The sequence below is a fragment of the Dreissena polymorpha genome, chromosome 1 (genome assembly GCF_020536995.1).
Source record: "Dreissena polymorpha isolate Duluth1 chromosome 1, UMN_Dpol_1.0, whole genome shotgun sequence".
Classification (NCBI taxonomy): domain Eukaryota; kingdom Metazoa; phylum Mollusca; class Bivalvia; order Myida; family Dreissenidae; genus Dreissena; species Dreissena polymorpha.
This window is the reverse complement of record NC_068355.1, coordinates 172,459,129-172,603,307: the sequence shown is the minus strand read 5'-3', so window position 1 is coordinate 172,603,307 and position 144,179 is coordinate 172,459,129. Positions and strand designations below refer to the sequence as shown.

General features: G+C 34.3%; 4 protein-coding genes, 1 long non-coding RNA gene and 1 other non-coding gene across 11 annotated transcripts; 3 read left to right on the top strand and 3 right to left on the bottom strand.

Moving 5' to 3' along the window:
* The first annotated feature begins 29,190 nt into the window (after positions 1-29,190).
* LOC127861300 (asialoglycoprotein receptor 1-like) lies at positions 29,191-36,271 on the top strand. Its single transcript, XM_052399751.1, has 6 exons — positions 29,191-29,349; positions 30,391-30,482; positions 31,269-31,365; positions 31,744-31,822; positions 32,722-32,862; positions 36,155-36,271. Exons 1-6 carry the CDS (start codon positions 29,301-29,303, stop codon positions 36,180-36,182), a joined length of 486 nt encoding a protein of 161 aa, XP_052255711.1. The 5' UTR covers positions 29,191-29,300; the 3' UTR covers positions 36,183-36,271.
* Positions 36,272-40,463: 4,192 nt separating this feature from the next.
* On the bottom strand, positions 40,464-47,417 carry LOC127864511 (retinal homeobox protein Rax-like). The gene is made up of 5 exons (XM_052404169.1): positions 47,210-47,417; positions 45,047-45,241; positions 44,370-44,527; positions 44,067-44,142; positions 40,464-40,792 (listed from the first exon to the last, which is right to left on the bottom strand). Exons 1-5 carry the CDS (start codon positions 47,415-47,417, stop codon positions 40,617-40,619), a joined length of 813 nt encoding a protein of 270 aa, XP_052260129.1. The 3' UTR covers positions 40,464-40,616.
* Positions 47,418-48,574: 1,157 nt separating this feature from the next.
* Positions 48,575-58,401, top strand: LOC127867696 (2-amino-3-carboxymuconate-6-semialdehyde decarboxylase-like). The gene is made up of 9 exons (XM_052409035.1): positions 48,575-48,763; positions 50,913-51,107; positions 51,746-51,905; positions 53,784-53,860; positions 54,239-54,332; positions 55,865-55,960; positions 56,674-56,846; positions 57,243-57,338; positions 58,062-58,401. The coding sequence occupies exons 1-9, from the start codon at positions 48,707-48,709 to the stop codon at positions 58,143-58,145; spliced, it is 1,032 nt and encodes a 343-aa protein (XP_052264995.1). The 5' UTR covers positions 48,575-48,706; the 3' UTR covers positions 58,146-58,401.
* Positions 58,402-59,006: 605 nt separating this feature from the next.
* Positions 59,007-114,644, bottom strand: LOC127861265 (rac GTPase-activating protein 1-like). Of its 6 annotated transcripts, none has more exons than XM_052399736.1 (22): positions 104,942-105,425; positions 104,552-104,725; positions 104,125-104,228; positions 95,610-95,700; positions 94,971-95,112; positions 90,364-90,424; positions 87,268-87,404; positions 86,542-86,734; positions 84,478-84,652; positions 83,088-83,178; positions 81,803-81,902; positions 80,821-80,866; positions 79,096-79,193; positions 77,789-77,842; positions 76,065-76,129; positions 74,312-74,375; positions 73,441-73,552; positions 71,753-71,858; positions 69,500-69,632; positions 67,007-67,121; positions 66,493-66,580; positions 59,007-63,318 (listed from the first exon to the last, which is right to left on the bottom strand). In XM_052399736.1, exons 4-22 carry the CDS (start codon positions 95,698-95,700, stop codon positions 63,249-63,251), a joined length of 1,941 nt encoding a protein of 646 aa, XP_052255696.1. In that variant the 5' UTR covers positions 104,125-104,228; positions 104,552-104,725; positions 104,942-105,425; the 3' UTR covers positions 59,007-63,248. The 6 variants fall into 6 exon arrangements, with proteins under 6 accessions (XP_052255696.1, XP_052255681.1, XP_052255703.1 ...); XM_052399721.1 differs by having other exon boundaries at positions 105,180-105,425; XM_052399743.1 differs by lacking the exons at positions 104,125-104,228; positions 104,552-104,725; positions 104,942-105,425 and adding exons at positions 109,508-109,546; positions 114,511-114,570.
* Positions 114,645-114,841: 197 nt separating this feature from the next.
* On the top strand, positions 114,842-114,923 carry Trnal-uag (transfer RNA leucine (anticodon UAG)). Its single transcript has one exon. It is a non-coding gene; the product is annotated as a tRNA-Leu (tRNA).
* Positions 114,924-131,187: 16,264 nt separating this feature from the next.
* LOC127861257 (uncharacterized) lies at positions 131,188-133,357 on the bottom strand. Its single transcript, XR_008040147.1, has 2 exons — positions 133,127-133,357; positions 131,188-131,246 (listed from the first exon to the last, which is right to left on the bottom strand). It is a non-coding gene; the product is annotated as an uncharacterized LOC127861257 (long non-coding RNA).
* Between the last annotated feature and the right edge of the window lie 10,822 nt (positions 133,358-144,179).

The window sequence follows — 144,179 nt, the reverse complement described above, 5'->3', positions numbered from 1 at the left end:
TTAGGCGTTAAATCTATAAACAACGACGTAATAATTGTGTTTAAATATCAATACGAAGTACACATGCATGTCTTTTGTGCAGATCGAGTGTGGTTGTTTAGATATTCATGACATAAATCTATGTTATTGTGTGCGACGAGTTGAAGAAAGGTTTACACGGCGAGGCTTTCCGAGACGTGTCGGATAAATGTAAGTACACACTGGTATTAACATGGTATTCTATTATCCGATAATACCTTTAATATACATGATAATCATGAGACAAATACATTATTAATTCAGGGTTTAATTATTGAATCAATAAATAAACTTGAGCAGTAAATCAATTGAGTATTAACAACACGCTTACCTTAATGACGAAAATAATCCAATATAATATAACAATTACAATTATGTATGATAAACACACAATCCGAAATACGTTTTTGCATTCGTTCGATGCTTTAAACAAATAAATAACTGTTAAAAACATCCAGAGAATTTAACTTAAAATTGTTTGTTTTGACAAATAAATTACGTCACACAACATACGTCATAAATTGCGCAATCACTTGCATGCAAAATAAAAGTACGGAAAGCCGGTTTTGAGAAATGTTTATATAGAGGAGCAAAATAGTATGATATTAACAATAACAAACGATAGAGTGGTGACGGACTTCTCAAAATAGCATTAATTGAAATAGTTTCATGTATACAGTATTGACATCTCTGTGATATCTTTGGTTACCATCATCAAATACACAGAAAAAATAAAATACAACGTAAGTATCACGTGTACTTGAATTTGTCCGACGAGTTGAAGAAAGGTTTACACGGCAAGGCTTGCCGTTAGCAACACATCATTAGCAGCATAAAGTGCGTAACAAATAAACAAAATAATCAAACATAATTATAATTTCACGTCGCACATTAAAATATCTATTGCAACTGACACCGTTTTGTAGCGAAATTTGATGACTCAATTTCAGCTTTAACAAGAGTAATAAAAAAACTTAATTTAGTATAAACGTCACGCTTACATAAATGACATCGTTAATCAAATGTTTGTAACAATAAGTTGACTACTTTAATCCAAAGTTTATAACAAACAATTTGAAACGATATGCACTTTCACCTTTATTAATCCATGTCTTTATCGAAACTTAGTTCAAACCACACAATTGTATTGTATTCCTATCTATGTTTACATTTATGCATGATGAACACACAATCCGAAATACGTTTTGCATTCGTTCGATGCTTTAAACAAATAGTTTACAGATAAAAAACACAACGACATGTCCTTAAATTCCAGAGAGTGTAAATAAAACCATTGTGTTTCGTCACCGAAATGACGTCACACAATGTATTGCGTAGTACATTTCGTAATATAAAATCAAAGCGCTGATTGCATCGCAAAATGAATTCAACACTATCTAGAACGCAAATATATAATGATGTTTCAATAAAATACACAGAATTTTGAAGACACAGAAAAAGGCTTAATGCTAGTCGATAGTGTTTAAGATGGGGATGTCCGACACACTGCAGTTGTTTGCTCTTTTCACGTTTTTAATATTATAGTCATGGTAATTGAAGTTCTACTTTTTAAGGTAGCTAATCGAACGGCCTCGAAACAATAAACATGTCGGCGAGTATTATGGTTACTATCATGTGATATGTATATTAATTTTTTGCGAGAACTTTGGTTACCATCATTAAATGCACAAAAGAAATAGGTTTCAATTCTATTTCATCTCCCCACTCATTCCATCCCGCGAAACCCTTAAGGTGTCGCAACTCTAGTATGGAATGAGTGCTGTATTGGACGTCATCATTGATGACGTTCAATCGAACGAATGATAAAGGGGGCTAAAATTCGTTAAGCTCCAGCGTATAGGAGCGATTTGGGAGTCTTGAAAACTGGCCCAACACTTGTGCTGAAATTTGACATGTATATGGACCAGAACTCGATCTACACGATGGCGTATTCGTCATATCTGGGAAAAGTCCAGTTTTTGATAAAATTACGAAAAAGTGGTGTTTTTTATTGCGCAATCGCTATAAAATGAGTTCTCGCCGGAAGCGTTAATAGCGTTAATAGCAACCCAAACACAATTCAACCCAAGGAGACAATTCACGCGATAGACACTTCAAATTTGATATTAATTAATACATATTGCGATTTTATTCCCAAATTAATAAATAAGTTCATATTGCGTTTAACATACGAAGCTGAACCCGTTTAGAAAATATTAACAAAACAAACAAAAACAAACAACAGTTAAATTTCATTGATGTAAATATGGTAACCTGATTACATATCCACTAGCGTACACAGGAAAAATAGTTCGCAAGTAAACAACAAACAATCAAATTTAAACGCAAATAAGTTAACAAAATATATATAATAAATCCGAGAAATCGATACTTAAAACTACCATTTTTGCACTAAAAACATTTTTGAGAGTCATTTAAACACATAATTTCGGAAGTATACAACCAACAATCAAAATGGCTGCAAATGAACGTTCGAAAAGAACGCGAGAAATTATTTACAAAATAACATCATCAAAATAATTAAAGTGAACGCTACTTCGCCGTTTTTTAGATAAGTATACGATCTATTGAAAAACACTAGCATTTGACATAAACACACCCGTGGATATGGAAATAGACATCACGCGGATCCCGCATTTTGCGCTGTGTACGGTTGTTCAGAAAACTTGGTAAGTGTCATTGTGTTATTGAATTTGTCCGATGAGTTGAATTTTATATACCATTACCATACGATAAAGTTTTCAAACACATTTATTTCTTACGAAACTTACCTTGAAAAATAAACAACACAAATATTAGTGGCACGAACTGATAGTGGAACGAAACGACAATCAACCGTTAAAGTTCAACTTCAAGGGCATAATTTGAATGGAAATACATGTGTTGAATATTGGATAAATTAATTGTTTTGCCGTTAAAAGGGTAAGTTTTTTTGGTTTGCTTTGCTTATTATTTTTATCAAAACACAAGTTTTATAGTTTGATTTCTGTACAACAGTTCAGTTAACGTTATATCTTGAATTTATAAATATCGAAATAGATGTCGGAGTTTGCACATTTCGGACGTTGCTATGCAAGTTAGTTCTCGATAGAATATACTGTTTTACCTTTTCGCATACAGTTGTGCAGCTGTTTTTCCATGTAATGATGCAATGTTTAACGTCTGGAATACCCCCCTCGATGATTATAAATCATTAACTTCTCAAATTATAAGCATCGTCAACTTGACAAAGTTCTGTCAAGATTTAATATTTTTATTTAATTAATAATTAGTAGAATATGTAAAGCTGAGTAACATTAATTCAGACTGATTTCTGATTAGGGCAGTGGTTCACCTGATTCTCATATAGGTTCACCACACCACAATTTATAGCAGTACAAAAACAAATAGCTTGTAATTATAATTGATAAATGTGAATGTTTAATTTATTTGTTTGCAACAATTTGGAACCTTTTGGTTTGAGCATTGTAAGCCTAGTGTATATTTGCCCCTTTGTTCAGCACACATGAATTGATATGGAATACAGCTATATCTCGTGTGGCGTATTTTCATTTAAACTCTGGATTTTAATGACTACAAGTCAGTCGTGCAGTTAAATATGTTTTTAAGCATAGAAAGAATCCAATATTATTTTGGATTTTGTGTTTGCCATGCATAATTTAAATTTTCATAGGAATAAAATAACTTACAGCGACAGGATTACGGCTTTGTTATGTTAAGCATTTGATACAAATGTAATTAAGAATTAGTGTGGTTGTAAATAAATTTTGAGAAATGGAACGCAAAAAAATCACAGAAAATGGAAGTGCGTGCATGTTACTGTGTCTTGCAACTTTATAATATTGTTTTAAGAATTGGATTAAAGTTTAAATTTAGGTAAGCGTGTTGCTTATACTAAATTTAGTTCTTTATGTCTCCTTTGCTCTAATATGGTATGAAATGCGTATCTCGTGTAACGTAATTTCATTAAAACTCTGGATTTTAATGACGACAAGTCAGACGTGTTATTTTATTTAACAGTAAAATATTTTTTAAAGCATCAAAAGATTGTAAAAATATTTCCGATTGTATTTTTGTCATGCATAATTTAATCTTCCATAAGAATAAATAACTCGCTGCGTCAAAATTTCGGTTTCCTTAATCATGTTTTAGGTAAGAATGGTTAGCATTTGATGCACAAATTAAAAAAAAAATAGTGTGGTTTTTAATAAATTTTGAGAAAGAGAAGGATGACCAAAATTGGAGGTTCAAATCTTTGTAACTTTATTGTTTTAAGCAAAGGATTAAAGTTAAAATTGATGTACATGTAAGCATGTTGTTAATGCTAAATTGAGTTTTTTTATGACTCCTTCGCTTCTGTATTGCGACACCTTAAGGGTTTCGCGTGATGGAATGAGTGTGGAGTTCAAATGAATTTGAGATTTTTTTACAAAGTGCGTGCAGTTACCGTATCTTGCAACTTAATTGTTTTAAGAATTGGATTAAAGTTTAAATTTAGGTAAGCGTGTCGCTTATACTAAATTTAGTTCTTTATGTTTCCTTTGCTCTTATATGGTATGAAATGCGTATCTCGTGTAACATAATTTCATTCAAACTCTGGATTTTAATGACGACAAGTCAGACGTGTTATTTTATTTAACAGTAAAATCTTTTTTAAAGCCTCAAAAGATTGTAAAAATATTTCCGATTGTATTTTTGTCATGCATAATTTAATCTTCCATAAGAATAAAATAACTCGCTGCGTCAAAATTTCGGTTTCCTTAATCATGTTTTAGGTAAGAATGGTTAGCATTTGATACACAAATTTAAAAAAAATAGTGTGGTTTTTAATAAATTTTGACAAAGAGAAGGATGACCAAAATTGGAGGTTCATATCTTTGTAACTTTATTGTTTTAAGCAAAGGATTAAAGTTAAAATTGATGTAAATGTAAGCGTGTCGTTAATACTAAATTTAGTTTTTTTATGACTCCTTCGCTTCTGTAAATACAATGTATACACTACGTGACCCGTGATTGTTGCCTAATTTGCGGAGTCAAGGCGGACAGTTTGATTTTTGAGTGGAAAATCACCGCGATTTCACGTGATTCGTCACTCTGCCGTCGCGCGAGAGCAAGATAATCTTCGCCCTGATTCCCCTCAGTTTTGCGGTGATTCGCCGTGATTGCAGTGGATATCCGTGACATCGATGATTCAGCAATTCATGCATATAAACCGAATTGTATCGATAACTGTATACATAACGCTTTTCTAATGTTCACAATTATCAAATAATCCAACATAATTACAACTTCACTTACGAAAAAAATAATCTTAAACATTTATGTCGGTAAATATGCTTGAGAATTTCATTAACACAACCATATGACTACGCCATTTTTCAGAAGTGTAAACAGTACAGTGCATAATGTGGGACGAGCGTATTTAAAAAGCTTATATCATATTTCTCGTAAATTACCAAATTATTAGTTTTGTCTAAATCAAATACCATGTATAGAGAAACAAGGTATTTATAACAGACCAATGACGAAACACTATGCAACTTTCAATTTAGACGGTGCTACATGTATATGGCAACAATATGGAATTTGAAAAGTGGTAGTGTATTCGGGCCTGGAATATAATTAAATAATGTTTACATGTTATGTTCAATAATTATTGCATGATCATTCTGCGCTGTTATATTAATTTGGAGCCGTTAAAGCTTCCGACATTACTTCATCAAATTCATGTCGAACGGGAGTATTTTAGCTAATATGCCCATTGTATACAACAACAACAAAAGCTTTATTATTGCAATGTATAATGTAAATGTATACATATATGTTACATGTACATGCGGTGATGCGAGAATTGCAGCAAAAATCACGGGTCGCGTAGTGTAGTATGAAATACATATCTCGTGTAACATAATTTCATGTAAACTCTGGACTTTACTGACAACAAGTTGGATGTACGCAGGGTTTTTTTTTTACTAAGAAAGTGACGCCGATATTCGGCGTCTTCCCCTACCAGAATTTTTCCCCTAAAAATACCATTTCCCCTCCAAAAATATAATTTTTCACCAAAATATAATATTTTACCCTCAAAGAATTTTTTTTTTTCTTTTGGGAAGTCGACGCTTATCCAATTTGTACCATGTACAACGATCTCGCTCTCTCTCTCTCTCTCCCGACGAACACTCAAATCTGGGAATCCCAGTGATTCTATATATAGCTCTTAAATTACGTCATGGAAACCGGGCAACTAATCGTATTAATCATGTGACTATTTTACTGGATTCCGGTCTTGGGCGAGAAGGGTGTTTTGTCAATTAATTACCGGAAACCAGTCGAATTTTCATCCGGGTTATGTGAAAGCCAAGATATAAACGTTAAAACAGAAAAAGTCTCACAATTGGCGTTCATACACGAACAAAATAAAACATTCGGACTCGGAAAATATTAATTGCGTTGACGTATTTTTTAAGAATGAATCATCAAAAACCGTTGAAACCCAGCAGGATTCGGAGGTACATGTAATCAACATCGATTAATACTGTCGGATTATTGTGAAAGTGAAAGTAGACAATCGGCAGCTGCCGCACCTTTCCCTTCCAATACTGTAGCAGATCTAGATCGTCAACCCATTCATCATGAAATTGAAATCACAATATTGACATCGTTCCCCGGCCCAAGTTGAAAACATTTCCCATTATTAGATCTACCCCTGCAACTTTATTTAGGACTTTGACTTTAATATCATACTTGTTCATGTGTTTAAGAACAAAAAGGTCAGAGACATGACTCTTTTTCTAAAAAAAAACCTGAAGTCTGTAGGTGAGTTATAGACATTGAAATGAACAGTTTTTATTTTTTCCCCAAATATGTCTCTTTCGCGCTCGATTTTCCCCTTTTACCCAGCGTCCAGTGTCTTCCCCTTTTTCTAAAAAAAACCCCTGGTACGGTTTCCTATATTGTGTTTAAGGTCAGAATGGTTAGCATTTAATACTTTTATTATTAAAAAATAGTGTGGTTTTAAATAATTTATGAGAAAGGGAAGGAAGAACAGAAAATGGAAGTTCATATCATTGTAACTTTATTGTTTAAAGCATTGGGATAAAGTTAAAATTGAGGTAAGCGTGTTGTTAATAATAAATTAAGTTTTTTATGACTCCTTCGCTCTTGTAAAGTATGAAATACGTATCTCGTGTATCGTAAATTCTTTTAAACTCTGGATTTTGTGATCGCCTTTTGTCTGTTGTCTGTTGTTAGTCGTCAACATTTACCTTGTTAACACTTAAGAATGTAATGTATTGCAGATTCAGAGATGTCTGTTCTGTTATGAAGGTCATGTGAAAAATAAACTTATGGGCTGTTTGCATATTTTAATAACATATAAATATTGTTCAAATCTATTTGTTGATAGATTTAAAATAACTAACTTTCCTCTTACATGCCCTTGTATTTCAAGATAGAATACTTTCCTTCACGGAGGAAAGAGGTCTGAGTCTGAATCTCAGTGGGGGCTTCAGAGGATGATTTATTTTTAGAAAAATGATTATATTTGCTCAACTTTGTAAATGACTGAAAGCCACACACCTAAAAATTAACTGCATGGCATAGTAAATTTATGTATAAATAATAAACATATTTTTATCTTTGCCATTTAGAATATATCTGGTGATTACAAGGTAGAAATCAATCTTTTTTGCGCTTTAAAACTTAAAAATAATTGCATTTGTCAAAATAGACTTATATGTCTACAAATCCTACTTTCGGTTTAAAAGCGGTACCATTTAAACAATAATATATTACTTTCTAACTAGGCTATAGATTTAATTTTACTTATGCCAATTAGAATATACACATGTAAGGCTATAGATTTAATGACAATTTTGCACACCTTCAAATTGCATCTTTATGTATTGATTAACATGTATTTCATTTCAAAGTGTGTGGCTTTAACCAAATAACTTTGAAAATTTCTTTTAAAGAATGAGGTTTCTGAAAATTCAATCATTGAAGAAACATTTATAATTTGAGGGTACAATAAGACAGCAAACTAAGAATAGACATCCATTTGAGTTTTTTTATCAATTGAATATGCAAAGAAGAAATTAAATATCAGCAATACAAAAGCCTGTAATATGTGCAGCGTGTGGTTTTTCTATCTATCTATATATGCTCAGTCAAATTCAAACTAGGCAAATATTTACTGGACAGAAGGTCCTGTAAAATGGGAAAAAATACAGGACCCGCTCTTTTTTTATAGGACCTACTGGCTACAGAATATAATAGTAAGTAAAATAACTTGGTTTCATTGCCGGGATCAAGGTGTTTATGATATAAAATGATAAAATTATAGAATAGGTATTAATTTTAAGGTCACACATTTGTATCTGACATTAAATAATAATACACGCCATACATGGTACTAGTCTTGTTTAGAAAAAAAAAATTTTTAAATGCTGAACGCATGTTAACAGTTAATATAAACAGGAATCGCTTCCAGCGATTTTCCTTGTCCAATTGGGAAAAGTACCCGTACCGGTCCAATTGGGAAAAATTGAGTCGTGAAAACCTCAAAATTGGGAAAAATCGAGTCGTGAAATCCTTAAATTGGGAAAATCGCGTCGTGAAGTTTGGGTCTTATTGAATACATCATACAGTTCAAACTTAATTGAACATACCCATTAAAATAATCATTTGCAGGCATGCCTTAATGTCCATTACTAAAAGTAATAAAGTTGATATAAATAACAAAATATTATATAGAAGACACAAAATCAATTACAAGTTGTTTTAATCTCTTATAAAGCAATGTCTCTCTGTTTCATTTTTTTTTTACATCAATCTTTGATGTTTGATCATCACTCAGTTGCTGGCATCCCTCTCTGCACAGCATCATTAGAGCTGTCAATGTGTCCTGTGATAGACGGTTCCGATTGGTCGTGCAAAGATTGTTCATTAGACTGAACAACCTTTCCACAGAGGCAGTGCTGGAGGGCATTTCAAACTACGATAAGGTTTCAAACCGACGTCAAACAGTACGCTGGCTGCCTGACAAAAGAACCGCAAACAGTAACGACTCTATTCATTGAACGCGCTGAATAATAAAACCCGATATTAATCGAGCGCGTGGTTACACACAACTATACGATTTTCTTTGTTCGCCTGCCGAAAGTTGGGATTTGTTACGAAACTTTCGATCGTTTTGAAAAAAAATCGGACGCCGATTGGGATTTTTTCAGATGCCGATTGGGAATTTGGGAATTTTCGCTCGATTGGGAAAGTACCATTTACCGGTACTTTATAAAGAAGGAGGAAAATCGCTGGCTTCTTTGTAATATCTTAAGAACAATTTCCAAAACAAAAGTGCTTTATACTTTTTTAACTAAGCTATGCTTAGCGTGCATGTCAGGTATGAGTCTGGTCAATACAGCCTAAACTTACAACGGCCTCGATAAATGACAACCGGCCTGTTTCACGCGTGGACATTGATAGCCAAGATAATAACGGTTTGAATTACAACGATCATTATTATACATTACTATTGCTATTAAAACCACACAAATTGATATCTGCATCATTTAAATTGTAATAATCAGATTTATGATTATCTTTTTAAGGGACTAGGCCGTCATGGATTTGGACCGTCCTGACCCGCATTTGTAAGATGCACATAAATAGACCAATCAGGTGCCCTCGGAAAATTCCGTCAGCAGAAAGAGAGTTGGTATGGAAAAGCACATGTATAAAAACGCTATTGCTATTTTTGCACCTCAGAAAACTTTCAGAGCCATAAACAAACCTATGAATTTGTTTTTGTTTTTTTTACCGGACAATGAGTCCTGTAAATTTGACAGACAGGCCTGACCTTACACAATTTTACAGGACGTGTTCGTCGGTCCGGCCATGTTTGGCCAAGACTGTATACTGTCTAACTCCCCTTTCGGGTATTATTGACAGGTAATAGATATGACAGAATACTCTGTAAGTATAATTGTGCACTAAAATTTTTTATGACAAGTTGAATTATTAGTATTGTATATACCATTTCCATGCGATAAATTTTAGAAACCCATTTATTTCTCACAAACTGGGGTTGAAAAGTAAACAACAACGGGGTTTGATTTTACATTCATGAGTTTTTTGGGGTGTTTAATACATGTATAGTCATTCAAATTACTAATGTTTGATAAGGTTTTATTAATTTTGGGTATAGTTAAAAATGTTCTGTCGGTTTAAAACCATGGCCGTTGAGGGCGTAGCAGTTTTCCTTATATGGGCCAATGGCTATAGTAAAATCTTGTTACCACTCAAGAAATCACATTTACTGTGCATCCTTCAAGAAACTTGGTCAGGTCATTTGTTCTTATGATGTCTTGGCTGAATTTGAAAAACTGTTTCGCTTTCTTTAATTTATTCTCAAATCTTAATGAAGTTTGGTCAGAAGATTTGTATAAATTAAATCTCAGCCAAGTTTGACACTGGGTCATTTGAGCTAACAAAATTGGTTAATATATTAAATAAACAAAATGCATGTTTATACCACAGAAGTCACACTGTTAGTCTAATCTTCATCAACATCGGTATGCATATTTAACTTCAAAACAAATATTGGACCAGGGATTTCAATAGAAGCAGAATCCTGCGTTTTGACGCGAGCAAATTAAAAATGACTCATTTTTGACGCAACCCTTTTTTCTGCCGTGCGTCATTTTGACGCATAGAAAATTTAACCCGTGTGTCAGTCAGTTAACATCTCCAGTTCCATGGTAATAAATCCCCCTGTGCTCCTAATCAAAATTAATGTTTCAGTATTTGAAACTCGGTCTATAATCGAGGGAATAGAGGTCTACCCCGGGCGTTGTTTTTTTATACTCACAAGTCATAATACTACACATAAACATTAAGAAAACACATTTTCTCAATTAGATATAAATTACCCGAGTAGAATTAAATTGCTACGTCTGACCTTTGACATTGTAAATGGCGGACGTATTGTAAATTAACATTAAACCTGCGTTCAATTTAAAAATGGCGATTCAAACAACAACAACAATTCAAATTACAAGTACCGGTAATGGTGATTCAATAATGGAGATAGCATTAACTGGATTTAACAAACATTAAATAAGGTTTGTTAAACCAGATAACAACAAGGAAATTTTGGATTATTAAAGTTAAACTACTTCTGGTAAGGCATTCTTAAGTGTATATATTTCCGACATGTATAGTATTTGGATAAACAGTAATAGATATACTAGATGTTCCATGCATTTAGATTGTGTTTTTGTACAAAAGCTATCATAGGGATGATGATAATATGAGTTTTATAACAAGATAAATATGTGATGAAAAGGTGCTACAGGTACATATCTTAAATTACTTAAATGTGTTATGATGAAGTAGATTTTAATGAGCATTTATTGTTTTAACAAATAAACATAGTATAGTGATAGAAATAATAAAAGTTGTAAAATGAACATGTTTTGTTTTTGAAAAACTTAAAAGTCGATATTGTTCGCACAAATTATTGATATTTTGTCCTTATCTTTGTGTACCAATTCATTAAAATATGTTGTGTTATGTATCATGGTATTTTTATTTAATAACGCAGTATTACTTTTTTAGATATTGTGTAACTCTTGGAGCATGTTTTTATCTAAAAAAAATTGAATAATACAGACAAAAACACAATTAATGCGCTTCAAAATTGACCCGAGCATTTTTCAATTTGACTCCTCAAAATTTCAGTCCAGGGGTCATTGACTCCTGGTTTTTATGGAATGAGTGCTATATTGACGTCATCATTTGAGGATGTTCAATTGAACAAATGATAATGGCGACTAAAATTCGATAAGCTCCAGCGTATAGCAGCGATTTGAGAGTGTTGAAACTGGCCCGACACTTGTGCTGAAATTTCTCATGTATATGGCGTTTTCGTCATATCTGGGAAAAATCCAGTTTTTGATAAAATGACGAAAAAGTGGTGTTTTTTATTGCGCAATCACTATAAACACGTGGATAAGCCGGAAGTACATGTAGTGTTAATAGCAACCCTAAGACAATTCACCCCCACAAGACGATTTACCCGCTAGACAATTCAAAATTGATTTTAAATATAAACAAATTCGTACCAATAATATTTCGTACCCATATTTTTTTCGTACCTATTTTTTTTGTACCCATTTTTTTCGTCCTCAAATTTTTTTGTACCCAAATTTTTTTTTCGTACCCATTTTGTTCGTACCCAAATGTTTTTGGTACCCTAACTTGTTCGTACCCAATTCTTTTTTTCGTCCCCTTTTTTTCGAACCCAAATGTTTTTCGTACCCAATTTTTTTCGTACCCAAATATTTTTTTTACCCATTTTTTTTGTACCGATTTTTTTTGTAACCATTTTTTTCATACCCAAATGTTTTTCGTACCCAAATTTGTTCGTACCCAAAAAAAATTTGTACCCATTTTTTTCGTACTCAAATTTGTTTCGTACCCATTTTTTCGTACCAAATGTTTTCCGTTCCCAATTTTTGTCGTACCCAAATTTTTTTTTTCGTACCCATTTTTTTCGTACCCAAATGTTTTTCGTACCCAAATTTGTTCGTACCCAATTTTTGTTTCGAACCCATTTTTTTCGTACCCAAATGTTTTTCGTACCCAAATTTGTTCGTACCCAATTTTTTTTTTCGTACCCATCTTTTTCGTACCCAAATGTTTTTTGTACCCAAATTTTTTCGTACCCAAATTTTGTTTCGTACCCATTTTTTTCGTACCCAAATTTGTTTCGTACCCAAACTTTTATTCGTACCCATTTTTTTCGTACCCAAATAGTTTTTTCGTACCCTAATTTTTTTCGTTCCCTATATTTTTCGTATTCTAATTTGTTTTCGTATTCAAATTGTTTTTTTTCCTACCCTAATTTTTTCATACCCATTTTTTTCGTACACAAAGTTGTTCGTACCCAAATTTTGTTCGTACTCATTTGATCGTAGTCAAATTTTTTTCGTTCCCGAATTTTTTCGTACCTAATTTTTTAATTGGTACCCATTTTTTCGTACCTAAATAGTTTTTCGTACCCTTATTTTGTTTGTACCCTTTTTTTTGACTCAAATATGTTTCCATGCCCAAATTTGTTTTATTTCATACCCACATATTTTTTCGTACCAATTTTTTTTTCAATTTGATTTGATCTCTCCACTCATTCCATCCCGCGAAACCCTTAAGGTGTCGCAACTCTAGTATGGAATGAGTGATGTATTGGACGTCATCATTGATGACGTTCATTCGAACGAATGATAAAGGGGGCTAAGTTTCATTAAGTTGAGGCATATAGTCGCGATTTGTGGCGCTTGAAAACTTGTCGGTTACTTTTGCTGAAATTTGACATGTATATGGACAAGAATGCGATCTACCTGTTGGCGTAGGCGTTATACCTGGCAAAAATCAAGTTTTCGAGTATTTTGTGTTTAAACTTTTTGTGTGGGAACGGGCACGCGCTCAAATAAACATTGTGACGTCACTTCACAAACAGCGCTAGAGATCCGCCATCTTGTAACGCAACAAAGAAACTCAGTGTCATTAATTCAATAAACACAGAAAAATATGATTGTGTTTAATAATAATTAATACAAATGTCTATATTTTGTGCAGCGGATGTTTATTCAGACAGATACGGCAGAATTATGTAAGTATCTTTGTGTACTTTACAGTAGATTTGATAGTGGTAAACAACTGCGTACCGGTAAAGTTCAATCTAGCCGATTTTACTACGCAAGAAATTTAAGTATCTCACTGGCAAAATGAGCTTGACACATAAACAACAACCGGATCCGATTTACATCCACATAATATTGTGGGAATCCGATGCAATGCAAATTACTCATGTTTGATAACGTTTGATGAATTCGTTATATCAATATGCATTAACTTTCAAGGGGAATAATTTTAAATTGAAATGTGCGATTCAATGACAGTGTTATATTGGGATAATAAGTCGTTTAGCCGTTATCATGATAAGTATATTGTTTGTTGTGTTTTATTTTCATTAAAAACATACTTTTACTGTTTTTTCCTTAAAGTAAAACAGTTCAGTAGTCATTATATCTTGAATTTTAAATATTGAAATAGATGTCGGATATTTCATATTTTCGGACGTTGCTACGTAAGCTAGTTGTCAACATAATTATTAATATACTGATTTACCTTTTACGCATACAGTTGTGCAACTGTTGTCTACGTAATGATACGCTGTTTAATGTCTATAATGTCTTCCTGCCCCTGATGATAATAAGTATTTATCTCAACAAACCCCAGCAATGTCAATGGTCTGTCAACATAAGAAAAATATTAGCTAAAGAAACTTCAGCGTACAACTTATATAGCAGTGTCCGACAAATCCATTGCCCAGAGCCCGGGGGCTACAGAATTTTTTCATCGGGCTACTGAAATGTTCCAGCTGACGCCCGCCGGGCTACTATAAATCTATAAGAGCTGTAGCCCGTTTTATTGACAGACATACGTAGAATAAACACGCTGACCATGTGTTTCTACACCGTGTCTTGTTTATAATCCGATAACAAAGTGCAATCAATTATCTTATCAGTCACCGATCACTTGCGGTAATGTCGTAAACAGTAAGAGTGAATTTTAATCATTCAATCAGAATCAACATTTGTCGTCTGCTAATAATATAATGAGAGCCGGTTGGATAGTTGGCGCACATGATGCAACATCATTTCGCAGTTTGGAATTCTTTGTTAACCGCAACAATGAGTAAGAGCGACTACGTTTTTGATGTCGTTAAATATCCAAGGATGCCGAACATTAAATAAATCAAAACAATAGCGGATTCTTCAAAACAGTAACGAAACCGAAAATGAATATTAATAACAACGCGGTTAACACCTGCTAATTAGTTTGCATTGTCAATTAATAATTGGATTGATCGACTGTTAATCAATAATCCCATATATGCCCAATTTATTTTTTTTTAAACCAAATTATGGGAGGGTAATATAGACGATGAGAGTTATAAACACAAACGTTTGAAATTTTCTAAAGTGTCAATTGAATTTCGGCATATGATTCTATTTAAAGATATGATGAAATAAGCTCCCAATCAGGACCGTTCAATTGCAACTTGCGTAAATCACCTGCGACGGTTTGCACACGTTGTGTACAGCTATTTTAGGTTACAAAATTCTACATTTAATAAATGAATTTCTTTGTCCAGACAGGGACCTATACAAACGTATAGGCCCCTGGTCCAGATAAAAAGCGCGCACAAATTGGCATGGGTGTATTTATTTGTAAATAAAAATTTCGTAGCGGGTACATCATTGAGATCATTTAATTTCCATTAAAAGTTTTGTTGTGAATTTCAACTAAAGTACCGGGGTATCTCGCGAATTATTTGGCATTGACATTTCCTCTTAATAAAATATAATGTAAAAATGCTGTATCGTTACCGTTAGACTGTATCAGTTCCTTCATAATTGAAACAATTATTGTATTGTATACTGACTGCACACTAGTGTCGTAACATATGGATGCAATACGTAAATTCGGACAGAACTTAAAGTCGGACACAAGTAAATAAATGATTTAATACTCTTGATTTCTTGAAACTCGGTATTTGTTGTTAAAAAGAGCAATTGCATTGATTAACACCATACGAGTCAGTCGTATTGATCATCTAAACGCTTTATTTACGTTTCCAACTTAACGTGCTGTCCGAATTTAAGTACACATACATGTGCACATACATGTTATATCTACATGTAGTATATGATTTTCTTTGGTACATTTACATTTAAGTACACGGTGCCTGTACTGTAACATTAATAAACAATATTGACTGTGTACATCAGACTACTTGCTGTATTATGTATATGTATGTATACATATTATGTATATATGTAAATGAAGAAATAAAATAAAGATGAAAACCTGCATCTTATCATTTTGTAGGAAAATTATATGGGCTACCAAATATTTTTATTGGTAGCCCAGTGGGCTCCCTGAAAAATAAGAAATTTGTCGGACACTGATATAGTATTGACATACCTGTATGATGAAGCCAACCCCGTATCGAAAGTCAACCAGAGTCGTAACATATTTATGTCACGCTATAAATCAAAGAATGCTCATTTTCTTGGATACATTTCTACATATATTGGTGAATGAATATAAATTACTGCACCGAGGAATATTTTAAGGTTCAAATGTTTCAAATGCATCTTACAATAGATGAAAATAACTCTCATCAGTCTGAAATTCACAATTTTGACGCCATTGTCGCTTTGTCCAAGACTAGTTTTAATTTGGATACTTTCGAACGACCTTGACATTTTTTGCTGAAATTGTAAACATTACTTTCGTTTTCTGAAATCTATTATTTGTGATTAACAACAAGTCTGGTGGATTATAAAAATGATTTCAGTGTGAATCGGGTAGTTTTAAATATTTACTTTGAGTTTGTATTTACACTACAATTTGTTCACAAAACAAGCCAGACTATTCTAAAATACCGGGAAATGTCATTCTGAATTTGAAAACACTTGAGCACATGGTATGTTACTAAAAGTAGAAATACCATCATATGACCGTGAAATCTCGGGAGATTAGCCTTTCAAGAAAGTCTGTCACATCGCTGTTTTTCTCGATATGTAAGAGCAGAATAGATAAATTTTAAATGTTTAAGATAGTATTTTGTGAAAGAATGTATCAGTTAAATGTGAAAAATGTCAATCTTTCCAATCAAGTGATTGATATGGGCCAATAACTGCATTTAAAAGCTGTTTTGGACCGGTCTTTGTTAACTGTCGACTTTCGGCATTTTCTGGTTGACTTTCCTAATGGGGTTGGTCCATAACTATAATGTCGCGCCAGTCAAAAATCATAAAAAGCGACATTTAAAGTTATGGTAGCCAGAATTAGAAAAATATGTACAACTGAGCAATCAATCATGACACTCTGATGCCTCAGGTTAGTGCAGTGATTTTTCCACCAGATTTTCACCAAGGTGATCCCGGTTGATTTCACCACAATTGAATATATGTCAGTACACAAATAAATTATACAGCAGGTAATGACAATCGATAAATGTCTTAGTTTTAATTTAATTGTTTGCACAAATTTGGACACTCTTTGTGTCTGAGATATGTTGGGTTAAATGACCTTTACAACAAAACATACATCTCTGAATCTGCGATACATTACAGTTAAAGTTTAACACATGTAAAATACCAGTATTCAGATCTGAAAATATCCTAAAAAACTCGTATGGTATGAAGTACATATATCTTACACGTATTTTCATTTTAAATCTTGAATTTAATGACGACTTGAATTTAATGACGACAAGTCGGACATGCAGTTAAATATTTTTATACGTATATCGTGTGACATAATTTCATTTAAACTCTAGATTTTAACGACATGAGTCTGACTCGTGCGGCGTTATTTTATTTAACAGTAAAACAAAAATTAAGTAGACTATCAAAAAAATACAAAAAGTGTACTTGTAAATAAAAACTCCTTCATTCCGTATAAAGATTGTACGTTACAGCAGAGCTCCAGATAACTTTTCTGAGTAATTGGGTTAATACCCACTACTTTTGAGTTCAATTGGATATTTTCATATTCAATTGGGTACAAAAAAGTCGGTACCCACTACCGGGTACTTTAATTGACAATTGGGTACCTTTGTTTTAAAATTGGGTATGTTCATTGTCTTAAATTCTCACCTGCTTACCTGAATTAGCTGGTTGTAGTTCCACTCTTAATTGATTAGTTTCAGAGATTTTGTGTCATTATGTAGATGTATCCATAATATACAGTCTTGATTTTAAAAAAAAGTTCAACGATTTTTTCCACCAGTTTTCTTACAATGTAAGCACTGACAGCGATTGCCTCCGACATAATATCGTCAAGAATTAGTTTCACTATATTTTCCGCTTCTGATTTTGTGTTGCCTGCGGTTAAATATCTTAAAATTGAGTTTCTTTGTGCCTAGGATACGATGTTTCCATTTTTAAGGCCTCACGATTTCGACATTTTCACAACAATAACACGTAGTCACAAAGACACTTTTTTCCGTACATATTATTGTGCTGAAGGTTATACTGAAAGAGCTTGGACAAAGCGGAAAGAATCCGGGTATTTCGGACCAGGGTATTTCCGGGACAAATTTACTCGTTATGCAAAGGAAAAATATGATATGCGTAATCGGCAATTTCAATGGGGTTTCGGAACGCATGGTTTTATTTTTCTATGCGTAATCGGCAATTTTACATTGGGTATTTGCACAAATGCCCACCTTATCTGTAGCTCTGTTACAGTAATCTGTGAAACAATGTCATTAATAAAACAAAAAAATATGTTTGACCACAACGGTGGCTAATAATGTTTACGAAAAAATACAAACAATATAGATTTATCTATTACATAACATGTTAGAATTTTATCATGCATTTATAATCACTCATAAAGAGATTTCAATATACAGTTACATGCATAGACATTTTTTTTTTAAGCCAGTGCCTTTTGAATTCAGAAAATAATCAAGATAAACCATAAAATTGGGAAAAATAGATAGTAAACCGCAGGCTTTTTCCGCCCTATGCCACGGGTCCGAAATTCGGCCCCATTCCCAATGCAAATCTGGTTGTTTTTTTCCCAATTGAAAAAAAATATTCCCAATTGAAAAAAAAAAAACAAAAAAAAATTTTTTTTTTTTTTTTTTTTTACCCTTAAAATATATAAGTTGACCTGATCCGGTGTAGAAAATAGAAAGTATTGCATAATTAAATTATCTGTTGCCTTGAATTTGTTTTAAAAACTGTAAAATATGTTAATGATTATTTAAGACTTTCCTTATTTTCCTCAAAATCCGGCGCTTCGCACCATTTTTTTCACCTCATAAAAGGCCAAGCCTTTTCACCAAATTAAGATTAAAAAACCTGCACTTATCACACATGTTCATAATATTTTGTAAAATTTTAATAATAAGTTATCCAAATAGTCGTTATTTACCAGTTAATGGCTTCTTTGAAATATAAGAAACACTATTTATATGCAATAATTTTTCCCAATTGAGCCAATTTTGCGAATAATTTTTTTCCCAAAATGGGCTTTTTCACGACGCGAAATTCCCAAAATTCCAGTGTGGCGTTTTCCCAAAATTGAGCGGAAAAAGCCTGAAACCATAAACTTGAGAAAAATGAGACATTATTAATATGATTATAAATAACAGAATTACAATAATATTGTTTGGAAGTGCATGATTGAGTGCATTTTAAAATTTATATTATAAAATGCTGCTTGAATTTCTTTTTACCTTTCATATGTAAAAAAAGAAATATCATCTGCTAGTGCAAAATATGACTTGGAAAGCTGGTTTATGGTCATTTCGTAGCAAAAGAGAAGAAAATAAGTGCATTAAATAAATGAATTCATATTTTTGTATCTGGAATAGTTGTATTTTAAATAGATCCTCCACCCTATTATGGCCGAATAAGGGCTAAATTGCTTTCCGACTTGAAATGAAAAGGCATATTGGTTGATCGTGAAGCGTTTATGTGCAAAATTTGAGGGCCAATTGATAAAGCTTGTTGATGCCAAAACAGGTAATAATAATAATTTATTATCAGGTACATGTACACAAGCAAATAAGTATATTTAACCCTTTCAGTGCGGGAACCGAATTTTAAAGGCCTTTGAAAACAGTTTGGATCCAGATGAGACGCCACAGAACGTGGCGTCTCATCAGGATCCAAACTGTTTGCTATTCTGATAGTATTCTTTGAATTTTTTTTGAAGAAAATGCTTATTTTAGAAATTCAGCAGACGACATTTTAGCAGACGACAAATTTCCCAGCATGCAAAGGGTTATTAAGATGCTTAAGGTGTGGAAGACTCATAATCAGGTTTGGTGTCCCTCAAACCCTAAGCGTCTTGTAATTCCTTATGCAGTTTGTATAGATAGTGCCGCATCCTGACACATAAAGCTTGTGCTTTGTTGGCAGCGTTAGTTGGCTGTTAACAGGTTCATTGTGGTTATCTCCACCATCAGTCTGTCCGTCTGTCCTAGCCACTATCTCCTACACCATAAGCACTAGAACCTTGAAACTTAAACACATGGTAGCTATGAGCATTATGTGCGACCCTGCACTATTTGGAATTTTGATCTGACCACTGGGTCAAAAGTTAAAGGGGATGGGGTGGAGACGGGTCAGAGATTTTCACTCATTTTAAGCTTGACTAATATATATGAAATATATATAATGGAGCTATCCTGATCACGTCAGCGTTACCGTTAGCGTGCACATGTTAAAGTTTGTGTACTACCCCATATATTTTCTTTGTCCTTTAACAAATTACTTTTATACTTTGCATACATGTACTTCTTTACCAACATGACCCTTATCTATAAACAAGAGCAGACAACTGTATCAAGCATTTTGACAGAATTATTGCCCCTTTTATACTTAGAATATGCATATTATTGATGAATCTATGTTAAAGTTTGCATACCACCTCAAATATTTTCTATGTCCTTTGCCATATTGCTTTGACTTATTGTTTTCATATTTTGCATACTTCATTACCAACATGATCCCAATCTATAAACAAGAGCAGACAACTGTATCAAGCATTTTGACAGAATTATTAACCTTTTATACTAAGAATATGCATATTATTGATAAATCTATGTTAAAGTTTGCATACCACCTCAAATATTTTCTATGTCCTTTGCCATATTGCTTTCATATTTTGCATACTTCTTTACCAACATGATCCCAATCTATAAACAAGAGCAGAAAACTGTATCAAGCATTTGACAGAATTATTGCCCCTTTTATACTTAGATAATTGAACATTTTGCTTAAATTGCCATAACTTCTTTATTTATGATCACATTTGATTCATACTTTGACAAAACAACACTAACCTGACATACCACAATGCACTGCACCCAAACTATCCCCCATGCCCCACCCCAGAATCCCCCCCCCCCCAAAAAAAATTTATTTTTATATTTATTTTTGAAACTTCATCTTTTAAATTACCACCAACCCACATAAACCACCCGTCTCCATGATGGCTTACATTAACCTGTCAAGCACTCGAAATCTCTTAAGACAATAGTTACGGTCAATCTTAACCATGCATGGCCGCATTACCAACCCTGGGGCGCCCTCTGGGTCAAACATGCGGCATGGGAATACACGTCGGCCTCTGCCGCACCATTTTTCACCAAATGACTTCAAATTAATACTAAAGATTTCTTATGACAACACAGTGTCTCGACCATCCATGTTCACATTACCCACCCCAGGGCCCCGCCCACTTTGGTGGTAAAGATCCCAAGCTATTTCAGCATAATTAAAATCCAAGCCATTTTTGTGGTCAAGACCCGAGCTTTCTCACCATAATTAAAATCCAAGCCAGTTTGGTGGCAGAGACCCCGAGCTATTTCATCGTAATTAAAATCCAAGTCAGGTTAGTGGTCAAGATCCTGAACTATTTCGGTATAATTAAAATCCAAGCCAGTTTGGTGGTCAATTTTTGTGGTAAAGACCCCGAGCTTTCTAACCATAATTAAAATCCAAGCCAGTTTGGTGGCGGAGACCCCGAGCTATTTTAGCATAATAAAAATCCAAGTCAGTTTAGTGGTCAAGATCCTGAACTTATTCGGTATAATTAAAATCCAGGTCAGTTTGGTGATCAAGACCCCAAGCTTTTTCAGCATAATTAAAATCCTAGCCAGTTTCGTGGGGGAGACCCTGAGCTGTTTCAGCATATTTAAAATCCAAGTCAGTTTAGTGGTCAAGATCCTGAACTATTTCGGTATTATTAAAATCAAGGCCAGTTTGGTGGTCAAGAACCCGAGCTTTTTCAGCATAATTAAAATCCTAGCCAGTTTCATGGCCGAGACCTCGAGCTATTTCCGCATATTTAAAATCCAAGCCAGTTTGGTGGTGAAGATCCTGAACTATTTCGGCATAATTAAAATCAAAGCCAGTTTGATGGTCAAGATCCTGAGCTATTTCAGCATAATTAAAATGCAAGCCAGTTTGGTGGTCAAGAACCCGAACTATGAGCATAATTCAAATCCAAGCCAGTTTGGTGGTAAAGATCCCGAGCTTTTTCAGCATAATAAAAATCCAAGCCAGGTTGGTGGTCAAGATCCTGAGCTATTTCAGCATAATTTAATTCTAAGCCAGTTTGGTGGTCATGACCCCGAGTTATTTCAGCATAATTAAAATCCAAGCCGTTTTGGTGGTCAAGACCCCAAGCTATTTTAGCATATATTTTTTTGGCATAATTTTTTCTTACCCAATTGTTGTCGTACACACATTTTTTTCGTACTCATTTTTTTCTGTTTTTTGACAGAATAATGCCCCCTTTTATAGTTAGAAAATTGAAAATTTGGGTAAATTTTGTGTTCAGGTCTACTCTTATCCTATTTGTGTTAAGGTCTACTCGTATCCTAAAGTATCAAAGCTATATCGTCTACTTAATGTTATAAGTCATGTAACTGACATTTTTAAATATTTTATTTCTTTCCCATTTTTGTTTTTTTATTAAGGTGACATACATCAACTGTTTAATAATATTAAGTCTACCTTTTTGGTAAAAATAATGTTTTTACCAAATTTTCAAAATTGACATGTCATTTGCTGAATGAAAAAGTAGCATAACTGACATTTAGTTAAATTTTCAGGAGAAGGAAAAACTTCTTTATTGAAATAAAATAGGGATACTTACAGAGTGAAACAAACACATGGGGTATTTTCAGATTTGAATACTGGTATTTTACGCATCTTTAGGCAGTTCTGTGTACCAAGGATAAATACAATATTTAAACATTCATGTACAATGCACAATACTAAAAACCTGAATTGTAACTGTAATGTATTTCAGATTCAGAGATGTCTGTGTTGTTTCTAAGGTCATGTGAAAAATTAAGTTTATATGTTTATAGGTTTAAAATTGCAAATTGTCCTCTTACTTGCCCTTGTATTTCAAGATAGAATACTTTCCTTCCCAGAGGAAAGAGATCTGGGTTTGAATCCCAGTGGGGGCTTCAGAGGATGATTCATTTTAAGAAAAATGAATATATTTGCTTTACTTTGTCTCTAACTTAACCAAATAACTCTGACAATTCCTTTACAAGTATGCAGTTTTTGATAATTCAATTATGCAAGAAACATGTATAATTTTAGGGTAGACTTAGACAGCAAACTAAGAATTGGCATCCATTTTAGTTGTTTAAGTCAATACAACAATAAATGCATATAGGAACACATATTTAAATAAAAAAGGCAACAATCAGAGGACATAATCAATTAAATAGTAAATGACTACTTTAAATATTTTTTAGCACTGTTTGTTTTTCAGAGATTTGTGAATATGACGTTTTATGTTCTTCTTATTGAACTAATGCAATATGTGCTTTGGAACTGGAATCATATAGTGTTGGAAAGCTGATGTTTCACGTCCAGAGGGTCCTTGCTTCCGGAAAGCTGAAAATTGTATATGATCTCCCCACTCATTCCATCCCGCGAAACCCTTAAGGTGTCGCAAGTCTAGTATGGAATGAGTGATGTATTGGACGTCATCATTGATGACGTTCATTCGAACGAATGATAAAGGGGGCTAAGTTTCGTTAAGCTGGAGCAAATCACTGCGATTTGTGCTTCTTGAAAACTGGCCGAGCACGTTTGCTGAAATTTGACATGTATATGGACAAGAATGCGATCTACCTGTTGGCGTAGGCGTTATACCTGGGAAAAATCAAGTTTTCGAGTATTTTGTGTTGAAATATTTTTATGGGAAACGGCACGCGCGCATGACGTCATGAAAAGCGCTTAGGCTAGCTTCCATCTTGTTAATAAACAAAGAAACCAAGTTACGCGTTATTAATTCAGTAGGCGTTTAATCGATAAACAAAGACGTAATAATTGTGTTTGAATATCAATCGGTAGTACACATGCATGTCTTTTGTGCGCATTGTGTTTTTTTAATGAACATGACATAAATCTATGTGTTATTCAACGTATTGTGTGCGACCAGTTGAAGAAAGGTTTACACGGCTAGGCTTTCCGAGATAAATGTAAGTACACACTGGTATTAGAATGGTATTCTATTTATCCGATAATATCTTGAATATAAATGACATTGAGACAATAACATAATTAGGGTTTAATAATTTATTATTTAATCAATAAATAAACGCGAGCAGCAAATCAATTAATTTCGTTTGTAGTGGAAACCGAAAGTAAACAAACCAACCCGGCAACCGTCAAAATGGCTGACGACTTACAAAATAAGATCATCAGAAGTGATTTAAAGTCAACGCTAGTTAGCTATTTTGTAGATAAGTATACGATCCAATGCAAACCAATAAAATTTGCCATAAAAAAACACCAGTGGATATCCTTCTCGATTCATGACATAAATCTATGGAATCTGAGATATGGAAATCTTCAGGCTTCAGCGTATGAAATAGCAGACGGCGTTTCAATTGCTACCATTGGCTCGAAAAGAACGCGAGAAAGTATTAACAAAATAACATAATTAAAAATGATGTAAAGTGAACGCTTATTCGCTGTTTTGTAGATAAGTATACGATCTATTGAAAAACCATAACATTTGACATAAAAACACCCGTGGATATGGAAATCTTCAGCAGACATCATGCGGCGTCTCATCTGAGTCTACGCTGTTTGCCAAGGCTGATAGTATAATGAATGGAAATGCACAAACTCAGAAACTGGCAAGCATATATGCATTAGTAGGTTGTTTCGTGATTATTTAGAAACGACTACATAATCCTTTTGTTCAGCCAGTGCAACTAAACAGAAATAAGTATAAAAAGTTTCTACACCTGACAACAATGTGCCAACTTTATACAAGGTAAGTTGTTTACATTATTTAAAATATTTCAAGCTTACAGTATACAACAATAAACAGCTGGTACAATGTAATGTCATCGTTTTAATTTTAATAAGCCCGTGGTTAATTACCCTTTTTAATCTTATGGTTCAATGCATCTCTAACACCTTCAATTGACATTCTCAGCTCGGGTACTACTTACCGGTACATGTACCCCGGGTACTCTTAACTTTACTTACATGTAGCCCGGGTACGGTAAAGAAACTTAAACATACCCGCAAATATTAGATTGTATCCGAGTTGTATATCTGCCAAAAATCCGATGTCGTTAAACATGCTAGCGATTAAAGTAAAACAATATTGTTTACCTTAAAGAAACTTCTCTTTAAAAAAAATCTGCATCAACATGCTTTTTAGTATGAGTGTTGAGAGGACGCCGTAGGAATAATCAAGTAATCAAGAATACGTCTCTGTTTCTGCTTTTATTTCCTTCATGTATAATGACGATAAGGATTGACGACTAACATTGACGGCAATGATAACAAGCATTGAAAACTAACACTAACGACAAGGATTGGCGACTAGATGTAACATTGACGATTCTCTACAATAAATGAAATTAACAATAAAGAATGAATAATACGATTATAGTACAACAGATCTGCTATTCGAAGTATAATATGATAGCATACACTCATTAGAATAAAAGGTTTCATAAATAACAATTTGAAACATTTTCAATAAATATCGAAATATCTTATACAATATTTATTACACAGCATGAATTATTTGTTAAAACATAATATAAATATTAAATATGGTGTTCCCCATTTAACGGACCTCGCAAACCAAAAAATGTTTCTTTAAAAAAATCTATGACGGTAAAAAGTGAACGTGCGACATCGCGGAAAATATACTTGACAACGTCATACAATGACGCGACTTTAAACAATTTAAGATTTTAAATTGAATCACATTAATGATTGTAAAAATGAGTTTTGATAATACATTGTATAAATGCCATTTAACAGAAAATTGACATAAATGTAAACATAATTAATTTTTACAAAATAGCCGACAACAACCGATTTAGTGTTAAAATTCCCGGGTATGTTTTAGTATATTTACCGTACCCAGGGTACGAGCCTTACTAACTGTATTATTATTATATCTCACCGACTACCTTTACCTTGTTGTGTTTCAACCTGAAATTTATGTAAAATCCAGCTTTCTTTACTTTTATTTTTCATTCATTTGATTACGCAATTGTTGACGTATCTTGTGGAAAATTATTTGAATCTTTGGATTTTAGTGACGACAAGCTGGAAGTGTCAATTTATTTTTTACAATGAATCTAAGATGTATTTAATTTTTGTGTGTTTGTCATGCATAGTTCAGTGTTTTCCAGAAAAATTTGAGTAGCCAGTTATATGGCCGGCAACTATGCAGTAAAACCAAAGCATTTGTGACATTTACTTGATATATTTGGGAAAAGTAGCCGGCATCAAGAGTTAATGTAACCGGCAAGATCGCTCGCAGCCGGTATTTAAAGAGAACACTGATAATAGTAAACTAAATCTCTACGACGGGATTACAGCTTTGTAAAATTGTTTTTTGGGTGATAATGGTTAGTAATTCATACTAATGTTATTAAAAAATATCGGCTTTAAATTTAATTTTGAGAATGGGATGGAAGAACAGAAAATGAAGAGCATACAGGGATGGAAATAAGTGGTTTACCGTGAACCCGGGGCAAGTAGATTTTGGCCTGGGCAACTCAATTTCAAAAGTTGGTAAACTTCTTTTTTTTAAAGCTTAAAACAATTCACTGCAATAAAAATTGAAAAACAATTGATCACCATGGATCAATACTAGTTAAATAACATTCATTATTTAGGAATAGGACATGATTCAATTCAGGCTCATAATAAAACATCATGCATTGAACATGTGTTGTCACCAAATGTATTTAATTATCTATTATTTTATTAAAAGAATGTATAATATTCACATGTTCATATTTCTGGGCTCGTTATTCTTTATCTGGGCAACCAAAATACTAAAGATGGTTGCCCACAATAGTAAACAGTTAGTTTCAATCCCTGGCATATAATTGTATCTCTATTGTTATAAGCATTGCATTAAAGTTGTGATTGAGGTTAGCCTGTTGTTTATGGTATATTTACATTTTAGCTTGACTGTTATATATGAAATATATATAGTCGAGCTATCCTACTCAACCCGGCGTCGGCGTGCGCATTGGAATGTTTGCGTACCACCTCAAATATATTTCCTATGTCCATTGACATATTGCTTTTATATTTTGCATACTTCATTACCGACATAACCCCAATCTATAAACAAGAGCAGACAACTCATTTACTGTATCAAGCATTTTAACAGAATTAGGCCCTTTTTCACTAAGAATAATATGCATATTATTGATAAATCTATGTTAAAGTTTGCATATGACCTCAAATATTTTTTATGTCACTTGACATATTGCGTTCATACACCATGTATTTTGCTTATTAACCAACATGACCCCAATGTATAAACAAGAGCAGATAACTGTATCAAGCATTTTGTAACAATTATGGCCTTTTTTTCACTAGAATAAGCATATAATTGATAAATCTATTATTAAGTTTGCGTACCACCTTTAAATTGCCATAACTTGTTTATTATGCTCCCCCCCAAATTTTTTAGGGGGAGCATATAGTCGCCGCTTCGTCTGTCCGTCGGTGCACAAACTTGTTTCGTACCCAATTTTTTTTGTACCCAAATTTATATATGTACCCTTTTTTTTTCGTACCCAAATAGTTTTTTGTACCCTAATTTTTTCGTTCCCTATAGGTTTTCATAACCAAATTTTTTTTCGTACCCAATTTTTTTTTTACACAAATTTGTTCGAACCCAAATTTCTTTGAACCCATTTGTTCGTACTCAAATTTTTTTCGTACCCAAATTCGTTTTGTTCCCAATTTTTTTTGTACCCAAATTTTTATTTGAACCTTTTTATTCGTACCCAAATAGTTTTTCGTACCCTAATTTTTTTTCATAACCAATTTTTTTTTCGTACCCACATTTTTTTGTACCCAATTTTTTCGTACACAAATTTGTTCGTACCCAAATTTCTTCGTACCCATTTGTTCGTACTCATTTTTTTTTCGTACACAAATTTTTTCGTACCTTATTTTTTATTTGTACCCATTTTTTTCGTACCAAAATAGTTTTTTCGTTCCCTTATTTTGTTTGTACCCTTTTTATCGTACTCAAATTTGTTTTCGTACCCAAATTTGTTTTTTTTTCCTACCCACATATTTTTTCGTACCATTTTTTTTTAGAAATAATCAATTTTCAATTTGATTTCATCTCTCCACTCATTCCATCACGCGAAACCCTTAAGGTGTCGCAACTCTAGTAAACAGATCTATTGTATTAAAGACTAACAGTCTAAATAGCTATGTTTTCTATGAATTGTTTGCTTATTTAAACAGTTAAAAAAAATCTGTTATGAAAGCGTCTGGAGTTCAAATGATCTTTTTTAGGATGTGAACTGTGTTATTCTAAAAAATATGCATTTGGAGCACTTTTTGTTGTACGTCATCGTGAAATAAATAAAAATTTGAGATCAATAGATTACCTGTGTATGCGTTTTTTTATATTTGACCTTAAGGGTATCGACCTTAACCTCTGATGACACTGGCTATAGCATTGTTTGAAACCTCATTAATTTATTATTCATATTGATTAACATTTACTTTGAATTGTATTTGCCATTTAAAGTATGACGAAGTGATTTTTAAACAAAACGCTTCTTGTTGACGCCATATTGGTGTCAGTGTAACCTGCAGTATAAAAACTGTACACGCTCTCTTACATTAAGCTTCAGGAACCCGATTATATAACAATGCAAAGAAATTGCCTGGAACTAAAATGCACACACATTCTTTCGGGGACTAGACTAAATTCCCATGTATTTAACATGTGCCAAAAATAACCATTCAACGCATTTGGGATGATTGCTATAAAACTATAGCAGGATCACTATAATGCGTGGGTGACCCTAAGTGGTCTGTGCGAGTTCTCATATGGCATCATATTGTAACATATTACTAAACAATACGTACCTTAAACCTAATGGACCCTGCTATAATTACGTCTGTGTATATTTTACAAACAAATGTAAGTCAATAGATAACAATCGTAACAGTTGTTTTAAAAGTGCACGTTTAGTATGAACGACCCTATCTTATCTTTAGATAGTTCGTAAATTATCGTTGTTTTTACTTTACCTGTGTGATAGAACACCTGTCAACAGAAACGAAAGCCATATTTTCAAAGCGTTTAAAGTTGCGAGCAAGGGAAGTATGCTAAATTTGGTGTCGCTATTGTTTCTTTGTGGATCTGCCCACTTAGGTAAGATGTCAGGAAAGTTAAAACTATGATTCTGGAGAAAAATATTAAATTACGCTTACAAGATGAAGCAGATTTTTTAAAACCTACACAGCTCTGGTCAATTAATGAAAACTGCACACGGATGCCAGTAAAAAAGGAAACCAATGTAAATAAAATGAACTATGCAATATTTGGGTGTTACAACACAAAATCATAGATAATGGTTATTTGGGGGTTAAAACACAACATCATAGATAATGGTTATCTGGGGGTTATAACACAAAATCATAGATAATGGTTATACCCGTATCTTTTTCTATTTTGTTTAAAATAATCAGCCAATATATCAATACATTTACAGTAGAAAAAAATCGTTCCATGTAACTTCATTGAGTGCCTTTTACACTGAAATTTCCGACGCTTTTTGATGCTTTGCATCAATACATATCTTGTTTTATAAACTATCGTTGCTCTTTCATTGCCATGGCGTTCTCATGGAGGGTCCAAACGGTAAATGCGTTTTCCAAAATTACGTATGTAGTGGTGAACTAAAAAATCATGTAATTCCATCGATATACAATACAACCTATAAAAACATAGAAAAGAGATTAAAGAATTATGTGTATCGGGAAATTGTAATATTTAATCTTTTTTTTTTGAAAACATAGCAGTTTGTGTTGCAATATGATACGTTTTTGGACATGTGTCTTCGCATTCTGATTTTTCCTTTCATACACTGGTGCCGTCACATTTTATATTTTGTTTTAAAATGTTTTTAAAATTTAGCTTTTTCCAAATATCCTTCATTGAGTTGGTAAAAGGCTTTTTGTGCGACATAAAACAATGATTGATTTAAGCATACATAATTTACAGTACCGGTAGTATAAAATCTTCAATTAATAATTGAAACCGCCTTGTTTGCTCGATATCACAAATGCTCAAATCAGTACACGTCGCATTCAAACGATGAAGATTATAGAATTTTTACATTAACAGCTACTGTCGCAAACAAAAATGTGTCATTGTGAAATAATGTATGCTCTTACTATTTTTTTAAAACAGCCGCTGGCGCCTGTGCCACCGGGTGGGTTCAGTTCGAGACTTCCTGCTACAAGATTGAAGCCCGAGCTATAAAGCAGTGGACAGATGCAAAGGTCTGTATTAATAATACGTGCATTAATAGGTACATGGCCGTGAGATCGCAAGCAAAGAAATAATTGCCAGAAGCAATGGTTTGTAGGATTACGATTACTATCAGAGCAGTCATTCCATACTCACTGTAAAAGACGAGAACATAACGAGAGAACTGAGGAAGACAAATGAAGAAGACAGAATGGTAAAAGCTATCCAGATGGAAAGACATGCAGAGATGGATTTAAATGGAGATCGTAGAATGAAGCATTGAATGGCAACAGATCTGGAAGAAGCACAACTTTAACCCAGTCTGGAATACATGATCGCGACCAATAACATTTGAAATCATTAAAATATCGACTCTTCAATAGTGCACTAAGGAATTCATCAATTAGCTATCATATGAACGAAAACGCGTGGATAAGGATAATGAAAATAATAAGCCAAAGGACAGTTTAAAAAAATTAATTAGTTGGCAATATCATTTAATTTTTTTCGCAGAAAACGATTTCAAAGGTATTTTAATGGATTTCTAAAATATTTAATAAAGATTTGTTACTCGACACCAGCCGCACGCTTTGTGTCGAGCTGTTGCGCGTTTATGTAGCTCGAATACGCCAAGTAGCAGCAATTGTCCAAAGCGTACAAACTAATCGGCGATTGCATATGCCATTTTCATACAACTAGTTCAAAGGTCGAAGGCCCGTGGAATGAAGCTCGCCAACCTCAAACACGCCGCGTGGACATGTCCTCTTATGTCGTGGTGATTCTTTGTGTATTAGCATTGGATATTGTAATTGTTTCAGAAAGCATGCGAGGCTGAAAAGGCACAATTAACCATAATCATGACAAAGGAGGAAAACGATTTTGTGCAGAGAGAACTCAGGAAGTTACAAATAGCAGGTGTGTGCATCCGTGAGTGTGTATGCGTGCGTGCGTACGTGTGTAAGATAGGCATTGACGTTTCATTATTAACAAAACTTATAAATGAAAACAAAGTAATTGAAAATATTATTTTTACAATAGCGACTTCGAAATACGATATCTGAAATTATGTTATTTTTGAGACCTTGCTTTGGTTTTAAGATTTAATATTTTATTATTTAATATTGTTTGCAATATCATGAAATTGCGTTTTGTTTCCAATAGCGCTTTCCTTCTCCTTCATTATTATGCTGTTGTATGTTTTTCTTTTCCCGGTTCTTATATCATTTACTGCATCTACCACTTACATTCCTTCAGGTATAGAAATGCATATTTTGCGAATGACTTTTTTTTAAGATATGGGTATGCAATTCTGGATGGATGGAACAGATATAACAACGGAAGGACAGTGGATATGGGAAAGCACTGGAGAGTAGTAAGTGAACACCCAGTACTCGTTACCACTCCGAGGAACTAGGAATGAACTTATTATCCCCAGTGAACTGTTTTTACATTAAGTTGATAGATTAATGGTATGAATAAACAAACTAAGAACATGTTAGGAACATTTAGCTTACAATTGCAAGAAGGCACTAGGTAAGTGAAATCTACGAACTGTTGAGTTAATTACTTACATCGCGTATTGAATCTATGACAAAACTATATATTTAAATCGAAGAAGTGTATTAAGTTTGATTGTAATACAAATCTCGATTTATCTAAGTAAACATTTGTACTCTGGATTGAAAGTAAATATTGTATACTATATATTATAGGTTAACATGTTGTGCTCAATGTTTGAAAGTAAACATTTTGTGCTCTAGATTGTAGGTAAACATTGTGCACTCTATATTTTAAGTAAACTCTTTGGCTGTGCAATTACATCTAAGAATTTTTCGGACAATCGCGAATGAGCATTGTTTAACAAGGCTTTGAAGCCGGAGTTAAAACTGTTTACTGCTTAGATTTGTTCCACGTCATTGTAATGGTAATGAGTGGCAATGTACAACGTTAAAAAAAAGTAAAGTCGTACAAACCAAATTAAGATCATGTTTATTGATAACACTTGTCACTTGTATTGCTGTTTTTCAATTCGTATAAAACATTAACATGCCCTTATCTTACATGTGGTTTAATTGTTATGTAATTTCGAATGATTTTGCACTGTTTAAGTCTATGCCGTGTTTTTGCGTACTCCTTTTTGACACATACGGGTTTTGATCGGTTTGCCCAATAAAAACGCGAAGAATAGAAAACATTAAATGAAATCATGAACAAAAGAATATGGGATTTTTTACAATGTTTTGTATGTTATATTATTGCTGTATTTTGCAGTTTTGAAATTTACGACTGGTCGCCAGGCGAGCCAAATCAAAGTGGCGGCGAAGAAGATTGCATGTCATTCTTCCGGTTGTACGATTACCATTGGAATGATGAGCATTGCAATCGTCCGGAAGGATATGTGTGCGAAAAGGAGTAAGTAACAAAATAACAAGTGTTTACATTGGCCGCTTGCAACGCATATTTTTTCTAAAACTAAATATGTTAGTTCTGGATTTAAAATGTCACCAGTAGTGGCGACCATTTTCCTGAATTTGAATTTCAATTGGTCATTATAGTGCTAAAATAAAGTGCCTTCCTGTATGACCAGTATGTGTTATAAATCTTTTTGAAGTATCGCAAACTAATGGTCAACTATTTAGTGTTTCCTATGAAATGCTATCTGTACACGCCCCTTTGAATAATCTATTACTCTGTATGTAGCATTTTATGTTTGTTTGTTCTCAACGCATACAAAGATATGGAAATATTGGAACTCCAATAACGTGTTCAAGAAATTAATTATTAATACAAGGATATTGTTTTATTCAAGACAAGAAATATATTTACTCGATATACATAGGTATCATTTTCGAATCCACTAAGCATTCACTTTAACTAATGCGCGTAAATCGGACAAATTTTAAATTATTAAATAGTAGAAATCCTTCTCAATCTAATCGTGTATACAATGTATATTTAATCAGGGTGCAGGATCACCGGGGATTCTGCTGGGTTTCCACAAGGGCTGGACAGAATGAAAACACACCGTTAAGAAGTTTATTTTTGCAAATATCTCAAGATATTAACATATGTTTGCAAAACATCTTTAGTGCATAAAAGAAGTTGTTCTTACAGTCTGTGCCGATATCTTAATGTTTAAGAATATATTATTGAATTCGCCTGAAATCGGTGTCAAAATGTCACGGTGCGTGCAGCATAACAGTGCATATGAATTTATTACACATTTTTTGTCTGTCTCGAAACTTAAAGACCTGGGGGTCGTTTCATAAACGATCGTTCGACAGTTTTTACTTACGAGAGAATTTTGTAATCTTAATATGTAGACGAACTAGTTCGCCATGCTCGTCAAATTTATACGGCGCTCGAGATGCAAATGTTATAAATTAAATACTGAACATTTGTAAGCATATGATATGGACTTCAGCAAATATGTATCTTCGAAAAATGTATCGTATCGTAAATGTGTACTACGATGTTTATTTCCTATCATCCACAGCTCTTCTAAGCCATTTGTAGACAATCTGCTCCAAATATGAAGTCCTAAAATGAAGTCTAATGTCACGTCTGTGTCATTGGAAAGCAGCACAATTCTTTTATAGCCATGTTTTGTGATATTGATTGCATGGGGCACAATGCGTACGTCAGCTTCTTCTACAAGCAGCTTCAATGGCTCGATACAGTTTTCATTGCCATTATTTACAGCAATACAATCAGTTGATATTCCGTCTACTACAGGGCTGCTTAATACTAGTTCTACATTAGGCCATAATGTATTTGCATTTTTTTTTCTAATCCATTTGCTCAAGAGAATTTGTAGTTTAACTTTATTGGAGCCAGATGCCCAGAAAGTATCCATATTTACTGGCAATGGCGTGTCTTCATTGAACATGTTGACTTCAATAGGCCTGTATCTTGACCGCGGGATCTCTCGTTGTTTTTTATATAACCTTCAATGTATGAATCAAATACAAAGTCTAGTCTCTTGGCTGTCCTGCACAAAGCAGATATATATATATATATATATATATATATATATATATATATATATATATATATATGGCAAATGCGGCACATATGTCATTGAATGTTCTCAACCCTGAGATCCTCAATTTCCTGATGTTGGCCATTACATCCACTTTGTATGCAGTTTGTGTTTCTTTCCATGATGCGGGCGATGCTACTCTTTGAACAGGCTCCAGCGTCTTTTCCATTTCATGCACCAACATATATTTGGCAGGTTGTGTCATCAAGCCTTCTTTATCAAATAAATAATTTGTGGTGACTAGGTCATATATATGTACTTAAACAGTTGTTTAGTATCATACGTTCTTGCTTGACAAATATCAAGTTTGCTGCAAATGGTGTTTCTTTGTCAAAGGGAGGTAATTTTCTGTTTAAAGAATATATTATTTTTGCATTATGGTACAAGAGCTGATTCTAGTATGCATATAAAACTAGTGCTTTAAAGATATGATGTTTGATTTTATTGTCTAAAGGACAATTATTATATGCATGAGGGTCTCAAATGACCTTGACCTTTAAACCACGTGACCTTGACCTTAAATGACCTTTCAATTATATGATATTATCAAAAAAAGGTACTTACATTGAAATATATATCATTTGCAGGTAATTTCCATATGAGGAATGTGTGTATATTATGCACGCATTTGTAGTATATGACATTGTGTTAAGCAAAACCAGTTTAACTATAATATCAGTTTCTGAACAAAATTACGTATTTGAATGGACCACGTAATGACTTCTAATTTGAAGACTATTTAAATGATGAACTTAAAGTAAATTTTGTCCTTCTCAGTACTAACTGCATTTTGTTTCAAAACACTATTTGAGAATTTAACGATAAAATGGTTTATATAATAAACATTGGTTTTGGGTAGAAACCATAATTTTTTAGCATTTTTTACATTTTGACCTTTAAATGACCTTGACCATGACCTTTCTTGACCTCAATAAACAGTAAATCTGAGAGCCGAATATAAATGCTTGAAACATCAGAGGGATTTAATTCAAATTATGTAGGCATATAAAACTAATAAAACTAAAGATTTGGACAGGTATGGTCCTTGAAAATGATATTCTAATTGCCGCAGTCTTGGTTTCCATGGAAACGACCATGATTTGAACCGTCCACCCTGACTAAAATCGAACTTCAATCATTCCCCTCTACAATGAGACCAAGAAATGCTCTGGACAAAAAATTCACACAATTATCCCCAGGGACTAGACTAATAGTTGAAACGTCCCGTTATATATATCGACGGTGAAAAAAACCGAAACTGAAAGTACGTTTATACGTCAGCGTTAAAAAGTCGTTTAAGGTCTGAAGACTGTAAAAAAAATACCCAAAATATCTACATTGTGCTGTAATAATTAGAATTGAAAAGTGTTAAACTGCATTTCATACGAAGGCGTTAATGCAAAGTAATCAAATTGCTCATATTTCCCGACAGTTCAAACACCGATGAAATACAGCAAAAAATGCTATCAGTAACCATTGAACTATTCAATGTTTATATAGAATAAATTGAAAAGCTCGTGTTTGTATGCCTTATGCAACATTTATTTTGGACTTTAGATTGTCGGGTGTATTTGTTGCATTTCATCTACAATTGATATTCAGATATCAACCTAGTTTAAACACATGTTTCACGAGCCTGATTGTACATACTTATATTTCCAGGATGGCCAGCGGACCGGCAGTTGGTTAAAAAGTTATTCGATAAAAGCGGATTGACTGTCGACAAGTATACCTGACTGCATTTGTATCTATGCCAAAATAAATAAAATAAGCAAGTAATGTTCTAAATGTGAATTATTTTGTGTAGATATTTTTTTCAAGAAAATCTCCATAAATAATGCATTAGAGTTATTGCGTTATTTTAAAAATCACAAATAAAAAAAATAATAAATTTAAAACATGACGCTTTATGTATAGGAATGAATATGTTCATCCTTCCTTGCGCATATGAAATCAGTTAATATTTGGGGTAACCAAACAGTATTAAACAAAATAAAATGGTACTCCTTTCCGAGCCAACATCAGAATGTCATTTCTTTGCCTGGAAAGCTGAAGTTGAACTGCAAATTCTTTGCTTAGCAATCGAAGTATACCTTTAGTATCGCAAATACAAAACAGAAAAACTCGCAAACACAACCCAAAATACAATTATTAAAAATATTGTCACCATATTCAAAAGTCAATGGCATGTCCATTTAACGCGTGAAGGGTTTGAACATTTTTAAAGATAAAAAAACTATAAAGAAGAATCAAATTCATCACAATACATGTACTTGTTAATATTGCTCAGTTATTGTTAAAATTAAAAAGTTATAAAAGTGCGAATTGTTTAAATATAAAATCTTGATTTTGAGTGGTGTTTATATTGACCAGAATGGCGGAATAGCTACTTACTGAGGCGCGATCTAATGCAGAAATACAGCTGAATCAGGTCTGGTTGATTCAGAGCAGATTTACTGAACAAGGATGACAAAGATGACAAACTTTGTAGAACAGCGGATTTTGCATACTACCTTTGGTAAAAAGTGTTCTTAAACGAAAATAAATATTGAAAACTATTGTTATATTTATCCGTCTATTGAACTTAACATATTAAGTAAGTTAATTTGAAACTTCCACAGGTAGGCGAAATTACAATTTCTGAAAAAAAAGATGAATGTATGATTTATACTCAATCAAGCAAAAGATTAAAAAATAAACTAAATATTCGTTCATTTATTAATAATTATCAATTAAATCAATGAAAAACAAGAGCGTTTGTAACGCTTTTCATCGATAATCTAACAGACAGTTATATTACCGACGTAGGTTTTAAACAACCTAAAAAACTGAATGCCTTCTTGGTGTGGTGCTACTTCATTAGTTTTTGCTTCTGGAGTTTCCTGGCTCGACTCCTAGGTAAGGCACGTTATGTTTTCTTTGTTATTATAATTAAAAACACTATTCCAAAGTCTAAAAGTTTTTTAGCAAATGGCTTCCATGACATTTTTCGAAAATACCATCTGTGAACAAGTCTCTTTAATTAACGTATATTAAAGGAATAATTAGTCTAAACGAGACTAGTGTCTTATCTTGAGAAAATTAAACTTCTGTTGACTAACAATTTAAAGGGGCTTCTTTTGTCAAATTTTAACTTCTGTTTTAAAAAGTATTTAATACACCCGAATGGGGACGTGAAAATATTTCAATGATGGTAATTAATGTCAACTGGAATATTTATAAAAAGATAGATCTAGTTTACGGTGTGAAATACAAGTGATCCAAATTTCGTAACACTTAGTTACAGCATATTTATATAGTCATGTTAACGTAGAAATTAACCACTCGTCTATTTCTATTGCTGTTTAATAAGCCATTGACACAATAGTATTATAGAGGGGAAGCTGCTGCTCTGAATGAAATTATACCAGCATCCGGAAGCTGTAACGATGCTGTGGTATACACGTCGAATACGTTCAAGCTTTATACACATTAACGCAATTAAATAAACGTTTTTAAATTAGTCTAAAACATATCAATAACGAACAAAGAATTAAGTTGTTCATTTTTGACACAAACGCAAATCATGTATTAGAATTTAGCAAACGGTCTGTGGAAAATATGAATTCGGAATATAGTACCGTTAAGTAAGGTGGCGGTTAGTCCATGTATGCTGCTGTAAAAAAATGGAGTTTCAATAATATTGTTATTAAATTGAGTAAATAAAAAAGATTAACTGAGTTCAAAGAAAGTTACATCAGGTCCGTTGGCAACCGGTTATTTCCAACAAATATTTTAGTTTGCCCGATGTGTAGAACATTTTCTGAATTTGGTTCCTCTTAAAATCCCGGCATCTAATATAAGGCGTTTTCCGTGACAAGAAATGAGCACAACTCGGTCGTTTCTTGTGTAAACGATGATGACCATGCTTTGCTGAAAAATGATGATCTACACTAACAACATTTACTTATGTCGGCGCATGTTTGACATTTGTATTTGCTATTGAAGTAATAGGTCGAGGCCAATGCTTTTCATCGCCAGCTTTACGGTCGGTGATGATGTCATATTAAAGCTGCGACTGGTGGGTGATACTTAGCATATCGTGAACCATATCGTGTACGTTGAAAGCACTGCCGCACATTGCCAACTGGATCTAGTACTTGCTGCATTGGAGCATTCATTGACAGAGAACGTTAGAAGATTCTCCCAACCTTTAAAAATTAAATGATATGGTGTTTTTTCCGAACTTCCTGCCGTGGGTGTAACTCAAAGCACAGCCTGACGTTAAGTTGTTGTCATGAAACAACCACCTGTCATGTTAAGAGATACGTCAAGATGCGTCATCGACCCTGTCTCATCCCACATCATCTTGTTGAACGTGTGGTTTCAACGCCAGCGGAGAGATCGACCATATTTAAGGGGCCTTTTCACAGATTTTAGCATATTTTGAAGTTTGTCATTAAATGCTTTATATTGATAAATGTAAACATTGGATCTTAAAAGCTCCAGTAAAAAAAATCAAGAATAAAATTTAAAAACGGAAAAAAAGCAACCGGTAACTGGGCTCGAACCTGGAGTCCTGGAGTTAGTCTGAAGTAAAAACGCATTAGCCCTCTCGGCTATTCCGCCGGGTATACACAGTTTAAGTATTTTATACCATTTATAAGCTGTTTAGTTTCGTAAATTTAAACGACATCAACAGAACTCTCCAAATTATTCAATCGTTTCGCGTTGCAACTCTTTATAATTTTGAGGTTTTCAAATCGCCAAAAGATACATATAATGGCTTTATTGGACTATGGTAAATGTTCAGTAATACTGTTTCCTCACAAATATCATAACTAAAACAAAAATTTGCGAATCTGAAACAACTTTTTTCAATGTTGTCAATTTACCAAACCGTGAAAAGATCCCTTTAAAGCAGGAGGAAATCCTGGGTTCTTGCATGAAGAGATGCCGGAGAAGCTTGAAGAAAGGGGAATGCAACAAACAATATCTTTATTAACAACTGAGATAAAACGCAAACTAGGACGAGGGTAACACATTAATCAAAAGGAAAGTTAAAAACATCCAAACAAAAATACTGCTGAAATTTTAACAATAAAGAGAAAAGATTTTTATTGCACGAAAAAGCTCCGTAAATCAAGATTGGAGTCAGTAAATCCATACATAGATTTTTATATGGTATGATTCACATTGTTTTAATAACTGGACATACACCAAAGCGATAATAACCTCAACATGGTTAGTTCAGAGATGGTCATTTGCAAAACGTGTTCGATCGTTCCATTTATTGTGCTGGGATCTAAGAAATGTGATAATTTATTAAGGTTTCAGAAATGGATTTTTATTGCTCCATATGGACGAAATTAACACATACGTTCTTACCTGATAATTGATCGAAGCAAACTTACAAAATACACAAATCGATGTGCATATCATTTTGTGTTTTCTGTATGCACAAATGACAACGTAGTAAATAATAATAAAAATAATGAGTCCAATTACAAACGGCTCTGTTTTACTTTACTTTGTCCAGTCGGAGTAATAGAGGACAAAGTTGTTAAATTAACAATAAATGCATATAAAAATGGCGTGGCCACATGTTAACCTGGTAAATCAATAACAGAGTTGAGTTAGTACGTTTTGCGACTGGTCAGCTGACGCATAGGTGATGTTTCGCAACGCAACGTTTACAAACTATATCGAACAAGACGACTTTTGGCGCAATTTAAACTTATCTTAGGAATACGTTAAATGCAACATTGATTGTAGCTAAATTGTTTTGGCGATGGACTGTTAATCTAAGTTTCGTACGTGTTTGGTCTTATATGGACACGTTTAAACATTTGTGTTTGATTAATTGAAAAAAAAAACACCAGTGCAGTCACCCTATGGTATTGTTCAGTGTAGGTACGTGGTTTGTTTCAATAATGATGCATCAAAAAAAATCCTCATACATGATAAAAAATCATCCTCAGTCCTCATCATTTTCAACCTAACAAATGTTTCGGAGAAACCCGTCAGGAACAACTTTAACTATTTTTTATAATGCGTTAGACCGAACAAGATGTATCTTTATGTTGATACACAAAAGCTTCAGAAATTCAACAAGTGTATATTGTTTTGGATTATCAATTGTAGCCTATGTTCTTTTGTCGTTATCGTTGATGAACGCTCCGTGTAAAGGTGTTCCAAATGAATGAGACCAATCACCAGAGCCATTACTTTGGAGATATGGCAGCGACATGCCGGGGTAGTGTGACATGTTGGATTGAGCCTCGTTTCCGACAAATGTGTGACCACGTGACTGCATGTGCACTGAAGAGCAAAGGGCATACATGTATTTTAAATGGAATGCTTCCCCCGAGAAAGACGACATTAAATGAAATTTCAAATTATACTATTTTCCGGTAATGTCATATTTCAATATTAATAAATCTTAACTATGCGAGTTCTGGTCGTCGCAAGTTTTTAACACACTGGCCTAGATGTATAACAATAATTGCTTTAGACTACTAAGACGTATTGCATGCAAACAAATAGAATTCTACGGAATACCATTAAATCCAGAGGGCGAGAGCGCGATAGTACGATGGCGACAATGTGACAATACGATGACGACAGTGCGACAATACGATGGCGACAAGCCGAAAGTATGACGGCGAGAATGCGAAAACGCGAAACTTGCGATGGAAACAGTGCGATAGTACGATGGCGACAAAAAGATAGTCATATGGTACTGTCGCCATCGTATTGTCGCCATCGTACTATCGCATTGTCGCCATCGTATTGTCGCACTGTCGTCATCGTGTTGTCGTATTGTCGCCATCGGACTATCGCGTTTTCGCCATCGTATTGTTGCAATTTCGTCACCGCACTGTCGCATTGTCGTCATCGCACTATCGTGTTCTTGCATTCTCGCCATCGTAATTTCGCATTGTCGCACTGTCGTCATCGTATTGTCGCATTGTCGCCATCGTACTTTCGCGTTCTCGCACTCTCGCCCTCTGGATTTAAATGTGTAACCACGATGGCCGTAACGGTATTCCGTAGAATTCACATTTCCCTTTTACATACCGTTGTAAGAAAAACGTAAATGTCACATTTGTCTTGTTATATAAAGTATTTCGAAATCAAAAGTCGGGCGTACCCATGTGCTTGCCTAGCGCATAGTTTAGTAACGCGCGAAATTGTGTATGTGTATATACGCTATCACACATTTTCAAAGAGCATTTTGCCATGTGAAGGAGGTAAACAATAGAGTGTAAAGGCCCAAAGTCGCTCACTTGAGATCCAGTGGAACTGACCTGTTATGTGCAGCCCAAGATATCATTAGAACAAATGCTATGACAAGGTTTTACTAAAGCCATATAAGAAAAAATGCCCCGTCCCCTGGCGGCCATGCTTTACAACCAACCGGAATCATTTTCGAACTCATTCAAGATATTATTTAGACAAATCTGCTGACTAAGTGTAATGAGTAATGAAGATCAGACAATAAATGTGGCCTCTATAGTGTAAACACGGTTTTACTATAGCCATAAATAGCCCTATAAGGAAAAATGCCCCACCCCCTGGCGGCCATATTTTTCAAGCAACTTTAACCATGTTCAAACTCGTCCAAAATAGTATTAGGACAAATCTTCTTACCAAGTTTCATGATGATCGGATGATAAATGTGGCATCAATAGTGTTAACAAGGTTTTACTAAAGCCATTTCAGGAAAAATGCCTCGTCACCTGGCGGCAATGTTTTTCAAGAGACCAAAACCATTTTCAAACTTATCGAATATGTCATGAGAACAAATGATCTGACAAAGTTTCATGGAGATCGGACTATACATGTGGCTTCTAGAATGTTGACAAGGTTTAACTAGAGCCATATATAGCCATATAAGAAAAAATGCCCCGCTCCCTGCGGCCATGGTTTTGAACCAACTGCAACCATTTTCGAACTCGTCCAACATGTCATTGGGACAAACCTTCGGACCAAGTTTCATGAAGATCGGACAATAAATGTGGTCTCTAGAGTCTGAACAATGATTTTATATAGCCATATATAGCCATAAAATGAAAAATGCCCCGCCCCCTTGAGGCTATGTCTTTTAACCAACCGGAACCATTTTCGAACTCTTTCAAGATATCATTTGGACAAATCTTCTGACCAAGTTTCATGATGATCCGTTATAGACATATAAGGATGAATGCCCTGCTCCCTGTGGCCATGATTTGAACCAACTTGAACCATTTTCGAACTCGTCAAACATATCATTTGGACAAATCTTCTGTCTAAGTTTCATGAAGATCGGACAATAAATATGACATATAGAGTGTTAACAAGGTTTTACTAAAGCCATATAAGAAAAAATGCCCCGCGGCCATGTTTTACAACCAACCGGAACCATTTTTCAACTCGTCCGAGATATCATTAGCACAAATCTTCTGACAAAATGTCATGAGGATCGGACAATAAATGTGAACTCTAAAGTGTTTACAAGGCAAGTGTTGACGCCGCACGACGCACAACGCACAACGCACGACGGACGACGGACATAAGGCGATCACAAAAGCTCACCATTAGCACATTATGCTCAGGTGAGCTACAAATAAGACTCATATAAGAAAGTTTTGCACATTTTCGTTAAGGTTATGTAAGAATAAAGGTGTGCAAACAATTAAATAAAAAAAAATGTCCATTAAGTTGTGATTTTCAAACGAGATCAATTTCAAAAAAAGACACACCAAATTTATGCGCCATGTAGACTTTACTGCATAGACGGAACTACGCTCATTTAAAAATTTAAAATGATTGCTAATCATTCACTCCGTAAATGTTTATGTTCTTTGCTAAACGGCATTCCTTTTTTCCGTGCAAAGTTTAAGTACCAATACGGTGGGGGTGGGGGGGGGGGGGGCGCGTAACGTTAACTGACATCCGAGTATTCATAGGACGGTCATTCGTTAATGCATTCATTTATTCATCTATTCATTAATTCATTTATTCATTAATTCATGTATTCAAATATTGATTTATTCTTTTATTCATTTATTTATTTATCTATGTATTCATTCATTCATTTATCATTCAAAACAAACGCATATTTTCGTGTTTATTTAATATTTTTTGTTCATTAGTCCGTAAGTGCGTACTCCTAAGAATGTTCCTTGCCTGTGGCCTCATTCAGCTGTTGATCACACTTTGAACCGCCATGTAGATGACAACAATATTACGCGCCCAACAGACATTATCTTTACATTGGGGTTTCAGCCGTTTACAACAGATTCATTTAAACGTCGTTGAAATTGTATTTGAAACCCTGTACTCTGGGAATTTCGGACTTATAACATTCGCGTCAAGTATCTGACCCAATTAGCCTGTGCAGTTCACAAAGGCTAATCTCGAACGGCTAAGACTTGATTTTTGTTTTAAAAACAATCCCATCAAGCGGAAAAAATCCATAAACGCGAAATATGTCGTCCCAGACTCATGTTTGGTTTGCACGTGCTATTCGGGGACGATACTTCACGCACATTTAGTATGCCGGGTTTTCCCAGAGCACGGGTAATTTAAAATTATTAGCATCACTATATACCTTGCTGGATTGCAGCGTGACTGTCTATCTGTTTCTGCTGTTTTCTCCATTTTGCTCGTCGGTTTTGAAACCACACCTGGAACACATATATAAAATATAACAATAGTGGAGTACTTTGGGAAAACACGTTTAGCATTCATACTTAATTATATAAACCTTTATTTCGTCACTTATAGCCCATTGTAAATACAAATACATTGTACCTTAAACTTCTTTGCAATTGCGACTTATTTTATCCACAATTTAACAACACGGTGCACACACAAATATGACAGAGTTATGTCTTATTCAGTTAAAACTTACTTGAACTCTTGCTTCTGTCAGGTCAATTTTCAGAGCCATTTCCTCGCGCAGGAACACGTCAGGGTAATGCGTCCGTTGAAAAGCACGTTCCAATTCGTCGAGCTGGTAGCTAGTGAAAGTAGTCCGATATCGTCTCTGTTTTCGCTTACACGCAAGCGCTGCAGTAATGGATAAATCTCTTGCATTTCGAATTTTAAATTTAAAGCTTGATTATAAATTTAAAAAAAATGTATTTTGAAAATAATCAAACTTCAGCGATAAACTTTTTTCATATCATATTTAAAGTTGTAGAAAATAAGATGTAAACAATTGAAGAACGGATTAATGTTAGCACGACCCACTTTATTTCTTATCTTGAAAGCATCCAAATTTACGTCAGTGTCCAGAAAACAATAGTTTGTAATTCCCTTGAATGATCATACACGCTCATATATATTTTTGTAATTTATATAAAAGAGGTACTGTTTCGTCATACAAATTTGTATGTAAAGTGATGCAGGAAAAGATTTTATTAACAAAATTCTCTTTACCGCTAGATATGAAATGTGTACAGTTTTCCATTGTCCAATAGATCTACATATATTAGTCTGAACGTTTTAGTATTTCATGTAACAATTAAGGATCAGTTCTAAACCTAGGCTTGTACACACAATCCAATAAGTAAAATCTAAACTCACATTCAAGTTGTTTGGATTCTTCAGTTTCGTTGATGGGCCGTTTTGAATCATTCTTTCCGCTGTCCGGTGTCTTTTCGTCACGTGACCGTTTCAAGACCTCGTATCCTGACGATGTGTCACAAATTGGCCGAGTTCTGACGCCATTAGTTGCGTCATTAATATCACCTGGATTGCGGGGTTTTCTCTCGTGAAATCCTTCAAACACAGAATTATAATATGAATCCGTAAAATATTGGTCAATTTAGTTTCGAATATATCTAAACTATTATGTTGTAATATTTGACACAGGCGTGTGTATCGAGAAAACACATTAAGTTGGTGTCGTCCCTCAAAAATACATACATAATGTATGTGTGAAGAGAGATAAGAAGGCTTAAGTTATAGGTTGGATCACAAATAACACTCAACAAGTATTAGACAAATGTGCATGCGTTTTAAACATTATTGAAGTATTTGAAAGATAATAAAAAGGCCTTATTTTGATTAAGTACGATCTAAGTAGTAAGCGATAATTATCTAGTATTTTTGTCATACATATAAAATGGATTAAAAACTTAAAAGAAAAACGGATCTTTTATATAATTAAATATCATATTAACGGTCATAACGCACAAACATTCATTAATCTACATCCGAGCGTTACCAATTAATTACGAGTTGATAGTATAGAACCAACTAAATTTCACTAATTTCAAAATTCCAGATCAGAAAACATGGCGAATGCGCAACGTTGATTTGGTTACTGTTAATTAATCCTGGTGGGATGAATATAAATTTCAACATTAAAAATCCATGGTAACGTATTTTATTATTTTGTCACTTGGATTTCAAATGTTGTCAGATAATGATATGAAAAAATGCATGCGATTGTTTGAGTTTTCAACAACTTCAGACATAAACTTTCTATGGGTATTAAATATATTGGTTGTGAAATATATTAAGTTATTGCTTAGACAAACGATTGAATATATATTATCATAATGTTCAGCACAAATAGTTTTATACGTGGCATAATGTTATAATTTATATATTTTAAATATGGTGAATACAATTTCTCTAAATGCATATGAGTCGGTGTCTTGGAAAACCAAGCTTTAAGCATGTACCGTTCCTAGGTTGGCATGTTTAGTCCGCACGTAAGGCAGGACACATCCGCCTGGAACGGATTTTCGTTAAGAAGATGATTCTTTATCCATGTTTTCCATGAAAGCGGAAAGTAACGTCCAATATAAGCCTGTGTGGACTGCACAGGCTAATCTGGAACGATACTTCAAGCACATGCAGTAAGCCCAGTTTCCCTGAGTGCGGCTCTTTTATTTATATGAGTCGTGTTCTGAGAAAACTGGGCATAATGCATGTGCGTAAAGTGTCGTCCCAAATTAGCCTTTGCAGTCCGCACAGGCTAATCAGGGACGACACTTTCCGCCTACATTGGATTTTTGCTAAGAACAGACTTCATTTAAACGAAAAATGTCATAAAAGCGGAAAGTGTCGTCCTTGATTAGCCTGTGCGAACTTTACGCACATGCATTATGCCCAGTTTTCTCAGAACGCGACTCATATGAAATAGCAGTCGATTGTGTTGGGTTTCTTTCATAAATTTTTTTAAGTAATTGAACATTATCAATACAAAGTATAATACGTCATTTTTTAAACTTAAAACCCCCAAAATCATACTATCCAATCACGAAGCATATACACTTGCCTTATTAATGTATAACTAATTTTATAAAAAAATATATTTCAAAGTATTTCAAAACAACAACATAATAAACTATTTAAAAAACTAACTGCATATCTTTGAAACTTTCTGGAAAAAAAACATCCTTTATATAAATGCATTGTTCTTTAATATATAAATTACTTTGGTAAATTCGATTAGCGCTTTATGTCGTACAAATTGAATCAGTCTAATTTTACTAAGTTCCGCTACTTTATTACTTAGGCATCTTCGCCAGACTCGTTTTATATAAAATGACTGTTTAATTAATTTTGTTGTAGCGTAGTAATGCAAATATAGAAAGGTAGTCACAGCCAGTAATGTGTTATGACATTTAAAAAATGTTACTCGAATGTAATATTTTTGTTTAATGCATTTAATTACTTCAGTAAAAAAAAATAATAAAGTATTTGCACGCACTATATGACAGGAAAAAAACGTACCTGTACTTTTCTGCGAATAATCAAGCCCATTGGGGAAGGATAGGGAGCTATCCCGGCACATATCAACAATGGGTCCGTATAATCCACATGCATCCAAGTACGAGCCTCTCCCGGGCGGTCCCGTGAGATTTCCACCCTCGAATGCCGCAAAATCCACATGTCGGCCGTAACCGATCGTCGCTGAATCATGAGATTTGTTGATATTCATTGCCTTTATGTAGTATGCACCAAATCAAATAATAAAATACAACAAAGTGCAAATAAAAAATAACCGAATTTGCGAAGATTTGTAATTCTATTCGACGTGTTATGAAGAGTGATGGAAGCGAAATTGAGCGAAATGTAATATGGTAAATTAAAGAGTATTACCAAGAAGTTGTAAGGTTTCCGAAAATGTAGCTTAATGTCGTATTGGGCGGCGAATACCCTGAAGATGTTATAAAACTGAAGTTTCTGCGACAGATTGGAGATGAGATGAGGAACGTGTATGGGTTCCTTGATAGAAGTCCTTCAAGAGGCTGATAATGTGACCGTCGTGTTATTGCTTGATTTGGAGGTTCCAAATTATCGATAATGCTCTCTTGAGCCTCATCAAACAATTCTTTCTTTTAAAGTAAAGCTTACAGCTCCAAGTAATGGTCCTTTTTCAAAATCAGTTAAGAGAAAGACAATTCTGAATTAAATTGCGTGAAGGAGGTACTAAGTCGTGATAAAGACATACAAAACGTGCACTACTACTACTACTGCTGCTGCTGCTGCTACTACTACTACAACCTATTCTGCTAATATTACTACTACTACAACTACAACAACAACAACAACTACTACTGCTGCTGCTGCTGCTGCTGCTGCTGCTGCTACTACTACTACTACTACTACTACTACTACTACTACTACTACTACTACTACTACTACTACTTCTTCTTCTTCTTCTTCTTCTTCTTCTTCTTCTTGAAGTAAAGCCAACTTATGAAGAAATCATCTGTTTGTTAATTCCGTTTGCCTGGAATTCGCCTTTTTCTTAAGTTCAGCCGTACAATGGCGATCAGTTAACCAACTCACATTCTTCCTGAGTATGCTGGTTAAAAAGTTATTGATACATGACTACTACAAATTATGTTCGGCGTGTTAAAACGTTTAACATCTTCAAAACAAACAATCCAACTTTTCAAAAAGTATGCTTAAATGTTACTGAATCATAGTCTGAATGCTTGGTTCCATAGTGCAAAAGCATATTTATAATCTGACCCAAAATTAAACCTTCTTTATGTATTGCTTGAACTGAATTGGAAAGTTTTCTGAACGTGTGAGTGTTGCCCCTTTAAATACACGCCTTCAACAATACTGCATTCTGATTGGTTGACCTTCGCCTCACTGAGTAGTATTTCACATGTGCACAAAAGCGACTAGTATTCGGACATGAACAATTGGCCCGGTACTAGATCAAGTTGGGAATTAATGCGTTTAATCTGGATTTAAATAACGCCTGTTGGCAAAATGAAGATAGACATTCATACACATATACTACCGGAAACCTGGCCTGATTTACGTGAGGTAAGACTTGTAATAACTATGACCTTAATTGCATGGAGTTATAATATTTATGCACATTTATAATTTGCTTTAGTTATTGTTTCAGATAATATGTACCAGTCACACTAGCTTAAAGCCTGAGGACGCATGCGATTTCGAATTAAAAACGGACTAACTGTGAAGCGCGTTATTCTGAATCATATAAACGACACTGTTAAACTTAGTTTAAATTTTACAGACATAATCTGTATATCACTCTTTCGTGTAATCGTGCAATATTCCGTTTACACGTTGTCTATTGCAGATAAGCACAAATATGACAAATCTTTACATATGTCACGAACGTGTCTTTTTTGTTATTTGGATAAATCAGCATTATGTACTCCCGACATTTGTAAAACCGACACTAGGCCCTAGTTAGCAGTATTGTTTATAATCTACTCAATGCAAAAGCTAGAACAATCTTTACAATATACATTTAACCACGCCTTTGTGAAGACTGCATTGCCCTTCTGTAATTAGTAGGTATCGGTTCCGCTATTTAGATAGCTATCTATATGATTTATAGTACGTAGGTACCATTGATACGTTGAGCAATTGTTTATGATCACATCTACATCTGTAATATTACCGATGTTACTACCATAATCCTGAGAGACATTCCAAGTTTAAGGTTTTGTCTGTTTAAAGGGATCTTTTTTCACGGTTTGGTAAATTGACAAAATATTGACAAAATTGAATAAGTTGTTTCAGACGCAAATTTTCGTTTTAGTTATGATATTTGTGAGAAAACAGTCTTACTGAACATTTACCATAGTCCAATATAGCCATTATATGTATCTTTTGACGATTTGAAAACCTAAAAATTATAAAGCGTTGCAACGCGAAACGATTGAATAATTTGGAGAGTTCTGTTGTTTAAATTTACGAAACTACGAAGATTGCTTATATTAGGTATAAAATACTTGGAATGTGTATACTAGGCGGAATAGCCGAGAGGGCTAATGCGCTTTTACTTCAGACTAATGCCAGGACTCCGAGGGTCACTGGTTCGAGCCCGTATACCGGCTACTTTTTTTTCCTTTTTTAAATTTTATTCTTGATTTTTACTGGAGCTTTTAAGATCCAATGTTTACATTTATCAATATAAAGCATTTAGTGACAAACTTCAAAATATGCCAAAATCTGTGAAAAGGCCCCTTTAAAGGGACTGTCAACCACGAATGACCAAAAAGAACAATTCTAAAATACCGTATTTTTTTTACAATTATTAGCTTATATTGATTAAAATATCACGACTGGTATATAACATAACTTAAAAAAAGTTAATATTTTCAGTATATTCGGTAATAAACTGTTGCGATGTGAAATCGAAAGTACATCGCGAAAATAGGTGACATAACGATATACACACTATAAATAACGCAAGTAGATTGATCATTTATATATAAAATATATACAATTCACTACGCATGCACAATTTGCATTCCTGGGTTTACCACGTGACAACTATGATCAATTTACTTGCCTTATTTATAGTTAACTGGTAGTTACCTGGTAGACTTGCCCAGTAAAATGTATTACCGAATATACTGAAAATATGAAAACTTAACAACTTTTTTCAAGTAACGTCATATACCAGTCGTGATATTTTAATCAATATACTAATTTGATGTTGATGATGATAAAAATGATGACGATGATTTAAATTATCATATATATGTTTCTGCTTATGATGAAAATGATAATGGTAACGATGATGATGACGATGATGATGATGATGATGATGATGATGATGATAATGATGATGATGATGATGCTGATGATGATGTAGATGATGACGACGACGACGATTCTAATGATGGCAATGCTGTTGTTGTTGATAGGATGATACGGATGATGAGAAAGATAAGGATGAGGATGACAATGCTGTTGTTGTTGTTGTTAATGATGATGATGACGACGACGATGACGACGACGATGATGATGATGATGATGATGATGATGATGATGATGATGATGATGATGATAATGATGATGACAACGACGGCGACAATGATGATGATGATGATGATGATGATGATGATGATGATGATGATGATGATGATGACGATAGTCTCTATGTTCCATCATTCATTAATATTCTACACCTCTTCCACGTCAACTGCAGCGCTATGGTTACGGCGACTGGGTACAGCTGGATCACAGCTGCGAGGGGCGCTGCGCGAACATGATGAAGGGAGGCAAGTTCTTCCGCAAGGTTGAACCCAACTGCTGGTCCCTGCAGGAACGCCTCCGCGAGATGGACGCTACCGGGGTGCGCGTGCAGGCGCTTTCCACGGTGCCTGTCATGTTCAGCTACTGGGTAGGTCACTTAACTGTGCGAGCGCGAGAGCTTCTGTGAAAATTGTGTATAAGGTAGATGGTCTCGTTTTCGTCAAGCATTTTTGATTCTCATTTTGACAATTATTGTTTATACAAAGAGGATATTTTAAAATTTATAAAAATAAAAATGACATCCCAAGTTTACAACTTAAAACGTAGTACCGACTCATAGTTAAATCTACTTTTAGCACAAATCTTTGTTTAGATAAATGCTTGTAAGAATAGTTCTCGAAATAAAATTGTTTGTTAAGTAACTAAGCATACATTTTTTTTCTGATACATTATTAAAAACCAATTAGACTAACGCCCGTGTGGTTTAATTCCTTCCTATCAGAACTCCAATTTATTATATGTGGTAACTGTATAATCGTAGACCGGTGTTCAACTTAAAATGGTTTCTTCATTTAGCACGAAATCCTTTCACTAGAAAGTCAATCATATTATACGAGCATGGTTTTAAGAATGTTATATTTCAGAAACTCAGAGGTTAATCTAACATTCATGTTCTAAGATTGGGTAGTTTGGGAAAAAACAGATTTATTCCGTCATAACAGTGTGTATTATGTGTATTTTATTAAAAGAATCCTTTATTTTTACACCCATATTAAATTGTTCTAGGCCAAGCCCTCGGACACGCTCGACCTATGTGAACTATTGAACAACGATCTGGCCCGCTCTGTGGCGCGGCATCCGGACAGATTCGTCGGACTGGGAACCATTCCTCTTCAAGCGCCTGAACTCGCTGTCAAGGAGCTGATCCGATGTAAACAGGAGCTTGGTATGCATTTAATGACTTGTTTCGGGAATCGTTGTACAATGATTTCTACGTCTTACCCAACCCGCGCTCCTGGTAATTGTCTTCTTCTGGCATAAGTATGTGCTCTTACAATGTTTTAACCAGCATACTCAGGAAGAGTGTGAGTAGGTTAACTGATGGCCACGGTACGACTCAACTTTAGAAAATGGCGAAATTTCCAGGCGAACAAAATTATTACAACTTAACAAACAGATACTTTCTTAATTACTTGGCTTTACTTCAAATGAACATTTCAAGCACATATTTCTTCTTAGTGAAAATGCAATTTATTCCGTTGTGTCACGACGCTTGGACCACCATTGCTACAGGTTACATGTGGATTGATTAATTAAACAAAAGACGTGTGTAATTATGCGCCGTTCACTTTGCATATTATGTGCACCAAGAAAGGGAGTAAGCGGTATCATTCCACATGCCAATAATAAATAAAATCCTAACTTCATCGTCCGTCGTAAAGATCATCGAAAATACAATTTCACGACTTTGTTCGAATACTGTGATTGGACAAGCCTAAATGCGAATATTCTTCTACATGTTAATTTGATTTTACTCGCAAACTAAGTTTGACAGGAGGTATATTGGAGTAACTCTGTCGGTCGGTTTGGTTGGTTGCTCGATTGGTTTGTTGGTATTTCCGCATAAAAATGTTTAAAGTTATGGAGCGAACTTCTTCACTTCTCAAGCGTTTTATTTAAAACTTATCCCATGCGATCAACTTGAAATACAAGATACATTTTTATGCCCAGTTATCCAAACCTTCCCTGAGTAATATGCCCTTAAAAATCCCTCTCTTAATGTCAGCTTTATTTTGACATTTTTTTTATTAATTTAAACAGTAATTGTCGAGCTAAGGGGCATTTTTGTACATCAGCTCATATAATTTAATGAAACCAAGTTTGAGCGTAAATTTATGTTTGCAAAGAAGCAAAGTACTAGTTAGTAGTCCGGCCGGGCAACTTCCTTTTTCAAGCGGTAAACAATTCAGTGCAACTTAACATTTAATAAACATTGGCGACTGTGAATTAATAGTAAGTCTAATAGAATATATTTATCTAAGCCGATGAAATGCTTTAACTTAGACGCGTATTGACATACAACACAGAAAGTTTGTCATGTCAGCCATGTCGTTGTTTAGTTATGTATTATTTAAGTCGCGTTCTGAGAAAACTGAGCAAATGCATGTGCTTACAGTGTCGTTCCAGATAAGCCTGTGCAGTCTGCACAGGCTAATCAGGGACGACACTTTCCGTTTAAACTAGATTTTTGGTAAAAAGGGACTTCCTTTAAAAGAAAAATACTAGTACCATAAAAGCGGAAAGTGTCGTCCCTGATTAGCCTGAGCAGACTGCACAGGCTAATCTGGGATAACACTTAACGAACATGCAATTAAGCCTAGTTTTCTCAGAACAAGGCTCATTTTATTTAAAGAAAGTATAAGATACACATGGCACTGGGCTTGTTACTCTTTAGCTAGGCAACCAAAATACTAAAGATGGACACACGGGCAACCAATTCTGAAACGTGCGTTTCCATACCTGATGTGCAATGGAATGAATGCTGTGCATGCGACAAAGCGGTGGCGGGAGATATTAAGTCTTTCAGTGCTGGAACCGAATTCTGAAGGCCTTTGCAAACAGTTTGGATCCAGATGAGACGCCACAGAACGTGGCATCTCATCAGGATCCAAACTGTTTGCTATTCTTATAGTATTTTTTGAAAAAAAAATCGAACAAAATGTTAATTTTAAAAATTCAGCAGACGACATTTTAGCAGACGACAATTTTCCCAGCATGCAAAGGGTTAAGTCACTTTTTGACAAAGCTCAAGTTTCTTTTACAGGTTTCCCTGGTGTCCAGATTGGTTCTCATGTTAACGACTGGAACTTGGACGCCCCCGAACTTAGATCCGTGTTTGCGGTGAGATCTTGTGTACATTTCACCTTTATTTTATGCGTATCAATGTTCAATGCCGTTTTTGTGCGAAAAATATACGATAAAAGGATATTTTTTTTTACCGTGTACAGTTTAGCTTATCATTTTAATGTACAAATACCAGTTTTGATTGTTCGAGTTTTAAATCGTACTGCTCAATATTGCAGTGAACGTAGTTTAATATACATACGCTTTAACTATGTATGCTAGTCAGACTTCGTTTTAATCGCATAGTGATACATGCAAATACAAGGGGCTATTTCAGGTAGCGTTGGAGCTCGGCTTAATTTGACATGCTCCACATACATTTGTAGTTGTCAATAACCGCGCAATAATACCCGTCATTGCATGGGACTATTTCAGGCGGCGGAGGAGCACGGCGTTGCAGTCTTTGTTCATCCCTGGGATATGGAGGAGGGAGGACGCATGTCCAAGTACTGGATGCCATGGCTGGTGGGTAAGAAACAACTCTTAGAGCTTTAAAGGGATCTTTTCACGCTTTGGTAAATTGACAAAATTGAAAAAAGTTGTTTCAGATTCGCGAATTTTCGTTTTAGTTATGATATTTGTGAGGAAACAGTAATACTGAACATTTACAATGCTCTAATATAGCCAGTATACGCATCTTTTGACGATTTTAAAACCTAAAAATTATAAAGCGTTGCAACGCGAAACGATTGAATAATTTGGAGAGTTCTGTTTTTGTCGTTAAATTTTGTGAAACTACGAAGTTTGCTTATATAAGGTATAAAATACGTCGAGAATGTGTACACGGCGGAATAGCTCAGTAGGTTAAAGCGTTTTTACTTCAGGACTCTGGCAGGACTCCAGGGGTCTCTGGTTCGAAACCTGCTCCGGGCAATGTTCTTTTCCTTTTTTAAATTTTATTCTTGATTTTTTACTGGAGCTTTTACGATCCAATGTTTACATTTATCAATATAAAGCATTTAATGAATAAGTTTAAAAATGCCAAAATCTGTGAAAAGGCCCCTTTAAAAATTAATTTTGATTACATATGAAAATGTTTAGGTTAACTTGAGTTTGCATTGTTTCGAACTTAGCTACAAGCAATGAAACACGTAGTGCATGAAACCTTAATTTATCAAAAAGGCACCATGCATATGTCAACTTTGATGTGCAATTACACAAAGTCTAAATGGATAGTTGCTGACTGTTACACTTTGGGTATCCACACTTTGGGTATCCCCCTTCAAGAATTTTAAAGTTCACGAAGGTTTACATTAATCGAAATATCTCTGGTGTTTTTTCAACACATTAAAATAATTGTACATGTATAAGCAAATATATTAAAACTATATTTGAATCAAAGCATCAAAATGTTGGTTAGTGATGAAATTATTATTCAACGCATTGGGCAAAATGTACTTCTCAGGTAACATGCCCTAGAGTCTCTTAAACATTAGGGACGTCGATCTACTCAAATTTACTACTGAAACTTCAGCAGCTCTAATAACCTAATAAAAGTACAGGTCTCATATATGAATAAATACAACAGTCCCCTCCTGTTGTATATATATATATATATATATATATATATATATATATATATATATATATATATATATATATATATATATATATATATATATATATATATATATATATATATATCGTGCTAAAAGTACAATACAGGTAACCAAACCTAAAACACAAATATTAAAAACAAAAATCAAATTTTAATAAACTTCATTGTCTATGTATAACGCATTCTCCTCCTTTTTTCCAAACATCGTGCGAGAATACACAATTGTAACTAAATTGCACATTTAATGTCAAATAAGCCGCGCCATGCAAAAATGGGTCTAATGCCATATCCTAATGAGACCACAAAACCTTGTTTGACTTAACAGCGGACAGCGTAGCTCCTGACCCACTGACCACACTGCGCAGGCAGGTCTTGAGCTACGCTGGCCGCATACTGCATAAGATCAATTTATTTTCTTGCTAAAATGTCATCTCTCGTCCCAGGCATGCCGTCGGAGACTACCGCTGCTATCTGCTGTATGACGATGGGAGGTGTGCTGGAGCAGTTTCCGGGTCTCAGGGTCTGCTTTGCACACGGAGGTAGGAGCACGAGATAGTCTTGCTCAGTGTACTCAATGTGTGAGTATTGTACATGTGCCGTCTCCGTCGCTGATGTACTCAATGTGTGAGTATTGTACATGTGCCGTCTCCGTCGCTGATGTACTCAATGTGTGAGTATTGTACATGTGCCGTCTCCGTCGCTGATGTACTCAATGTGTGAGTATTGTACATGTGCCGTCTCCGTCGCTGATGTACTCAATGTGTGAGTATTGTACATGTGCCGTCTCCATCGCTGATGTACTCAATGTGTGAGTATTGTACATGTGCCGTCTCCGTCGCTGATGTACTCAATGTGTGAGTATTGTACATGTGCCGTCTCCGTCGCTGATTAACGCGCATGTTTGTGTCCGTTTGCTGAGTACAGACTGTGTTAATGTTTGTTCAAAGGATTGCATTTAGCTTCATATGCTTCATTTGCTGCGTTGTATTTTTTTAATCTCCAAAATTAGTGTTAATATATTCCTCTAACGCGAATAACAATTAATTTTTTACTGAGGTTAATTTACGTCTAGCTACTGTACCGGGTATATGAAAATATCTCAATCAGCATTAAACCGTAGTGTAAAAATAAGTTCAAAAACATTAACAGTGTTAATATTATGTACTTAAGAGTATGATTTACTGAACGCAGTGCTAATCCATTACCAGTTTTAGAATAATTACTGCAAGAAAACAGTGTTTCTTCGTCCCAGGTGGTGCGTTCCCGTACACGGTTGGTCGCATCGAGCACGGGTACAACGTGCGACCGGATCTCTGCGCAACAGCCTGTAAGACGAATCCCCGGAAGTTTCTCGGCAAGTTCTACACGGACGGCCTCGTGCACGATGCACGTGCGCTCGAGTACCTCGTGGACGTCATCGGTCAGGTGTGTAGCGCTGCACGGGTTGTGGCTCTTTGTTCATAGTGATTGGTGTATTAATGTACATGTAAGTGGACCTAAATGTTGTGAAATAGATCAGACAGAAATTACATGTATATCATCGGAACTCTCGCTCTCTTAAATTCACTAAGCTTTTTGATCGAATGGATTGGTAATGGGATATACTAGTATACCTTTAATCACGACGAAATTGTGAACATATTTTTTATATCAATTTGTAGTTGAAAGGGGCTTTGTCGTTTTCATTCTTTTGATATTGGTTTGTTATGCAGAGAGGCTTTATGATTTTCATTCGTGCAATTACATGGATATTTAAGACGAAGACATAAAAATATTGTGATTTTTTTCGACAAAATGAACTGTTATGCATAGCGTTAATAGGAGCGCGTCATCTGCGGCTCGGACTACCCGTTCCCGCTGGGAGAGCATCATCCGGGCAAGCAGATAGAAGAGTCGGCATTCAGCCAGGATATCAAGGTAGTGACTCCAAAGACCTGTGCATGCATGAATACAAAGCCCTTGAATTACATGTTCAACCAGAGAGTTACATATGAATGTAGCATGAAATAACATTGAGAATGATCTATTGTAGATTTCAAGATTTTAAGGTTCTATTTACATTATTTCAAGAAGGCCAATAATAACAACATTAATACTACTCTAAAAAAATTCTGGTGGGTTACTTAAGTTATGAGTATGAGTAAGCGAGATTAATGAACATTATACATACTACATACATAAGTAATATCAATCAATCGTTGTCTGCAGTTAATAATACATGAATTTACTCGTCTCACACAATCATAGACTAGAACAAGAACTAACACACAACTACAACTACTGAACATTCAGAAGAAGATGAATTATACAAAAAACATATTGCATTGTATTCATTTAAGTAACAATAATAGAAAATGCAACAAATGAGATTTATAATGAACTGTTTTTTCATTCTAATAACCGAACAAATTAGTGTTTATTTCGCGACATACAAAAGTATACATCATATAATAAAAAGTGTATGCATAACATTTTTCCATGTAATTGGTGAAATGACGTCGTGGACGGCAAAAAAAAACATGTTAGTAATCCACTTTTTGAAATAACTTTTATCAAAATATTTGCTTAACATTTAGTCTTATGTCGTTTAAATATACAGCATGCGATATGTTTAGTTTCGTCTATCTTTCTCATTTTCAGGACAAGTTGCTCTTCAAAAATGCGTGCGAGTTTCTAGGTTTGGACCCTGCGTCTTTTGAAAAAACAACAACACTTGATTCTTAACAATACCTGTGAATAATAAAATTACGTGCATGCATTTATGTGTGTGATATGTTGACTTTTTATTGTGATATTAATTAGACTCCAAACCCATTGCCGGTGACGTTCTAAAACTTGTGCAGCTCCAGATGTTTAGAACTGTGCGACTCCATAAGCCGATTTCGCTTTTTAAACACGTCTTTCATATCATTGCATGTACAGTTTTGTGTATTAAAAGTGTGTACATGTTAAATTAATGACATTAAATTGTTTTGAATGATAGTGTTTTCATAAAAAAATCCCAATACAACAATTTAGCTCTAAATTCTGTACAGGTCAGAATAATGTTCTTAAAAGGCAAATCGTTTTTTTAACTATATCCTTTTATGTAGAGGATATCTCTATGTCGGTGTGGCGGTCGGAATGTTTAACCGCATTTATTTTAGAGTTTGTAAGAGAGCGAACTTCTCCCACAATTCTGAAGCGATTAAATTAAAACTTCAAATATTTCATCAGCATGCACTGTACCAACGTTTGTGCTAGACACATTCACGAGTAATTTGCCCTTGGATAAAGCCATAACGTGTTCACACGCCCCCGGTGATCCACTCATTCATGAATAACGTGTCCTTTGTCGTACGTGGCGAGCTTAAACATGTCAATCCTTTACACATATTTACCTTCTGCTTCATAATCAAACGTTTATCCATGTGTTGAAATATGTACATTTAACAGGCGGAAAGGTTCACATCAATGAAGCAAGTAATTCAACACTATTTACCTTTATGCAACATGCATATTGATTCCGAAAATCCGTACGTATCGAATTCGTCCACAATATATTGCATGTGAAGAAAACATTTATACTAAAGACATACGCCATAGTAAATTGTAAAAGTTTTATTGTATAAAATACGTAAAGAAGGATGACAACGTAAAATCATGGATAAAAGCTAGAAAATCAGTGCAGAAACTGATGAAATAAAACACAAAGCAGACAATCAGATGGAAAACAAATGTTGCAAGCATATGAGCTTATCAAATGATAACAAGTGATTACATGGTGAGAATTGATACAGTTACATATATACTAATACAGCAAACTTTTCGACCACTTAATAAAAAGAAACCTACAACCACTGTACAATACATGTTAGAATATAATTCATATTATTGAATACCGATATGCATACATAAATAATACAAATCATGTCGAAAATATGGCATTATGCCGTTGATCTCGAACACGCTCGGCGGATGTAAAAAATCCATAATGTGCGAAGAGCCACTGGGAAGTAATTGTGACGTCATTTCGCGAAAACGCAACCAAACTGTTATTTTCTTGTAAGATGAACGCCATCAACACATACCGTTTTAACGATTGAATCACTATAATTTGTTCCGGAAATCTGACAGTTAAAGAGCAGCAATCAAGTTATTATATCTATATTTAAACCGCCGATTGCATTTCAAAATCATGGTATAAATAAATCGAGAATACGTTGTGCTCGGCAAAATATCGATTTTAATTCACGAGTGATGATGCATTAATTTTATTCAATGCCTTTTAGTTGAGTGTAGGGAAATATCAGTGGTTTGAAAGCGAAAAATCACTGTTTTAAAAAGTGAAGAATAACAGTGAAAATATCAATATCTTCTTCATTTCAGTGTGTAATAGCGTCGTTTTCTTATGTAAAGGCGTCATTATTACAGCGAAACTGTACATCCCATATATTATAAATTTTAATCAAACAATGAAATGGGTCAATTTTCGGTAAATCATCGATTTTAATTCACGAGTGATCACAGAAATGAATATTTTCTCACAAAAACGAAGCAATGATAATGTTGTTATTTATTTTCACTGTGTTACATTGAAATGGCGTCGTTATTAACAGGTCATTACGTTTAAGGAAAAAATGACTGTGCTTCGTGGTTGTGTTTATTGATCAGTTTAAACAATTTCTTTTTTTGATGTTTTTTCAACATTCTTCGTTTATTTACACTAAAAGAGTTATACATGAGAATTCAGCTGACAAAACAACATGATGTAAAAAAACAACGTCAATTCACTGATAAAACCGAAAATAATCGATAATTTCCCCTGTCGAAACCAGTGAATTCTCGTTTTAAAAATCACTGATATTTCCCTAAAAAAACACAGAAAAGGATTAAATAAATCTTCATCTTTGTTCAAAACTAAAAATGAAAAGATTTGTAAAATGAAACGATTGCAGAACAGTGTGGTAGAGCCCTGGGGCCGTTACTAATCAAGTGTGCCACCAGGGATAGCTGTCACAACGGCGCTATGAAATAACCTGTAAGTGTACACCGAACAATACGCTTCAAATTGTTTGAAAATAGATCACAACATCCACAAGCAAAAGCCCACTTATTAATTAAAATTGTGTTACAGTGTAATGGGTTCCTTTTTAAGAGGTCATGACGTTATTATTACCGATAAATACTGGTTCATTTACTTTTAGATGTAAATAAACTATTATAAAAAGCAAACATAAACAGAAAATTGCATTTGTATGATATGTAATGTCGTTATACATATTTTAACGTTACACTAAAAAAATCAGATGAGTACATATTTTCTTCTTCTTATGCCGCTTTCGACTATGAGCGTACATAAAAAATCGGCCAACAAACCAACATACATTTGTTTAATGCAAGAATATTAACGTTGCAAATCAGTAACATTACTTATTATTTTACATACATGGACATTCAAACAGACAACAATAATGCTGAGGGTTTCAATGAATTGTATATCAAATGAATTACCCAAGTAAACAAGATATGTGTTTGTCAGAAACACTATGTCCCCTTCTGCGCCGCTTTCAAGCTGTCTATTTGACCTTTGATCTTGAATGATGACCTTGACCTTTCACCACTCAAAATGTGCAGCTCCATGAGATACACATGCATGCCAAATATCAAGTTGCTATCTTCAATATTGCAAAAGTTATGGCAAATGTTAAAGTTTGACACAAACAAACACACAAACCAACAGACAGGGCAAAAACAATATGTCCCCCACTATAGTAATAGGGGACATGAAAAATATATTGAACTTAATTTTTAAATAATTTGCCGAAACTAATATACACATGAAAATCTAGCAAAATGTAATATTGTACACCAATAAATACACCTTATTATTTAAGTGTTGAGAAAAAAAATTACCACAAATATTCATTTACGAAATGGTGGAAAATATATTTACAACAGCTTTATAAACATTCAACATACAATAAGAGGGTTCAAGATGAAAATGTGCAAAGAAGTTTGTAAATCGATTTAATGAAGACCAGAAACAAATAGAGCAGGGTCTTTTAATTCAACAGGACTATATTTAATGTATATATCATACATGTACATACACTATCTTAAAACATGGGGAGCTGTCAATTTCACAACATTATTGAAAAAAGTTGTTAAATACTGTTATATGTAACCTGTTTGTAACATCAAATGTTTCACTCCCAATATTCAATGCTGCGAAATAAAACATGAATTTCATTACTATTTGCAATAAAATAACACTTTTAATAACATATTGATTGTTCTTACTTTTTGATTTTAACAAATAATTGCTTTTTTATATCCAACAAAATCTGATTCTATGTAAAAAAAACACTTTCAGGAGCATGCAAAATGAATTCAGACAATGAATTTGATATGTGTCCTACTTCTTTATATTAATCATTTATGATAATCATTAGCCAAGAAAACATCAAATATGGACATTCTTATTAAATAACATCTTGTCCCAAGAGTGATGAAATCTCCCCAGCAATGAATGTCCTAGTATTTAAAAGTTGTAAGGCAACCATTAAAAAAATATGTTCATATAGTTTAACAACAACTTTTAAAACACTGACCAACGCAAAACGATTGTACCATTTTTACAGACAATATTTAAATATTTTAAAACAAGAGACATCTTCACAGTCACTGCTAAAAATGAGCTCACTAAACTCGAAATCTTCACTGAAGTTCTTGAACAGACATGATAACAAGTTTGTATATGGACAAAGAGATGTGAACTCTTACTGCCTTAAAACATACCAAACAAGTCAAATGAAAAATAAAGTCAAATAAACATGGTACTTATACAGCTTCACAAAAAATAGATTTAATTGACTTACAAGAGCAATATAGCCTGTTATTTAAACACCAAATTATTAATTTAGACTTGATGTGTTCAAATAAGTGAATACATTTTTCTTATTGATTCAACCAACACGTAGAAAATATATGGGTGAAAAGAGTATATGTATTGTTTCTTACACTTCGTTTTAATGGTAAATAAAAAGATCACTATAACAAGGGCAGATAATATATTATTTGCACAGTCACACAATTAAAAAACAATTGAAACATGTATATTAGGTAAAACTGAAAAGTTATCTTATTCACTATAGATGTTAAGGATCTACCATAAATTGAGTCAAGAATATAAACATTCTAATGCATATGGTTTTAAATAAAAATCATTATCTTCACTTACAAAAGTAACACCTAAATATATACACTAGCTAAATAATTCACACTAATGTAAGCAGATATTAACTTCTTTATATTATTATAAATTTGCTATGTACACTGCTTCACCACAATGAGGTAAAGTCTCCTGACAAATTGTCTAAATATGGCAGTGCTGCCCTTATACATGTACAACACAGCCCACCCACAGTATTTACAAGCAAACTAGCCGATATACATGAAATAGAATTGTAAATTATAGCATACCTAATATTCCAACCGAATAAATTGCATCTTATAAATATACCATTGAAATAATTTTGATTTAGCTTGGATTTGTAAGAATCTAAACAAACATTATTTTTTCTATCAAACCAAATTAACTACACTGAATATAGAATGTAAACAATTGTGTTAATTTAAAACTTGCTTAAGGCTACTTATCCCAAAGCAACACCTTACAATTTGCAAGTTCAATGATTGGCATTAAAACAACATAAAAAATCCAGACAAAATGGTCAATAGACCACAAATTCAATATAACAGGTGTTAATGTTTAACATGATACTAGATACTGTTCATAGATCAGGCTAACTAAAAGAACAGGCATGCATTCCCCACGTCTGGCTTTTATTCAATTGAAGGAGAGGCAAAGAAATGGCTGGGCTTCTTGGTGATGTTTGCTGTTCGGTCTCCAAACCTGTAATGAACATCATTTCAATCGCAACAGTAGACTTAGATTACATTTTAAGTGGGTTAAAACTAACACTGTAGTAAATGGCTGAAACAGACCCATTAAATTCAGTGATGTACCAGTGACAACCAATTCTTATACATTTCAATTACATATGTATAATGTCAATCAATTGTTGATACAACACTTCAATGTAGAAGAAATTTAGCAGCTCATATTCAGACTATGGACTACACACAAAAAGACATTAATATCCACTCTACCTCTAAATGGAAGTTTCACTCATTGACCGCTTTAATGCTTTCAAAGGAGGCATTAGCTTATGTTTTCCTTCTCTGAGGAGCAGAAATAAGATCAAGGTTTAGACTGAGGTACACCCGCTACAAGGGTGTGTAAGTTAGGACTAGGATTGCACCTCAAGCTTCGAGTACATTGCCAGCACCACACACTTGATAACCAAGTTCAGGACACAAAATAAACTGGACTGCTAGTACCAATACATGATAAATGGTTACATTTTTATAAAAAAGGTTCAGTTTAAGTCAGTTAAATGTGAATTGCCATCTACAAAAGCAGGTAAAGTATGATGTTTTAATGACATGCTAGTCTATGACCATGCTTTTCTGGTCAGTGTGGTGTTAACATACATAACATGAGTAAGCTTTGCCAATTTTATGAGAAAGGCCAATTAAAAATTTTATCGACTTTCAGTATTTGACTAAATTATAGCAGCACTCCATGTTTGAAAACATGGCTAAGAATTAAGTCTCCAAAATCAGGATTTGAGTCAAATAATAAAACTTCTATATCTTGGAAAGCATGTTCAAAACTTGTTCCTTTTAAGATTGCAGATACAACAGTTCTGCTTTCAAAAATGGACTTGTGTATCTACCAACTATAAATCATCTGGATAAAGACTTAAATCAGAGCACATTTAGCATAAACCATTTAATACTTGTTTTTGTTGAAAATTGTCGATAAGATTTAGAATACTTTTTACACATACATGTGTTAAAAATGTGTTATTTAAAACCCTGATATTTACATCTTTTTAGTTCCAGTCATATAATGAGAATGCAACGTGTTATTCAACAGCCAAATTATCATGCACCTTTACTTACAAGAATTTGAAGAAAAGAATATATATGAATATAAAATTATATTTGTTATGATACATTGCAAACAAAAAAGCATATACCAACTAGCTTTTATACATGAAATATAACAAAATACACTTAATTTCAATTTAAAAACAATTCATCAAAGTCATTACGTATTTAAAGTACTTAGATACAAAAAAATGATTAACATGTGCATGCTTTAACAGTTTCCAAGAAAAGGTACAGAGAAACAAAATAATTTGTTTCATAGACAGAATGATTTCTAAGTATTACATTTGGTCACTAAATACTTCCTTTGTAGAGTCCATTAGAAATTTTGTTAAAATGGACCAATCATGTATCTAATTAATTCTTGATGCATAACATGTCTTCAATTTTCTGATCAATAAAATCTAAACCAATTGCATAGAAGGTACAAATTATCTTTGGCTAACAATTAAGCCTAGCAAAACTGCAGAGAAGTTACACATGATTATATTTTTTTTTACATAAATGAAGGACTGAAATTAAATTTAAGCCCAATCACTTTTTAAATCAGACACAAACTTCCACTTACTTTGCCATATATCAACAAACATTTCAGTTTGATACAGTGCCAAATCTCAGGGCCTGCTCTGCCATTCGCCAAATTAGCAAATGGCTACAAATTAGAAAATTTGGCTAAATTTTTTTCCATGTGGCTACAACTTTTTCTTCAAAAAAACCCTGTAAAACAGATCAAATCTGAAGAATTTCTTTGTTGTAAGGGAAATTTGGCCAAAGGAAATTTTGAGCCAGTCAGAGCCCTGAAATCTGATGTGAATTCACTTCTTTAATAATTAACTTAAGTTAAATGTAGTTGCAAGTTAATTATTTTTTTCTTATAATTGTGGATTAGTAAAAATTGTTTTGAGCTGGTAAATATTGTCAGGTAACAAGCCCGCCTAGTAATTCTGAAATGTGAATTTTCAAAGACTGTAATATACATAATAAAACATGTACACCAGAAATCATTCTGTCTGTTTTATTTCGTTCCTACATAATGTAATGATAGAAAAGAAACGTATATATGTATTTGTAAAGAGTAAAATATGTAATACTTTGGTGTATCTCTGAAACAAGACAATAAAACATCATTAGTCAGAAAGTAAGCTCCTCCACGCATTATGTTTGGCATTTAAAAAAAGCTGCAACTGAGAGGCAGTTGACATTCAGACTATAGGAGAAATTTCAGATGTGCCATTGCATACATTATTATTTTCTCAACATGCTGTCTGATTGCAATGGCTGTCTTTCCACCACTAAAACTCAAAGTAAAATAAAATAAAAAAATATTTAGCTCGTCTATACAAATTACAATTATTATAGTTTTTATCACAAACAAAGAAAGGTTCCAAAATTCTGTGTATTATTTCACCATTAATTGGCACAAAGCTTTGGTCACAGTGCACACAGATTTTTCATGGTGATCAACACACATATGCAAAGGAAACTGTGTAGTAAACAAATGATGTCTGTTTGTTGTCAGATTAAAACAATTATATATAAAGATATTTACCGGTGGATAAAAACACAAATGGCACTTACCTTAGCCCTAGACAATAACTAAACTAGTTCTTAAAAAAACAACAACAAGAGATGTGTTTGTCAGAAACACAATGTCCCCTACTGCCCTGCTTTGAAGCCATATATTTGACCTTTGACCTTGAAGGATGACCTTGACCTTTCATCTGTTAAAATGTGCAGCTCCATGAGATAATCATGCATGCCAAATATCAAGTTGCTATCTTCAATATGGCAAAAGTGTATATTAAATAAGCGATTGTTATCCATATATTTGACCTTGAAAGATGACCTTGACCATTCACCACTCAAAATGTGCAGCTCCTTGAGATACACATGCATGCCAAATATGAAGTTGCTATCTTCAATATTGCGCAAGTTATGGCAAATGTTAAAGTTTGATGCAAACACACAAAGCAACAAACCAACAGACAGGGCAAAAACAATATGTCCCCCACTATAGTGGTGGGGACATAAAAACTTGGTTGACATTACAACATAGCAAAACTGTGCTTACTTGGGAGTGAATGTGTTCCTGGTGGTCCAGGTACGACTCTTTTCATAGGAGGCAGGCGTGTGCACTGGGCCCAGGCGGCTCTCCAGCACTGAAACAACCAGGGAAAGGGCTGTGAAAGCAGGGCAATTGGGGACTCACTAGGACCCATGGTGTACGCCTATGGCTTTACACAGTCAGACAAACAAATGAGTAATTTTGAAAAGACTCATGACATAATCAATTGATTGGCGGATAGAGAGATACTTCTATTGATAACTTCATCAAAAATACACAGCATTCAACAAACACAAAAAGTGAAGGTTTGACCATAAACATCTTTTCATATAAATTTGCCAGCAGCATTTTCTCATTCTTCAAACATAAGGTTAGTTTATTTTAAAAAGATCTTCAGGGTTAAATCAGTTTGTAAGACACCTTTTTTTATCAAACAAACTAGTTTATAATAAATTGTTTAAGTACACACACAAAAAATGTATACATTAAGCATTAAGCTGATAAAGGCGTGACCACATACATTGGGCTCGTGATGGTTCTGGTGTCTGAACATTGGTCCCATACATGTTCTCATTATCGTCACTGATGAAGTTGATCCAGTAGTCCTCTGGGATCTCAAACAGCCGATCCATCACCTGGAAACAACAGACTTCTGTCACACTTGTACACTTGGTCAAGTATTGGATTGGGTTGATGTGCCATGCATACAAAAGAATTTGGGACCTTATACATTGTAAACTAGCCATAGGGAACCAATTCTTGAACGAAACCAACCTTTGAAAGAGTTTTATAACAAATAAATAGTCCCAATTTTTTAAAACAAAATCTAAACAAGAGCACCGCCTTGCGGGTGCAGACCGCTCATCTATTTTCTTTTTAAAGGTGAAGGGACTCTCATTTTCAATCACAAAGGAGGGAGGAGTGGAGTGAAGAGGGGTGTATAGTGTGGGGTTGTGGACATTTATTACATTATCTTCCAAAAAAGCGAAAAAAAAAAAAAAAAAAAAAAAAATCGGGGGGGGGGGGGGGGTATAGTGTGAGGGTGTGGTGATAATTTGTGAGATGATCTTAAAAAAAAAAAAAAAAAAAAAAAAAAAATCAAAAAAAAAATTTGGGGGGGGGGGGTGGGGGGGGGTGGGGTGGGGGTATAGTGTGAGGGGTGTGGTGGTCATTTGTGAGATGATCTTATAAAAAAAAAAAAAAAAAAAAAAAATTAGGGGGGGGGGGAGGGGGGGGAGGGGGGGGAGGGCACGGGGGATGGTTTGGGTGAAGTCTATTGTGGTATGTCAGGTAAGAGTAGTTTCATCAAAGTATCAATCAAATCTAATCATAAATAAAGAAGTTATGGCAATTTTAGCAAAATTTAATAATTTGACCTTGAGAGTCAAGGTCATTCAAAGGTCAAAGTAAAATTCAAGTTGCCAGGTACAGTAACCTCATGATAGCATGTAAGTATTTGAAGTTTGAAAGCAATAGCCTTGATACTTCGAGTGGATCGAAACACAAAATTTAACCATATATTAAAAGTTACTAAGTCAAAAAAGGGCCATAATTCCGTAACAATGACAACCAGAGTTATGCAACTTGTCCTTTTACTGTACCCTTATGATAGTTTGTGAGTGTTCCAAGTATGAAAGCAATATCTATGATACTTTAGGGGTAAAGTGACCAAAACATAAATCTTAACCAAATTTTCAATTTTCTAAGTATAAAGGGCCCATAATTCCGTCCAAATGCCAGTCAGAGTTACATAACTTTGCCTGCACCGTCCCCTTATGATAGTTCATAAATCTTGCAAGTATGAAAGCAATAGCTTTGATACTGTAGGAATAAAGTGGACCTAAACACAAAACTTAATCAAATTTTCAATTTTCTAAGTATAAAAAGGGCACATAATTCTGTCAAAATGCCAGTCAGAGTTACATTACTTTGCCTGCACAGTCCCCTTATGATAGTTAGTAAGTGTTGCAAGTATGAAAGCAATAGCTTTGATGCTTAAGGAATAAAATGGACCTAAACACAAAACTTAACCAAAATTGTCAATTTTCTAAGTATAAAAAGGGCACATAATTCTGTCAAAATGCATGCCAGAGTTATCTAACTTTGCCTGCCCAGTCCCCTCATGATAGTAAGTAAGTGTACCAAGTTTGAATGCAATAGCATTGATACTTACTGAGAAAAGTGGAACTAAACGCAAAACTTAACCAAAATTTGCAATTTTTTAAGTACAAAAAGGGCACATAATTCTGTCAAAATGCACGCCAGAGTTATCTAACTTTGCCTGCCTAGTCCCCTCATGATAGTAAGTAAGTGTACCAAGTTTGAATGCAATAGCATTGATACTTTCTGAGAAAAGTGGACCTAAACGCAAAACTTAACCGGACGCCGACGCCAACGCCAACGCCAACGCCAACGCCAACGCCAACGCCGACGCCAAGGTGATGACAATAGCTCATAATTTTTTTTCAAAAAATAGATGAGCTAAAAATTGAGTAGGTGTTATATACACAATTAAGTTTTTTAAATGACAAGACTAATAGTTATAAAATATACTTATTAAACACTGCTGGTGCTAAAACTGGGCAAAACAATATCTGTACTTGTATTGTATCATTTTTAGGTGAGAATTACGTTTTAATTAAAATATCAACAAAGTTGAACATCATTAATGGTATTGATAAATGTTTGTACGATGTATGTGCTCAACAGACCGAAAATATTTCGAAGATTGGTACCTTAGATTACTGGTTGGATTTATATGGTAAGCATTTGCAAGAATCTGAGACCTTAATTTGCACTGTAATTTGAAGTTAGTGATTGATAGAATAAGACTTGAGTTTTTACAGAAATATTTTTATTATGAATGCAAGTTTTTTTATTCTTCTGCATGACATTTTTCATCATTAAGCTCAAGTTTACCTTGTTTCAAACTGCCCATGCTTTAAACAAAATCTTCAAATCGGTCAAGAGAGATAATACAAAATGTGCCAACAAAATAAAGGCCCCAACTGACCATTGCCTGGTACTTGGTCTCACTGATCAGCTGAGCGGGTTCAGGCTCAGGACAGGAGTGACCCACCAGGGTGGGGCCAAACACTCGCGACAGGTTGTTGGCTGGCATCTTGCAGTCTGCGGTCTGAGAGACCCTGAAATTGGAAGATGGAAAGTTTTCTATTTTGTCAAAAAAGGTAACACAAAATTACAGAGTTTCTTTCCAGGACAAATAAACTAATTCGATTTAAAGTGTTTCAAGAAGCCATAAGAGCAAAACTGATTTTTCAGCAGATCTTTCCAGTAATAATTTAACATCCAACAGTTAAATGAAGTATCTAATGAAACATACATCATTTATTGTCAAAGAAGAATTCTTATTGTTTTTTCTCAGATAATTCATTCAGGTAAGTCAGGGCAGTGAACAACTCTATACACATGATAGCAGGGTTCGACACTAAGGCACGTCCGACAGACATTGTCTAGTAAGATCGGTGGTCAGGCTAGTAAAACTGCGGGTAGCTTGTCCGACTGGTCGTACATAAAAAAATCTATACAGATTCATATAACTATAACTAACTGCTGTGAAAACCTTTATTTTTAATGTGTAAAATTGCTCTCGTATCCGTTATTTACATTAAAACAAAACTAGTGTATTTAAATAAATGCGGAGCATTCACATGATTCATCACTATTTTAAACGCAAAGGTGAGCTTCCTGCAGAAATTGCTTGTTTCCATTGGTCAATTTGTCATGAATGATTTTCTGCAGTGTCGTTAAACTGTAGAGCATGATTTTACGACTTCTATCAAAATCGGTATCGTCAATGTAAACATTTTTGTGTAGCAGACAAGAGAATGTAATTTAAAGAATGGCTTTGTTCAAGTTCGTATTTTCGTCCGACAAATCAGTTAATAAAAAAGAATCTGACGCTTAAACTGACCAAAACGTAAATATGAAAAACACGAAAAGGTCGATTTTATCCTAGATGGAAAATCGAGTCAGTTCCCATGGCTTGAATTTGACGAAGAAAAGCAAAAAAAAGTGTTTTTTTATTGTTTTCCTCAATGCATCAAAAAAAATCTGGTGTTTTCTGATTATTTACTGATAAATCCTGATTAAACAGTTATATGACACAATTGTGTTAATTTGCTATGTCATTTATGGTCTAGTAGACATAAGGTTCTGGCTAGTACATTTTAAGAGGAGCTGGTCCGACGGTCTTGCTGTAAAAAAAGTTAATGATAGACTACACTTAATCAAGCTCATTACCTCCAAACCACTCTACTGATAACACAACTAAGCTGATCCATGTTAAATATGAGCATTATTTGAATTAAACATTTCCACCTCAGAATTACAAAAGAAGGTAACAGGACACCTCTAAAGACCAGACACAACTATTCCCAGATAACACCTGATGACGCCCCCAAACCTGAGAAAACTGGGCTTAATGCATGTGCGTTAAGGCCTATTCCAGATTAGCCAGTGCAGTCTGCACAGACTAATCATGCAGGGATAATTTTAGGTCTGCGTCCTTTAAGCATAGAAATCGCAGGGGACGCAAACATTTGCCATATATGCGTCCCGCGCACAAACAATCCTAAGTGTATAAATTATGATACTGGAAAATATTTTGCGACGGAGAAAAAAGAATTTAAGACCAAAAAACTTGCAAATCTACCAAAAAATGGCCGCAATTTTACTATTGCGCAATCGACAATCCGGGTCATTGGAAAGCTTTATTTTGTATTCAACAATAGGAAGCGTCATTATGATACGGGGCATGGGTTGCATAGCACTATATTTTTCTAACAATTTTGTAATTTTCTAGCAACAAATTATCAATCCTCATGCATTTCATTTAAAACATGCGAAAATAAAAAATCATGTAATTTTCCTCGGGGAAAACCTGGGATTTTAATTGGAATGATGAATAAAAACTGCTCATCAATTATAATGGTTAAGTGGAGTTATTGTTTGTCGCACTACACACGCATGAATGTGATGTACAATGGCCTGTTTCAATCTTGAAAATAATCTAGTCATAAAACTGATGAGTTGCCGTTTAAAGTTTCCTGTTAAATTGCGACTAGATAGCCATGTGATGTCATTAAAATGTTGAAATACCCTGATCCACAATGTTTTTCTTCTGCTCATTGATGGTACCCATACTTTTTCTCTTGGACCCATAGATGTAAAACCTACGAGTCTTGGACGACACAATCTGCCTAAACACAATTTGTGCGCAAATATTAACTGGTGAGGCCCCCACCTGAGCAGATGCAGCATGAGGAAAGCAATGGTGTCCCTGTTAGCCCTGGGCAGCTCACTCAGGCCCTGGTACAGCTCACACTGGGACATCGCCTTGTCACGGTTCTCTGTAACACACACAACCATACATGTACATGGGAGCCCGTTCTGGGCAAACTCGGCTTAGTGCATCTGCATAAATGCACACACTTTCGGCTTTTATAGAACATTTCTTCAAAAGGTCTTTTCAAAACCAAACCCCAGTTTAGGAGGAAAGTGTTGTCCCTTATAAGCTCATCTGTAAGCTAGATGTTTCACAACCGTGACTTATACCCATGAACATTTTTTGCCACATATGATTAATGGCAAATACATTATGATTGTGTGGATCAATCAGCATGAGATCTACATGTATGTTGCACATCTACACTTTACACTGATGACATATTTTAATTTGCAATTTATTTGCCCAAATAACAATTCCTTCTTGATTCAAAATAACTCACTCAGTCTTTGTTAATCATACTATATCACTGTTATCTTTATAAAGGTATCTAATGGTAGCACTTGAAGTTGGATTTATTTCTTAATTATAATACAAGCTTAACAGCAAAGACTCGCAAGCCTATTTTACTTTACATATGGAAATTGTCCCTAGAGAAACCTAGCATGTCCTCTAAACAAAATATATTGTAATATAAAGGTGGACACCTTTTGTTAACAAGAGCACCGCATAACAGGTGCCAACGCTCGGCTGCTGGTGCAGTTTTGAATAAATGAAAGCTTGTCAAAATTAATTTTTTTTAGAGGTCACAGTGACCTAGTGACCAAACAATGGGTGTGGCGTGTAGAACTCATCAAGGTGCATCTACATATGAAGTTTCAAAGTTGTAGGTGGAAGACCTTCGATTTTAGAGCCAACGTTAAGGTTTTAGCATGACACCTACGACGGACAGCACGACACGACGAGCTTGCTATGACAATACCTCGGGTTTTCTCCTAAACAGTCGAGCTAAAAAAGGTAAGTTTCTTACCGCTGTATAATTTATTCAGAATTTCTGATAGAGCAGGCAGATAAATAGAAGGATACCTTCGACATGACTTAATATTCATCTGTAGCATTAGTGGCCTGGGGGCCGTTTAATCAAAGATCGTATGACAATGTTAACTTACGAGAGAATTTTGTAATCTTTATAAGAAGATGTACTAGCCCGCTATGCTTGTCATATATGATACGGCGCTAGAGATGCCTATGTAAGTAATAAGTATTGAAAATGTATAAACATATAATATGGACCTTAGCAATAATGCATCTTCGAAAAATGTATCGTATCGCAGGGCCCTCAATCCATTTTAGGGAAAGCGGGTCGCTACCCATAGCAGGGGGAATTTTCGCGGCGTTTCCCTTTTTGGGGGATTTTTAACTTACTCTCTAATTATTACATTTGTACATGTTTGCACTATATTCATTGCTTATTTCATAATTTAGTATGTTTAGTATGACGAGATTAAAATAGAATTGAGATATAGTAATCATGAGACATCTATCAATCAACAAAATAAAAAAATAAATAAAAAATTATTTTTTGAGGGGGAATTTTTGAGGGCCCTGTATCGTAAAGGTGTATTACGATGTATATTGAAACGGTCCCCAGCTACGTACCTGCTGCCTTGACGCACATGTTTCAAAGTTTGAAGGTGACTACGTACCTGCTGCTTTGACAAACATGTTCCACAGTTTGAAGGTGACAAGGGGCTCTTTAAGACCCCTGAGGAAGTCCTTCAGGCAACCACAGATCACATGGATGTCGTCTATACTGGACTACAAGGGAACAGCAATGGCTTAGCAAATATAAAGCAGAAATCAAAACTTGCACAACCCTATACACTTTGCATTGGGATTGGTAAATTGTTCAATGAGCTTGTTCAGATTCTCAGTTGCATGCATATGCAATCATGACTTTTTTTTTTGAATCAACTATATGTCTAACAGGGATTTCAATTGAAGCAGATTCCTGCATTTTGATGCAAGCAAGTTGCAATGCTTTCATTTTTGATTCCTGCAAAAAATTAGCATTGAATCATTTTGAGACATTTTTGTCCACAATCGAACTTGAAAAAACGGACCAGAAATGATCATTTATGGAAATAATAAAGCTTTTATGAAAATGTTTTTATTAATTATTATGATTAATAAGAAATGCCAAAACCTTAAACATGCATTTAGGAACATTTCAAGTTACTTCAGCATTTTGACCATTATTATTTGTATTTTGACCCCTCATTATTTTGAGATCTTGTGTACTTTATTTCCTGGGTTTCAAAATCTACGGAAATCCCTGGTCTAATTATATGGCAATTCATTCGTGCTTGAAAAAAACTGCCCATTTCCATTACTGTGAGGCTGAGTGTAGTGAATTCATTTTATTTTGCATAAAAACTGCTTTTGCAGCAGGTGCTATATGATAACATTAAAATAATCTTTGCAGTAAAAACATTTTTTTCGGTGTAATGTTATTCTTGTTGTAAATGTCTTCAAAATTAAGGTCCTAAATACAAACATTAACACATCAACACAAACCAAATTGGGCATTCCTTTTCCTCTGAAAAACTTTTCCTTCAGTTCTTTCACTTGTCTTTCAGACCTGAAATCAGAGAACCATTTCAATAGCAAAGTAACCACAATTTTGGTTAAGCACAATTTCATGGGTGAAAGTTGAAAATGTCTGAAAACCGGAAAATTTTGCTGAGTTCCAGGGGGCTGCTAAGGCCCCCAGTGGGTTAAGGTTAAAGCCCTGAAAGCGGGGCACAGGGGTCGAAGCCCGATAAAGCTCCAGACATTTAACCAATTAGAAGCCGTTTCAAGTAGTTAAAAGTACTTCTCATGCTACTTCAAAAGACAATCTTATTTTCTACATTATATTTATAAGAATGTATTGATTTATTAAGAATGGCATTAAAACCATATATTACCGGTAAATATGGAACAAAGTGGCAGAGATGTATCCACACATGTTAATCCCTTTTGTCATAACACCGCAGAATAAACAATAGGTCAGTAGACGTGCTAAGCCTAACCGTATTTTCATAATGCCTAAAACTAAATTCAGTTTTTTCCCTGATGTTCCCTTCAATCAGTATACAGTGCAATAATGACTCAACTAAAAGACCACAACGATAAAGATACGGCGTATTTCATTTCAAATTAATTTGAAGGAAATAACAATGACAAATTATTCGCGGTATAATTTTGTTTAAAAAAAAACAAGTTTTTTTTTTACCGAAATCAGCATATCTCAATGTTCTCTGCGCTAAAAAGTTTTTATCCAAAAAATCAATACACGCACGCTTTCCATGTGTATGGCGTGACGTTGTAAATTGCAGCATAAATTTCGCGCGCTTTTTTGGAACAAAGGGTAAACATAAAATACTTAAGGATGGTTTATTTGACGCTAGAATGTAATAAGATCACCTCGCGTTAACATAAAAAATCAGAAGTGTGTTTCGGATTGCAAAGAGGTCAGACGTGTTGCGCGTAAGAATTAAAGTAAACACAGTAAACAAATCTAAAGCGCTGTAATGATTGGTTGATTATAAAAATATATGTGCGATTTCTATTTATAGCTTTATGGTAATTCCAATTCTGACAATGTGGTATCGAACCAAACATCTCGCAGTCCGACAACTGTAAACTTTACAAACTGCAGATCTTGATTATAAGAATACATTCAGGGCCCTCACACTACTTTGGGGGAAGGGGTCCGCAGCCCTTAGGAGTGGGAATTTTCGCGGCGTTTCCCTTTTTGGGGGATTTTTTTACTTACTCTCTCATTATTACATTTGTAAATGTTTGCACTAAATTCATTGCATTTTTCATAATTTAGTATGTGTGAAAAGATTAAATTGAAATAGAATTGAGATATAATAATCATGAGATGAGACACATCTTTCTATTAAAAAAAAAAAAAAAAATAAAATTTTTTTTTTTTTTTTTAGGGGGAATTTTTACCCCCAAAAGGGGAAAAAAGTATACTTTTCAGGTGGGGGATTGCCACCGAAATTCGGCGGCAGATTTGATAGATTGAGGGCCCTGACATTTCATGTTTTTTCTTTTAGTTACTTGAATTGGCGTCTGCTATCAATAGGGTGCCTACCCCCTCCCCACTGCCCTTAAATTTTCTCAACGGATTTACGCGATTTGGAAAAATGGCCTCCGCGGCGATCCAAATACCGGAATTCCGGTTTAACCCGGAAAACTTTCACCACTGCAATTTTAAAAATGTGTTAAAACATTTTACAAGAAAAGAAGGAGAATTCACTTTGCTTTTACTAACCCAGGTACTCGGTAGATTCCAACCTCATGCAAACCTCTGGCCTCGATCTCATTCACACAGTGGATCTGCAATGCACAAATAGACATTTGGTCAAGGTTGAAGCCTTACAAACTTGTTACTGTTATTGTTAGTACTAATATGGCTCAGCTTGGGTTTACTTGCAACTACACAAGTTATCCTTTCTGAGAATGTGTTCTACTAAATTTAATTACAGACTAACTCTCAGGGGTTTTTTTTACTAAGAAAGTGACGCCGATATTCGGCGTCTTCCCCTACCAGAATTTTCCCCCTAAAAATACCATTTCCCCTCCAAAAATATAATTTTTCACCAAAATATAATATTTTACCCTCAAAGAAATGTTTTTTTTCTTTTGGGAAGTCGACACTTATCCAATTTGTACCATGTAAAACGATCTCGCTCTCTCTCTCTCTCTCTCCCGACGAACACTCAAATATGGGAATCCCAGTGATTCTATATATAGCTCTTAAATTACGTCATTGAAACCGGGCAACTAATCGTATTAATCATATGACTATTTTACTGGATTCCGGTCTTGCACGAGAAGGGTGTTTCGTCAATTAATTACCGGAAACCAGTCAAATTTTCATCCGGGTTATGTGAAAGCCAAGGTAGATACGTTAAAACAGAATAAAGTCTCACAATTGGCGTTCATACACGAACAAAATAAAACGTTCGGACTCGGAAAATATTAATTGCGTTGACGCATTTTTTAAGAATGAATCATCAAAAACCGTTGAAACCCAGCAGGATTCGGAGGTACATGTAATCATCATCGATTAATACTGTCGGATTATTGTGAAAGTGAAAGTAGACAATCGGCAGCTGCCGCACCTTTCCCTTCCAATACTGTAACAGATCTAGATCGTCAACCCATTCATCATGAAATTGACATCGTTCCCCGGCCCCAGTTGAAAACATTTCCCATTATTAGATCTACACCTGCAACTTTATTTAGGACTTTGACTTTAATATCATACTTGTTCATGTGTTTAAGAACAAAAAGGTCAGAGACATGCCTCTTTTTCTAAAAAAAACCCTGAAGACTGTAGGTGATTTATAGACATTGAAATGAACAGTTTTTATTTTTTCCCCAAATATGTCTCTTTCGCGCTCCATTTTCCCCTTTTACCCAGCGTCCAGCGTCTTCCCCTTTTTCTAAAAAAACCCCTGACTCTGCCATCTTATCAGAGCTTTCTTTGGTTCTTTGAGATGGCTGTCGACCAACATTCTTAATTTTGACACCCACAATTCACATTTCTTGAATGACAGGATAGTTTAGAAAAATTGCTTTTGATAACAGTGAAAAAGGGACATGTTGGGCTCAAAACTGTATAAAAACAGCCTTTTCAAAATTCAAAGACATGTTAAAATAACAGTTTTTCATTCAGATTTTGATGTTTTGTTTCCTCCTTATACTACTGGCTTTGCTTGTTTAACATTCTTGAAATGTTTGCAGCTCATTTTTCACAAATTTATCAACCAATGGTTTATTTACAGAATAGGAAAAACAGTGCTGGTAATGTAATATGTAATCTGGTAAGGTTCCCGACTATTGCTAATTGCATATATTGCTGTACAACTATTAATGTTTGCATTTTTCTCCTGATGACAAAATAGGATTGATAAAACTCTTCAAAATATGTCAACACCATAAAAAACTGCAGGCATCAAAGTAAATGTGATAAAACATATAGTTACTAACCACAATGCCTGGAATCATGGGTGACTCATCTCTACAATAGTCAGCTAGCACACCCTGTCAAAAATAGGGTAATACAACATCAAAAACTTTACATATACACAACATAAAGGTAGTTTCCATTAAAGCAGCATCCGGAAATTCTATATGTCCTACAGCACAACTCTTTTTATATACTTTCATACAGTCCTTATGAAAATTATGTACATTACTTCCTGGAACCGCTAAAGTTGAAGCATTTAAAAAACTAAACTTACACAATATTTGCAAACAAAGAATTTGAGGAATGTGTCATATGTTAAAAAAATGTGAAAAAATGTATCATGTAATAGAGAAGCTAGAATCAAACAAACAAATTAGTTGAATTGATATTCCACCAGACAAAAATGAATTTTGTGACAGATGGACAAGCCAATTCTATATCCCTCCGCCCTCAGCATAATAATAACTGTTGATGGATATTTATAAAACCTCATTGAAGCAAATACAAACCATTTTAAGTTTTATTGCACACCTTTAATGAAAGGGATTTCATTTGTTATCTTTTACTCTTTTTTATATGTATAGATTGATTGCTGGTATGCATTTTGTGAAGATGCCCATTTATGGCACAAACAAGATGCAAAAAATCAATGGAGGCTGATACTCAATAGTTTAACTAATCTAAGACACCATATTCAGGCAAATCAGCGAGGTAAATACACAACAAGCAAATTCGTTGAATTGATATCCCCCGCCATTATACTTCTCAGAGCCCTCAATCCATTTTAGGGGAAGCGGGTCGCTACCCATAGCAGGGGGAATTTTCGCGGTGTTTCCCTTTTGGGGGGATTTTTTTACTTACTCTCTAATTATAACATTTGTACATGTTTCCACTATATTCATTGCTTTTTTCATAATAAGTATGTTTGAAAAGATTAAATTAAAATAGAATTGAGATATAATAATCATGAGACACATCTATATTTTTTTATTTTTTATTTTTTTTTAGGGGGAATTTTTCCCCTAAAAAAGGGAAAAAAGTATACTTTTCAGGGGGTGGGGTGGGGGGGGGGAATGCGGCCGAATTTCGGCCGTGGATTTGACAGATTGAGGGCCCTGCTTCTGGACACAGTAGTTTTCTGGATGGATGGAAAACGCCAACGTGCATCATTCTCTTATCAATATATATACTAATACCAAGTTTCAATGAAATCCGTCAAAGCACTTCCAAGATATGGCTCCGGACACAAAAGTGCCGGACGGACAACGCCAAAACAATATCCCTCAGCCTATGGCGGGGGATAATAATTATCACTTTTACTACTAACCGACTGTGTCTTTCCTGTGCCTCCAGGGGTGGGTGGGGCAGAGATGCAGGGCAGGGGAAGATTGTCCTTGCACTCTGGGTGGCACATCGACCTGCACTCTGGTAAATAGAAGACAGGATTGGGAATCATTTCTTTGACTGTAAAGGTTTGAAAATACCAGAGAAATTTCTGATTTACATGTGTTAATCTTGTGTTTAAAAATATTTAAAGAAATACAATCTATAAATGTGTACATAATTATGGTTCACATGAAAGATGATATATCAATCATAGCATAAATATAGTACTTATGTAATCGATTTCACTTAAAAATCATAAATCTGTATGGACCTTAAATTTCCTTTAAAACAATTAACATTAACACTGGTACCATTTAAATTGTTATGCATGTTGTTCTTTTCGTCCTCCCAAATCTTCAACTAATCCAATTCAGTCAAACAACACTGATTTTGTTGACACCCATATTTCCATGTAGTCTCCAAAAATTTGCCCTAGCACAAAGTTCACTTCAACTTCTTTATGCAAGACAGACAGTGATGCTAATGACTTGGGGATTTTCAAGCAAAGATTGACGATTTAATGCGTTCACTATTCACACTCTTTACAGGTGTTATTATCAATTACTGTATTTTAACACTTAGATCATATTGTTCATTTGGAAATAAGAAAGAAATGTTTATAAACAATATTTACTTTTAATTATGTACACATTCATATCTCTTGATACAGTGAATGTTGCCCATTTTTCCCTTCAATAATTTTTGAAAATTTTTATTTTTACATTTTCCATGCTTAGTTCACTCAGATATGCCTTTTATCCACTGCCTAAGTCTAACATAGCCTTTAGTGCTGCAACAATATACCGGTATATCAGTATATATCGCAATACGCAATCTTCATATTGTATTGCGATACAATTTTCATCATACCGGTACAAAAATTTTACAAAATTCATTCACATTTCGTCCAGAAAAGCCATCCGAAATAATGATAACAAGGTAAACAAAACAAAGCAGTGTAAATAATTTTTTTCGTTAAAATAACATTCTGAAAGTGTATTATACGGAGTAGCGTTGTTACATCGGAGCATTAGTTTGATGCTTTTGAACAGATTATCGTTGAATTAATTGCGAACAGCTGTAAATGTTTCGTTCGATTCTGAATTGAGCATTATTAAATTTGTAATCCGAATTTCGGAAATACGCTTCCAAATTTTTATGCTAATGCGACAATAAAAAATTCTAGCATCATAAAAAGGGCTTTATCCTTTGTCTGAATAAAAAGCGCGCGAAAATTATACAGACGTGTAGAACGTCGCATGGAAAGTATCGGTGTATTTTGTGTTGTATAAAAATGGGAACATCACGTCAGGTGAATTACGCGTGTTCAGTGGGAAAAAACGCCCCGGTTGGACGTTATTTCATCACATCTTTAAATAGTAACAAATGCCAAAATGTATTTTATACTTAAGAAAATTTGCAAATGTTTGCGTTTCTTGTTATTCTTGAGCACATTTATAGTAAATATTTACCAGAATTTGCTTTAAAACTGGAATATACGGGATTATCGGGTAATTGGCAAGTTATAATTTTGGTACAAGTTAGCAATATATTGCGATATATTGCAATACAGGTTTTTGAACTGACAATATATTGCAATACGGTTTTTGGCGTATTGTTGCAGCACTAATAGCCTTATACTCAACTAGAAACAACAATTTCATACCTTTACACTTCATGGCCATTCTTCCAAAACCAATTCTTTTTCCACACTGTCAGGAAAAGAAAAACATTATTATTGGTAAATAATCTACCATTTGTTCTGATGTCAAATGTTAACGAATCACAATGAAAATTACAAATAAAAATCTGCATCATGTTTTGATGTAAATTGTTAAAAAATTACTACAGTGGTGTTCCTAGCCATTTTGGAAAAGGAGTCTGGTCAAATTGGGATTTTTTTTAATTGATAAAATAGCAAATTTGCCGAAAAAATATATTGCCAACATGGACCAAACAGGGATTTTTTTTCCACCAATTATTGACACATCAGGCCATTTCCATGCAATTTTCGGAAAAACTGCAATGCACCCTAAAAGTTAAATATAACTCTTTATAATAATTCAAATTAGGAAAACACAATCATATAAATTATAGTAATATGCTTAGTTAGTATTTATGAAATATAATTGAGATATAATAACCATCAGCATCAGACACTTCTTTCATCAGGAACTTTCAAAACTACAAACAACAAGAAAAGTGTTTGTCAGCAACACTATGTCCCCTTCTGCGCCGCTTTGATTTTTTTAAAATCATTTGGCAGGTTCAGATAATTATCTCCCTTTAAAGCTTATTACTTCCCTTGGATTTGTTTTTTTTAACCTTTGACCTTGAAGGATGACCTTGACCTTTTACCACTCAAAATGTGAAGCTCCATGAAATACACATGCATGCCAAATATGAAGTTGCTATCTTATATAATGCAAAATTTATGGCAAAATGTTAAAGTTTGTGCAAACAAACCGACCAACAGACAGAGCAAAAACAATATGTACCCCACTATAGTGGTGGGGGACATAAAAATATCCTACTTCATCTTTAAAGAGAGAACAAACACAAAGTCAATAGTTATCTGCACTATTATCATTGTTGCACATGTTATTGGATAATCAGTGACTGAAATCTTATTCCAAGTGCAAGCGTACCGGCACACAGGTCCTGGGTCTGATGACTGTTTCTGATATGAAGAAGTGGATCCTGTTCAAGCCACGGCTGGCTGAGTGAGCCTTCCTAAGGCCTGGAGTGCTGCAAACATGAACCAGGAATCATTAAGGGAAATTCATTTGTCCTTCAGTGGTTTATGAGAGTTTTAGGTAGAGGTAAGTTGTAGGTGGAAGAAATAAACCATTAAAATAAAGTATTAAATACAAAAAGACTATTGTCCAGCAATAAAAGTCCCCCACCAGTGCCACTCCACCATTTTCAGCAATATTTTTAGTCTATTTGTTGCCATAGCAACCAGAATTCTTTACGTAGGAAGAAAATGAAATGACATGCATAATCTCCAAATTGCAATCTATCCATGTTTCGTGAAAAAATATGAAGAACTTTTTAAGTTATCGCAGGATCCACCATTTTCAGCAATATTTCTAGTCTATTTGTTGCCATAGCAACCAGAATTTTTGGTGTAGGAACAAAATGAAATGACGTGCATTATCTCCATATTGCCATCTGTCCATGTTTAAAGTTTCATGAAAAAATATGAAGAACTTTTTAAGTTTTCACAGGATCCAGAAATGCGTGACAGACTGACTGACTGACAGACACACAGAGCGCAAACCATAAGTCCCTCTCTGGTTTCACCGCTAGGGGACTTACAATTATTTTTAAATTGGAATTATATGTATATTATTGACATTTTATTTGTAAATGTATAAAAAAATGTGAGTAAAAAAGTGTGTCCTTCATTATTTTGTAAACCAGTTTGGCAATATTTTCAACTTAACTACAATCATTGTTCTATTGTGTAAAGAGAAAATCATATTAAAGCAGCTTAATGACTTGTTGACCCATCCTATGTGATTGGTGACCTTTAAATTATATAAAATACGTATATTTAATATTCCCAATTTTTTTCTCACCATTTTGGGAATGGTTGGGAATTGGGAGTACAATTTGCATTGTTTAGACTTAAATTTGGGAAAAAAAAGATTTTTGTTTCAATATATTGGTTCAACTCACACCCCTGATATATAAGGATTTTTTTTTAGCTTTTTTACTTATTCAATGATGATTTCATTTTAATTTTATTTTTTGGGGGGTGGGGGGGGGGGGCTTTAATCTAGGGACTTAAGGCAGTCATTTAGGAAAAAGATACACCATTTTGAGACTGGTGATGGGGCAAGCATTTGAACTTAAATTTGAACAAAAACTTCCAATAGTATTTCTTTGAGTAAAGTTAACGTAGCAGACAACCAGAAGGGAGCTTACCTAGGTGTCCTTGGTGCGCCCCTGGTAGCATTACTGTTCTGGTTGTCTGCCATTGGTGTCCAAGGATCCACATCAGAGTCTGCTTCGCTATCTGAATATAGGGCAACAATCTACACTGTAAACAGCCAATACGAGTGCCATAGGTGGGTGCCATCACCTGTCTCTTAAACATTCTCTTATGTCCTTTTTAGTTAGAGGTTAGAGTTTATTTTGTTAATCAGGACATTAATTTGTTATAGCAGAAAAAGCTTCACCCAAAGCAAATTCGTTTACACAATGGGGAAAGCCTAAAAACAAAACTTACATCTAGAAATGCGATTTTCCTATCAAGTACATTACATGAAAGTTATCCCCAAAGTAGGTTCTAAGGTTTCTAACATTCTATTTTAAAATATTTTAAAAGATAGCCCCCCCCCCCCAACCCAATAGTAATAGTCATCCGAGAGAATAACATGTGTTCAGGCTGGAGGCATTAAAAAGACAAGAGCTGTCAGAGGACAGCGCGCTTGACTATTTGAGTGCTTGACATTATAACGTAAGCCATCATGGGGAAATTTTTAATTGTGGTCATTTATTAGACTATCTTTCAAAAATAAAAAAAGGAGAACAAAAATGGTAGGGGGGGGGGGAATAATATTCAGGTAAGTGTTGTTTTGTCAAGGTTATAATAAAATGTGATCATAAATAAAGAAGTTATGGCAATGTAAGCAAAATGTTCAATTATCTAAGAGTAAAAGGGGCCATAATTATGTCAAAATGCTTGATACAGTGGTCTGCTCTTGTTTATAGGTTGGGGTCATGTTGGTAAACAAGTATGCAAAATATAAAAGCAATATGTCAAAGGATATAGGAAATATTTGGGGTAGTATGCAAACTTTAACATAGATTTATCAATAATATACATATTCTAAGTATAAAAGGGGCAATAATTATGACAAAATGCTTGATAGAGTTGTCTGCTCTTGTTTATAGGTTGGGATCATGTTGGTAAACAAGAATGCAAAATATGAAAGCAATATGTCAAGGGACAATGAAAATAATTGGGGTAGTACGAAAACTTTAACATTTGCTGCATATTCTAAGTGGAAAAGGGGCCATAATTATGACAAAATGTTTGATAGAGTTGTCTGCTCTTGTTTATAGGTTGGGGTCATGTTGGTAAACAAGAATGCAAAATATGAAAGCAATATGTCAAGGGACAATGAAAATAATTTGGGTAGTACGAAAACTTTTAACATTTGCACGCTAACGCAGACGCTAACGCTAACCCCGACACCAGGGTGAGTAGGATAGCTCCACTATATATATTTTAAATATAATAGTCGAGCTAAAAAGTACTTAGTTCCCTCAAGATCCAAAATAGCACAATATTAAAGAATGAGAAGCCTACCTGCTCCATTAAGGTGTTTATCCAAGGCGGGTTCACTGAAGCTCTTGTTCAAGGTACGTCCCCCAATGCTCTTCCTGCCCCCGGCCCCATTGGGTACAGACACCTCCGTGGTGGCCTCTATGGGCCGACCATCTGATGTCACTGTGATGGTGGTCGTCGTGACAACCTCGTTCTCCTTAAAAACACAATTTTACTGGTCTTACTAGTAAGCAGATCAGATCCCTTTCAGATCTCCCCAGGATATCAAGTGTATTCGCTGGATTATGATACAATGGGCTATTGTTTTCTACTGAAATGTAAACTATAATGTATCTATAGTCCAGGATTTACATCAGGATTTGTCTTCAACTTGCCCATGTAAATTTTAACATCTACTTTAAGTCCTTATATCATGGGAAGAAAGATTCCCCAAAATATTTAAGTAAATGTGTGTTGAATATAAAAACATACAAAATGCATTACAAAAAGGAATGTGATGAAGCAAGCAATAATGACTTAAACTAAATAATGATTTAATGGTGAAACATGTGACAACTTTGTTTTGACTATCAGTTCTGATGATAAGCTAAAAGTAAGTGACAGTTTAAAGCTTTAATGATTTTTTTTATAGAACTGTGATTTAAATAATCTGCAAAATCCATGTTTTTCAACTGTTGCGTTTGTTGTTTTGTAGCGGTATACAAGTCACAATCAGTGCTTTCCACAGGAATTTTTTTCAGACGCCGCAGACCTACAATGGTGGGTTAGGAATTGAGTCCCCAATACATCTGTATGAACTGGACATTATCAATAACTGCAAACTTTCTGTGGCTATTCATAACCAGATAATCAATTTTTTAAAGCAAATTCTGGTAAATATTGAGGATAAAACTGCTCAAGAATTTCTATTTTCATAAACACAAACATACGTCATTTAGCTTAAGTATCAAATGCATTTTCATGCTTTTCACGACAATAAATACACCCACACTTTCCCATGACATGGTATGTCTGCATAATTTTTTTATGCATTTGAGACCAAGGAACATAAAAAATACATGAAGCACTGTTTATTTGAAGCTTGAATTTGTAAATGTTGTGTTAACATTAAAATTTGGAAGCGTGTTTACAAATTTAATAATTCTTTTGAGAATTCTACAAAACATTTTAAGTTGTGTGTAAAGAATTCAACAATAATTTGTTTAAATGCTCTAAGAGTCAAATCAAAGTTTTGAACATGTTATGTATGAAATTTATGAAAGTCTTTAAAGTAAATTTCCGAGATTTCATCGTTGAGGTGTACACCGTAGGTCACAAAGCCAACAAACTGCAACACTTGTCCTCTGATGATTTTACTGCAGGTATTGATTGCCCATGAGTGCTGTCTTCATGCAAAGCGTGCGCTCTCATTGACCAATATTGATTTTCCAAAACAACAACGCTCCGCATTTAGGCGGGATTTACTAGGGTAAAGCGAAACATTTGTAATTGACACAGGATCATAAATTAGCTCTCAAAATATTCGAGGAAGTCATCACATTGATCTTTTGAGTGGCTAGTTGCATTTACTGAAAAAATACACTAATTAGTAAATTTGTCCACTGCTCGCAGACTCCTGTCGAGGGACCATGTGGAAAGCACTGGTCACAATTCCTAGAATGACCTTTTTATTCTAACCCATATATGTTTTCAATAAGTATGGAAAGTTTGTTTCTGTCATTCTTTATTGTATGAAAATTGTTTCAACTATTTGCTTTTACAAATATAAATAATTTCAAACTTCTTTGCTTATCAATTCATTTTGTTAAAAGAAATGCTCAAAACTTAAATATTCTGGGCAGATAAAATCTTCCACATTAATAACTTTAAACCACTTTGTTTATTCTTATTCTCTTACACATTAATTAGACAGCACATGGTTCTAATGGCTTACAAAAGCCAAATTGACCTCACAATACCTCTCGTTAGTACAGATATTCACAAATAAATACCGTCCTGACCTGATTTTTTCTTAACAGCAATGTGTTTAAATTTTACCATTGACTCATTTAGCGAGTGGTACAATACACACAACAGCAAACTCACATATGCTTTCTGTCTCTTAGGGGGTGTGAGGTTCATCTCCTCCTCTGGCGGTGCGGAGGGCCTCTTTCCCTGCCGCTTGCTGCGCCGGCGCCCGTTGCATGGTGATATGAGGTCCTCCTCTGTCTTGTCCCAGTAGTCTATGTCCTCATCATCCAGTACAGAGTGCTGGGACTGGTTGTTTACACTTCGGCGTCTGTGACAGGAATAATCAAGGGTGTGATTTAGGTGAAGTCCGAGGGGAGGAAAATTCTGTCAACTGTTTTAGACAATGCGAATCGTGTGCAGAACTCAATTATAAACCTTAAAACAGAATTTAAATAAGTACTTTAATTACTTAAAATCGGGCGTACCACCTCCCCAATTTTTTACGAATTTTCGCGAATCTCAGAAACGACCCCAGGAAATCCGTGGAAAAATCACACCCTTGAATAATATTTCAGTATAAACTGCATGAGGAACTTCAAGAAGAGACACACTAAGAAAAGCTAACAAATTATTATCATAAACAGATATCAAGACCTCTCCTATGTCCTTGAAGCTTCCAAACTCAAAACTTACTTCAGATGACAAAATTGTGTTATTAAATCTCTGCATCATACTTTTAAATAATCAGAAAATTAGCTGAAATGTAAAAATATATCAAAATATGGTAGAACAGAGCTAACATTACAGTTCAAACAGTCAATGCCCCATTCACTAAAGTCAAAAGCCTAAATATTGCCTTACGCCTTGACGGGTGAGTTATCCCTTGACGGCAGGCCTGTAGTGCTGAGGAAGGCCAGTCTCTCGCGCGCATACTGGTCCAGGTGACTTCCAGTGTTGCCATCAACCAGCAGTTCTCGAATCAACGCTATCTGTCGCTCCTGTACAGTGAACAATGGCGCAAATGGAAAAGGCAGTAATAGAAGTGTCTGTAGTCTTATTTACAATTGCAGTCATACCTACCAAATTTTCCAATTGATTGCAGGACTTGTTGCTATATCATTGATAAAGATATGTTGTGTTTAGTGTTATAACCAAATTTTCCAATAAATTGTAGGACTTGTTAATATATCATTGATAAAGATATTAGTGGTGTTTAGTGTTATAACAAGGATTGTTGATTTTATTTAACTAGATTTTTTTTAAACTCAAGATGATACTTGTCCCCATATTTTAACTAATATAAATAGGCAAATCAACAAATATATCCCAAAATAAAGTTAACCCATACAAAATCAGTATTCCTTAATGCAATACAGTAGATTCCACTTAATTGAATATCGGATAATCGAATAATTCGGTTAATTGAATAGATATTGAAAAACCAAACCATTTGCATCTATTCTTTTCCCATTGTAAAAATTCCATAAATTCTGATAGGAAATATGACATATTTCGATTAATTGAGTAGCCAATTTTCTATTGAACACTATAATCCACACTATAATCCAGCAAAGAATGTCATAAATCTCCAAGAATACGCATCGTATCGATGATTTTGACAGACACGCTCAATTGACTGTCTTTGTTTTCATTTCACACCATTCATGTAGTGTAGTGTCTGTCAAGCGTCACGTGACTTACAGGTGTAGTATGCGAGCAAGTACAATGCAAACACTGGAGTCTCCGGTGTGCAGTCAGGTGCAAACTTTCGAATGCAAACTGTCGAGTAACACACTTCAACAGTTTGTTGTCGCTTAGAAACAATTAAAGAGTGTGTTGCTGATTAGAAACAAATTGTTGACGTGTCTTGCATGACAGTTTGCAATAGGTGATGGAATGTTACATTATATTCTCAGTTCGTATATATAAACCTACACAAATGCATCACAGTAAATCATATCTAAACATGATGTCAAACAATCGAAAACGCACACATTTGTCAAAACATCGCAGTCTTAACACTGCTGATCATGTTTTCACAATAACCAAAATTTAATCCAGTATTGACCAGATTTTCCGGTAAATCAGTACACAGTACATTATCTGTTTCAACTACCTGAAAGAGCGTAGCGTCAAAGATACAGCATTTTCCTCGCTACAAAGTTTTCCTTCAACGGTGTATATACACCCACGCTAATTTTTGCGCACTTTTAACCAGAACAATACATGAGCAATAGATGTTGCTAGCGTAAGCGTTGGGTAAGCAATAAAATCAAAATAGGAAAAATCATTACACGCACCGTATGGCGTGACATTGTACATTGCTGCATAGTTTTCGCTAGCTTTTTGTTGGGGGCAAAGGAAATACATGTGGACGTTTTATTTTAACTAGAAAGTGTGTTTTGGATTACAAAATTTGTATTCTCATTTGGGAATTCAACAAAACATTTATATTATATTTATACTGGATTCAATATTAAATTTCAATATTAACTTTTTTTAAACGCTTTTCGTGTCAAAACGATGTTTTGATTATGCATGAAAAGCACAATTTCCAGGAGGATTACACCCGGTTAGTGATAACATTTGAAACTATAACTGATTCCGTATAATTGAATACTCCAGATAATTGAATATTTGGACGTGACAAATGGGCTATTCAAATAAGCAAAATCTACTGTATCTCAAATTTCAATGCTAGATGTGGTATGGTAAAGATTAAACGAGATACAAAATGCTCGTTTTTTTGTGTGCAACAATATATTCCATGGTAATTTCCCGCTATGATATCAGAACATTAACAAGCAAATGCCAGACTGGCTTCAGGCAGTGTCGGAAGAACAATGTATTCATGCCGGAAATTTACATTAAATATATTGTGACACAAAAATTAACAAGAAATGTGTTTGTGTTTGACCTTTGACCTTGAACGATGATCTTGATCTTTAGCCACTCAAAATGTGCAATTCCATGAGATGCACATGCATGCCAAATATCAAGTTGCTATCTTCAATATTTAAAAAGTTATGACCAAACTTAAACGAAAAATACAATGATATTTGATCTTTGACCTTGAAGGATGACCTTGACTTTTCACCACCCAAAATGTGCAGCTCGATGAGATACACATGCATGCCAAATATGAAGTTGCTATCTTCAATATGGCAAAAGTTATAAAACTTTAACCAAGGTTAAAGTTTGTGACACACACATACAATGGCTGACTGACACAATGACAGACAGACAGACAGACAGACAGGCCAAAAACAATATACCCCTGATCTTTCGATCCGGGGGCATAAAAAAAGCATTCCGTATCGCGTTAAATCTATGTTAACAGAAAACATCTACCATTAAAATTGTGGGTTTTGCTAAAAGGAACATTGTTTTTTTATGTGTTAACTTCATTTTTCGAAATATTGTACATAATATTTGTTGATTTTTAGTGATTATGGGCTTTTAATGTCCATTGAGGAAAATATTCGTAACATCTCACAAGGCTCAACATTAACATAAAAACCAACTTGCCCTGCCGGGCAAGTACTTAGAAAATCTACTTGCCCTGAAAGTAAAGCCATTTGCCCAAACACGAAATATCACATGAACTGTTAGCCTCATATTTTTTAATAAAGATCAAAATGATACACCACAAAACCTTTTTTATTTTTGCACATTTAACAAAATGATTACAGCAATTAAAGTCTAATTAAAGTCTAAATTAAATGCTTTGTTCTTTTTTGCACTTGCCCGGGCGGACAACTAGATTATAAAGTAACTTGCCCAGACCCAACTTTTACTTGCCAGGGGCAGTAGGACAACCGTTAATGTTGAGCCCTGTCTCAGAATCTCAGATTCAGAACAATTAATAGAAAATTATTTGTTTTTTGTGTTGCTTTATTATAACATTAATTATTTGTTTGAAAATTATAGTGAGTTTCAACAAATACTGATCATTACCACTTGTTCTTTATCCTGCTCCAGCTTGATCATCTTTTGCTCCTTCTTCTCAAACAAATCTCTGTTGGAAGCAAAACATGAAATGTTACAGAATTAAAGGTCTAAACTCATTGCCTAAACTAACTGTATTTTATTTGATTATAAGTAACAACATTTAAATGCAGTACCAGACTTAACTATTAAAGGTTAAACTTGTCGCATGAATATGACTCAATATCAATCGTGACAATGAGATAATATGGCAAATCAGTGCTCACTCTGGCCTTCAGAAAATAATTATAGCCATAATTTTTTTCCTTAAAAAAATAATAGCCAAAACATATGCAGACTTTTCCGCGAAACGGTACTGAAGGTAAAAAGAAAGAAAAAAACAATGAATCTCATTTTATCTATGTTTTATTAAATGTAATGTATATATATACTTAAATACTTATATATACTTAAAAACAAGCATAATATCAGTGTGTCATTTTCCTATAAAATATTATCATGGCCTTACTCTAAAGAATACAATAAATGTTGTGGGTGTGACTTACACATGTAACAAACCAGATCTCAGCTACAGTTACATACACATAAGAATTAAGGACAGAGGCCCCAACCCACCCAGACCCCTTACTAATTATAATATTTTTTTATAGTTTTTCCAATTGCAATTTTTGGTGAATACAACTCGAAATATTATAAACCACACCTTCCGTATCACCACATGTGTATTCGTCATTCTATTTTTGCTATTATGAACTTCGAAAATAAATCATAATCGACGAAAAAAATACAGTATCCGAAAACGGTAATCCAAAAAATTGTACGCGTTTTGCACATGAAATATGCATAATATAAAATATTAATATACATAATCTTAAATGTGCATATCGTAGACTACTTTATCTTCTAATATGACGTTTGCCATCGGCCGCAATATTGTAGGCAGAGGCCAATATCAATTGTAAATGATTTATTCCAAAAATAACACTTTCGCAATGCCGATCAGGTTTACATCAATTAACGTCACAGGGCGTGAGTTAAAATACACCACCTCAGTTTAATTCCAAACACGTGTTTCGTTAAAATTAGCTGGCCATGGCATAAACCGGTTCCTTTGAATTGGGAAACAAGGTTACCTGGTTAAAATTGAAATCATTATGTTAAAGCAGACGGGGATAATTAGTTGATGGCGTTTAAATAATTATTTCATCAAACAATGTTCAACGTAATCTAATTGCAAAAAAAAGGTTGTAAAAAACAAAACCAACCGACAATATAAGCTGCGATTTCATGACGATTAAATAATAATTGGCGAAATATTAACAAAGATCTAACAGTTACCGATAATTGGTAAAGCACGGGGAGATTAAAAAGTTTTTTTCGAAATATATCACTGCTGTCGGACACTGATTGAGAAAAACGCTCTAGGCCACAATGTCGCAAAAGTTTTTGATTTAGTATGACAATACACAGGGTCGAGTGTGTACACAGGCAATCTTGTTATCGAGTTTTCCTGCCGATTTGCAGGTGTTTCACTTTGCCGGACAACATTTACAGGCATTTTGTTTTTTGATGTAGGAGGATAAAATAATCGCCATTTCTTCTGGACAATTTTAGGAATTAATAGCCAGTTGGATAAAATAATCGCCATTGGCAATGTCTGGCAGCAGCGTGAGCACTGGGCAAATTGAGTTAAATATGACCAATTTAGTGAAAGTTCGTGAAATGCTATGGTTACTTAAACGTGTGTTATACATGTAGTTCAAAGGAGAAAAAGTTTGAAAGCATTTATTTGAAAAAACCCTCTGGAAAACAGTAATAATAGTTTAAATGTCTAATTTCAAAGTCAAATAAATTCTCACACAAAAAAATCAATGTACTGGAACAAGACGCACACTTCATCTGTAGGTCATGAAGGTAGACTCACATACCAAAAAATCAGCTTGAATAGATGTATACCTGAAAGTTTTGCGTAAAAAAATCCAGAAAATGAAATGCTGGAAAGACAGTGCCACTGCTATATGCCACCCTACCGAGCCAGGGCCCTCAAACTACTTTGGGGGAAGGGGTCCGCAGCCCTCAGGAGGGGGAATTTTTTGTAAATTGGGGAATTTTTATAACAAGAAACAACAACTGTGTTTAACTGTTATAAACATATTTCTATGTATGTGACTGTCTATAGGACAGAAAGGTGGACTTTTACTCAAACAGTAATCTTATTCAAAAGTCCACCATTATGTCCTTTTTGGTCCTAAAAAAAGCTACTGCTGTGTGCAGTTGCATGCAAAGTTTGTCACTGCAACTCCAATACATCACTGTTGGAGGTGTTCAAAGATCACGACCGTGATATATCCGGCGCGGGCTAAAAATTGTCAGGTTAATCATGCATGCCTTTGTATGCATTAGCATAGTCTGGCAATCTCAGTCAAAACACGCTATTTACCTACCTTATTGAAGTATGTGTTATATCCATATGTTATTCATTGGTTTAAAACAAAACATTAATCAATGTAAACATTTTCAAATGCGTATAATTAAATTTGTAATCCGAAAACAATTGCCAAGTTTTATTGTTCAAGAAAGCATGCACAAATTAGACCATTGTACAAAATGACGTCATTTTCCTCATGGAAAGAATGGGCTTTAATAGTAGTGCATCAGAACAAATTGTGGGATATATCTTTACCTCTAAATTAAAAGCAAGTTGTTTACACTGTATTATACAGTATGCGCAAAGATTGTCGAGATAGGTCAGTATTGACTTGTGACATTTACAGTTATAATTGTATACACCTTCATGTGTGGTGTGTTTTGGCAGTTCCAGGGGTGTCAATTGGCCCAAATTTGAAATCCGGAAAATTAAGCCATAGGATAAAGGGAAGAGAGGGCCCAACCCCCCCGAGCCCTAGCTTATTGTTCTTTTTTTTAGTCTTTCTAGGTGCAATTTCTGGGGAGTACAATGCGAAATATTATTAACCAAACCATCCGTAACACCGCAGGTGTATTTGTCATTCTAAACAAATGATATTAAGAACTTCGAAATGTAATGAACAAACCAGCGTATCCGAAAACGACTGTCCGAAAACATGTCGCGATACATCATTTGCAAATGAAATAAAATATGCATATCGTTTGACTGCAGAAAATGAAAACCAGTAACCAGTAACATAGCAAATACGCAGTCAATATATAATTTGATTAACATATTGTTTTAAAATATGATATTGCAGTGCTTTACCTTGCCAGTGCCTGCTTATGTCAGTGCCAGCCGCTTACCAATCAGAAATCAATAAATAAAATCGGTACCAAGCGCAAATGTCCGGAATGCCGACGATGCTATAACAATATTCGTTCTGAAATGATACCGCACTAAAAGAATTTTGTCCCTACCCCCACCCGCCTTAAACAAACTCATCGGATTTACATTCACCTCAAAATCAACCCTGGACGGCTCAAATCCGGATTTCCGGAATAATCTGGAAAATTGACACCCCTGAGTTCAAAGCAAATTCAAGAGAGAATGGTAACACTCTGAATGACCTGTGATGTTTTGCAAGTGGAGTTACTGTTTATTGCAGTACACAGTTGTTAAAGTGATGTACAATGAAAGCAAACAATCTGGTCAAAACTGGATTATGAATGTCGAATTAAAACACTTGGGCGCGTGGCCAAGTCACTTTAACACTATTCAGGGGTTTTTATCTGATTTTGGGGAAAGGGCCTGGCCTTTTTTGAGGGGAAAAAAATCGCGCAAAACGTTGAATTTTGGGGGAAAAAATCTGCGAAAAGCTGGATTTTGGGGAAAATAAGGAAAGTCTAAAATAATCAATTTAACATATTTTACTGTTTTTAAAACAAATTCAAGGCAACAGATAATTTAATTATGCAATATTTTTCTAGTTTCTACAGTGGATCAGGTTAACTTATATAAATTCTATAAAAAAAAATTTTTTTTTTTTTTGGAGGGGAAAATGAAATCTAGGGGAAAATTTACCAGCTGAGGGGAAAAAAAATCCGAGGGGAAAGGGCCGATTTTCGGCGGGTCCCAAAGAAGGAAAAAAAACCTGCTATTAATATGTCATAAAACAATTTTTTTCATACAAAAAAAATAAAAATTCTGATATATTAAAATAAATATATATATATACATTATATCAGATTTTTTTTGATTTTTTTAAATGAAAAAAATAGTTTTATGACATATTGATAGTGTTAAAGTGACGTGGCAACGTGCCCAATACCTGTGGGATTAAACAGAAAATTCAAGTGGGTGAAAAAATAGGGTAAAATACTAGTTTGAAACTGATTTTATCTCAGCAAATTCTCAGATTAAAACATGTTATTTGGGGATTATGCTTGTCAGATTTGTTGGAGCCATAGCCGACTTGTGTATTTGAAAACGCGATATAACGGACCGTGATATATTGGAGTCAATTTTCAACAATAAATCTTTTTTTTTCATTTTCTGAGGGGGAAAAAATCAGTTTTAGGGGGAAAAAATTATACTTTTCAGGCGGGGGACTGCCACCGAAATTTGGCGGCAGATTTGATAGATCGAGGGCCCTGCGAGCATAAAAAGAAAATAATTCTCAAGGACTAGATATAATCAGATCCCATACCTGACATGTTTCAGTTTGTTGTCGAGGGCCTTGTTGTTGGATTCAAGGTTGAGGATGTCCTTCCTCAGCCTAAACACCTCACTCTCAGCAGCCGCCCACTGACGTCTACATGACTGCTGGTTCTCAACAAACGTTTGAAATTCTGAATCGAGATACAAATTAAAGATAAGTTTCATGTTTGATACAATAACCAGTGTTTAATTTTTATTGTATGGCATTCACAGTGTGAATTACAGTGGGCGGTGTTCTCACAATTTTTAGAATGGGGAAGGGTATATTTGGATAGGGAAAATTTGTGGTGTTTTGATTCAAATTGGGGAAAAAGTGTTTTCAGTATTATATGCACTAAGGTAAAACATAAATGGATGGGAGATGAATAAAAAAAAAAAATTTAAGCCCTCAATATTTTGTTCAACTCCCATCCATACAAGTTTAACCTAAGTAGTAAATAGAATACTGAAAACACGTGTATTCTCAATTTTGAAGCATTTTAAAGCAAAACAACAAATGTTAATCTATTTATTTTTTGCTTAGGTTCAAGTTATAGAGCTTGTTGGGAAATGAACAAAATGTTGAGATTAAAAAAATCCATTTGGGGAAAATATATACTTTGAGAACAAAAAAAATACACTGAATTACCTTTCTCTATCCCCTTTGAAAGAACTCGTGTATTTCTTTTCAGATCATCAAATGCAGCCGCAAGGCTAAGGTTCTTTTGGTTACGACTCATCTGCAAAGAAAAGTTTCTATATTTATTATGAATATATAATTTCCATCGTTTAAATATAGTAAAAATGCCCTACCAAAAGAGTGTTGGAATTTCATTTTCCAATTATAAAAATAAGTCTGACACAGGTTAATAATATGGCATTTATAATCAATTTAATGAGTTAAAGTACCAGCTAAAATTAAATACATGCCAGGGGTTTTTCTTCCTATTTTGGGAAAAGGAGTCTGACCAAATTGGGAATTTTTTAGCGACAAAATTGGTAATTTGGGGAATTTTTGCTTCGATGAAACGGCTCATTTGGGGAAAACTTGTGAAGTTATCATGCTCAAATAATTCAGTGGTTTAACAAATAATTTGTTTTTTATTTGTTATTTTGTCTTCTTAATAAAAACATAGTGCTGCAACAATATACCGGTATATTGGTATATATCGCAATACGCAATCCGCATATTGTATTGCGATACGATTTTCATCATACCGGTACGAAAATTTTACAAAAATTCACCCATATTTTGTCCAGAAAAGCCATCCGAAATATTGATATCAAGGTTAACAAAACAAAGCGGTGTTTAGTAAAAATAAATTGTTACGTCAAGCATTCTAAAAAGTCTATTTTACAGAGTAGCGTTGTTACATGGGAGCATTCGTTTGATGCTTTTGAACAAGTTATTGTTGAATTAATTACGCACAACTTAACTGTTTTGTTCCATTCTGAAATGAGCATTATTAAATTTGTAATCCGAATTTCGGAAACATGATTTCGAATTGTAACACTAACGCGACAATAACAAATTCTAGCGTCAAATAAAAAGAGCTTTATATTTTGTCTCAATAAAAAGCGCGCGAAAATTATGCAGAGGTGTAGAACTTCGCATGGAAAGTGTGGGTGTATTTTGTGTTGTATAAAAACGGAACATCACGTCAGGCGATTTAAGTGTGTTCAGTGGAAAAAAACACCCTGATTGGACGTTATTTCATCACATCTTTAAATAGTAACAAATGCCAAAAAGTATTTGATACTTAAGAAAATTGGCGAATGTTTGTATTTCTTGTTGTTCTTGAGCACTTTTATAGTAAATATTTACCAGAATTAAATTTCAATTTGCTTTAAAACTGGAATATACAGGCTAATCGGTTAATTGGCGAGTTATACTTCTGGTACAATTAGCAATATATTGCGATATATTGCAATACAGGTTTTTGAACTGACAATATATTGCAATACGCTTTTTGGCGTATTGTTGCAGAACTATATAAACAGATGCAATATTGGGCATGTTCAACTTTTATTCAAGTACTGCAGTTTTGTTTTTCAGTTACATTTACACCCTGAGATAAGAACTGAACAGTCAAAACTTTATAGCAGTTATTTTTGACCAAAACAAAACACTGGTTAGTCACACAATTTATAAGACACTTCATCCTTAAAAACAAGATATGTGTATGTCAGAAACACTATGTCCCCTTTTGCACTGCTTTGAAGCTATATATTTGACCTTTGACCTTGAAGGATGACCTTGACCTTTCACCACTCAAAATGTGCAGCTCCATGAGATGCATCCCAAATATCAAGTTGCTATATTCAATATAGCAAAAGTTATTGAAAATGTTAAAGTTGTGCAAACAGACCAACCAACCAACCAACAGACAGGGCAAAAACAATATGTCCCCCACTATAGTGGTTGGCAACATAAAAAAACAAATAATAATATTTTTTTTTGGAAATTCGGAATATTTTTTTTAATTTCGCTTTGGGATCGGGTCCGTTTGCTTTGGGAGTGCCTCTATTTTCCGGAGGCACAGACAGTGGTAAATATAAAAATTAGTGATGTCAACGAATATCCGAATATCCGAATATTCGGTCCCGGACCGAATATTCGGATACTGTTTTCCGAATCGAATATTCGGAAGAAAAAATAAAAAAATCGAGTAATTTCAAAGACTTTGTTTTCGTGAAATTTGCTTCAAACATTGTAAAAAAAGTTGTTCCTCGTGTCATAATGTTTATTCCGGTAGGCGCGATAATGCGTCGCTATGGTGATGACAGTATACCGGTCATAAATCCCGCTAATTGCCTAACAAAGACAGATACTTTGTGTCAAAATTATGATAGGTGCGGCAATCAAAACACCGACCTGCACTTGATCCAATTACTCGAATTACATTTAAAATTATCAAAGATTAAATGAGTAAAGGAAAAGCCAACTTGGTGTAAAAAACAAATAAGACCGTATGGAAATTAAAACACCGACCCGTCTTGATCTAATAACTCGAATTACATTTAAAATGACCAAAGATTAAATGAGTAAAGAAATAGCCGAATTGGTGTGAAAAACAAAAAAGATCGTATGGTTATAATCACGTTGTCCAATCAAAAAGCTTTTAGAAAATAATTTACTCAACCTCTAATGAGTATTTGCATATCGTATGGTCCAAACTTTAATTAATTACTCAATATTCAATCAAGTATTATACTTAAAGAAATGTTTTTGGTATTTCGCCCTCATTTAATTGAAAATATTATAATTGCTACACGCATAAAGTAAATCTCTGTCCAAGCGAAATGCCACCTACGTCTTCCGCTGCTTGGAAGTATTTCACGACATCATCCGATAAAAAGTCGCCGATCCAAGTGACTTTTTAACGTGGCAACTTTAAAAGACTGACTGTTTAGTCTGTTAAACAGGTTCAAAGTGTGTTGTGGCTATGAACATAATTCGTTTAAGTTCAGCTTTAATTATATTTAGATCTAACTGTTTTGTCATGTAATTATTGTGTCGTCATGAAATATTATTGTTCTCGTTCTATTGTTGATGTACGATATTAATAGTTTAAAAACAGTTTTTGTCATTCAATTTTAACAATAAAAAGTAATCAGCTTCGAATTAGCGACGGCAACGCTGTGTCAATATTTAGTCACTTCCGGTGAACTTCCGGTAAAAACGAAAGTAGAATTCATGGAGTAATGGTACGGTTAACAAAGTTGACCTTTTTCCAACACATTTTGACCGAATATCCGAATATTCGTTCGGAAGGGTGACCGAATATTCGAATACCGAAATCCGTATCCGTTGCAATCCCTAATAAAAATATAATGCTGGACACACTTGCATCCTAAATTTTGAAGCATCTGTTAGCAAAACAACAACAACACTAATTAATTATTTCCCAATACATGTATCCCGGAAAAAGCTACTTTTTGGAAAAACCCACTAATCTGCTGGTACAAATAAACATGACCCATTTATTATCCTTTCAAAATCACACACCGTATCAACCGTTATAATTTCAAGTAAGCTATCATTGGTTGATTTAATGGAACAGCGTTGTTTGTACCGGGGTGATTAGTGGGTTTTTCTAAACTCGTGCTTTTCCGGGATAGATCTATTTGTCATTACGCTCCCAGTTTTCCCAATCGAAAGGGACCCGGCCCCATTCCCAAAGTGGTGAAAAAAACACTGAAACTGCAACATGTCAGAGCAGTGTTTCAAATTGGATCGACCCTCTGGCTTTTGGCCGATTAAATTTGGCATCGACCATAGAAATTAATTTCAGTGCACTAATGAGGCTGACAAATGAACCGTTTGTCAGACAATCTGACCGGTACAGTACACTCCACGCGTTTTCCCCAATTTCCCTCCATACTCCGCGGGTTTCGACCTGGAGGGAGATTAAGAAAATCCCGCTATACGCGGCGTTTGCATAATTTTGGACGCGGCGGTTAACGATCGGCAAAACTGATAAGCCAACGCGGCGGCCCTCGGCGTTGGCAACGCGGGGGAAACTCCGCGTTTTACGAGATAACGATCAATTTAATTTTGTTCGACTTCCTGATTTTCAAATAAAATTACATTTATTACAAGTACATACATGTACATGTAGTATAATATTTACAATAAAAAAAAACAACCAAGATAGATCGATCCCGACCAGGTTGTAGAAGTAGTTGTTGTTGTATAGAAAACTCGTTGATTTACGACACACAAAACGTCGTCTTTTAACTAATACTTACCAATTAATATAAACACAGTTTGCAACATTGTTTTTATTTTGATAATTTAATCCAAAGTTTTCATGTTAGCAGGTGATTTTCTATACTGAACATGTATACAAATGACCAAGGACCCTAAAAATCTCGCAAATCTGTGTGAATTGACAGTTTGACGTAATCAAAGAAAAGCCGCTTCCTGTCTACAGGCATAACTTACTCAAGTAAACACGTTCAACGAATGGTTTTAATTGTCGGAACAAAGTCAATTCTCTGCTCGCTAATGCATTGATTTTCTCTTTGTTTGTAGGTTATTCCATTGATTGCTAAAAGGTGGTAACTATTGAGTTGATAATTGCATTTAATATTCACAGTTGTATTCTTGTTGCGTCGACATTCTAAACAATGTTTACCAGTAATTATGGACCAAATCGGCAGAGTGACATTCACACATGTTAATCCCTTTTGTCAAAACACCGCAGACAGCAGTCTACACAATAGGTCAGTAGACAAGCTTTGCGTGTTTTCATAACGTCAAACACTTAAAATCCAGTTCCGCCCAGATGTCTTCTTTAATCAGTTTACTATACAATTAGTGTTAAAATAATTACTCTACTAAAATACCGTAACGATAAAGATTCGGCGTGTTCGATTTGAAATTATTTTAGAGGAAATATCAACTTTTTCGCGATATAATTTCGTTAATAAATACCAAAGAAACTTTTAACCGAAATCAACAAAATTCAATGTTCTCTGCGCTACAAAGTTTGTATAAAAAAATCAATACACGCACGCTTTGCAGGAGTATACATTGTACCTTGACCTTGTACATTGCAGCATAATTTTCGCGCGCTTTTGTCGGGAAATATACATGACTGTATATTGGAAGCATTTGTAAACGTCGTGTTAACAATTAAAAATCGTAGTGTGTTTCGGATTACGAATTATTATTCTCATTTGGAAATTTTACGGAACATTTATTCTTGTGTCATATGTGTAATGATTTAAATATTAATTTGTCAAATGTATTATATTAGACTTATTCATATCGTAGAAGTACCTGTGAATTAAAAAACATAATTTTTATACGTATTAATTTTCTATACAATTATCTTTTTTATACATGTACTACAGTATTTAAACAATTTATTATAACAATGTTTTTATTTTTTGGCATGCCCAGTAGCACACTGCTAACGCGGCGTTGCGCGGCGATCACTGATAAGAACGGAAAGTGTCTGCATTTACCGACTAGCCTAAAGTAATACACGCCGCGGGAATTAGCGAACGCGGCGTAACGCCGAGCGTTTTATCGAGTTCACCTCGCTCTTCCAACGCCGCGTGAACACTCGCTAGCAGAAAAAACCCGCGGAGGGAGCGCGTTTTTTGGGGAAAACGCGTGGAGTGTACTGTACATTTCTGTAGCAATACTAAAGTAGTCTTTTGAACAATCACATCTTGGAGTATTTTTTTAAATCTACAATACAGGCGCCTTAAGAACATATACATGTTTCAGGGTTGTCATTATTAACCGATTGCCGATCAAATTCATCGGTCAAAATCCCCAGAAAATCGGTTGTTTTTCCTGAATTTTAAAAATTTAGATGGGAAGTTTTGATCACGCAAACAGACAATAATTGACGAGGAATAACCGTAGTATAGAAAAGCGACACCGGTCATTCAGTCAGTCTGTTAACTTCGCCCAAGAGCTACTGTTTTCAATGAATTTCTCCGTGAGTGGCCAATATTGATTTTTCCAGCTGGCAATCAAATTCTTCTTGGTAAGCACGTCAACCAATCAGCGCTAAGGCAGCCGAATACACGCCGACCCAAAGTAAAACTGCATCAAATAGCTGTACATTTCACAGATTATTACTGACCTTATCTCAACGAAAGTAGCACTGTAGAGCATAATTAACTAGTTTTTTTAGTTAGAGAAAAAGTTTCCACATATTAAAAAATGCTAAAAGATATTAGCGACCTCTGCGCTACGAAGTTGTTATTCAGCATCTAAATATTTAAGTCCACGCTTTCCCGGAGGAAGAATGACGTGATGTTATACATGAAGTCTAATTTTGGCATGAATTTCATCTGTACATGAAAAACACGAGAAATGTGTCTCTGTTGCTAGAATTTTCTTAATTTTCCGTGAATAATAAAATCTGACAATGATTTCGGATAACACATTCAATTATACACATTTCCAGGACGCACGTGAAAAAACTTTTATCAAATAATGCATTTTGTTACACAAGTGGTCATAACACATATTGTAAAAAGTAGGTAAATAACATGTTTTGAGATTGCCAAACAATGAATACCAGAGCTCCAGAGAAGAGTCGTATTTTCGTAATTACGAATTATTTTCAAGCCCGGAACTTATTTATTTTAAAATCTTGTCGTACCATTAAGAATGACAAAATCAAGTTAAGAATCGATTTGCATTGAGTTCTTTTCGCGTATTAACGATCTTTTCTGTGCTTTTATAGAATGGTTATCGGGTTTGTTTAACAAAGCGCATTTTTTCAAATAAAAGCGGCATGTACAGTCTATCTGTCAAAAAGCAATGGCGGCGCCCAGAGAGAGTCCTAAAAAACTGCAAGGCGTGCAAAAACACCCTTTTAACATATTGTACGCAAAGTGAGCCGAAGTTGAATGTTAAGAAAGACATTATAGAAAAGATCCAAGGCCCTCAATCTATCAAATCTGCCGCCGAATTTCGGCGGCAGTCCCCCACCTGAAAAGTATACTTTATTCCCCTTTTTGAGGGGAAAATTCCCCCTAAAAAAAAAATAATTTTTTTTTATAGAAAGATGTGTCTCATCTCATGATTATTACATCTCAATTCTATTTCAATTTAATCTTTTCAAACATACTAAATTATGGAAAATGCAATGAATTTAGTGCAAACATGTACAAATGTAATAATGGGAGAGTAAATAAAAAAAATCCCCCAAAAAGGGACTCCTTCCCCCAAAGTAGTGTGAGGGTGCTGAGATCTTATACGATGTTTTATGTTCAGTTGCCAACACAGTCGGAAAAGCTAAACAAAAACTCGACAAAACGGGTCCAAACTCTAACACAAAAAAAATTGAACAATTCCCGTGGCTCATCGTTGAAAAGATTGAAGGGGAGACCCATTTTAATTGTGAAATATCTAAAAATTCATCGAAGGCATGCAATCTAAGCACCAGGGATTTCAATAAATTTTAAAAACCAGGAGTCAATGACCCCTGGACTGAAATTTTGAGGAGTCAAATTGAAAAATGCTGGGGTCAATTTTGAAGCGCGTTTATTGTGTTATTGTCTGTATTACTCAATTTTTTAGATAAAAATATGCTCTAAGAGTAACATAATATCTTAAAACGTTATATTGCTTTATTAGATAACAATACCATGATAAAAAACACAACATATTTTAATGAATTGGTACATTAAAATCTACTTCCTTTTAAATCATTTAAGTCTTTTTATCACATATTTATCGTCATTATATTATCATCATCCCTATGATAGCTTTTCTAAAAAAACACAATCAAAATGCATGGAACATCTAGTATATCTATTACTGTTTATCCAAATACTACACATGTCTGAAATATGTTAGTATAAAAAATGAACTGTGATTCCAGTTTATATAAGACGAGTGTTACTCGTAATTATCGGTGGATTAACAAACTGACAAAACTCGCTGGACTTACTAGTGGATCTACGTAATTAATAGACCTTTGATCAATTTTGTTTTTTCTTTAATTACTTTTGCCGACTTACTTTAACCGTGCCGTCTGCAAGTCTGCAAAAAAAACCTGCAATTATCGGATGGTCAATAAATTATCACGTAATCGCTGCTGCTAATTACCCAGTTAGTGCGCACGCACTATTTAGAAGGTGACACGTGTATTGGAGGAGATGAGATAAGATAAACAACGCCCAGGGTATTCCCTCGATTATAGACCGAGTTTCAAATACTGAAACATTAATTTCAATTAGGAGCACAGTGGGATTTTCGATTAGGAGCACCATGGAACTCGAGATGTTTACTGACTGACGCACGGGTCAAATTTTCGATGCGTCAAAATGACGCACGGCAGAAAAAAGGGTTGCCTCAAAAACAAGTCATTTTTAATTTTCTCGCGTCAAAACGCAGGATTCTGAGTCTATTGAAATCCCTGAAGCACAGTTTGGGCATGTGAAGGTATTTGAAAAAAAAAAGTATAATACTGAATAGACACTGTTGAACTTGTATAAATAAAGTTGCTAGTATGTATGTTTATTTTGATTTTTTGCCAGAAAATAACCATTATTATTTATTTTTAGGACATTAAGAAAAGTTAAGAATTATTTTCCGAAACTTAGTAGTAACGTTAAGAATAAAATTTCAGAGTTAAGAATTCTTTTTGAAAAATCTGGTAGTAACGTTAAGAAATTCACAAAACCTTATCTGGAGCTCTGCATACATATAGGTCTACACAGGGGTTCCACTGGCCCCAAAAAAGTTGTCGCCACTTTTTCGCGGCGTGAACACTGTCGGTTATTCCACCTTATTAATAAGAACAATCATTTTAAGAAACCTTACTACATTAATGTCATTGACTATATTATCACTTTAAAAAGTATGTTATTTCATAAAAAAAAATAAGTACCTTCATAAGTCATACCTTCATAAGTCTTAATAAGCTTTATTGTATATAAATAACATTTTTTTAACTTGATAAACAACACAGATAACCAAAATAATATAATAATGTTAACATCAATGTATTTAACAGTATGCTGCATAAATGTTTCGAAATTAATTATTTAAACATAAAATCACACCAATGTTCATCATTTGAAAGGGAATCAGAAAATAAAGCATCTCACTTCAAATTGTTTAACAGTTATATTTGGTCATTTGGACATGATATACATCAGCTTCTGTTGTTAACAAGTTTTCTGTTAGTGGTGGATGATTTCCAGGTTCAATTAAAGGACTGTTGTTCACGCCTTTTTCCTGACAGAAAGGCCCAGATAATTGCCACAATCCATTCTAGTTGCCTGAAATAACATAAAACATATTTTTACAAACTATCAACATCAAACCAACACATAAATGTCCCTATCTTTAAATGTCCGAATTTAACATATCCGAAATATAGTACATCGAGTGAATGTTTTATATTTAATTCAGAAATTGTTGTTATCTTAACCAATTTATATCCTTCCCAGAACATTACAATAATGAATCTATTAAACAGAAATGCTCACAAATACCTGTTGAAACAAGTTTTTATTTGTTGATGTGGAGAAATTAAATGCTTTTGCCAGCCCCATGGTTTTGATTTTAACAAAGAAATAGCGGCCCTAATAATCATTATAATTATTGATCGTCGTGACAGTTTGTCCCCGTGTTACTTAACTTATTGCTCAATATCATAAAGGAGCCGTTAATCCGATAATAACCCCCATAAAACTTGACAATAGCAGTAAAAACACCGTTTGTAACACTTACACGCTTCGGTGATTTCTAATGCACTCTGCACTGTAGGTCGCTTACATCGTCGTAAATCAATATTTACAACTGACAGACGCTGGCCGCTAATGCTCGGTCGCGTGCTTTCGACTCGCAGTACATTTTCGGATAGGATTTTACCGATTTTTTGAAATTCGCCACTTTTAAAAAATCGGAGCCACATTTAAAAATTTAGCGCCATTTGGCGCCAATGGCGATCGACAGCGGAACCCCTGTCTACATGCATTAATGACCTTACAAGTTATATCATAATTTGGAATGAAAAGTACTCGGTAAAATGTAAAGACAGACAAGTTTTTATTCTCAGAAATTCACTTTCACTTTTGCAAACTTTTCTGAAAGGAGGTACATGTAGCAGTTTAGATTAAGTCGTTGATTTGTCGTAATTACTAAATATAAACGGTCTTAACGCTCTCAAATCGCGTCGCATGATTCACGCATGTTCAATGGGAATTCCCCAATCCCACAATTTTATTTGTATATGCACTTGCGTTAAATGGCGGACGACATTTATCGTCAGTATTGGCCGTAATTTGGTTTTGAAAAAAAGAAATCGTAATAATACTGGATTATCGGGTACTGGATAGAATTGGAACATGCAAAGATCTATCAATATTATATGTTTTAACATTGTACAGTATACTAAAAATGTGAAAATCTTAAAATGTTCTATTCTTTTTAGATCTCATTTTAACTCTGTATGCTCTGAGAATAGCAGTTTTTTGTCCCTAAAATGTCTAGAATTTGTTTTTGGTCAGGGGGCTTTGTCCCCCTGACCCCCTACCAGGGCCTTGCCCTGGACCTACAAGGGGGCCTAAACGGCCCCCTTGACACCCGGCCAAATCGGTTACTATTCCAAAATAATCCTTTGTTTAAAATCATAATGACAACCCTGATGTTTTCGAATCAAACAGACACTTGGGGAAATAATGTTCAGAATACTTTGTCTTTTATCGAATACAGTCGTTTGTGTCATGTGGTCGCTCGCTCCAGAAATAGTTTTCATTCATTTTGCTTTTGGAAGCTCAATTTTGAAGGGATTGTAGTATTTTCGATCGTTTCACTGTAATAGCTGATTGTGATTTTTTTTGCTTTTTTTGTTACAGCCTGTGGCATTTGGATTGGGAAAATTAGCACGATAAACCATGAAATTGGGGAAAATAGCGCAATAAACCATGAAATTGGGAAATATTATAAATATGATTATCAGAACAGAAAATTGCTAAGTTCATGTTTGACAGCATTTTTATATTATAAAGTGTTGCTTTCATGTCTTCTTACAACATTTAGTTAATATCCTTCCACATGGATATTAAACTTTCAATAATCTATAGATTCTTCAATATATATGTACCATTATGATTTAAATAATCATAATCTCTTTAAGAGTATGAATTTAATTCAGGATGTTTTTTAAAGTAAAATATGATATGGTGAAAACATTAACAAATATTAACAAACATGCGTAAGTGTTCTTGCTGTGTTTATGTTGTATTAAATGGAGCTAAAATAATACATTTCATTTGTTTACCTTTTAATATCTTGCACAATTGACATCCTCAGTTCAATGCCATTTCACCAAACTATACAGCGTGACAAACATAATAAAGCAGAATATGCATATGAATCTGATTATACACAGATCCACTAACATATAAATCAAATCATGTTTGTCTCTTTCCATTTTCGAACGATACCAATCTTAAATGCTTCAACTTTGTGAGTAAACTAACTCCGATTTCCCAACACAGATTTCCGTGACGCACATTCACTGTGAAGATTTCTAATAAATATTTGTTGTTGTTCATCTCAAACGTAGTATTTGCCGCCATATTGGATGTGTGTAAAAACAGGCGTTAACAATCGGGATACATCAACTATCGATGGTATCCTCCGCAATATAGAGAGATGTTTGGATAGCAACATAAAATCGTATTCGGCTACATTCGCGAACATTCATAAGTCAGTTGTCATTCGGCGAAGACTCGACAAGCTCGATCGGCACTCGTTCTACCAAGGGTTTTTATCTGATTTTGGGAAAAAAGCGCGCAAAATGCCGGATTTTGGGGGAAAAAATCATGCAAACTGTCGGATTTTGGGGAAAATAAGGAAAGTCTTAAATAATCAATTCAACATATTTTGCTGTTTTTAAAACAAAATTAAGGCAACAGATAATTTAATTATGCAATATGTTATATTTTCTACACTGGATCAGGTTAACTTATGTATTTAAAGTTAAAAAGTTGTTTTTTTTAGGGGAAAAAAATGAAGTCTGGGGGAAAATTTACCTGCTGAGGGGGAAAAAAAAATCTGAGGGGAAAGGGCCGATTTTCGGCGGGTCCCAAAGAAGGAAAAAAAGCCCTGGTTCTACGAAATTAATGCTAAATGACATTGTAATCTTATTGGCTTTATTGGGAAAATTTGGTCATTTTTTGGGAAATTTTGGTCAGATTTTTGGGAAAAACGTCATTTTTTGCAATTGGGAAGCAGCCGAATATCGGCGGTAATTTTGGGCAAAAAAATCACTTATGTCTACGGGTTATGTCAGCCAAGTGAAAATTCCAAGTCGGTAGCTCGATCGGCCGAGTGCTTTTTCGTGTCTGAACTAAGTAACATGTCAGAAATAGTTTCATATAGACGCTTATTCAAAACTGCATTGAACATCTCCCTTCAGCACTCAATGATTAAACTCTTATGGAACAGTGTTGTTAGTTGATATCTCAAGACACTATAACTAATATTTAATTATTATTGGTTTGAAAACTTGCGACATTTGTCTCTTCTGTGTTTTTTGATTAGCAATGCCCAAACATTAACCGAAAATGAGAATGAAGGTACTATGAACAGTCAACAAATGAAAAGTACAACTGTCCAGGGCTCAACATTAACCTAAAAACCAACTTGCCCTACCGGGCAAGTACTTAGAAAATCTACTTGCCCTCAACGTTAAGCCATACGCCCAAACATGAAATATTAAATATAAATGTTAACCTCATATTTTTTAAAGAAATCAAAATGATGCACCACAAAACCTTTTTATTTTTGCAAATTAAACAAAAAATTACAGCAATTAAAGTCTAATTAAAGTCTAAATAAAATGCTTTGTTCTTTTTTGAACTTGACCGGGCAGACAACTAGATTATAAAGTAACTTGCCGGGACCCAACTTTTACTTGCCAGGGGCACGTTTTTTTTAACGAGACAAGTCACTGAATGTCATTTGTTAAGTATTATACAATAACGTTAGTTTCATCAACTAGATAGATCAAGCAGAGTAAGCATGGTTAGGCCTACTGTTAGATCTGTGACTGTAGCCTTTATCGTGGGCAGAGGTTCACGTTAGTTCTTCTTGAATGCTCTGAGCTTTTATAAGTACATACGTACAGCTCAGAGTTCTTTCTTGTAACCCATTTTTTAATGTAAAAAAATGTCTCACGTATGTCTATAAAATTGACTACAATCACCCTTATACAATATTTCAAACACAATACCTGTTATTACCGATATCAATTTGCCAGTAAATTGTGGAGAAATACTCGAAACAAAAACTTTATGCAAAACCCGTTATTAAACCAAAAGCCGTGGTGTAATGGATACGGTGTCCGCCTAGCGACCAGGAGGTCACCGGTTCGATCCCCGCTGTGGGAACGTTCTTTCCATCTCCCATATAGACACCAAGTACTGGTTCTAGGCCCAGGAAACGGACTCAAGAGCATTTCAAGTAAGTAGGAATTACTTTCAATGCAATCGAGCTAAAATAAATAGATTTAAACTAAACCAAAAGCCGAAGTTTTGAATTGACGATTCAATCTATCTTACGGATGTTCTGGAGATAGTCTATATATTACGATTGGTAGATTAGACATATACATTTAAAAGAACCGTTGACATGTTCGAAACTTTGGATTAATATCAATATGATGCGAGAATTTCATGTAAGTTGTTTTTATTTGCCCATTATGGATATATTTACGATCTTTTTGTTTATTGATGCCAGAAAAAAGTTTATGTGGCTAATATTTCGGATTAAACTGCCGCCCGGATTCTGGGGGGGGACTTGACATGGAAAATGCCATAAGCAGTTGCAACTCCCAGCGACCCGGAGGTCAGTACTTACAATAGTCCATATAAACAGACTCCCAGAGCCTTTGATAATTTTTGCTTTGGCGGCTCTGGCAGTCCATATGCACCCCTTCATAAACATGGGTGCAGTTCAGCGCAGTGAATCAGTGCGCTTCACTAAACAGACGTCGTTCGAGAAAAATTGAGGAAAATAATGAATAAACTTCATAAACATGTTAAATTTACCTGAATGGCAACCTACGGATGTCATCCTTTGCATGCACCCTATAAAAACATAACGATGTTTCAACACACTTTTCTCGCTGACATGTTTATGTTTAAATTTGAAACAGTGTATTGTTTATTGAATACCACATCGTTATCAACTTTATAGGCTGGAGCACATAACCCGACGTGCAAAATATTGGTGTACTGCGACCTAACCAATATTGGATCAATTTTCCAAAATGGCAGATACAGCGTACAAAACAAAACCTAAGTCAATAAAATCAATTATTTCTTGCTTTAATGGTACTATTTGGATGAGTTTGTGGTTTAGATAGGTAAACTTGTATAAGTTCTTGCAGTTTCAGTGTCCCTTAACCCTTGCATTGTTGATAACATGTTTCACCCATGGCCAAGATTGGTATGACTAAAATACGAAAACAGTACTGTTTTCGCGAAAACAGTAACATGTACCGAAAACAGGCTTGGCGAAACTGCCGGTCCGCCGGTCCTGACCGGCAGATTTCAATTTGGTCCGGCAGGTTTAACAAGAATGTCGGTCCTGGTGACCGGCAAATTGTGAAATGATTGCAAACAAATTTTTTTTTTTCAAGTTGAAAATTCGAAGAGCAAATCGCTTACTACATCATGAAAATGAAATCGCTCGTAGTTTTGATGTTTGCTGTAGGTTTGTTACGTACAATTAGCAAATCCAACTTGTTACACAACACCTACTTTAAACTCGTTTGCAAAATCGCCAACTGCGTTCTAACAAAAAAGATCTTGATAGCTTTGACATATTTTTCGAGTAGGATAAGGACAATAAAATATGGTATCGTGATAACACAACCATATGCATACGCCATTTTTCATAAGTGTAAAGAGTACAGTGCATTATGGGGCAGAGCTTTCATTGGACGAGCGAATTTAAATTTAGATTGAATGCAATACGATACATGTACAAAGAAATGTTTTTATTGCATCATATGCAGTGCCATGTAAAAAAACGTGCTTCCCGGGGACTTTCTGATACTGGTCAAAAATGAAAATGAATCTCTGTTAACAATTACACTGCGTTAGCATGTAAATAAATCGTCTTTTTTATTTAATTAATTACTAGTAAACGTTCTGAAAAATGAAATGCCTTAATCATTAAATGTCAGGTAACGTGTTTTGTACTGTGCGCAGTATATTTTAACAGCCGCTCCAAACTGCAATCATATTAAAGTAAGAATGTTTAAATCGTTTCGAATAACTTTAATTTGATAATTATTCGGCTTGCACATACGTTATTGAAATTATCGCACCGAACCGTTCTAATAGGGAATACATGTAATAAAAACTGACACGCGAATTTTTCACAACATGATTGACATTACACAACCGATTAACACCAATTAGCTGCCAGTGTAACCTCTAAGCGATTAAAATCAATTTAACGGCCGGTTGAATAAAGAGATCAAGATGTGATCGCTGCCATTTTTGAATTTTCTAGTTAAGTTGTTGTTGCTTTCCGGTCCGGCTAAATTTTCTCCGGACCGGCACATTTTCTGAAATGCCTGTCCGGATGACCGGCAGATTTTTTCTAATTTCGCCATGCCTGCGAAAACAGTTAGAATTCCCAACTTTACAGCGTGATAGTGGCGCTAAACTATGATTTTGATGAATGTTTACAACAGAACGCAAAATGATGCTTTATATTAATTATTACTTTTCTACGACAAACATGTTATTACTGTTTTAAATGAAAGAATTATAAAATGCGAGGACATAATACCGAAAACAATAACATGTACCGAAAACAGTTAGATTTCCCACCTTTACATCGTGATAGTGGCGTTTAACTATGATTTTAATTAAAAAATCCACATTCATTTTCTTTTTTTGATATACGAAAACAGTAAAATGTACGCCCGAAAACAGTGTATCATTATATAAAAACAGTGAATATTAAGACTCAAACATTGCTTTTTCATATGCATGGTTTAAAAAAGAATAGTAGTTTAAAGATATTTCAACATATATGTTAAAACTTTTTAATAAAATTTATATTAATAAAAAAAATCCACATTCATTTTCTTGTTTTGATATACGAAAACGGTAAAATGTACGCCCGAAAACAGTGAACAAATATACGAAAACAGTTTGTATTCAACATGTTAGCAAGAAATAGATATCGATAAAACATAACCAATACTATTTTATTCATTTGTAATGAAATTTACTATTTCAAGAAACCACAAACAGCATACCAAATGGGTGTTATAATTGATCGCTTTAGTATATTAGTTTGCAAAGTCGGCAATGTATGATTAAAGTAGCGGTTCGTGTGTTCTTTTGTGTTGCATTTTCTATAAATATCAAACTAAAAGAACAAAAACTAAAGAACATGATTGGTATAATGTGTTTGTTGTTATCACATTTCCATAATCGTAATTTTAATTGTTTCAACAAACATTGTTGTTTTTCGTGTAGATTGATTAAAGCAATCATAAAAGAATTACTCAAATCAGACCGACTTATTTGGGTATAAAAAGTTGGAAGTTCAGTATTGAATCCTTCTTAATACTGTTCAAATTCATTGTGATAACGTGTGAGTGACTTACAATGGCAATTGACAAGTGTAACGTGTGTTCGTTCATATGTACGGATAGCTGTATTCTGTGTGAGGTAAGAGATATACTTAAATATTTATGGTCCGTATTTTTCCTATAATTGTGTAATTCAACGACTTATTTTTCATGCGTTAATAATAAATTGTCAATAGCAAAGAATTTTGCGCGGTTCTGACATCCGTACTTGACTTTAAAATAACAAAATATGCAACCTATGAATTCATTGTTTGTTCGTCAGTCGTCAAACACTTTCAATTGTTTGTATAAATATAGGGGTTCATTACGTTTTTTGGAGTGTATTGTCACAGTTATCTGTCAGGTGTGAAACCATTGTTTTATACCGGTATACATGTTATTGTAATCCAATTACGCAACTGTAATGTGCCATTGCCCTAAGGGATTTATCTGCATTATTATCTTAATCCCGTCATAAAAATGGTTGATCGAAGTGACACCAGACTGATAAGTGAAAATAGGGAAGAAATCTGCTAAAATAGCGCTTTAAAATGTACTGTCCGAAAAGTAAGAATCACCAAAAATAGTAACCGAATACTTAGAGTAATTGCGGTATGTTACATTCGAATGAACGTAAAATGCCAGATGTTTTATAGTAAAATAGAAATTTGAGCAATATATGTAAGGATATTGAGTATTGTAGGAATTATATCCTTTGCTTACGTTACTCATTTTTTTTTAAATTGTACATTTTATATTTATTCGCACTAATAATTTTGGACTGTAATTTTGTTGTTATGAAATCTTTTGATTTGAGAGGACATACAATTATTTAAGCAATTTGACAAACGATCAGGGTTTTTATAATGATTATGTTTACAATTATTATTAAATGAGACCAGAAAATATGAAAAGATACGGCTAGCAAATTTCTGTGTTAAAGCATTTCAACGTAGGGCCGATTATATGAGTCGCGTTCTGATAAAACTGGGCATAATGTATGTGCGTTAAGTGTCGTCCGAGATTAGCCTGTTCAGTCCGCACATGTATTATGCCCAGTTTTATCAGAACGCGACTCATATTATCGTGCTTGTATCCCTTTCAATTATACACACGCATTCAGAAGTGTTTTTTACTGTAATTTTGTTGTCATGGAATCTTTGATTTGAAAGGACATACAATTATTTAAGCAATTTGACAAACAATCAGGGTTTTGATAGTGATTATGTTTACAATTATAATTAAATGAGACCAGAAAATATGAAAAGATACGGCTAGCAAATTTCTGTGTTCAAGAACACTGATCAAAACACCCTCAGCCGGTAAAAAACCCTGCGAACGAAAAAGAAAACGAGCAGAGCGGTCAAGAACGCCATCCGCAAAAAGAAAACTTTAAAAATTGATGTCAAGCTGTTGCCTTAATTGTCGACACATTATGCATGAAATGTATTTCTTTATGCTGTGATTAAAATTCCCTTATGGTGGGATTATTTATAGGCATGTGACTTTAAAGCTGTTGTCTTGATTGTCGTTGCGATCAGCACATGTTTAAAATTTTAAACACGTTCCGATACTGAACGTCATAATTAATATGCATCTTATTATGAAATGTTATTTATTCCCAAAATGTCTTTATGTAAAACATTTAATTTAATTTTGTCTAGTCTACCAAAAAAACCAATATTTAACATGTGTTCATTAATAAAATATATATTTTGATGATGTTTTCTATTATATAACCATTGACTTAATTACAGGTACCGTCTTGAACATATTTGAATCTTCGCTCAAATGCTTTCTAACGTTATCATATATTAAAATCATGATTTAACGGAAATATTACGATGTAAAGGTGGGAAATCTAACTGTTTTCGGTAAATTTACTGTTTTCGCTATCATGTCCTCGTATCATATAATGCTTCCAATTAAAACAGTAACAACATGCTTATCGTACAAAAGAAATAATTAATATAAAGCATCATTTAAATGCGTACTGTTGGTAACATTAATAAAAATCATAGTTTAGCGCCACTATCACGCTTTAAAGTTGGGAATTCTAACTGTTTTCGGTACATGTTACTGTTTTCGCGAAAACAGTACTGTTTTCGTATTTTAGACATACCCGGCCAAGATAGCGCGCATTGCAACTATCAGCAACCCATTGGGTTATAAAGCTTAAGTTGAATTATTGCAACTATACTGACACTAGCTGGGGGTTGGGCCTAGATTGAACTTTACCGGTTCGCAGTTGTTTACCACTATCGACAAAGTTGATATCGACAACTATCGGGAGTTGGATTATTGCAACTGTTGAACTAAGGTTCACGTTTTACTTTTTATTATGTGGAGATCAGTCGGCGTTATAAATAACGAGCTTACTTCCAATTTTTAAAAATTCTCTATATGAAAACGCAGCGGATTAAATAAAGTATATATTTATACAAAACAACGTACCTTTTATTGTTTATTTTTGTGGTCAGGAGACGCATTTACAGTTCCCGGTTTGTTGTTTGAACTGCTTTCTGCTTTCAACCAATGAAATACGACTTCCTGTGGATTCGTAAACGTTCGTAATTTTCCGGTTTGTCAATCATCGGTGTCTGGAAACAATTTGCTCATTACATCCGATCCATGGTTAAGTCTTGGAGGGTCGGACTGAACACAGAAATTATCGTTTTTACTCGCATCTGTCTAAATATTACGATGGTCGCGCCTATGACGATGAAGCAGAGCATTTTTAAGATGTATTATATCATATATTATATTTGCAATAATGTAGAGATGTGGTAGCGTGGCCGAGCGGTCTAAGGCGCTGGTTTTAGGCACCAGTCTCTTCGGAGGCGTGGGTTCAAATCCCACCGCTGCCAACTTTTTTTTCAATTGTGATTCATTATTATTACTCGAGGCAAATCCGCTGGACGTCTTCATGTCTGTTCGATAGTTTAATGGTAATTCCCTAAGTCTTTATTGGAAATAAATGAGATCAATAAAAGAATAACGTTAACTTAAGCTTTGTATAACCAATATTTTACAAAACCAATATTTTACACATAGATCCAAGCTTCGTAATCTAGCCACGTAAAGGCATACGAAATGTTCCTGACACATGACGACCAAATCTTATTTTGTGAAGCAACCTTAGTTTGTTTTTGATATTTCAGTTTTTTTTTAATATTTCAGTTTTCATGTGTTAAGCTTCAACTGGGGCGTAGCTGCTACATGTATTAGGCACAGCAGGCCCGGGCCTACACCTTTTTTGGAAACATGAAAAAAAATGCTTCAACTTCGAAAAAAGCATTACAATGTTGACCCTGAGAGGGTGAGGTGCTAGAAATCTGCATTTCATATTGACATCATCCTCAGACAATGGATTCTGGTCGTGTTCAAAGGACATATCTTCCAATTACCAACTCTACTTCTTTCTATGTGCATAGATTTTAGCTCGCATCTTTTTTCACGTGACTTGCTGTTACAAGTTTACATAGATCTACATATAGATATACTTGTCTCTCTTTCAACACTACAGTAAGTTGTAATCGATTATCGTTGGATTTTTAAGAAACATTCCGAATGATGTTTATGACCGCGGAAATTTAAAATGGAACACTTGTATCCTCATCCATTGACTGAATCCGGGTGGGTTCGGTCCCATGATGCTGAACAAAAACGTGCCGTTATAGACATACAGACAGTATTATTGGAAAGAATTCCCATGGTTTGACTTGTGAATAAGTGGAGTGATACACTTTAAAATTTGTCTCTCTTCCATATTGTTTTAAAATTTAGTTATCTTGTATAAAGATAATACAGTAAAATTTTGTTCTCTGACATTGAGATATAACAGTAAAATATCAAAGAAAAACAGGCCACAGTCTTATATTTTCTTATCTTATTATTGTCTAGATATGCTTTAAATCTCACCACAGACGTTATAGGATTTACAAATTTTCAGGGGGGTGGGGGAGGATGACCCCCGAACCCCCAATAATATGTATCATATCCGGGCCTACAACTAAAAAAATGCTAGCTACGGCCCTGTTAAATGGATCAAATTCACTAAATGAAAGGGAAAGAGTGTTCTTAAAAAAAAATGGAAGATTTCTCAAATAGGACAACCATATGAAAGTGGGAAACGTGGTTCATACCAAAAAAGCTCACAAAAAGCAAACCGTTTGGTCGACCTACATACTATCTGTATTTTGGAGATGTTTCTGGACACAAACAAGATAATTTTATCAGTTTTATGTATATTTACCAGTTTATGTTGCATTCATATTCTATGATACGTTTAAAGTTCGTCGCGAATCTTTAGCCCGTATAAGCCTCCAATAATTTTTATTAACCGTACAAGGCTTCAAGACTATGGATCCATTTATAAAAAAAATTGAAGCGAGTATATAAGAAAAAAATCAAAATATATACCAAGTCTATGAAGAACACATTAAAGTAAAGTTAAGAAGAACCGATTTAAAAACATCAAAGTTTACTATTATTGCACATACTTTTCGTTGTGCAGCAGAAAACTTATTCATGTATCAAAGACAATATTTCTGTTGAGAAATCGCCACTGTTCTGTACCGATTTGTTGAATCGACAAACATACGAAAAAACGTGTCGATTTGGGGCTGAGCGCGTACAATGGCTTCGTCGTAATTACTTTCATACTCGTGAACAAAGTTGATTTATGGTACCACTATTAGATATTTACTTTATGTATTAACCTTAGTGCGTTCATACAAATCATATTCATGTGTTGGTTTAAGTTTTAGGAAATACAATATTGACATTTTAATAGTATAATACCCGCTTTAATGATATAATGTAATATTTGACTATATAATATATATAATATTTTTTCTATTGAAGTTGTATCTATATACACGGTCGATGTAATAATTGTCTTCTATCTGGCAATTGGGGCACCTTTTAAGTCTAATTTTATTATCAATAGCATGAACCGTTCCTCTCTGGGTACACGCGAAATCACGATCCAGGTTGTAGAAATAGACATCACGACGTCTGTATGATAAGGTCCCGGGAGATGAGCCACCTGTGAACTTACCAAATATATCTTCCTCAGACATGACTGACCTTTATGCCAGTACTTACTGGGCGCGTTTTGCTAAAGTGTATTTTTTTAGCACTGATAAGACAAACCGTTAATAGACTGGTTGCTGCAAGCAATGTTCCCACTGTTTGAAATCTTTACCTTTTTTAAATGGCACACTTATTTTTTTTTCACAACCGCAAATACACGTTTCAGCATGCATGTCATTCGGCTATCATGCCATTCTTTATGTATATGATTTCGTAACAGCTTAAATGCACAACTTCAATAGACAAAGTATTGACAGATGAAGAAACTAAAGATCAAATACTGAAATAACATTATTATTTGTTTTACACTAATTATACCATTCTGATTGATATGCCAGCAGTTATTTGTTAAAAACAATTTAATCATCCATTTTGGCATACATATATTTAATTAACCGTTTCCAAACATCACTATGAAATCATATGTTATAAATACAATTATGTATTATGGAATTTAAAGAAACCTTGTATTTTGAAACCATTTTTTACCGTTTGAAATGAATGATAAATCTGCTGCGTAGTTCATTATTGTTTATCATTGTTTCGCTTAGTATTTTTTACCGTTTGAAATGAATGATAAATCTGCTGCGTAGTTCATTATTGTTTATCATTGTTTCGCTTAGTATTGTTTACCGTTTGAAGTGAATGATAAATCTGCTGCGTAGTTCATAATTGTTTATCATTGTTTCGCTTATTTATGACTCTGAGAAAGCATAGGATTATTTAAATCACGTACCGGTATTCATGAAGATTTTCTCGCATAATGAACTGGAAGTATATTTACAATAGACTTCATATACTATGTTAAAATACGCGATCACGCCACAACATACATTTTACTTAATATTTATTACTTGTTAAATAACGGATTATGTTTCTTTAAATTGAAACGGTATTTTACAAGATAATTAACATTACCTGGTAATCAACAAGTTACCAAGATGTACATATATGCACAACTAAGCTAAGCAACTCGTGACCTTTCCGTCCACATTAGTATAATATATTATATAACATTTAAATAAAACAATCGAAGCTATCTGACTGACCAGTAAAGAAAGGTCATGCTTAGTTTGTATTACGTGGCTATAAGGATATATTATATATAGCATGGTCAGTCCGCTGACCACAGTGTCAGTTTCTTCGGAGCTTCACAACCAGGTAAATGCTATTATTAATGGATTGACTGACTTAACAACGATGTGAATATAATATTGATATTTTACTGACATTTCGCCTCATTATTTTGATCATCTAATGCATGACGTTTTGGTAATATATAAACACTTTGTATAAAGATAGTACCTTAAGTGATGCAGTCGCTATTAGTGGCGCATATTGTATTGTATTGAATTTTGATAATAAACTGTTAATTACTTTAAATGTATATATTGTATAATGCACACAAGTTTTGACTGAAGGAATTTTATTGCCATCAAGCGGATTCTACCGTGAGCATTTTTTAATTAGGAGAAATGTACATTTGGTTTATATGAATCTCGACCTTCTGTTGCAACACACAATACGTAGATTACTGCTGGTGAAGAGGACGGAGTGTCTGAATTGTGGCTACAATATCGTACTGCTCATATGTTGCTACGCTACTGCTGCGCCAAAACAAATTTCCATGGCAATATAATAATAGTCGAAATGAATATCCATGTTTTCGGCGATATTTATACGAATTTCGCCATCAGGTTAGCACACGGTCATCTCACATATCGTCAATAAAAGGTGTGGCAAACAGCATGTTAAATTCACCGATACCGATTGTATACAAAACAGGAACTAATAACAGCTTTAGTCTGAAATTAGACATGGTGTCGCTTTACAGTGATGTTGTTTGTTCATGATTTTGTGAAGCATTGATTTAACCTACATACGTACGTGTTACAGCAAATATATCCCAGTGAATCTTAACCCATTTATGCCTAGTGGACTCTCCCATCCTTCTAAATTCGATCAATTTATTTCCAAAGTTAGGGATGTCTAGTATATTTATTTTTATATTTAGAATATTTCTTACAGAGATTCATTTAAGCAAACAGCGTAGACCCAGATGAGACGCCGCATCATGCGGCGTCTCATCTGGGTCTACGCTGTTTGCCAAGGCCTTTTTTTCCTGACGCTAGGCTTAAATGGGTTAAGCTGCACCAGCAGAGGAGAATATTTATTTTACAGTGGGGTTCCGTTATTTATGGCCAGAAACTAATTGCCAAAGCATAAGACGCTTTAAAAAATGCAGGAAAACGTTTTTACAACAAATGCATATAATTGAATGCAACACTCCTTTAGATCCCAAGATGAAATTCGCCTTGTGCCTGCTTGTTCTGTTGCCAATGGTCTACTGTGCCAGCATTGAGGAGAGGTTCATCTTCGGATCCTTCCAGCTCCACTGTGAGTTGGGACTTACACAGCAATTACCATTATTTAATAAATCAAATTCCGACATAAGCGAAATATGTATTTTACAAACGTAACGATGCGTGGCAGTTTTAAAGGGGCCTTTTCACAGATTTTGGCATGTATTGAAGTTGGCCATTAAATCTTTTATATTGATAAATGTAAACATTGGATCTGAAAAGCTCCAGTTAAAAAACAAGAATAAAATTTAAAGAAAGACAAAATGAACAATCAACCGGACTCGAACCACTGACCCCTGGAGTAAAAGTCTATCGCATAGACCACTCGGCATTCCGTTATCACACTATGAATTATGTATTTTATACTTCATATATCCTCGTAGTATCACAAAATATAACGACAACAACAAAACTCTCCAGATTATTCAATCGTTTCGCGTTGCAACGCTTTATAATTTTCAGGTTTTTAAATCGTCAAAAGATGCATATAAAAGATATTTTAGATCATGGTAAATGTTAAATATTACTGTTTCCTCACAAATATCATAACTTAAACGAAAATTTTCGATTCTGAAACAAAAATTTTTAAATGTCAATTTACCAAACGTGAAAAGGCCCCTTTAAAGGGGCCTTTTCACAGATTTTGGCATTTTTTTTAACTTATTCATTAAATGCTATATATTGATAAATGTAAACATTGGATCATAAAAGCTCCAGTAAAAAATCAAGAAAAAAAATAAAAAAGGGAAAAGAACATTGCCCGGAGCAGGTTTCGAACCAGTGACCCCTGGAGTCCTGCCAGAGTCCTGAAGTAAAAACGCTTTAGCCTACTGAGCTATTCCGCCGAGTACACATTAGTGACGTATTTTATACCTTATATAAGCAATCTTCGTAGTTTCACAAAATTTAACGACAAAAACAGAACTCTCCAAATTATTCAATCGTTTCGCGTTGCAACGCTTTATAATTTTTAGGTTTTAAAATCGTCAAAAGATGCATATAATGGCTATATTAGAGCATGGTTAATGTTCAGTAATACTGTTTCCTCACAAATATCATAACTAAAACGAAAACTTACGGATCTGAAAATGCTTTGTTCAATTTTGTCAATTTACCAAAGCGTGAAAAGATCCCTTTAAAGGGTTTGTGATAGCTTAAAGTCTTTATTTAACACACGTTGCAACTTAGGTCATTTTTAAACATAATATATTTTATAATTATATTTTATATAAGGCCAGGTCTGAACAGAAAAAAAGGCACTGATTTGCTCTTTAGACACCAATGGTGATTGCTTAAACAATGTATATGATTAAAAATACTGCAACGTTAATATACTGTATTTGTAGATTAAAATGCTCTGATTTATTATTTCGAGACTTCTTCTTTCAGTGGACGACGTTGTGAAATCTCTGCAGGCCGCCCTGGGCTCCGACACCAGCGAAGCTGCATGTGAGGCCGCCTGTCCGTCCATCATCAGTGTAATCCCAGGCGGTAGTCTGGCCGCTCCACTTCTGTGTGCACCCGCATGCAAGGAGTGAGTAAAAACTAATTGCGTCAATATCTTTGTCATTATTATTCATTGTAAAATAATATTCAATGCATTTCTATGGAAAAAAATATTATTGTTAAACTATCCATTAAACAACATAACAAAACGCAGTTGTTTTTTTGCAAAAATAAAAATACTTTTAATTTTATTGCTCAATGCTTATTATGTGCCTTTCTGATTATTGGCTTTTTAACCGCTAACAACAGTGTGGTTTAGTCCTACGCATAAGAAATCTTAATGGAAGTTTATAGATGTATACATTATATAGAGACCTTTAGTAGTAGACGCCTTTCTGCAATTGTTTATATAAATTTATGATTCCATGTGATTTATTTTGGTTATTGTATGTATTTCAGGCTCCAGGCCCTTGCCCAGGGAGGAAAATAAATAAATGCACGTGATATTTGTAATGATTTTAAATAAAAATTAAAAAAAAAAATCATTTTCTCCAAATACTTGAACTACCATTGATAAAATCTTTTATCATCTAAACTATGTTATTGCGTCTAATGTGAAAAAATAATTTTGTAACCGCCCTAACATGCATCATGAACTGACGGGTGATAATGTATTACTTATCCGTTCAGAATATAGCATAAATTGGTACCTTGAAAAGAGATTACAACCCCTTTTTTTAGCTAACAAAATGGGCGAAAAACCAACTTGTTCACAACGTAACCAATATTACAATTACATTGGCATTATTGATATGACTGTCATACATATTCATTACATTTTCTCTGCAGTTCCTCTTTTTTGTCTTGGTACAAATACATACGGCAATGACGGCCGTCATATACAAGTTTCTTACTTGCGATATCGGAGGATTAAGAAGTTCGTTAAGTAAGCCATTAGGAAGTGCAAGGCCCACAAGCGAAGCATTCTATTTTTGGCAATCAATGCTGAAGCATCTATTAAACAACATACCCATATAAACTAAGTGAATCTTTAGCTGAAGCTGCTGGGGACAAACCTCCGTATAGTTTACAGTCTTCCGATTTATGGCAAAGAACCAGCAGACAGACAGTGTGACGTAACACACATGTACTAGGCATGGCACACACATAAAAAACAAATCACACACAATATGAATAAAGCTTGGAAACCGTCTTTGCACGGCAAGCGGGTTTAAACCGGGTTTAAAGTGCATACATTCACTTTTCTCCATCACTTTTACTTAAGATATTCATAATCGGGTCATTATATTGCAAATACCGTATCAACCAACAAATAATGCTATGTTTAATATATCAAACGTTTACCAAACTCACATCTTTGAAAGGTTTTGTTTTCAATATGATCATAACTACGTGACCCCCCCCCCCCAAATTTGATTGTTTTTGGTGTTTATACCCATGTTGCGGGGGAGGTGGGGCAGGGGGCAAAGAAAGATAATCAAAAATTAAGTTAGTCTATTACGCAACACAAAATCCAACATGTCGTCCAAATTGCAACTAAGTGCATGATTATTGACTCAAATGTAATGATTTTGATGTCTATCGCCACTGTTTGGTGGACAAGAAGAAACACAATAAAATAACTAAAACGTAAGTTGGCGATTCTATGGTGAATTAAATATGTTATTCAACATAGCACTTCTATGCGACAAACGTTTCAGTTTAATTCGACTAAACTTTGGTCTAGATCAATTAACTGGTTTTCGTCGGCTGAAGAGGGTTTAAAACCTCCTTGAGAAAGGATTTCAAATTAACCCCATATTGCTTTAGAAACTTTATTTCTGCACAAGGGATGAAGTTAAAGATCATTATAACATCATCACCTTCTAAATGCATTAGAGGTATTGTAAATGTCTCCTTTAAAGTTATACACAGTTAAGGCAAGCACATTTTAATGGAAAAATAGATCAGGCAAATTAATTATTGTAATTCTTTCTTCGAAATTTATAGTTAACACTATTTCAAGTTTCGTTGTAAATATGTATCCCCAGTACAACCTTGTATATACTTTTTACGACTTTTTCTGTTGTTGTAACATTTTTTGGATTCTTTGGGGTTGAAACTCAGGTAACGCAATAGCCAAGTCTTAAGCAGATTTCACTGAAAGGTATAACGGACAAGCGACAGTGATCAAGGACAAAACACACCAGAGACGAAGAAAAACACGTGAAACAAATGGTGATTTACAGCCAAGAAAAGAATACTCGCTCAAACAAGATGACTTTTGTCTCGTGGCAAAACAAGGCATACACGTGAAACAAATTTAATCGATGGTCTACTATGAGATATTTACTATATTTTTACCTTGATATTCATTTGTTGGTTTACGAATTATGTGTTGGCTTACGAATTAGAAAATAATATATTTACATTTAAATTGTATTTTACCCGCTTTAATGTTACGTGTTTTGTTGCATGCATGACCCTGTCTCATTTAGACACTAAACTGGCTTTGAAAATATCCCTTGTCTTGAATTACTTTAAATGTAGGGCTGCCAACGATATCTTTTATCGTTAATTTTTTTCAAGAATGATACTCTTATGTTTAATAAATCGTAACATCATGCCAATGGGATTCATGTACGCAAAATTAGTAGCCAAGTATATCAGGATTTAAAAAATATGGTAATTTAGTAGGTTTGGATTACTTTTATACATTGAATCAACCAAGAGTACAATGTTTCCACTTCGAGCGTGCATATGTATTTTGTTGCCCATGTGTTACTTTGAAGTACGCGTTTTATTGCAATACGATTTGTATTTCAATAAAAGGCATGTATTTTCTCTGCACAGCTGATTAAACTGTGGTGAATTGGGTTGCGGGCTGCGGTTGGGTATGCATACACGACAATTTTAACAGGTTTAACAAACAGGTATAAACCATATACATTAATACGTTATAACGACGAAATAATATTGTGTATGATAATATACGGTCGATTCAATCATTGTCCTCTATCTGGCAATTGGGGCACATTTAGAGTCTAATTTTATTATCAATGGCATGAACCGTTCCTCTCTGGGAACACGCACATCACGATCAAGGTTGTAGAAATAGACATCATGACGACTGTGTGTTAAGGCCCCGGGAGATGAGCCACCTGTGAACTAACCCTATATATCCTCCTCAGACATGACTGACCTTTATGCCAGTACTTACGGGTCGCGTTTTGCTCGGCAAAGCTACATTCAAGAGGACACGTTTAGCCTTAAACATAAGCGTTCAGTTAGTACGTTTTACAGACATACACAGCATGGTAAATATGGGCTCATATGTAGATTCTTGTTGTTGTTTTTTTTTTAACTTTTCAAACGAAAATAGTGTCAAGTCCTTTATTCAACTTGAAGACGTACTTCATCGCAACGTAACCTACCAAAACAAACGCTATGACTGCCGTAACAGATTTAACATACATATCGCCGTAACTTCGGGTGCGGTAAAAAATAAAATTCAGCATCGAATGAAGGAATAAACGTATTAATGACACAAAATAAAGACAAGTAAAACTCAACTGACATTATCAGAAGTTGATTTCATTTGAGCCTCCGGTAGGTTTTTTTATTAAGGAAAGCGACCAGTTGCGTGTACGATAAAGGCGAATGCGGGCAATCAAACACATATCCATGATTAAAGCTTGGATCTACGCATTGTGCCGGTCGATGGAAGGGATACGAGTTGGGTCACCGCCTTGGACCGGTCAATTGAATGGATGCGGGTAGTAGCAAGCCGAATCTCACACTTGAACGAGCAAAAATCACTTCAAGGGGAACGTACACGTTTGACAACATATTAATTAAACAATATACGCCAATTACCCCCAAAAAATAATTATTGCAACCCCGTTTGGAAAAGTCGAACGAAAACAAACCAGTTTGGTATCTAGCCGAATCACTAACGTAGCCTAAAACACCCAAGTGTAATAAATAAAATAAGTATAAACATCGTAGCATGCCTTTAAATTAAATAAAAAAATAACATATACATGTAATTAATAATCCGATTAAATTGCAATTAACTATTAAATGGCTAACATACACCAAAGTAGCATAAATACAACATTTTTCACGATTAAAGAAATACATACAAGTATGAGTTAAATGCTTTCTTTTAAACAGGAATTCTCAACCTAGCACCATATAGTACAAATTCCAGATCATCGTAATTTAAATGCCCGATTACGTGGTTGTTAATGTGTAATACTAATATTTTTTAATGAGCAACAGCAAAAGTGTATTTTATTATCACTGACAAGACAAATCGTTAATAGACTGATTGCTGCAAGCAACGTTCCCACTATCTGGAAATCTTTACCTGTTTTAAACGGCACACGTATGTGTTTGCACAACCGCAAATAAACGTTTCAGAATGCATGTCATTCGGCTAACATGTCATTCTTTATGTACAGTATTTCGTAACAACTTACATGGACAACTTGAATAGACAAAATATTGACAGATGAAGACACTAAATATCAAATACTGAAATAAAATTATTATTGGGTTTAGACTATTTATACCCTTCTGATCGACATGACTGCAGTAATTTGTTAACAACAATTTAATCATCCATTTTGGCATACATACATTTAGTTAACCGTTTCTAAACATCACTATGATATCATATGTTTTAAAATCAATTATCTATTATCGAATTTAAAGAAACTTTGTATTTTTTAGCGTTTGAAATTTATTATAAATCTGATGAGTAGTTAATAATTGTTTATCATTTTTTTCGCTTAGTATTTTGAAACCATTTTTTAGCGTTTGAAATGAATGATAAATCTGCTGCGTAGTTCATAATTGTTTATCATTGTTTCGCTTATTTATGACTCTGAGAAAGCATAGGACTATTTTAATCACCTACCGGTATTCACGAAGATTTCCTCGCATAATCAACGGGAAGTATATTTACAATATACTTCATATACTATGTTAAAATACGCGATCACCCCACAACATACATACATTTTACTATATACAGTCAATCTTGTATTAAGAGACCACTCAAGGGAGTAATCAAAAGTGGTCTCTTAATAAAACGGTCTTTGAATACAAAAGGCCATTCTGGAAGAGGTGTCCAGTCATTACACCCCCTGGACGTTACACCCCTGGTCATTACACCCTCTAAGCCTGGACATTACACCCACCAAGATATTGATTAGATTAGAAAGGTGTAATCAACTTATGAACCACTAATTGGATTTGTCATGTAAGATGACACTGATGAGATTAATGGTTTCTCAAATTATTTAATTGAGCAGCCATCATTTAAAACATTAATTTTTATTTCACCAGAATGACTGTAACAATATGCATCTAAATAATAAATACTTTTTTGTCAAGAATATACAGGAAAAAACTTGAAGAAATAAAAATAAAGATAAATAAAATAAATATTTAGAATAAACAAAACACAATCTTAATTCATATACATTTATTTTTATTTCACCATAATGTAATAATATGCATCTAAATCATACATAATACAGACAGAAAAAACTTTGAAAACAAAATAAAATAAAGATAAATACAATAATTATTCAGTATAAACAAAACACAATATTAATTCATATACGTTTATTTTTTTATACACCATAATGTTATAATATGCATCTAAATCATAAATACTTTTTTCAAGAATATACAATTATATATATAATTTATACATCACAAAAGAAGATTTTAATTAAATAAGATATTAAATCAATCATTATTCTGTAATTGATATGTTGTTGTTTTTTTTAAGTAATTTATTGTAAAAAAAAATCTTTAAAGCTATAAGAAATAATTCTTTATTATTTATGGAAACGGCCTCAAATACATAAGGACTAAGGCAATCTCTTTATCTCAGTGTATCACATCTGTTACTTAAGTTTTATTACTATTGTAGTAACCATAGTATTTCACTTATCTATTGATATATCTATTTGATTAGCAGTGCATAAAATGCATACGGTGTTATGTCTCTGATATTGACAATGAAGCAAATCTGCCCTTTCATGTCACTCAAACAAAAGGAGGTAACTTGCTATCAATTTAAAGCAAGTATTAATAAAGTAAAAATATCCTATATCTGTTGGTTTCAGTGAGTTTGTTAGATATTGAAATAGAAGTAACATATTGTCACTGTATGATATATAAAATTTTACTGCAGACTTCAAACAAAGACCTATAGATTACACAGATTGGAAACTTCGCGCCTTATCGGGCTATCTCTCGGCGGGGTCACGTGGTCGAGAAACTGATAAGAACACTTGGGATCAGCAGACGATTTATTCCATGAATCAATCGGAGTAGTCCGGAGATAGCCGGTGTATCACGATTGCGATAAGATAGCGACGCGTCAGTAGCAACGGCTACGATTATCGAGCAAAGTTATGCGAAAATGTTACAGCGCTGTAGAAAGGCGGCTGTAACTTGGTCAATAATGATCCGATTTTCATAAAATAAAGTTTCATAGAAACATGAGTAATTATGTTTTTATAAAATCTCGATTTTATTTACCTACAATAAGAATTTATAATGCCGCGATCATTGAAGCAATTGCGCTAAGAACTTCCAAATCGCGGCGAGAATGCTGTTGAATAATTTATTTAAAAGGCTTTTGCTGATAAAATATTCTTGTATAATTTGGTATTTCAGACAGTTAAAACCTGATAAAATATTATTATTTCAAAACGGACAGATATATGTGGACACCTCTTCGGTGTCCAGTCATTACACCCCCTGGACGTTACACCCCTGGTCATTACACCCTCTAAGCCTGGACATTACACCCACCAAGATATTGATTAGATTAGAAAGGTGTAATCAACTTATGAACCACTAATTGGATTTGTCATGTAAGATGACACTGATGAGATTAATGGTTTCTCAAATTATTTAATTGAGCAGCCATCATTTAAAACATTAATTTTTATTTCACCAGAATGACTGTAACAATATGCATCTAAATAATAAATACTTTTTTGTCAAGAATATACAGGAAAAAACTTGAAGAAATAAAAATAAAGATAAATAAAATAAATATTTAGAATAAACAAAACACAATCTTAATTCATATACATTTATTTTTATTTCACCATAATGTAATAATATGCATCTAAATCATACATAATACAGACAGAAAAAACTTTGAAAACAAAATAAAATAAAGATAAATACAATAATTATTCAGTATAAACAAAACACAATATTAATTCATATACGTTTATTTTTTTATACACCATAATGTTATAATATGCATCTAAATCATAAATACTTTTTTCAAAAATATACAATTATATATATAATTTATACATCACAAAAGAAGATTTTAATTAAATAAGATATTAAATCAATCATTATTCTGTAATTGATATGTTGTTGTTTTTTTTAAGTAATTTATTGTAAAAAAAAATCTTTAAAGCTATAAGAAATAATTCTTTATTATTTATGGAAACGGCCTCAAATACATAAGGACTAAGGCAATCTCTTTATCTCAGTGTATCACATCTGTTACTTAAGTTTTATTACTATTGTAGTAACCATAGTATTTCACTTATCTATTGATATATCTATTTGATTAGCAGTGCATAAAATGCATACGGTGTTATGTCTCTGATATTGACAATGAAGCAAATCTGCCCTTTCATGTCACTCAAACAAAAGGAGGTAACTTGCTATCAATTTAAAGCAAGTATTAATAAAGTAAAAATATCCTATATCTGTTGGTTTCAGTGAGTTTGTTAGATATTGAAATAGAAGTAACATATTGTCACTGTATGATATATAAAATTTTACTGCAGACTTCAAACAAAGACCTATAGATTACACAGATTGGAAACTTCGCGCCTTATCGGGCTATCTCTCGGCGGGGTCACGTGGTCGAGAAACTGATAAGAACACTTGGGATCAGCAGACGATTTATTCCATGAATCAATCGGAGTAGTCCGGAGATAGCCGGTGTATCACGATTGCGATAAGATAGCGACGCGTCAGTAGCAACGGCTACGATTATCGAGCAAAGTTATGCGAAAATGTTACAGCGCTGTAGAAAGGCGGCTGTAACTTGGTCAATAATGATCCGATTTTCATAAAATAAAGTTTCATAGAAACATGAGTAATTATGTTTTTATAAAATCTCGATTTTATTTACCTACAATAAGAATTTATAATGCCGCGATCATTGAAGCAATTGCGCTAAGAACTTCCAAATCGCGGCGAGAATGCTGTTGAATAATTTATTTAAAAGGCTTTTGCTGATAAAATATTCTTGTATAATTTGGTATTTCAGACAGTTAAAACCTGATAAAATATTATTATTTCAAAACGGACAGATATATGTGGACACATAGATCTAGGTCTCTGATTAAAACAACATTACAGTATAATAAATGCTATGATCGTTCGATCCAAAACCGGGTTTAGTTCGACTTATTTCAATATTGATTGTGTAGATTTTTTTCAATTGTTTAATTCTCTTTTTATTTAGATCTTATTAATGAGTTATAGGTTATTAAAGTTTTGTTTGTAATCCAGTTTTTTTCTTTTGGTTATTAAATTAAGCCTTCAGTATCGTGGGCTAGGATTTCGCGAAAAGAAAAAAACAAAAACATTTCACGCGCGTGTTAATCGTCGAATCAATTAGCGAACTGAAGATGCTTTGAGTGTTTTTACTTTACTCTTGAGAATTAATTAAAAGAAGGGATTCTTACTTCAATTATCAGTTTGCGTTGTTGATTGATTTTAATTGTGTGATCAGTGGCCGCGGCCGGCGAATTCATTCTTTATATGTCATTGTGATGTCCAATTAAGGTAAGTCTTTGTTGTGAATGTGTTAGATTTTAATATACTTGTTTATAATAGTACGTTATAAACACAATGAAATGCTGTATAAAACTGTTTAAAAAAAGGCTATTATCGATTGTGTATCTTATAAGTTGGACATACTAGTACATATTTTGGATTTTACATTTTTTAAATTCTGTATCATTTGTGCAATCATGTCGCGTAACAGAGACCCTGATTTTTTCGCTTGGAGTGATAGTGATGTAGACCTTGATGAGCTTTTTGAAGGGGACTATACTGACAATGACTCTGTTTGTACTGATAAACATAGTGTTGATAAGAAAGATATATATGTGTGTCCAATTTGTTCACGAGAATACAAGACTATATCTGGGTTCCGAGGTCACGTAACGAAAAAGCATGACGAGAACTTTAAAGGTATGGCATTTTTCTTCATTTCTTCAAAGTACAATTCTCACAATATATGTGTATCAAACAGGTATTTCCTGCTCAGCAGCCACGTTATAGTACCAAATTATTTGCAATAGATTTTATATCCAGTACTAGCATAGATTAGGTTTATAATGGTATCAGTCTAAAAGTCTGCAAATCTTTAAATATAATATAAGTGATTTGCTTTTATATCGGAGGGGGGGGGGAGTAGTTCTGATTAAAAGAGACAGGTTTCATCTGTTAAAAATGACTTTAATAATGGCATTCATTAAAGTATCACATGATGAAAAAACAGTATCAAAAAATATATATATTCCATACTTCGCGAAAGCTGTCTGTCCCCAGTGGACATGTTTGACAAAATTTCTTTTGAGCAAGCTGACAGATTTTAGGAGCTAGTTCAAATGACTGTCTGGAAAAATTAAAGAAAATAAAATTTATATAAATACTTTGGTCTGACGGTTTAATGGATCCTGTCAGACCGACTGTCTGGAAGATTTTCTGAGCTTCGCGAAGTCTGCAATTCTTGTTAAATATTTAATCACTATCATTTATTGGCGAATCAGCACATTCGCCTTTGGCCATTCACAATGTATTTGAGTTTAATTATGGCCAAGACATACAACAATAAAACATTTAAGCGTATAATACAAAACAATAATAACAATCATAGCATTAGATTAATACAGAGCAAGTGGATTCAGTTGTAGAGCACATTTGCAAGATAAAAGGGAAAAACAGTGTAAATTCCCTTTCTATAGTATGCACAGATATATCACTAGTTTCAGGTATTGCTTGAACACTAGCATCTTCAAATTCTGTCTGAATGGTTTGAACATTTACATCAGTGAATTCACGCTGGACTGTCTGTTTACTGTCACATTCAAAGTTTATTTCAGGATTCACATTTTCACTGCTTTCATGTTTTGTCTTTTTTAAATAATGGTATTTATGACGCCGACCAGAAACACCTGCTCTCTTCTTTTTTTTTGGCATTTTGATCTGGAAAAAGAAATACTGAATTATTCATAATGCTTTTAAGATTGATTAATTAACATCACTCTTTCGATTAACGAACACGGTCTATTAACCCTTTCCCACTCAGAAGCAAAGTGAAAATGGCTATGTGCTTAACCCTTTGCATGCTGGGAAATTTGTCGTCTGCTAAAATGTTGTCTGCTAAATTTCTAAAATTAGCATTTTCTTCGATTTTTTTCAAAGAATACTATCAGAATAGCAAACAGTTTGGATCCTGATGAGACGCCATTTGTGGCGTCTCATCTGGAGTTTGGATCCTGATGAGACGCCACGTTCTGTGGCGTCTCATCTGGATCCAAACTGTTTGCACAGGCCTTCAAAATTCGGTTCCCGCACTGAAAGGGTTAACCCGTTTCCACTCAGATTAAAAAACATGATGGGATTTTGTGATTCTAAAAAACGACTTTCTGAAACGCTATGAAAAGTTCCTTATGGTAACATATTTACGCTGAATTCAGACCAATCGCACATGCACAATTTTTTAATCTGATAAACATCAACGTATGAGGCGATATCGATTTTAGCTGACTTACTAACACATTAAAGTTGTGAATTCAGTCAAGTGTTTAACACATCATTGTCAATTACCTGTGAAATAATGAAATGTCAGTTGTCAATACACTGTGTAACATTTCCAGGAAATTTTGTTGGAATTTAATTGATTCATACCTAGATTAACATATCACCAAGCATAAAAATCTGACTTAATCTATTTGGGATGAAAAATGAAAAAGTTTATCAAAAACACGTTTGACAGCTATCTTGTACAACAGAAGAAAAGAGCTTAAAATTGTACCAACATTGTATAAGGCCAAATCCTTTAAATTGAATATTTTCTTCTAGTTTGTTTAAATCTATACTTAGATTAACATATTGCCTAGCATAAAAATCTTACTTCAACGATATGGGATGAGAAATAGAAAAGTTTTCACAAAGAAACAAACCACTTTGGCGACAGGTGTGAAAAATTATTGAATGAATTAACAGTATAAAATTGTACAAAGGCAAAATCCTTTAAAATGACTTATTTTCGTCTACTTTTTATTAATCATACCTAGAATTACATATCACCAAGCATAACAATCTGACTTAATCGATTTGGGATGAAAAATGAAAAAGTTTATCAATAAGAACAAAAACACGTTTGACAGCAATCTTGTACAACAGAAGAAAAGAGCTTAAAATTGTACCAACATTGTATAAGGCCAAATGCTTTAAATTGAATATTTTCCTGTAGTTTGTTTAAATCTATACTTAGATTAACATCTTGCCTAGCATAAAAATCTTACTTCAAAGATATGGGATGAGAAATAAAATAGAAAAGTGTTTCAACAAAATACAAACCACTTGATTGAATGAAATAACAGTATAAATAGTACAAATTGTACAAAGGCAAAATCCTTAAAAATACCTCATTTTCGTCTTCTTTTTATAAATCATACATAGATTAACATCTCACCTAGCATAAAAATCTTACGTTATCAATATGTGATGCTTAATGAAGAAGTTTATAGAAAAATGCTTCGGGCCTTTCAATTTTTCAAAAATTATCGAAAATGAACGAATCCAGTGTTCTCTTTCAAATTCCGATAAATTAATAATTAATTAGAATAATAACTACCAAAACCTACAGAATTATCAAGACAGAAAATAAATACTTATTTCTTATCACACAAAGAATATTCAATATGTCTTTTTTCGGAGACCGACTTTGCTCACTACGTAAAGTTCGTAACGTTGCGCTTTCAGGCATTCATTGCTCTGCAAACTGACAACCGAGCGCTAAAAACACTAATTAACACATTAAAATTGTTAATAACAATATCAAAATAATATAAACTTACCAGATCATGCTCAGAATACCCTACGACATCAAATATTAACGACTAATTACGAAGAATAATTGTTTGCTTTAAAAGAAAATGGCCGACAGCAGCTGGAACAGGGAAGATTCTACAGGTACACCGGCATCTCCAAAATCAATGTCACGTGATCCGCGTCCGCCGATAGATATTATCGCATATCGCTATAGCGGAGACGAGAGATTCCAATCTGTGTAATCTATAGGTCTTTGCTTCAAAGTTCATTAATTACAATATCATTAAACTTTAAAGTCAGAATTGATAATGAGGGATCATTGAAGAAATACTTTTTTATATTGAACCACATTTAACAGGAATCTGTCACTTACTGTAGCAATCAAAGCATGTTTTCACAGTTTATGGGAAGGCCCTAATTGGCACTAGTCTGTGTATCTTTTATGGCCCCTAATAAACAGTTAGAGGGTCTTTGTCTGGCCCTAATGTGGCCCAAATAGGTCCAATGTTTATCTAAGTGGCCCAGTGTTACTGTTAGTTTTACAAACTGTGTTTCATAAATGATGACACAAAACTGTGTCAATGATTTAAAACACTAAATTGGGGCATGAGTCTAAATGCAACATAAGATCAACTTAATTATTTGAATGATAACAAAAATATATATAACATGTATAATCCCTCATGTCTCTACCCATTTCCCTTTTCCTGCATAAATACCATTCTGTTACATATCATATCATATTTTTAGAAAAATAATATTTTTGTTAATAAAATGTAAATCATAAGACCATTAAATTGAATTTCATTTATGTAAAAATAAGAAAGTATTATTAGTATTCCAAACTTTATAAATGAGTATTTACAAAAATAAATTAGTCAAGAATGGCGCAGCTAATAAGCTTAAACTAAGTTGGTGTTTTAAATTATTTATCAGTTACAAGACCATTTGATAACAAAAGATCAAAGAACAATGTTTTTCACACCAAAAAATTGTTATTTCCTAATTAACACTGCACATCAATAAGACAGACAAACAAACAATAAAAAACACTTGGAAAGACCCCCATTGAACACACATCAAAGCAGAAACATCATTAATCAAGTGAAGTGTGCCCCATGGTAGGTGTGATCACACCTTAGTAACCTTATCAATTATGTTTACATCTTGGTGGGTGTAATGTCCAGGCTTAGAGGGTGTAATGACTAGGGGTGTAACGTCCAGGGGGTGTAACGACTGGAAATCCTGGAAGAATGCTTACCCTCAATTTTAATCTATATGAAGGATTATCTCTTTTATCCACAATGATTTTAACTTTTATAATAAAATGAATATAAACACAATACATAAACAATATTTTACTTATAATGTGTTTTATTTTTCACTTATTATAAATTATCATTTATTATAAATCAATTGTGTGTACATATTTATTTGCAAAAACAACATAGACAAGGAAATATTTTTCCTAAGAACAAAGAATTTTGCTAAAAATGTGTAACAGTCTACATGTACATGTGTACAGCTAAAACTAGAAATAAATGTCAGAAGCCAAAAGCTATGATATATTATCACATGTATTTCTCTTTCCGTTTCTATATTGCGCGTTTTTTTTCACCTGACACATTATTTTCCACGTCTTTAAGCACCTCGGCTTTACGCTTAAGAATGTTCTGAATTTGGGTTTTTCCGACTCCAATCTCGTCTGCGATTTTACGTGCACTTATACTCTTTGACAATTCCAAAACCCGAATTTTCTCGTTCAACGTTAACACTTTTTGTTTTGACATTTTAATTTCTGCATGTACGCTTAAGGAAATCTAACTCGATTATGATACATAATGAGCTGAAAAAATTAAAACACGTCAATTGAAAACAAACAATCAGACCTGGTTGGAAAATTTATTAAGTAAATAACAATGTGATTGGCTTACAAATATCTACTAATTAGCATTATTACAAATTGGTAATGTACGGATTTCGACAGATGTTGCCGATTAATAGTTTATTTTCCGCACTTCTCAGGAAATGTTTGTCGCGTACAGTGCATTGTTTCTGCACCTGTTATCTATACTCGAGAAAAATCGGCATTGTCTCTTAACGTTCCACATAGTAAACTTTTTAAGCTGTAGACTGTGCGCAATACGTTCCTCTATTATTCAACTCAATAAATTGATACGCAGTCTACAACAATACCGGTCAGAACCGGTCAACGAGACAAAGCATAATCATAATGGTTGTGAAAACAAAGCAGAGGTGTAACAGTACATCTTATCGGCTTAGATAAACAATTAACACGGATTTGTCCCTGAAAGATCGATAGATTAACCACTTTTACCTCCTAGTGGTCGCTTAATACAAGATTCGGACATCAAAATACACACAAATCAGCGGTCGCTGGTCGCGTAAGACAAAAGTCGCTTAATACAATATCATTATATAGCGAAAAAGCTCCGTGGGATTTCATAATGGTCTCATAAGACAAAGGTCGCTTAATACAAGTGGTCGCATCCACAAGATTGACTGTATTTATTACTTGTTAAATAAGGGATTATGTTTCTTTAAATTGAAACGGTATTTTACAAGATGATTAACATTACCTGGTAATCAACAATTTATCAAGATGTACATATATGCACAACTAAGCACTGTAATCGTGACCTTTCCGTCTACATTAGTGTATATATTATATAACATTAAATGAAACAATCGAAGCTATCCTACTGACCAGTAAAAAGAGGTCATGCTAAGTTCGTATCACGTGGCTATAAGTAAATATATATAGCATGGCCAGTCCGCTGAACACAGTATCAGTTTCTTCGGAGCTTCACAACCAGGTAAACGCAATTATAAATGGATAGACTGACTTAACAACGATGTGAATATAATATTAATATTTTACTGACATTTGCCTCATTATCTTGATCATCTAATGCCTGACGTTTGGTAATATTTAAATACTTTGCATAAAAATAGTACCTTAAGTGATGCAGTCGCTATTAGTGGCGCATATGTAGTATTGAATTTTGATAATTAACTGTTAATTACTTTAAATGTATATATTGTATAATGCACACAAGTTTTGACTGAAGGAATTTTATTTCAAACAAACGGATTCTACCGTGTGCATTTATTAACCCATTTATGCCTAGTGAACTCTCCCATCCTTCTAAATTGGATCAATTTATTTACAAAACTAGGGATGTCTTGTAGATTTATTTCTATATTTAGAATATTTTTTACAGAATTCCTTTAAGCAAACAGCGCAGACCCAAATGAGACGCCGCATCATGCGGCGTCTCATCTGGGTCTACGCTGTTTGCCAACGCCATTTTTTCTGGACGCTAGGCATAAATGGGTTAATTAGGAGAAAGGTAGATTTGGGTAATATGAATCTCGACCTTCTGTTGCAACACACAATACGTAGATTACTGCTGGTGAAGAGGACGGAGTGTCTGAATTGTGGCTACAATATCATACTGCTCATATGTTGCTACGCTACTGCTACGCCAAAACAAATTTCCATGGCAATATAATAATAGTCGAAATGAATATCCATGTTTTCGGCGATATTTGAACGAATATCGCCATCAGGTTAGCACACGGTCATCTCATATATCGTCAATAAAAGGTGTGGCAAACGGCATGTTAAATCCAACGTGGCGTCTCATCAGGATCCAAACTGTTTGCTATTCTGATAGTATTCTTTGAAAAAAATCGAAGAAAATGCTAATTTAAGAAATTCAGCAGACGACATTTTAGCAGACGACAAATTTCCCAGCATGCAAAGGGTTAACCTACATACGAGTGACATCGAATATATCCCAGTGAATCTTAAGCTGCACCAGCAGAGGAGAATATTTGTTATACAGTGGGGTTCCGTTATTTATGGCAAGGAACTTATTGCCAAAGCATAAGACACCTTAAAATTGTAGGAAAACGTTTTTACAACAAATGCATATAATTGAATGCAACACTCCTTTAGATCCCAAGATGAAATTTGCCGTGTGCCTGCTTGTTTTGTTGCCAATGGTCTATTGTGCCAGCATTGAGGAGAGGTTCATCTTCGGATCCTTCCAGCTCCACTGTGAGTTGTGACAGAAATAACCATTATGTTATCATTTAATTTCAAACAAAAGCGAAACATATTTTAAAAAATTCTTTTTATTTCGCAAAAGAAAGACTAGTGTATGGTATATTTAACGATTATGTTTTATAGCCTTCATACTTAGCCTATATTTGATCTAAATTGTAGGTAATGACATTTTTAAACTTCCTATATCACACTATTTTATTTTTCAAATGCAAGGTTCAAACATGATAACAACTTATACGAAAAAGCTACAGAAACTATAATTTAACGCATTGACGAATTGAGATGATATTTCGATTTCGATTTCAGTGAGCGACGTTACGAAAGCTCTGCAGGCCGCCCTGGGCTCCGATGCCACCGAGGCCCAATGTGAGGCTGAATGCCCACACATCCTCGCAGCAATCCCAGGCGGTAGTCTGGCCGCCCCTCTTCTGTGTGCACCAGCATGCAAGGAGTGAGTAAACACTAATTGCGTCAATACCGTGGTCATTATTATTCATTGTAAATTAATGTTCAATGGAAACAAATATTATTGTTAAACTATCCATTAAACAACATGACAATACGCATTTGCTTTGCAAAAATCAAAATACTTTTAATTTTACTAAATTTATGACTCCGAGTGATTTATTTTGGTGATTGTTTTTCAGGCTCCAGCACCTTGCCCAGACAGGAAAGTAAAGAAATGCACCTGATGTTTGTTATTGTTTTAAATAAAATATGAAACAATCTTCATTTTCTCCAAATACTTGAACTACAATTGATTAAATCTGTCATCATCTAAACTGTGTCCACTATGTAATTGCGTCTAATGTGAACAAAACAAATTGTAACAGCCTTTTCATACATCATAGACTGATGGGTGAAAATGGATTATTAATCCGTTTCATAATATAGTAAACATTGGTACCTTGAAAAGAGCTAAAACCCTTTTTAGCTAACAAAATGGGAGACAAACCAAATTGTTCACCATGTAAGCAATATTAGAATTACATGGGCATTATTGATATGACTGTTTGACATATACACATACATTTTCTCCGCAGCTCCTCTTTTTTGTCTGGTACAAATACATGCGTCAATGACGGCCGTCATATGCAAGTTTTTTACTTACGATATCGGAGGATTAAGAAGTTTGTTGAGTAAGCCATTAGGAAGTGCAAGGCCAACAAGCGAGGCATTATATTTTCGGCATACGATGCAGAAGCATCTATTAAACAACATACACATACACATATAAACTAAGTGAATCTGTTGGTGCCCCTATTTATGGCAAAGAACTAGCAGACAGACATTGTGACTTAACACACATGTACTAGGCATGGCGCACACCTAAAAACAAATCACATAAAATCACACACAATACGAATAAAGCTTGTAAACCGTCTTTGCACGGCAAGCGGGTTTTAATAGGGTAAAAAACGAGGACATACAGTCTAGTGTTTATCATTGAGTTCTGTACATATTGGCTGCTTTAAGGGAAAACCGAGCTTAATGCATGTCAAATAAGATTAGCCTGTGCACACTGATTAGCCTGTGCAATGCGCACAAGCTGATCAAGGACGACAACAGTGAACAACTTCAGTGCCTTCAGCGCTTTGATCTCAATATGATGCTAACTACGTGTCTTTCCCCCAAATTTGAAAGAAAAATAAAGATAATCCAAAATTAAGTTAGTCTATTACGCAACACAGAATCCATCATGTCGTCCAAAGTGCATGATTATTGACTCAAATGTGATGATTGTGAGGTCTACCGCCATTGCTTGGTGGGCAAGGAACACATTTCAATAACTAAAACGTAAGTTGGCAATTCTATGGTGAATTAAATATGTTATTCAACATCGCACTACTATACGTCAAACGTTTCAGTTTAATTTGACTAAACTTTGGTCTAAATCAATAAACTGGTTTTAGTCGGATTAAGAGGATTATAAACCTCTTTGAGAAAGCATTTCAAATAAACCCCATATTGCTATAGAAACTTTATTTCTACACAAGGGATGGAGTCAAAGATCATTCTAACATTATCACCCTCTAAATGCATTAGAGGTATTGTAAATGTCTCCTTTAAAGTTATAAACAGTTATGGTAAGCACATTTTAATTGAAAATAATAGAGTAGGCGAATGTATAATTGTTATTCTTTCTTTGTAATTTATATAAACAATGTTACAAGTTTCGTTGTAAATATTTATCCCCAGTACAACCTGGTATACATTAGTTTCGACTTTTTCTGTAGTTGTAACATGTCTTGGATTCTATGAGGTTAAGACTCATGTAACGCAATAGCCAAGTCTTAAGCAGATTTCAGTGTAAGGTATAACGGACACGCGACAGTGATATTCGATGGCTACAAAGACGACCCTTCTAACAAAGACAAAAGACACCAGAGACGAAGAAGAACACGTGAAACAAATGGTGATTTTCACCAAAGAAAAGAATACTCGCACAAACAAGATGACTTTTTGTCTCGTGACAAAAATAAGGCATACAAGTGAAACAAATTTAATCGATAGTCTTCTATGAGATATTTACCATATTTTTACCTTGATATTCATATGTTGGTTTTCGAATGAGCAAATAATATATTTACATTTAAATCGTATTACCGTATACCCGATTTAATGTTACGTGTTTTGTTGCATGTATAGTCCTGTATCATTTAGACACTAAACTGGCTTTAAAAATATCCCTTGTCTATGAATTACTTAAAATGTATGGGTGTCAACAATATTTTTATGTCTCCCAATCTATACTGGGGGGCATATTGTTTTTGCCCTGTCTGTTTGTTGGTTTGTTTGTTGGTTTGTTGGTTTGTTTGCGTCAAACTTTAACATTGGCCATAACTTTTGCAACATTAAAGATAGCAACTTGATATTTGGCATGCATGTGTATCTCATGGAGTTGCACATTTTGAGTGGTGAAAGGTCAAGGTCATCCTTCAAGGTCAAAGGTCAAATATATGGGTGTTTCCAAACAGATCTTGTTTATCATTAAATTTTTCAAGAATGAACTATTTTACTCTTATGTTTCATAAATCGTCACATCATGCCAATGGGATTCATGTACGCAAAATTAGCAGCCAAGTATATCAGGATTTAAAAAAATAATATAGTAATGTAGAAGGTTTGGATTACTTGTATACATTCAATCAATCAAGAGTACAATGTTTCCTCTTTGAGCGTGCATATGTATTTTGTTGCCAATGTGTTACTTTGGAGTTGGGCGTTTTATTGACATACGATTTGTATTGCAATAAAAGGCTTGTATTTTCTCTGCACAGCTGATTAAACTGTGGTGAATTGGGTTCAGGGTTGCGGTTGGGTATGCATACACTACAAAGTGATAATGTGTTGAAATTACACTGCTCGACATACTGTTATGACAACATTTCGTCTACTCTGAAATGTAGGAGAGGTTTCACAAATTAATATTCGTAACACCTAAAATATGTCAAGCTTAAAGACAGTTTATATAAACCAGGTCATCGCATTATACATAATAAAATGACTTTAAAGTTTTAAAACCTTCAATCAATTTCTAAATGCAGTGTCGTTAATATCGGTTCAACGCTTTTAAGGTTAATCACATGATACTATATGGAATACTGTTAAATGTGCTAAGGTATGTCGGGTAAACCGTTACTCGCATGGGTTGTACGTCTGACATTTGTCTTCTGCGGGTCATATATAAGCAAAATATAACCACGCTATGGGCTCTTTGCCACCAAACGTTGAAAATGAACCAAAAAGAGAGACTACAAACTGGTTTTGAAAGCCCGACTTATTACTGAAATGTCTTTGGGCCAGAACATGTTCAACATGTGTATTGTATTTTCTGACGTTATTATTAGTTATGGTCGCTCAACGACAAACACTTTATTGCAAATAAGTTGACCGTTGCAATTGTACTTTAGATATAACCTGCTAATATATTATTATTATTGTATAAAACGTGTAAGGTACTACAGTAACTGTTGTTTGTTGGCAACTAGTAAACCGCCCGTCTAAATAAAATCCCATACCCTTTTAAACCGAATTCATTGTTCCAAAACTTTTCTCTTATGTGATTATTGCGACGTTTAGTCTGTTCAAAACTGTCCTTGTTTTCACAGTCATATGAACAACTATCTATTCATGATTTACTGCAAAGCGTCGCACGATTGTTTAACACCAAAACGGTCAAAGGATTGGCATTTCCTTTCAAACAAACCCTATCTTTGTCTTTTACATTTCTGTACATGTCATTGAACTTTCTATGGTTGCCACTCCTTTTGACCACGACTTTTACAAGTTGGTCACCGAACCCAACGCACTGCTTGATAGCACATTGATAGACACACACTGAAATCTGCTACGTTTATAACCTTTTTTTGCGGTTATTATAGAAATTAAATGTTAATGTACTTATTACTTAGTAATTCTACTGAACATCTGGAGCAGGATTCAACTACTTATGCGTAGACCTAGGGCCAACCAAAATTATTAATATTATTGCCCGTGTATGTTTGGTCTATAGGGCTATAATGTCAATATAGCCTGATAGTCACAATGACAATTAATCAGCTCATTCAAGTGCAAGAAGTTAGTATACAACAACACAAGTTATCGGTCATGTTCCCTATCATTCACTTCAATCGAAACTACCCTTCGGTCGCAATCTTTGCGATTGAAGTGTAATGACCGACAAACAGTCAAAGTATTCCATTAATAGCTGACTTATACACAAGTAGACTTTAAAATACAGTTGTAAACAAGTACTGCTTTTTATATCCTACACGACTGTTCAAAGTACAAATCAATATAAATTTTAAACCTTCTGATTTACGTCATTGATATTTATTCGAAGACTGTTTATTTACAAAAACATATTACACTTGATACAAATCGAAACAACACTGTGTGATGAAGATTTAATCAACATGCCACGCGAGTTATTGTTAACAAGATTATACAAACAAGGGGCAACTGAAGCGCTACACTGTATTATAACATTTTAATGCATTTGGTCGTTAGATCTTAATTGAAACGATAGGATAAAAAATACTAGTATTATAATTACTTTTTACGTGTAACTCGACTTGGCTATTATATCTTGTCTGCTAATATAACGATGTCTCAAAAATGATTTTGCATCTAAATCTCTATATCACTTATCGGCAATATTACACAATGGACCATCTGTTTTGACAAAAATCAATGCATGTATGATAATCCATGACATGCCTTAGGCACTTATAAAAGCTTCAGACGGCACATTAAGACATGTGTTGTAGGTGAAACGGAATTATATCTTATTATATCACAATAATTTACAATATTTTTACAATAATTTACAATATTTTTACAATAATTTAAAAAAAATGTATGAATAAGTAATCTTTGTCGTCTATCCGGCAACTGGTGCAAATTTTAAGTCTAGTTTTGTTATCCCCTGGCATTGACCGTTTCTCTCAGAGAACACGACAATCACGATCCAGGTTGTAAAAGTAAACATCACGCCGTCCTTGTGATAAGGTCCCGTGAGAGGAGCCACCTGTGAACTAAGCAGTTTGTGTCCTCTTCAGAAATTACTGACTTTTATATCAGTACATATTGGTGTTTTGTTCTTTAACCTACAATCCAGAAGACACGATGATCCTAACCTCAAGTGTTCAATTAGTAAATGTTCAAGACTTACAAATCAATACAAATATGGGATGAAATAAAGATACAACGTGTTTTATCGTGTCAAGTCATATATGCCAGTGAAAGAAGCAGTAAAACGCAACGTATACAACCAAAACCGCTATTCAAGCCGTGCGGCCATTATAAAGCCTTTATCTCGCTGTAACTTCGTGGTTCGTCGCTAAATTCCAAATTGCAACCGAGGTTTAGCATAACCAACTGAACCATTGCAACTCAGGGCATACATAAATGTAATGGCAAAGAAAAATATTAAAGAAAAAATGAAACTCAACAGACATTATCAGTGGTTTATTTCGAGTCCAGCCGTGGAAGTCTTTATTTGGAGCAAGCGACCAATAGCATTTACGATAAGGACCTAATAGCCAATACACATACAACAAAAATCCACGATCCACCGCCTTGGAAAATGGCAAGCAATGTGGATATAAAAAAAGCTGCATAACCTCACACTTTATAGAGCAATAATCAATTACATGGAAACATACACATTTGACAACATATTTATTAAACAACCTTACACGCAAATTCACCAAAAAATATCTTGAGTTTCAGCCATATAACGATCAAATAAAAAACAGATTGCGGGCTTGAACCGGTTTGATGGCTGGCCGAATCATGAACTTAGTTTAAAACACAGTCGTGACTATAAAAATGGACTCCATAGAATTGCATATTAAATAAAACAAGAAGCAAATTATGATTCGATTAAAATTCTATTGACATGGCTTAAATACACTATAGCAACATATGCACATGTACTATTTTTTGTTGCTCGATGAATTGAAATGCATGCATGTATCAGCTTAATGCATTCTTTTTGACAGTTTTTCAAAACCTAGCACCATGTAGTACATCGTAATCAGAGGGGGTAACCACGTGATAGTCAAGATGGCGACGTCCACGCCGAGACAGTTATTTTTCGCCGTTTTATACCCTTTAAAACTGTTGTTTAATTTTTAAACGACGCTCACTTTCCAGCCATATCAGTACAAATGTGATTAGCGTTTATTTCGTATTTAAATTCGCTTTGTATCTCGACTTTACTCCCCGCAAATTTTCTTAGTGGAGCCCTAATTAGGTTATCCCGCTAAGAAATTTAGCACCGAGTATAAGTCGAGATATAGAGCGAATATTACTTTGAAATAAACGCCAGTAACTTTCTTGCTAATATGGCTGGAAAGTGGGAGGAATTTAAAAAACTAATACAAGTTATTAAAGGGTATAAAACAGGGAAAAATACCTGCATCGACATTGACGTCGCCATCTTGATAATCACGTGATTACCCCCTCTGGTAATG

Bases quoted from the DNA above. Each gene is read 5' to 3' on its own strand.
- LOC127861300 (XM_052399751.1), top strand. From the start codon at position 29,301: ATGCTAAATTTGGTGTCGCTATTGTTTCTTTGTGGATCTGCCCACTTA. The intron at 29,350-30,390 runs GTAAGATGTCAG...TTTTTAAAACAG, and splicing joins TTGTGGATCTGCCCACTTAG to CCGCTGGCGCCTGTGCCACC. The intron at 32,863-36,154 runs GTAAGTAACAAA...TTATATTTCCAG, and splicing joins GGATATGTGTGCGAAAAGGA to GATGGCCAGCGGACCGGCAG.
- LOC127864511 (XM_052404169.1), bottom strand. From the start codon at position 47,417: ATGAATATCAACAAATCTCATGATTCAGCGACGATCGGTTACGGCCGA. The intron at 45,242-47,209 runs GTACGTTTTTTT...CTGTGTTTGAAG, and splicing joins TTATTCGCAGAAAAGTACAG to GATTTCACGAGAGAAAACCC. The intron at 44,143-44,369 runs GTAAGTTTTAAC...TATGTGTTCCAG, and splicing joins TGACAGAAGCAAGAGTTCAA to GTGTGGTTTCAAAACCGACG.
- LOC127867696 (XM_052409035.1), top strand. From the start codon at position 48,707: ATGAAGATAGACATTCATACACATATACTACCGGAAACCTGGCCTGAT. The intron at 51,906-53,783 runs GTATGCATTTAA...TTTCTTTTACAG, and splicing joins CCGATGTAAACAGGAGCTTG to GTTTCCCTGGTGTCCAGATT. The intron at 53,861-54,238 runs GTGAGATCTTGT...GGACTATTTCAG, and splicing joins AACTTAGATCCGTGTTTGCG to GCGGCGGAGGAGCACGGCGT.
- LOC127861265 (XM_052399704.1), bottom strand. From the start codon at position 95,700: ATGAGTCGTAACCAAAAGAACCTTAGCCTTGCGGCTGCATTTGATGAT. The intron at 87,405-90,363 runs GTAATGATCAGT...TTCACTGTACAG, and splicing joins AGCAGGATAAAGAACAAGTG to GAGCGACAGATAGCGTTGAT. The intron at 83,179-84,477 runs GTAGGCTTCTCA...CCCTATATTCAG, and splicing joins TAAACACCTTAATGGAGCAG to ATAGCGAAGCAGACTCTGAT.